The 124,079-nt window shown below is 39.1% G+C and overlaps 2 protein-coding genes across 9 annotated transcripts; both read left to right on the forward strand.

The window, feature by feature from the left end:
• The first annotated feature begins 528 nt into the window (after positions 1-528).
• On the forward strand, positions 529-69,524 carry SOGA3 (SOGA family member 3). 8 transcript variants are annotated; one of them, XM_045066385.1, is made up of 9 exons: positions 529-1,303; positions 3,318-4,423; positions 4,891-5,115; positions 6,907-7,065; positions 38,518-38,589; positions 44,805-45,977; positions 47,553-47,690; positions 64,928-65,166; positions 69,388-69,524. In XM_045066385.1, exons 2-8 carry the CDS (start codon positions 3,335-3,337, stop codon positions 65,159-65,161), a joined length of 3,090 nt encoding a protein of 1,029 aa, XP_044922320.1. In that variant the 5' UTR covers positions 529-1,303; positions 3,318-3,334; the 3' UTR covers positions 65,162-65,166; positions 69,388-69,524. The 8 variants fall into 8 exon arrangements, with proteins under 8 accessions (XP_044922320.1, XP_044922321.1, XP_044922323.1 ...); XM_045066384.1 differs by having other exon boundaries at positions 530-1,303; positions 3,241-4,423; positions 44,802-45,977; XM_045066383.1 differs by having other exon boundaries at positions 530-1,303; positions 44,802-45,977.
• KIAA0408 (KIAA0408 ortholog) lies at positions 69,424-73,807 on the forward strand. Its single transcript, XM_004740171.3, has 3 exons — positions 69,424-69,747; positions 69,837-69,916; positions 72,406-73,807. Exons 1-3 carry the CDS (start codon positions 69,424-69,426, stop codon positions 73,805-73,807), a joined length of 1,806 nt encoding a protein of 601 aa, XP_004740228.2.
• Positions 73,808-124,079: the final 50,272 nt, after the last annotated feature.

Consider the following 124,079-nt stretch of genomic DNA (forward strand, 5'->3'; position numbering starts at 1 on the left):
CCAAGGAATTCTTTGAGGTGCAAGGGAGACCTCCATACCAACCCCTCCTCCCCAAAAAACACCGGAAGGAAAAATAATTTTCCAGTCCGATTTTAAAAATACTATTGTGGAACAGAATAGATTAGTGTACATTGTAAAGACATATATTCTGAATTCCTTCCTTTCTTCCCCGAATTCCTTTAATCTCCTATTTTATAAATACACTCGATGATTTCTGTTCACCATATGCACTACTATAAAGATTATGGATTCTAGCAATTGCTTCTTGTATGCACAACAGAAACGAGGATTTAATAAAGGAGAGAAGAGTGTAAACCAAGGGCAACCCCGCTGTAAACGATCTCTGTAAACCGATATTTATTAGGCTTGCACTAAATTGGTGGTGGCAGCTCAAGAGCCTTTTGTCTGTGGGACGGTGGGTCTGGCAACCATTATCTGCTCCGGGAAGCAACGTCTGTGACTCCGCCCGGGCTGGGGGTGGGGAGGGTGCCGCGTGGAGGGCTGTACGAGAATTAAAGTGAGCGAACAAAGAGAACTCCCAGCAGCCGCCTGCCAGCTCCTCGCAGCTGCATCAGGAGACGTCAGTCACGCCCGGGAAGGCTGTTCGAATACGCCTCCCAGAGAAAATAGCTCAAGTGAATAATTGATGGAGATTGATCCGCCCAGGACAAAGCTTGCAGAAAACCAGCGCATCCGATTTCGAGCGGTTTTGGAATCCTCTGCCAAGTACAGGATATGGGAGCGAAGCAAGGACTTGGAGCGCAGCTACAGATCTTCCATCTCGGGTGTGGCTCCGGCCTTTTTGTCTTCTAGCCACCTCCCCTGTCACCCGCTCCTACCCCCACCCCGGCCCGTCCCCGCCTTCTTCTCTTCCCTATGAAAGTAGCCTCTCTTTGGTTACTTCTACCCTATCCTCCCTTGCAGTCCCGCCCTCTCCCCTGCCCAGTCCGGTGAGGTCAGCTCATGAATATCAGTGCACTTCCTGAGGAGCGTCTGGCACCGCTTGGTACCTCGCGTGTTCGCCGGCTTGGAGACGCAGCTCAGCCGAGTCGCGGACCCCGGGAAGTAACCGGCTCTGGGGGCCGCCGAGCCTGCACGTTAACGCCATTGTCTGGAGAAATCGAGTGGGTGTGGAACTAAGGCGAGAGGGCCCAAAGTCGTGCTCAGCCAAAAAGTGGCACATAATTCTACGAAGTTAAACTTTCCTTGTCTTTAAAAGACGTAAAAATAAACCCTGAGGTCGCCGGAGGATCAGAAGGAAAACGCTGTTGATCCAACTTCGAAACATCGCGTCTGCAGAGAAGTGAGCAGTTCTGGATTTCTAAAGGGATGGGGATGAGAGATGGGGTGGGTCAGTGGGCAGATAAAATTTGAGATTAAAATTGTTGGTTTGTGCCCATCCGGGGTTGCTTGGTTGGCGATTTCCACGGGGGAAGCCTTGAAGAGGCACAGCATCTTGTCACTTTGTGAGAATCACGTGACAGCATGGTACCTTTGATGTGGGAGCCGAGTTCCTGAGCTTTCTCCTGGGTTAGAGCTGTCTGGGAGCCGAATTTAAACGTTGTCAGGGGACTCTCAGCTCCTAAGTGATTATGCCTAATTCAAAAACAAAAATAAGGTTGCATTGGCAATATAGCTTGGTTAGGTGGTCCGCATTAGTATGACCCATGCCGTTGAACTAGGCCAGACATTCTAGGAGGATGTGGCTCTGAAGAACGTGTAGAAAATAAGTTGGTGGTAACTTTTTTCCCCTTAGTGACTTCTTTGTTCGTCATTATTTTTTAAACTGTTGGGGGAGATCCCAAAGGAGAAAGTCAGGGGCAGAAGGAAACTTCCAGTAATATTTCTTCATAAAATGAGGAATTGCTGCATGTTCACTAAGTTATGATACTTAAAATGGACAATAACAGGAATCATGCTAGTAAAATAACTGGCAAGCATCTCGTCTCCTAGTAGGAGGATTTTTTTCTTTTTTTCTTTTTTTTTAGCAGAACTTTCTGCCTAGTCATACCCCTTTTGGTGCTTTAAAGAGAGATGGTAGCTCTAAGGAAAAAGCACCAAACTGACAGTCGACCAGGTAGCTGGATCACTAGGCAAAAGAACCCAGGAGGCAATGGCTTGCTATTTTCCAGATTTTAAAAGCTAGTGATGGATTTATCTTGGAAAAAATACACAATAGAGGTTTGTCTTGCCACCATGAGTAAAGATGCACCATGTTTCTTGGCTGGAGGGTCATTCTGTCTCAGAATTTGGCTCTATAGAAGGAATCCGGCACTTTAAAAGTACAACTTTACCTATGATATAAACTTTACCTGTGATATATACCATGTAATAAGATGTTTAAGAATGAAAATATCTTCTATCTGGCAATTACACTTAAAACTAAAATGACTCACAAGAACTATAAAATTCTGATAAATGTAGAAGTCATCACGTGTAACTTAAGACATTGTGCAGGGCTAGTAATAAACTTTTCCAAAAGTATTTTAAAAATTGTTTACCAAAGCTTAAAGAAGAATACTTTTAGGGTTACTAATAACTAAACCATCTAGATGATCCTGAATGCCATTACTTTCTTAAAATGAAGTTGATTTAAAAATCACTCATTACTTTTTGTCTTAGTTCCAGTCTAAAAGAAAATGGGTGAATTTCTCTAACCAAGAACAACAATAAGAGTCAGACCTATCTGCGAAATGTATCCACAGCAAAATTCCTGTAGGAACCTACATCATAACCGCTTTCCTTTCTTTGAGAATAGTAATTAAATAAAATGTTCTCTACTCAACTAGGTTTTAAAATGTGGATTCAATAAGGAGGAAAATCAAAGTTGAAAAAGCAGGGTATTCAACTCTACCATGTGGACTTCTTTTCCTTCTGAAGCTTCTTCCTGACTTTATCCCCTCATCTTTTTCTTTTTTCTTTTTTTTTAAATTCTCCCTTCCCATCAATTCCTTTCTGATCCATATCTCACCATTGCCAGAACCTGCTACCGTGAGAATTTTAGGTTCAGCTGCTTTCCCATCATCATCGTTTTACTGAGATGGAGTGAGTTGGAGATGGTGCCTCCCTCAACAAAATGAAAATAGACTCTTCTGCATCCTCTTCCTAAATTCAAGGCTTCTGTTAAGTGCTTTACAAATTTCATGATTTTCTAGGGCTTCTCTTTTACGGGGAAATCACCCTTTGCTCCGTAACAATGCAGACGTGTTGTGTGCTTCCCTTCTTTTGTTTCTGTCTCAGATTAGAAAGGAAGGTTGGCGGATTTGAGAAGGGAAAAGAATGATCTGGTGATGAACCACTCTAATCTCATCTGGTAGATTCTTTCCAGACCGCTATGAGTCAGCCACCGATGGGGGGCGCTGCCCCCGCCACAGCCACAGCTTCTGCAGCCACTTCTGCCACTGAGGCTCGACTGCACCCAGAGGGCAGCAGCAGAAAACAGCAGCGTGCTCAATCACCTGCCAGACTAAGGGACAATTCGGTCCGACAGACAACCGCGACCACCCGGTCCCCCGTGGGGGCCGGCACTAAACTCAATTCTGTTCGACAGCAGCAGCTGCAGCAGCAGCAGCAGGGCAACAAGACCGGGAGCCGCTCGGTGCCTCCGATCAGCGCCCGAGGAGGCGGAGGCGGGGCGGAGAAGGCTGCGCCCCTGGCGCCCAAAGGGGCCGCGCCGGGAGCTGTCCATCTCGCGGCTGGTGCTGAAGCGGCCCCTGCGGCGACCCTGGCCCCCGTGGGCGGCAGGAGGCCTGGCCCGTCGGAGGAGCCATCCCGGGAGCTAGAGCCGGTGTCCGCTAAACTCGGGGAACCCCCTCCGCTCGGGGAAGGAGGAGGAGGGGGTGGGGAAGGAGGAGGAGCCGGCGGTGGCTCCGGGGAAAGGGAGGGGGGCGCTCCGCAGCCGCCGCCGCCGCCCAGGGGCTGGCGAGGGAAAGGCGTACGCGCTCAGCAGAGGGGCAGCAGCGGCGGGGAGGGGGCCTCCCCTTCACCATCCTCTGCGGGCAAAACCCCAGGCCCCGGCAGCAGAAACTCCGGAAGCGGTGTTGTGGGAAGCGGGAGCGGTGGCGGAGGGAGCTACTGGAAGGAAGGATGTCTGCAGTCTGAGCTCATCCAGTTCCACCTCAAGAAAGAGCGGGCGGCCGCGGCGGCGGCCGCGGCTCAGATGCACACTAAGAACGGCGGCGGCAGCAGCCGCAGCTCCCCGGTCGCTGGCGCCCCTGCCATCTGCGAGCCTCTCGCAATCCCTTCAGTCTCCCCAATGGCGGCGGCAGCGGAGGGCCCCCAGCAGAGCGCTGAGGGCAGCGCGAGTGGAGGGGGCATGCAGGCGGCGCCTCCTTCGCCGCAGCCGCACCCGCAGCAGCTCCAGGAGCAGGAAGAAATGCAGGAGGAAATGGAGAAACTGCGAGAGGAAAACGAGACTCTCAAGGTGAGAAGGGTGGGGGGTAGTCCCGTGGGGGAGGGGAGGTGTGGGTCTCGGAGGATTAGGGCGTGTCCCGCGAGGGTGAGAGTCTGTTAACCTGTTAGGGAGCCTTAAAAAGGGAAGGGAAGAAGAAACAAGAGGGGGGGGGGGGCGGCTCCTTGGCCTTTTCCAGGTTTAAAACGGCCTAAGATTAGTAGCCTCGGGTTTTAATTTAAATCCAAATTTGGGCCTTCGTTCTCTAATTATCATGGTTTGTCCCACTTTTTCATGCAGAGAGGTAGAGTAGGAGAGTGCGAGAAGGCCCAAAGAAGGCCCATTTTTCTAATTTCTTCTTCATTCAGCTCTGTCACTCCTGTCTCATGGAGAGGGGCCAATAAAACTGAGAATTTGGAGTTGGCATGGGGTATGTACGGTGCATGTCCGGGTGGCAGGGGGCAAGGTTAATTTTGACCCACGGCCTGTCACCGCCTCAGAACGAGATTGATGAGCTGAGGACCGAGATGGACGAGATGAGGGACACTTTCTTCGAGGAGGATGCCTGTCAACTGCAGGAAATGCGCCACGAGTTGGAGAGAGCCAACAAAAACTGCCGGATCCTGCAGTACCGCCTCCGCAAAGCCGAGCGCAAAAGGCTCCGCTACGCACAGACTGGGGAAATCGACGGGGAGCTGTTGCGCAGCCTGGAGCAGGATCTCAAGGTCTGCAGCACCCGGGCTTGGGTTGGGGGGCGGGGGGCGGGAGGCACGGGGCAGGGACGGCAGGTGAGACCTCTTTGCGAGGAAAGGCCTTTACTGGTCATTAGCAAAGACACGGAGTTTCGCAGCGCTAACCACGAAATACCAGGCAGGCTTCGGGGCAGGAGAAAGGGAAGAACAGACCAGTGGGTCTGAAGGGTCTAGTGTGCGTGGAAGGCCTTGAGGAAAGCGAGGTTAGTGGGCTTTCCTGGGAGTAATGGTGACTCCTCCAGAGATGGTGGGAGGAGGGCGCCTCACCCGGCAGAAACGCGGGCTTGGCAAAGCGCAGACTCTGGCGTTGGTAGATCTGGCCTCCAGAGGCTGTCTTCCGAGCAAAGGCCAGGTGAAATCAGCCAGTCAAGAGCAGCGCGATGAAGACTCCTGAAGGGAGAGGAATTGAAGACCAGAACAGCGTTGGAAAGATATTAGAGTTAGGGTTTCTTGCTGCGAGTCACCCTAACCTTCTTCCAGGACTCCTTCCTTTCTGTACTTTGCTAACTCCATGAAAGAAGATCTGCTCAAATTGCCGTCCCTTGTGGAGAAGTAAAGAGCGAGTGCAGTAAATGAAAGAACCTCATTCTTAATGTGAAGCTCTTCCTTTAGAATTTCCCCCAGTGTGGGAATTTTAACCTTGAAATACGTTTTTTAAGTAGGTGTGGCCTGTTCGGTTCAGTTTGACTGTAGGCAGATTCACTGACAATGCAAACCAATGTTATCTTCATAACCTTGGACAACCAAACATAATTTTTATTATTTTTAACTTCCTCAAGATATGAAAATCAAGTGTCATTATCCTATATTTGTTTTAAAGAAAGCTGTGAGAAAACACTTAATGGAAGTCATTGTATTATTATTTTTTTCTTTTCCTAACATTTGTTGAGTGCTCACTATGCACCAGGCACTGTGGCAAGCATTCTTATATATTAATAGTGAGTTATCTCTCTAAATGTTAGTAGAAGACAAAAAAAAGGGGGGGAGGGGGCCTATGAGTTTGGAATTATTACTAACATCATCTTGTATGGAAGCTGAACATTTTCATAGTAAAGTGCCCAGTCCCCAGCCCTGGGAATTGGCTAATAGGTGGCCAGGCTGTCTCCCCACCCAGTAGAAAACCGTAATCTATGTCCTGAGCCACTATATAATACCACACCAAAGCAAAGGCAAAAATGTACACTGTAGTTAAAGCAAAACAAAACTTAATCTCAAGGACTGATAGATTTCCTAGGATTTCATATTTCATAGGATCAGAATTCAATCCTCACACTTCACCTGTGAAAACTTCGTTTTCTAGTCTTGAAAATGAGTAATAACAGAAATATATAATGTTGTTGTAGAATCAGAAGAGATACGTGACATTTCTTTAGGCATGATGAATCACAGTTGAACATCTGTTACGTGGTGTAGTGTAGAGGTTTAGGGAACAGAGCGGAGAGCCAGACTACCTGACCACTTGTTAGCTGTGTGACCTTGAGCATATTACTTCACATCTCTGAGACTCCATTTTCTCATTTGTAAAGTAGGAATAGTAATAGTCCCTATATTATGGGTTTGTTGTGATGGTTAAATCATTTATCTATGTGAATGACTTATATATAAAGCATACTGGTATATGGCAGAAACAATTTGTATATCAACTCTTAATAGTTTTATTTATTTATTTATTTATGGCTCTTAGTAGTTTTAATGTGAATGTAACTTTAGTTCACTATTTTATTGTCTTTAATTATATATTACTGTTAAAACACTTTAACTTAGGTTGCAAAGGATGTATCTGTCAGACTTCACCACGAATTGGAAAATGTGGAAGAAAAGCGAACAACAACAGAAGACGAAAATGAAAAACTGAGGCAACAGCTTATAGAAGTCGAGATTGCAAAGCAAGCTTTACAGAATGAACTGGAAAAAATGAAGGAGGTTAGTATTTGATTATCTCAAGTTCTGCTACATATACATTTAGTTCTTTCGAAAAGAATCCCCAGGACAAATATGACTGTTAAAATACTTCCATCTTTTAATTATTATAGATCAGTTTGTTGTTCTCACCCAATATACTAACAGATACATGACTTCATACTAAATTAATAAGTAGTAAAGAAAAATTGACCTCAGCCCTACCTCTAACTTGATATATATGAACTCTGACCGAGGTTCCATTCTGCCCTCTAAGTTCATGTTAAAGAGGGGCATCTGGGTGGTACAGTCGGTTGAGCTCCTGACTCTTGGTTTAGGCTATGGTCATGATCTGAGGGTTGTGGGATTGAGTCTTGTATGAGGCTCTGCACTCAGCCCAGACTCTGCCTGGGTTTCTCCCTCTTCCTCTCTCCCTACCCACCCCCAAATAAATAAATAAATCTTTTTAAAAAATAAATAAATAAATTTATGCTAAAGAAATTACACAACTATACAAACACAAAGGATGTCCAAGATTACGAAGGACTAAGTCTTGTGTTGAGAAGAAGAAATAGTCCTGTGATTACTACTGAGTTCATAGAACTGCAGACTTTTAGAATGAAAATGCCATAAAAATCATTTAATTGAATCAAATTGAATCATTGCTTGAATCCTCCTTATGACAAAACCCCCAAATGATCAGATGTTTAGAACATTACCAGTGACTGACCTTTAAGTTCATTTGCATTAGCCAATTCTGTCACAACCTAGCTCTGTTTAAAGGTTTTCTTTGTTTTGAGTTGAAATCTATTTCATTGTAATTGAAATTGACCAATTCATCTTAGTTCTTGCCCTTTAGGGTAGAAGGAAGAGTCCAGAGTCCTCTTCCACATCAGGTATTTGAAGTTTCTATTTCCCCTAAATTTTCTCAAAAAACAAAATTAATATCAGAAAATAATTGGAGGAGAAAAGAAACAGAAAGTTTATAGATAAGATAAGGGAGAAAAGATAACAGAAAGTTATCAAGAAGTGATTAGCTTTGTTATGGAGAGAGTGGTTGGGTTATGAACATCAGGAAGGTCTGTGCTATTGTGAGTGCTGTGAAGTGTGTAAACCTGATGATTCACAGACCTGTATCCCTGGAGCATGTAATACACTATATGTTAATAAAAATAATTAATAAAAATAAATAAATAATTAGCTTTGTGATAAGTAGCAATTGAATTAAAATAATCATCTTTGAAAACTGCCTGAGAGTATATGTGCAACTTACGAAAATTATTATTGAGAATTAGCAAATGCACATATGGTCCTCTGGACATTGTCCTCTGCTTAAATATGCAGAATTTAAATGAAAATCCTAACCTTTCCATGGACTAACTGAATTATTGCACCTTGCATTGTTTTGCTTATCTCAAAATGGTATAAAAATATATTTACCATGTAACAGTGAAAAAAGTATCAAGTCTGATTAGGAATATGTGTCAGGAATTTGTATGTAATACAAAGTGGGGTAAACTATTTTGTGATCTAAGTTTCTATTTATTATTATATTATCCTGATTTTAAACATTTTCTAACATGAAAAATTAGGGCAAAACCATTTTTTTAAAAGATTTTATTTATTTATTTGACAGAGATCACAAGTAGGGAGAGAGGCAGGCAGAGAGAGAGGAGGAAGCAGGCTCCCTGCTGAGCAGGGAGCCTGATGTGGGGCTCTATCCCAGGACCCTGGGATCATGACCTGAGCCAAAGGCAGAGGCTTTAACCCACTGAGCCACCCAGGCGCCCCATGGCAAAACCATTTTCATGATCTGTATGTAATTCCTAGCTAATACCTAAGGACGGCTGTGCGCTACAGGAGGAAAACATGGAAACTGGGAGCCATGTGACCATCTTTGCCATGTAACTAACTGTGTGACTTAAAAAGCTTCAAACTTGCCTCTGTTTATTCAGTTGTAAAATGTTGTCTTAATGATTATCAGCATCTCCTGCAGCTATCATGACTTTTATCATGAAGTCCAGGACATTATCTTTAAAGAGTAGCATAGATTTTTTTTTCCTAAAGTTAAGAGATTAACTATGAAATTATGTGAAGTATATGCTTCTTAAACAATAATGTACAGTTGAAATTAAAAAATGAAAAAAAATTAATTTCCAGGAAAAACAATGAAATAGGCAGCTTTATTTGTTTGCTAGGGCAGTTGTATCAAAATACTGCCAACTGGGTAGTGTAAAAATAGACATTTATTTTCTCACAGTTCTGGAAGCTGGGAGTCCAAAGTCAAGGTATAGTCAGGGTTTACTCTCTAGGAGGGCAGGATCTGTTCCAGGCCTCTCTCCTTGGCTTATGGACGGTTGTCTTCATGTTTACACTGCATTCTCCCTATAAATACCTATGTCCAAATTTCCCCTTTTATAGACATCAGTTATTGTAGATTAGGACCTACCTAACTGTAGGTCGTACATTGTAGATTGACTGCCTCTGTAAAGACCCTATCTCCAAAAAAGGTCACATTCTGCAGTACTCTGTGTTATGAACTCAGCATGTGAATTGAGGGGACCCAATTCATTCTATAACCATAGCAATTAAACACCTTCTTATAGGCAAGTAAAGGGAAAGTTCATTGTCAGTTATTAGGCTCCATTCCATGTTCATACCTCACTTGCCTTCTCCCATATTCCTTGTTTATACAATTAAGAACACTCAAGTCAAAACAAACTTCATTTGATGACCCGGAATGAAAGAGAAATACTTTGTGATGTGGTATCATGTGAATGTTTTTTAAGTAAATATCTGAAAGTTGGATTTAAAAATGGCATAGGAGCTTCCTGATTTCATTCTGTGTCCAGAAAAGGGGAAAATGCCTGTAGACTGTCCATTAGCCAGATTGATGGGACATCTGTCATTGTAAAATAAAAGCCAGAATAGTCTGGCTACCAGGAAGGAGGGCTAGAACCTGAGAATGCCCTCAGGAGAATCACTGTAGAGATGTGTTTTGTTGATTCTGTTACCTAAACTCTTTCCTTAACTATTTCTTTCTTCAGGGCTCTGACTCTGATTTGGAAAAACATTCTTGTAGTATCAAACAATGTGGGTATATGTTCATGCCAAAAAGGAAATTCACATTCTCCTTGGAGTTCTAAAAGCCAAACTCCAGTCCCTGATTAGAGACTACAACAACAATAACAAAAAGTGGAGGGAATTTAGGAGCATGTATTCAGGATATTAGCTTTTAAAGTAACCTTTGATTAAAAAGATGGGCTCTACAATAGCATTCCCAGTTTGAGAAGGTGGGTGGCAGTGGAGAAAGGAAATAGAAATAGAGAGGAAGAACAAGAGAGTAGAAGATAAAGATCTGGGGGATTCTAAATGCAATAAAGGAAAAATGAAAAATATTCTCACAGGAAAGTTCTGAAATCATTCATTTGAGGTTAACCTTCATAATGCTCAGAAAAGAGTCAGGAATAGAAAAGGTAGTGTAAAACTATATTTGGAAATCAGAAATGTTTCATTAAAATGAGATTCTTGTAATAACTGATCTTCCAAGAAGATCAGTATTAAAACTGAGTTGCAACATAAGTGTCTCACTGTGTGGGGTAGGAGCTGTGAGTTTGAAGCATGAGTTGGCCTCGTGTGACTGTGACAGTTTCAGATAGTCATCTGTTTCCTTGGTTGTAAAATGAAAACCTATTCAAGTCCTTGGTGAGTGTTAATCACACAACTGTCATCCTTTGTGGCATTCTAATCAGTGGAGAAAACAGAAGGAGGCCAAATTTTCCATTATGAAGAAAAGACAGTAGTTATGGAGTAAAATCATAAAATGTTAAGTAGAGTATACTAGAGAGAAGCAACGCTCTAACTCCCAGTTTTTAGTTTCTTATATGGAGTCATATAGATGTTGAACTGCACAACTGGGACCAATAGGCCATCTGCTGGAGTTTGGAAGCCATTAACTAAGAGTTTAATTGGCTTCAAGGGTGTTGACCAATTGCTCTCAAGGCTAGTGGCTACACAAGGTCCTCTGCACCTGCTCACATCCATCTGCTTATCTTCTTCCTCTGAGAGTACAGAGTAGGCGCTGGGGTAAGAAGAGTTGAGTAGAGGCAGGATAGAGGTAATTAGACGAGTCTACTGCAACTCATTGCTTGTACTGAAACTGTTGGTGTTCTGCCAACTGCAAACAAGAGGGACCTCTTAGGATGCAGCCTTAGAATCTTAATGGTATTCTATCTGATTACAAAACGTTGATTGCTACTACCACTATGCTTTCTTGCAGTAGAAAAGTGCCTCTACTTTTATGTCACCCAGAGAAAATGACGGTTTTCAGCATCACAAGCAATCAGAGACAGGTTTTTACAAAAGTTATTTCATGGAAACTACAACTCATGGTTTGAATGCCAAGACAGGTTAATGCACAAATAGCATAAAGATATGGAGGAGGCTCTGTGAGGGCCAAGTGTCTGCTATAGCTAATTGAAGGTCACCGCCCTTCATGAAGTCCTTCTTCTATAGGAAGAAACTTTACTTTGAGAGTTCTGAAACCCTTGTGCTCTTCAGAAGGGAGGGGTCTTCTCATATCACCTTTAAGATCTGACACTTGGAGAAACATTGGTAATAGACATTTGAGGAAAGAAATGGACCTTTGAGGTTGGAAAGGAAGAAAGAATAATGATGATGATAATGATGATGGTGATGATAAATGATTATTTGATCCTTTTTACTTCAGAATCTATCTTCTTTGTGTTGTTTTATCCCTTAACCTCATACAAGAGTCTTAAAATAATTTTCTTAACTTTTCCTGGTCTTTGCCGTAGAGGGTCCTTAATTTGCCTACTGCGATAGCACTATCTATCTTGAGACTTTTGTTTTCTGTCCACTTGCTTAATATATTCTATCTATTACCGTGAACTCTCATTCTAGAACACAAAAATAATTAGTACCATAAATTTCAACAGTAGTGTCTTCTTTTTAAGTATATAAAGAATGTATCTGTTTACTTAGACTTTCTTTACAGACAGATCGCTAATAAATAAATTCTTGTCCTGCATGTTTAGTATTGCCTATTTGTTTTTTGATATAAAATAAATGTTAAGTGTAACTTTAATTGGTTTTGATAGGGTATGTTAATCTAAGTTATAAAGTACAAAAATGAAATGCTGAGTAATAAATCCAGAAGCAGTCCCAGAGATGGTTTTAAGGGGGAATTTCTTTGGCATTCAAATAGTTTCCCCTGGTTCTGGTAGTTGTAATTTGAAAAAGAGAAGAGCAGATATTGACATTTTTAAATGAAATTTCCATAGATATTTTTAAATGCATCAATTAAACACTATTACTTTAGTCACATCTTCTCAGAAGCAGTAGTTTGTTGAATAACTTAGGTAGGAATAATATGGACTATATTAGAATCTTAAAAAAACAATGTGCCTGGTAAGCAGAAGAAACCTTGTTTTCCAGGTTGCTATATATTGGGTATGTGTTTTCAAAGATGTATTTATTTGGAAATTGTGAACTCAATTGGATTTTTTTTCATGAAATTACATATGCAGTTGTATGTACTCTGAAGTTATTCCCTAGACTCAGTCCTATATTAGTGGGTCTTTTCTTTTATCCAGATGCCAAACCCCCAGCAAAAGCAAATCCCTGTTGTGAGACAATTCCCATTGGTGGAGTATTTTGTGAAACATATTGAACTTTTATTGTAAACCTCAAGTTTCTGTTTATTTAAATGAAAAGCACAAGGGTTTCAATGCTTTTGAAAGTAAGGATTCTTCCTACAACCAGTTTGTGTCTTGGCTGGGATTTTGAACTTTATGTTCTTAAAGCACCAAGGCACTGTATAAATATGAATTTTACCTAATTAAGCATCTCCTTTTGATTATATGTTTATTCCCATTTCAAATATCTATTAGTTATGATGTTTACAATGGCATGGCTTCATAGATTCTGTTCAATAAATGTATGTTGAGGGGCTCCTAGGTGGCTCAATTGGTTGAGCATCCGGCTCTTGATCTCAGTTCAGGTCTTCATCTCAGAATCCTGAGTTCAAGCCCCTACTTGTGGTTCACTTGCTGGTGAACCGTATCGATGACAGCTAAGTCTCCAACCATGTACTCTACCAGTTTAACGAGGTCCTGGGGCTCTAGGCTGAACTTTGAGGGATCTGAGTGTGAGAGGTGAGCAGTTTATATATGTTTAAATATCTCCATGGAAGTTCTTTGCCGACACAGGTATTAAAGAGTTGTTTACATCTCCATCTTCTTTCTCTAACCTACCTTAAAAAGGAATTTGAAACAGTTCTCAATAAATCATAACCCTTGAACTAAGGGTTTAAAATTTTGGTCAAGTAAGAATTCTGGGAAGAGGAAAGAAAACTTAACCCAAGGGATGTGTGTGAAACAGCTCTGAGTTCAGTAGCAGTTGAGGCAGGGAGAGAAAAATTCAGAGAAGTTGCTTCCTAACTGTGGCTGCATATGGAGGCAATGTCAAGCTTTAGAGGAGGCCTTCGGAGCAACCATGAAGAAAATTAATCCTAGTACAGGAAAATGTTCACAATTTATAAACAGACAACCGGTAGATGGCTCACATGACAACCGGTGGATGGCTGAACCTTCATAACCACTGTCAGTTCTTATCTACCCAGTCTATAAATTAAGAATGACCCTTTTGGAGAAAAGAACATCTAGACATTTTGTCATTAGCTGTGAATTTGAGTGAGGTTTATTAGAAAGTTCACATGTCATGGCATCTAGAAACTGACATTGAGCAAATAACTTGAAATGTATCATCTTTATTCATAAATGTAGAAGTTAAACTAAATACTCTCCCAAGTTTCCATAAAAATGTCATTTTCTACTTTATTATTCATCTCTATTCTCCATGAAAGTTTTATTTATAGTCAAGCATGCCAGTCTGTTTCACTACTATCATTTTTATTATTGTAATTATATTTTCCCTTATTCAATCAACAGATATTTATTGAATGCTATTTATTGCCTACTGTAATATGGGCATATAGACACCCCACCCTCAGAGCAAACAAAGACACAGATGTCAGGGTCTTGTGTTAAACTCAGAGTTTGTCCTAAATGAGTGAAGTCATCAGCTAAACATCCAAACATTTTAATTTTGTTATTATTGAAATGATATGACTTCTGAGATTTTCTGAAGTTGGTTCAAGTCTTTGTTTCCAAGAGTATAATAAAAATCTCTTTGAGGTCACTAGGCTTTTGTGTGTGTGTGACAGAGAAAAACCTCACATAGAACTGACCCCCGTTAAACAACCAGTCTTTTCCTTAAGGGACTCTGTTGGGTGTAACTGTGACCCAGCTAGTCCCTGTGGTGCCTTTAGGTTTTGGGATGATAATTTGTAACATTATTCTCTCCCACTCCCCTCTACCCTTGACTTCCTGAGAAGGGCCCGCTTTTATTGGTGCAGGAAATAGCATCTCTCTGCCTCAACATCTTCCTCAGAGCTAAAAACCAAAAAGTTTGATCTGATTTAGCAAAGTTTGTTTGATTTAGCAAACATTTTATTGAGTATATATATATATATATATATATATAAAGTATATATTTACTTATATATATATAATATATATATATAAATAACTGAGTCAGCTCAGCAGTTAATTTGCCTGGTCAGACAAGGGAAATTACCCCAGGGCTGCCGCTGCTCAGTGACTACAAATATATATATATATATTTTTTAATATTTATTTATTTATAATATATATAAATATACATATATATTTATATATATTTTATATATAGTGTATATAAGAAGGTAACAGTTAGTGTTACCATGAGGGTAGTCCCTGACTTCAAGTTAATTACTTTCTAATAGAAAAGACAGCCTTGTGGGGCATCTGGGTGGCTCAGTGGGTTAAAGCCTCTGCCTTCGGCTCAGGTCATGATCCCAGGGTCCTGGGATCAAGCCCCACATCGGGCTCTCTGCTCAGTGGGGAGCCTGCTTCCTCCTCTCTCTCTCTGCCTACCTCTCTGACTACTTGTGATCTCTGTCAAATAAATAAATAAATAAAATCTTTAGGAAAAAAAAAGAAAAGACAACCTTGTAGAAGTTGCACTTTGACAATATTTACACATGTGTGTTACTATACTAAATGCTTTGATGTTCATTATCTCAGAATGGAAAATTTACAAGGATGAGGCTGACACCGGTTTTGATCACTGTAGTACACTTAACATCCAGGTCAGTGCCTGGCATTTAATCAATTATACCATATTCTTCTGTAATATAATAGCAACCATTATTCCATACTTGATTTGTATATATCTTTTTTCCACACTAGACCATAAACCCTGGGAGTAAGAACCTAATTGTGTCTTACTCAGCATTATGCCCACAACAATCAGAAATTGTTGACACAAAGCCTACAAAGAATAAATAATTTTGAGTGAGAGAATATGTGGAAAGTAGGAGAGGTATTTCAGGCCCTATTTTGTAGAAAGAACAAGAAATAGGATTCAGAAACAGGACTCTTTCCATGGGGCCTAGTATAATACAAACAAGATAGGAGGAAATCCAGGCTCACCCTGCTTCCAGAATTAGAGATCTCTTGAGACTTTGCTATCTCCTAGAAACTTCTAGTCCTCTACCTTGTTTCTTTCAACCCCGTTATTCCTCAGAAACAAGTCTTTCCTGGAATAAGGTCTCATAGTCTTGGGATGGGAAATAAGAACAAGAGCTCAAAAACAAGAGGAAAACCCTGACACCCTACATGTCAGTTCTGTGTTTGACTTCTATATCCTTTGGTGAGACAATGCGGAATGCAGGTTTAGAGAACGAGAGAAGACTGCAGACTGCAGATTTTGTCACTCCCAAAAACTATCCAGCTATTTACTTTAAATCTCTGATGTTTGAGAGAGTCAGCTCAGCAGTTAATTTGCCTGGTCAGACAAGGGAAATTACCCCAGGGCTGCCGCTGCTCAGTGGCTACAAGCACTGAGTGCTAATTATAGACCAATCTCTGTGCCAGATACTTCATGTATAATGATGTTGTGAATAGTTTCGTTTTAGGGGCACCTGGGTGGCTCAAATCAGTTGAGCATCCAACTCTTGGTTTCAGCTCAGGTCATGATTTCAGGGGTCGTGGGATCAAGCTTTGCCTCTGATTCCGTGCTCAGCGGGGAGTCTGCTGGAGATTTTCTGCCTCCACTCCTTTCCCCATTCTCTCTCTCAGATAAATAAATCTTTTTTTAAAAGTAGTTTCATTTTAGAGGTAAACACTCAAGGCTTAGCAAAGTTAGTATCACTTGTAAGCCGGCAGGGTCCACACTGGTCCCCCTCCCTCCAAGCCCATAGTCTCCACTGGCCAGTGCTACCCAGCCACACTGTTGGGTCACAGAGTGCCCCTTCCACAAGCACCTCTATCTTCTTCCAGACCCACAAGTGACCTGCCATCTTTAGGGACCTTAATTCTCTTAGAATCTCCTAAGTTCGGCACCTCTAGCACACATTTAGAAAATGCACTAAGAAATATTGAGAGAATACTTCCAAGGTGTCCAAAGGAAAATTATGTTTTCTCTCACGGAAGAAAAGAAAAAAAAAAAGAAAGAAAGAAAAGACTCCCTCTTTCTTTGAGGGAGGAAGGGAAAAGGAAGAAAGAAAGGAAAGGAAAGAAAGAAGGAACTCCCTTCTTTTCCAGGGAGTTGCACCTGGAAGATAAATTTCTCAAACTCCACATACATGTTTCAAAACTGCTGGGTCCCAAGTCCATCTATGCACTCCAGGGCTGCCAGTATCATGTGCAGCATACTAAAGCTACACTATCTGAATAGCTTATTAATTCTGCATAAATCAGGTCAATCAATGTGTCAACCTGTAACAGACTGTGCACTTTTAACTGAACACTAACTTTAACTGAACATTAACGCTTTTAACTGAAGAAAGAAAGGAAAGGAAAGAAGGAAGGAAAGGAAAGAAAGAAACTGGGAACAGAGGGCTAAACAACATGTTTTCAAGTCTGTTGATACCATCTCTTCTTTTTACAGATTTCATACCTGTATTATTTCAGATAAATCACTAATAGACTTAATTGCCTCTTAAAGGAAAATAGCTATTTTCCCTCTTCAATCTATTCTCAAGGACAACAGAAGAGAACATATGTGGCATGCCTTATAAGCCCTAAGGTGGTGTAGACATCAGATGCTCTTGTCATTATCACATAGTTTTAGATTCGCTTATTAAGACTTAACTCTTAGAAAAAATGTTTGAGTCCATGAGAGTGAAATTTTAGATGTAGCCGGGACTCCAACTCTTCTACACAGGCTTGTGTAGAAACACTTCTGCTTTCTCTTTCCCTATGAGTGTCTATGACCGTGACGTTCTTCTTTATAGAACCATTTATAAAGCCATTCTAACTTCATCCACATGTCCCGTTCCCTCTTCCATGAGGCATGTTATTAGACCCGACCACTTCACCATCCAGCACTTCACCTTGGCAGAGATTTGAAGGGACATGCAGACACTGCAACTAGATTGTCTGTCCCCGCACTCCCCAACAGGGCTGACCGCTGATTTGTCTGGGTGAATGTCTCTCCTACCTCTGCTGCTCTATAAATATTTTTCTTAAAGAGAAACATCTCAGCAGAGAGAGAAGGGCTATTGTATTCAAATACAAGACAGTTTAGATTGTTTTGTGCCTTTTAATGACTCCAAAGATCTGTGCTTTCCGAATTTAGGAACCATATTTCCATTTAATTCACAGAAAGACTGTTATATATACAAAAACTGTAAATGCTTTTAAATGCTTGGGCAAGAGAAGAGGTGTTTAGAAAGATGTGATTGCTATCAGAGGAGCTCATCTTTAGCTCTTAAATTAGAATTTACTCGATTCCTTTGTTTTCCAATACTTGTGTTACATCTGAGTAAATATAATGAGCAATTTCACTGTATATTAAGAAGACTTTTCTAAATTGAAAATTCAGTTATATCTTGAAGATTTTAGACTTCATTGCATTTTAATGGAAATACAATCACTTATTTGATGTCTCCATTCTAATTCCATTTTTACATTTCAGGGTCAGTTAAACTGATCTTTATCCAGATGGTAAATGACATTTGAAGATGACATTTAAAGATGTCATTTAACTTCTCTCCTGACATTTTCCATTTTATACTTGTATATTTCACTTAATGGAGCCATTTATATTCAGTGTGATTCAACTCAGAGGTGCTTAAAATTAAAAATTCAAAGTATCCTATACTCATCTGCTGGCTAGTTCAGTTATTTCCAATTTGTCTAGCCAATTAATCATGGTGGTAAGTGGTTAATAAAATTAACTACATTATTTTTTCTTTCCTTCACAAAATAAATGTTCTTACCATTATGTTGGCCAGGAACCTTGAATAATAGCAGAAATAATTAGACAGCCCAATTGATTATTGTATTCAAGGGCATAATGAGTGACTTATATGTTGGTATGTAATTGTATCTGCTGCCTCCTTGCATATGGAAGAAAAGATTTTCATAGAACTTGATCAAATGATAACCATCTGTCTGTATTTAGGAGGGTCTGTTTTATGGAAAGTATTGTTTTTTGAGGATAAAATACAGCTATCAGATTCACTTCTTTTAGAGGTATGGCTACATTTAAAATAGAATAAATATGTTCTGCAATTTGGAAGGTAATTACTCTATTTTTAATTCTACTAGTATTGACTTTAAGGGTTTTTTCAGTAATACATTTATGATTCTCAATTTTTCTAATCATCAAATTCAAGAATAAAACAAGGAATTAAGAATTCTTTCTTGGATTACTGTTTGGTCTTTGTTAATTTAACATAGGATTATAAACAAAGATTTTTACTATTACTTACTGTTATAGTATTAGTTTCGATTTAAAGAATATCTTTTGCTTCATATGTAATTCAAACAATATACTTCCAGTTTCAATGCTTACACTATCAGTGATTTTGAACCACAACTACATTTTTGAAACCTCAGTTTTAAATAATCTTTAATTTGATTAGATAATGATCTTGACTTTATTTTTTACAGGAAAAATTTGTAGATGTTCTATTTCTTGACCTTTGTATTTTTGAAAATAGCATGTGGCTGACTTCACATAGAAATGGCAGAATGGCATTAGCAAGTGAAATTTTTTTCTTTTCACATTATATATTCTGTTCCATTATCTTCTGGCATTTGTTTTTCAGTGGAGAAATATGAGATTGGCCTAATTTTGATTCCTTTGTAGGTCAGATTATATTCTCTGGTCCTCTGGTAGCAAAGGAAAGTCACCTAGATAGATCTTATATTTAAGATTACTCACAGTGGTTGGGCAGGATTCAGAAAACATACTCTTAGTTTGGGCTGGTCAGGCATTCAGAGAAGACTGGCAACCCTCCCTACCCCTAGATATAAAGATGCTGCTGAGGAAACGGTGTTCCTGGGACCGTGGAGGACGGTCCACCGAGGGGGAACTGTCATCTTAATGTATCTTAGTTACTGCTCAGATACGGTGTTGAAAAAGTGAGGGAGTACTGAGCGTTGCTGGAGGGGAGAGGGGTGGAGAATGGGGTAACTGGGTGATGGGCATTAAGGAGGGCACGTGATACAATGAGCACTGGGTATTGTATAAGACTGGTGGATCACAGACCTGTACTCTGAAACCAGTAATACATTATATGTTAATTCAAAAAAGAAATTAAAAAAAGAAAAGAACAGTTAAAAGAAAAGAAAAAAGAAGTGAGGGAGTGAGGAGAAGTGCCTTAGACTCTCCTCCCATCCCTCAGTGTTTCTGCCAGTGACTTCCATTGGCCAAACCCAACTAGAAGGCACCTGGCAGGAAAGGTAGCATAGGCAAAAAAGTATGCAGAGGTAAGCCTCCTGAAACACAGAGTACAGAGAAGGGGCAAGAATGAGTCTGCATAACTAAGGAGAATAACCAGTTCAAAAATATCATCAGGACATATCTAGGTGGTGGTCTTTGTTTATACGTACAAAAATGTAGATCTGAAAATGAATATTTATTTGTTAATTATCTCAAAGAAGCTTTCTTGGGTATAGGCTTGACAACCACACACGCTTTATTTTCTTCACTTCGCGCCCCTACTACTTCTCATCCTTTCACCTTTTTTTTTTTTTTTTTTTTTTTTTTTGTGGTCCTTTTCACCTCTGTCCTTGGACAAATTCTCAAGTTTTTTTCTCAGTATCATTGAGTTAATTTTCTGCTGTGTCAGTTGTGGTCTTTGAAGACTCCAGTGCAAAATTTAGTTCTTATATTAAATTCAAGGTTACATGTGCAAATACATACATGTATTCTTTTTAAAAATATTTTATTTATTTATTTGAGATAGAGCATGGGGGCGGGGTGGTTGCAGAGCAGTGTCAGGGAGAGGGAGAGGGAGAAGCAGGCTTTCCACGGAACAGGGAGTCTGGGAGCCAGATATGGGACTTGACCCCAGGATGCTGGGATCATGGCTTAAGCCAAAGGCAGATGCTTAACCAACAAAGCTACCCAGGGACTCCCTTATTCTTGCACTGAAGTTTAGTGTCCTCTGAGTTTTCTTATTTCCAACAGGTTCCTAGTCTTCAGATCTTAATCTTGTCTATGACCTTCTGTTTTTAGTTCATAGAGGCCATGTTCATTATCTCATTAAGAACACTGTATTTTGGGACACCTGGGTGGCTCAGTCATTAAGCGTCTGCCTTCCGCTCAGGTCATGATCCCAGGGTCCTGAGATCAAGTCCTGCATCGAGCCCCTGCTCCCTCTCCCACTCCCTCTGCTTGTGTTCCCTCTCTTGCTGTGTCTCTGTCAAATAAATAAAATCTTTTTAAAAAAAGAAAACAATATTTTTAAAGCTGCCTTCTGTTTTCCAGAGTACTTTTCAAACATAAATTTTTGTTTTTTCCCTTTCCCTTTAGCTGAATACACTTTTCTTAGTTTACCCGATACATTTTATTGTATACAGATTTATTGGGGTATGATTTACATACCATGAATTTAAGTATTCAGTTTAATGACTTTTAGTAAGTGTACAGAGTTGTGCAACCTTCCCCACAATACAATTTTATAAACTTTATTTATCATGCTCCCTTGTAGTCACCTCCTATTCTCACTCTTAACCTTAGTCAAGCACTAATCTGTTTTCTAAATCTATAACTTTATACTTTCTGACTATGTCATACAATTATAATTGTACGATTTTTGGCCTTTTGCATCTGGCTTCTTTCACTGAGACTAATGTTTTATATCAGTACTTCATTCCTTTTTATTTGCAAATAAAATTTGATTATGTTTGTATATATATGTAAAAAAGTATACACACACACACATATATGTAGCTATATTTATATATCACATTTTAATTTATCCATTCTTCAGTTGATGGGTATAACTTTTTCCCATTTTTATGAATAATGCCTCTATGAATGTTCACATATAAGTTTTTGTGTGGACCTATGTTTTGATTTCTCTTGGGTAGGTATCTAGAAGAAATCTATGGGTATATGATGAATTTATATTTAACTTTTTAAAGAAATTGCCAAATTGTTTTCCAATGGTGGTACCATTTTTTTTTTAATTGGTAAGGTACCACTTGATTGTCGCCGTCATCTTCTTTCCTTCTCCTCCTCCTCCTCCTCCTTCTTCTTCAGTAGGCTCCATCCCCAGTGTGATGCCTAACACTGGGCTTAAAATCAGAACCCTGAGATCGAGACCTTATCTTAGATCAAGAGTCAGACACTTAACTGACAGAGGGGCCCTGGGAGCCCCTGCTCCATTTTACATTCTACCAGCAAAGGAGGGTTCAATTTAACAACATCTTTGCCAACCCTTATTGCTTATCTTTTTTGGTATAGTTGTCCTATTGAGCATTAAGCAGTATGTCATTGTGGCTTAAATTTGTGTTTCCCTAATAATGTTGAGCATCTTTTCCTGTGCTTTTTTTCATTCACTTTCTTCTTTTGTGTAAATATCTATTCAATTTGTTTTTCACTTAAATTGGATTATTTGTCTACTTATTTCTGGGTTCTAATTTAAACTCTATTTACTCCGGGGGTTCCTGGGTTGCTTAGTCCGTTAAGCGTCCAACTCTTGATCTCAGGGTGGTGAGTTCAAGCCCTACATTGTGCTTAAACTCTTTAAAAAAAATCTAAACTATATATATTCTGGATATACTTTTTTTATTAGATGTATGATTTGTAATGTTTTCTGTGTTGCTTGCCTTTCACTTTCTTTATGATGTCCTCTGTAATGCAAAAGATGTTTATTTTGATGAAGTCCAATTTATGAATGTTTTTCTTTTATCACATATGCTTTTGGTGTCACTTCTAAGAAATCTCTGCTTAACCTACAGGAAAATCACTCCACTGTTTTTCTAAGAGTTTTACAAGTTTTAGCTATTACATTCAGGCCTATAATCTATTTTGAGTTAACTTTTGTGTATGTTGTAAGTTAGGCATCTAAATTTATCTTTTTGCACATAGATCTCCAATGGTCCCAGCACCATTTCTTGGAAAAGACTATCCTTTCCCCACTGAAATGCCTTTATCCATTGTACTTCTATTTCTTTTTCTACTTTTTTTCTTTAAAAAAAAAAATACCATTGAATGTCAAACTTTCCTTTTAAATTCAGTGTTGTCTCAAGACACACTCACTGTGTAACTAGTTCATAGTCCCTCTAACTGCTTGCTTTCAGATCCAAAGCTATCTCACAACTTGATACACACAGGTCCAATCCAACATTTGATGGCCGGTAGACATTTATCTAGTTCTGGGCTATTCGGAAGGAATATGAGAAAGTCTACTATGGCAGCACTCAGGCATGCTGACTATGGGGAAAAGTTGAATCTTAGAAAAATATTCTTTTCTTTATCAGTAGTGTGTGAAAACCAACAAACCCCAATTTGGGTGTTCCCAAGGCTTTTCTGCCTGTGGTTCTACCCAGGAAGCCCTGGATTGTAAAAGAGCCTATCTCATGATTCATTGCACAATTAATCATCTAGCTCCTTCCCTGCTTGGCTCCTACTTGTATTGGAGAATTGTAGTTCTAATAACCTGAGAGCTGCTGATTGCAAATCAGCCAGGCCCTTTCTCCAGATACATGATAAAACAGTATCTGTGCAATATTTATGCATGTATTAGAGAGAGAAAGTAGGGCTGGGACATAGAAGTGTTGGCTGCCCAAGTGGTTTGCTTTTTGATAACTTTATTGAGGCACATTTTGCATGTCATATACTTAACCCTTTCCACCTATACACTTCAGTGATCTCTGAGCAAATTTTCCATGGCAGGCAATTACTACAATAAATTAATTTTAGAACATTTTCATTACCTTATAAGATCCCTCATGCCTACTTACTGTTAATCCCCATTTCTTCCCTCCTTCTTGCTACTCCAGGCAACCACTAATCTACTTCTTCTACCTATTGGTTTGCCTTTTCTGGACATTTCATGTAAGTGGAATCATACAGTATGTGTCTATTATGTCTAGCTTCTTTCACCTAACATAGTGTTTTTGAGGCTCATCCATGTCATGTCATATATCAGTAGTTCATTTCTTCTTTTTAAAATTGCTCAATAGTATAGTATTGTATGGATACCATATTTTATTTATCCATATTTATCCATTCACCAGTAGATGCACATTTGGGTTGTTCCCAATTTTGAGCTATTAGGAATAATGCTTCTATTATATTCTTCTATATGTATTCTATTTTATATCTAATAATGCTTCTAGAATATTCTTGTGTACAACCTTATGTGAATGTAGGTTTTCATTCCTCTTGGGTATTTACCTAAAAGTGGAATTGCTGAGTCATATGGTAAATTTGTGTTTAACATTTTAAGAATTAGGGGTGTTTGGTTTTGTTTGGTCTGTGTTTCCATTTCTGCTGTTTCAGACAGTAAAGATTATGTATAAGATACGTTATGTTTCTTCATTGAATTCCATTGATACTGCTATTAAGGGAAATTTTTCTTGATTCTGGAAAATGCTTGACTGTTAACTTTGGTTTCCAGTGTTACTGCATCTATATTTGTATCTTTGCCTTCAAGCGTATTTAAATAGGGAGAAAGTGATAGCTCCATATTTTATTAGCCCCATATTCTATTTGACTAACAATGTAAATGGCAATTTTTCTTTAAAATATAATACCTTAGGAAATGAACCTGATTCATCTGTGACTACTTTCCATAACTTCCTTAATATATGGAATATTTTATTTTTATACCACTTGTATCTCAAGCTCTTATATTCATGTGTGTATTTCCATCAGGTACTTATTTATTATTTATAAAGGCATTACTATATGCATAGCTGTTAAGTTGCTCTCGTGTCTAAAAAAGATGCATGTACACATGTGTATATTCTTGAGCATTATATCAAAGGACTAAGCAAATTCATTTACCCTAGAAAATGGTACTTCTTTTTGTTCAAATTAGAATTTCAGAAATTTAGTGATTGTCCATTTATTCCAAAATTACTTAGAAATGGACTGACTCATTTGGTCAAATACAATACACTTCCAAAGGACATTACAATACCTCTTAATATGAAGTAAAATCATTGTAAGGGTTCAATAAACATGTTCTCTAATGATATCTAATGATTTAGGTTATGTGTTTGATCTATAGACAGAAGTTACAGAGATTCTGTTTGGCCTTGTGTTTTAGAATTCACTGAGCACTGTTTACAATATGCTGAAATGCCTTCCAGGACCAAGCACACATACATATATACACATGCATGCTCCAAGACATATATACAAATATTCACATATACACCCAGACATGTGCACAGACTCATACTCATTTGTTCAGTGAATGGGAACGAACATGTACAAATAAAACATACTCCATGGATGTGTTATTTCATTTTAAAAGCTTGGGTTCAGTTCTTTGCCATTTTAAATATACTATGTAATTTTTTTAATTAAACCAATTACTATGGAGGGCACATATTGTGTGGAGCACTGGGTGTGGTGCATAAACGTGAATTTTGGAACACTGAAAAAAATTAAATTAAATAAATTAAATAAAAATTTAAATTTAAATTAATTAATTAATTGAATGATATCAATTTGAAGGGAAAAAAAACAATTACTTCTTCCCCAACTTTCTCTATTTTTAAAAACGGAAAAGAGCCAGTTCCTCAGGAATAGTTATTACTGAAATTAACCATGGAAACAGATTTTTTTCCAATCCATTTAAGATTTGCAGAGAAAATATTCTATAATCATTCTTTATTCACGATTTTTACTTACTTGGTATGTGATAGAGACTGCAAGATTGTGAATGTCCTGGTTTATTCATCAATGTTTTCATAAATTTGTTATAGCAAGTTAACTCAGTCTTCCTTCTTATGTCATTTGTTTCAAGTAATTTCAATTATGTCTCTAGTAAACACCTATTATACACTAAAGAATGTCTAAGCAAAAACAAAAAAACAAAACAAAGCAAAAACTGAGCAGAAACCTCCTTAGTAGCAATCAAGAAAGATACAGGCAAAGACAGAACAAAAAATCAAAATGATGCCAACATAAGAGAGTGCTAAAAACCCCACACTAATAAGATGAAATTTAATATGAATAAATGTGATGTCCTATGATGTGATTTTTTAAAATGTACACAAATACATTTTGTGTTTATACAGAATATATACAGAAATATATTCATAGCTATTTACACAAAAAGAGGCTTAGGGAGTTTAGTTGACCCAAAGCTAGATATGAGACCATGTCATATAATAAATGCTTATAAAACTGGGGAGTGTGGATGTATACATATATCCTGAAGAAGAAGAAATTGCCATATGTGTATATATATGTATATATGGGCTGAAGAAGAAAATACTTGACATGTGATTGCTCTCTTCCAATGTTTGGAGGGATTTAATATAGAAGAAAAGATAGACTTTTTTAAAAAAAGATTTTATTTGTTTGACAGAGAGAGAGGGAACACAAGCTGGGGGAGTAGGAGTGGGAAAAGCAGGCTCCCTGCTCAGTGGGGAGCCTGATATGGGACTCCATCCCAGGATGCTGGGATCATGACCTGAGCTGAAGGCAAAAGCTTAACAACTGAGCCACCCAGGCACCCAGAAGATAAGATAGATTTATTATTTGAATCACTTTAATTTTTTTTTAAAGTAGTCTCCATGCCCAGCATGGGGCCCAACACAGGGCTTAAACTCACGACTCTGAGATCAAGACCCTATCTGAGATCAAGAGTTGGACACCCAACTGTCTGAACCACTCAAGTGCCCCACTGTGAGTCATTTTTAACTTTAAGTGAATTCGGGATCGAAATACAGACATTTTATCCATTAGAGCCATGTGTAAAGGGATTGGCTTGCCTGCCTCATTTGGGAACAAGCTTCTGGAAAAGCACCGGCAGAGACTAGGTGGTATACAAAGGATTCCTGTAGGGTGCTGAATGGAAGATTGGTTTTCTTAGCACCTTCTACATACGTGACCTTAGCAGTCCAGGGCAGAGTTTGAACATTTTACTGTCACTAGGGGCCAACCGATTATATAAATGAAGGAACTTCTTTGTGTAAGACTGATGGGGCAAACTCAATATTGTATGTCTCAATATTTAGTTGCAACCCAAGGATGTCATGCCATAATCAGGACCTAACGTTACCAGGTCTTCCCATTTTTCAAGTGAAGCTGGAAATCTTGATTTTTAGAATGTAAATTGTCCACATTTTAAAAATTGGCAACAATTCCAAAAATGTTAAAACACAACTATGGGCTATAACTTTTTAACCTAGTCTAGGTATTATTCCAAGAACTAACAGCTACTCCTTTTCAGTACATTTCAGAAATGACTGAGTACTCTGACCTTTAAAATTTTATCACAGAATATCTTAAATGTATGTATAATTGTCTAAAGAATCATTTTAAAGTACCTAAATACTCACCCCTCAGGATCCTGGCACGCCAATGGTATTTTAAGCGTATTTCTTCCAAGATTCTGAACTTAGTACAAAAACTTCTGTATTAATAAGGTAGAAGCTTGTTGAGACACAATATAAAAAAGACCGGACAAATCATCATTTCAGTTTATAAATGCTGGCTGCAGTATATTTTTTCCTACTTTGGTTCGGCATAGAAAAAGGCCATAAGGCACTGCTATCGCTGTTCAGCCATAATTTGCTAAATGCATTTTAGTTGCTAAATGCAATGGCACCTAGAATTCAGTTCATTAACTAGAGCAAATTAGAAGGGAATAGAAAGCTCTGTATTTGCTCATGAAATTCATAGCATAGTGAGGATATATTTATTGCGGATAAAGGGTCTAAGGCATAAAATAATTTTTTTTAAAGATTTTATTTATTTATTTATTTGACAGACCGAGATCATAAGTAGGCAGAGAGGCAGGCAGAGAGAGAGAGCAGAAGCAGGCTCCCTGCTCAGCAGAAAGCTGGATGTGGAGCTAGATCCCAGGACCCTGGGATCATGACCTGAGCCGAAGGCAGAGGCTTTAACCCACTGAGCCACCCAGGTGCCCCCATAAAATAATTTTTAACAATTACTTCAAAATTCATTAACCAGGTTTTCAGACTTAAAGAAGTAAGTCTAACTGAGAGAGCTTCCCCTTGTTTGTGTGAAACTTTCTGAGACATTTGCATGTTATTTGCATGACACAAATAACAGAGAAGCACTTACTATGTTGTCTTTGCTTTTTTAAAGCAAGATGGTCTTACTTTGGGATCCATTTATTATCAGTAGTTTGGAAAACCCACTAAAAACCTATACACTACTCCAAAAGAGGATTCTACAATGACATGAGAATTTCTTGTATTAGAAACTCTCTTGCCAGTAACCTTGAGCCCCTTGAGGGTCCTGGAGTAGTTTGGAGAATACCGAGACTAATTCTCCCTGAGGATCTTGTTTTGATCATATGGTATGAATCACACAATAGAAAGCAGGCAGTTACTCATTTCATGCCCAACTTGGGGCCTGAACTCATGACCCTGAGATTAATAGTTGAGTGCTCTCCCAACTAAGCCAGTCAGGTGCTCCATTTGGGTCCTAACTTTTTTTTTTTTTAAAGATTTTATTTATTTATTTGACAGAGAGAGATCACAAATAGGCAGAGAGGCAGGCAGAGAGAGAGGAGGAAGCAGGCTCCCTGCTGAGCAGAGAGCCTGATGCGGGACTCGATCCCAGGACCCTGAGATCATGACCCGAGCCGAAGGCAGCGGCTTAACCCACTGAGCCACACAGGCGCCTCTGGGTCCTAACTTTAAAGAGATATTCTTCACAGATAATTTATAAGACCCAACTATTACAACTTCAACTCCAGCTTCCTCACTATGTCACTTCCTCTGGTCCTATAGTATAACAACAACCCATTAATAAGAAGAGCCTCCATTTTTTTTTTCTTTCTTTTTTCTCTCTCTGATATCCCATGGTCTTTAAGATCTCTTAAATTTTCTGGGGTGAAGTTGAATATTTTGCTGTTCAAGTTTTTGGCTTACCTGAATTTCACTGTACTAATCATGGAAAGTGAGTTCCAGCATAAAAACACTTATGCACTATTAGCAAGCTGTTCTCCGTGCTGTCCTTTTCCAAAGTTGGGTCTTTTTAACTAATGATCAGTAGAAATTTGAAAAATCTAATCCTACGTTACAGTTGAGGATTTTCTGAGTACAGCTTCCTTTAAATTCTTTATGTTTCACTTCTGAAACATAAGTAGAAAGTCATAAAATTAAAGTTATTTTTATTCCTCTGCCTGGGAAATTCACAGAAACAAAAGGACAATTGAAATTTGATAAACTAAAGGTGGAACTGACATATAAATAAGAAACCTATATCTAGGGAAACACTGTAAATGTGTATACATCACTTCTTCCTGAAAAGGAAGAATAAAAGCTAAGTTCAGGTGTGTTAACTTCAAAAATGTGCTGAGCCAGACCCTGTAATAAGCCTGACTGTTAGGATGAACTTTATTAGCTGTTAACTCATATCACACCTTTGGTGCTAACTGAACACCTACTTTTATTAAAAGAAACATCTGCAATCTGGAACTGGAAGGTGAGCCTTTATAATAATTTATTTAAAGCTCAGTTTTATTAAAAAATATTTTATGGAATCAAAATATTGACAAAGGCAGGAGAAAAATAGGAACAAGGAAAATACATTGAACTTTATTTTTTTCTTATTTTTGAGAACCCCCTTTAACTCTTTTTCTTGATCTTTTACATGAGTCTTTCGCTTTTCTGGAATTTTGAATAGGAGATTTTTTTCCCCATAAATATCAACTGGGGCTTTTTCAATTCCAATGATGATAAATATTTGGTAAATGTATCAGCTTTAGCTGTGTAACAAACCATCCCACAATTTAATGGCTTAAAACAATAATTATCTATTTACTTAATTCTTTGGTCCTCTATATGGATTATTTTGGTCTTAATTGGGTCCCTGCATTTATTTTTGGTCAGTAACAGCTGACAATCAAGTCTCTGTATCTGGAAGTTTGCTGGCTATTGTCTAGGACAATGGAAGTAACTAGGCCATGTGACTCTTTCTACCTAGCAGGCTATCCTAGACTTGTCATATGAGGCAGCCTGTGTCCAAGAGAGTGAGCACAAGTGTGCCAGATCCTTGAGGGTAGTGTCAGAACTAGCATGTCACCTCTGCTACCACACTTTACTCCTACCACATTTTATTGTTGAAAGCAAGTCAAAGGGCCAGCCCTTTTTAAAGAGGCACAGAAATAGACTCTGCCTCTTAATGGGGCATATTGCAAATGGCCTACCTATTGGGAGGGGGAAAATACAACCAGTTTTGTGAAGAATCTCACTGTGGAAAGACTTAATCACTAAAAAAAGGAAGGAAGAATGTTGAGGGTAGAGCAAAGGCCCCTATTTGGAGCACACTTGGCATGTTTGAGGAACCACAGGGATGTCTGTGACACGAGCACAAGGAAAACGGGGGTGCATGTGGTGACAGATGAGGCACAAAAGCTTGTTGGAGATGGGGGGTGGCAGACTAGTCAGGCAGGAGAGCAGTGGTTCTCAGAGTACATTGTGCTCACCCTGCAAATTCTGAAACAAATGCCTGGGCCTAACCCCAGAATCCGTTTTAATTGGTCTGGGTTGAAGCCTGATGCAATCTTTAGAAGACATTGCCAGGATAAATGCAGTGTGTGATCAAGGTCTCCTAGGCCTTCGTAAAGTGTGGCTCTGATTCTGAATGAGACAACCAGCTGTGGGACGATTTTGCACAGAACGGCATGACCTGATCATCCTAGCCTGCCTCCTTCACCCTCATTCCCTTTGGCCCCCCAAGATCATGTCTTTATATAAAACTTGGGATCCTGCTTCCCTCTTTTAAGGGAGAGAGTGGAGAATGGTCATGAGGAAGATCTCTGGGTGCCAGCCCCTGATCTGGGACTCTCTCTGGTAGGTGTCAAGGATACCATAGGAGGGAAGGAGGAAGATTCTAGAGCCTCTCCTGTTTCCCTTCAAAATGGGTTGAAGCCTGCCTTAGTCCATTCGAGCCACTATAACAAAACACATACTGGGTAGCTTATAAATTTCTTATAACAGAAATTTATTTCTCACAGTTCCTGGAGCCTAGAAGTCTGAGATCAGACTTGTGCCCTTGTGGTCAGGTGAGGACCCTCTTTCAGGCTGCAGACTTGTATCCTCGCTAGGCAGAAAGGGCTGGGGAGCGCTCTAGGTCTCTTTTGGTAAGGGCACTCATCCCATCCTGAGAGTTCTACCCTTATGACCTAAGCACGTCCCAGAGACCCTACCTCCAAATACCATCATCACATTGACCATGAGGATTTCAACCTATGAATACGGAGGGTGGGGTAGGACAGAAACATTCAGACTGCCCCAGAGCCAGAGCCAGAGTCCCTGCATCTTGGTTTTCCTCCAGTCTTCCACTGGAAATCCCCATGCCTCTTTCCCAACATTGCTGGAAATTTAGAGGATGAGTGTGGGTGTGTATGTCACTGCTGGTGAGCCCTATGTTGAAAATAGAAAAAACATATTGCTTGTGTGTAATGTATGTAAACTAGGGCCCCAAGCCCAGGCAGCAGTGGTGTGACAGCGTAGAGGAGAACATGCTCAGGGATAATCCTGCCCTGTATGTTTCTTCCTTTGGTGTAACACTGTAATGTAATTATTCAGAACAAGAATGCTGAAGCTGGATAAATTAGACCCTGATTCTAACACTTAATAGCTGAATGATTTATCCTTTGAGTGCTTCAGATAATTGGTGTCAACCTCCTAAGTCTGTTGTAAGATCAAATGAGTAGTTACATGTTAAAAGATTAGAAATGTGCATGACGCACAGTGAGTGCTCAGTAAATCCTAGATATGAATACAGCTATAGTTTCCTTCTTGATTTCATCACTGTACAAATGGTTCTCTTCAATTTTAGCAAAAATGTAGGAAGCTTTCATACATATCATGTCTTTCAGTACCATTTTAGACAGGTTTTTCTCTGTTGTTTAATTGCTGAAAACATAAAGATGCTACATATTAAGAAGTAGACCAGATTTCAGTTGAGAGGGAGGAAAAGGCAGTCTCAAAATATTTTTAGAACATGAACAATCCATTTTCTATCATTGCTGTGCAAGCATGTGTTTTTTCGGAAAAACCTTCTAATTCCTGGCCGTCCTATGGATGAAAAAGATTAGCAGCCTCCTTGGGACTAGTTGAGCCTGGGAAAGAAAAGAATTAAGATGTGGACAAGACAATGCTTCCAACACTTTTATCTAGAGAGCCATCTGAAAAGCCTACTTTGAAAACGAAGATGAAAATGTGAGATTTAGTTCTGGTATCCCAAACAGCTTTCCTGAACTCGTGCCTGAATTCTTCCCTGGATTTCATGCGTGGAGGTGGAACAGGATGATAGGGTGGGGAGTTGCTGAAGGGAATTTACACTCACAAGAAAGAGACTGGACTTATGGGGCACCTCAGTTGTTCTGTCATTTAGGCATCTGCCTTGGCCTCAGGTCATGATCCCGGGATCCCAGGATGGAGCCCCACATTGGTCTCTCCGCTCAGCGGGGAGTCTACTTTTCCCTCTCTCTTTCCTTCTCTCAAATAAATAAAATCTTGAAAAAAAAAAAAAAGAGAGAGAGAGAGAGAGAGAGAGTGGACTTATATTAGTTCTCCAACTTTCTCTACCCAAATGAGTCTTGTCTTTGTTTTATTAGAGTCAGAAAGTTAATAAAAGCTTACGGGAATATGAAAAGATGATTAAATATTTACCGAACATTTAAACGTGATACTTGAAGGTACTTGAGTTAGAAGCGCCTTACAGGCAGTTTACCTTTCTTCAAGGAGAAATCTTTTTTCAGAGCTTTGGGTTTGACACCTCACTTGAGTGATATTCAAATAAAAGTAAAATGGAAAATGCCTCTTAGGAAAGGATGGCCTGATTTCAGCCTTTCTCCGATATTAATTTAGAGGGCTCATTTTAACATTGCCCACAGGATAAAGTCTAAATTTCTCAGCTCCACAAGCTGACCTCAGTGCTTTATAAGTGTCTCCTTCTCCCTGAGCTCTGTAGTGTCTCTACCCCCATTACTTTTTTTTTTTAATTTTTTATTTCTTTGCAGTGTAACAGTATTCATTGTTTTTGCACCACACCCAGTGCTCCATGCAATCTGTGCCCTTTCTAATACTCACCACCTGGTTCCCCCAACCTCCCATCCCCTGCCCCTTCAAAACCCTCAGGTTGTTTTTCAGAGTCCGTAGTCTCTCATGGCTCACCTCCCCTTCCAATTTCCCTCAATTCCCTTCTCCTTTCTATCTCCCCTTGTCTTCCATGTTATTTGTTATGCTCCACAAATAAGTGAAACCATATGATAATCGACTCTCTCTGCTTGACTTATTTCACTCAGCATAATCTCTTCCAGTCCTGTCCATGTTGCTACAAAAGTTGGGTATTCATCCTTTCTGATGGAGGCATAATACTCCATAGTGTATATGGACCACATCTTCCTTATCCATTCGTCCGTTGAAGGGCATCTTGGTTCTTTCCACAGTTTGGCGACCATGGCCATTGCTGCTATAAACATTGGAGTACAGATGGCCCTTCTTTTCACTACAACTGTATCTTTGGGGTAAATACCCAGTAGTGCAATTGCAGGGTCATAGGGAAGCTCCATTTTTAATTTCTTGAGGAATCTCCACACTGCTTTCCAAAGTGGCTGCACCAACTTGCATTCCCACCAACAGTGTAAGAGGGTTCCCCTTTCTCCACATCCTCTCCAACATATGTTGTTTCCTGTCTTGCTAATTTTGGCCATTCTAACTGATTTAAGGTGGTATCTCAATGTGGTTTTAATTTGAATCTCCCTGATGGCTAGTGATGATGAACATTTTTTCATGTGTCTGATAGCCATTTGTATATCTTCATTGGAGAAGTGTCTGTTCATATCTTCTGCCCATTTTTTGATATGATTATCTGTTTTATGCGTGTTGAGTTTGAGGAGTTATTTATAGATCCTGGATATCAACCTTTTGTCTGTACTGTCATTTATAAATATCTCCTCCCATTCCGTGGGTTGCCTCTTTGTTTCGTTGACTGGTTCCTTTGCTGTGCAGAAGCTTTTGATCTTGGTGAAGTCCCAAAAGTTCATTTTAGCTTTTGTTTCCTTTGCTTTTGGAGAAATATCTTGAAAGAAGTTGCTGTGGCTGATATCCAAGAGGTTATTGCCTATGTTCTCCTCTAGGATTCTGGTGGATTCCTGTCTCACATTGAAGTCTTTTATCAATTTCGAGTTTATCTTTGTGTACAGTGTAAGAGAGTGGTCGAGTTTCATTCTTCTACATATAGCTGTCCAGTTTTCCCAGCACCATTTATTGAAGAGACTGTCTTTTTTCCACTGTGTATTTTTTCCTGTTTTGTCAAAGATTATTTGACCATAGAGTTGAGGGTCCATATCTGGGCTCTCTACTCTGTTCCACTGGTCTATGTGTCTGTTTTTAAGCCAGTACCATGCTGTCTTGGTGATCACAGCTTTGTAGTAAAGCTTGAAATCAGGTAACGTGATGCCACCAGTTTTATTTTTGTTTTTCAACATTTCCTTAGCGATTTGGGGTCTCTTCTGATTCCATACAAATTTTAGGATTATTTGTTCCAGCTCTTTGAAAACTACGGGTGGAATTTTGATCGGAATGGCATTATAAGTATAGATTGCTCTATACTTTTTAACATAGATTGCTCTAAACATTTTAACAATGTTTATTCTTCCGATCCAAGAGCATGGAATGGTTTTTCCATCTTTTTGTGTCTTTTTCAATTTCTTTCATGAGTGTTCTGTTGTTGACTGATGTTGTTGTCTGTTGCTCTTGCTAGGACTTCTAATACTATGTTGAACAAGAGTGGTGAGAGTGGGCATCCTTTTCGTGTTCCTGATCTCAATGGGAAGGCTGCAAGCTTTTTCCCATTGAGGATGATATTTGCTATGGGTCTTTCATAGATAGATTTTATGAAGTTCAGGAATGTGCCCTTTATCCCTATACTTTGAAGCGTTTTAATCAGGAACGGATGCTGGATTTTGTCAAATGCTTTTTCTGCATCAGTTGAGAGGACCATGTGGCTCTTCTCTCTTCTCTTATTGATTTGTTCTATCACATTGATTGTTTTGCAAATGTTGAACCATCCTCGTAACCCAGGGATGAATCCCACCTGATCATGGTGGATAATCTTTTTAAATGTGTTGTTGGATCCTGTTTGCTAGGATCTTGTTGAGAATCTTAGCATCCATATTCATCAGTGATATTGGTCTGAAATTCTCCTTTTTGGTAGGGTCTTTGCCTGGTTTGGGGGTCAAGGTCATGCTGGCTTCATAAAAAGAGTCTGGAAGTTTTCCTTCTGCTTCAATTCTTTGAAACAGCTTCAGGAGAATAGGTGTTATTTCTTCTTTGAAAGTTTGGTAGAATTCCCCAGGGAATCCATCAGGTCCTGGGCTCTTGTTTTTGGGGAGGTTTTTGATCACTGCTTCAATCTTGTTGCTAGATATAGGTCTATTCGGGTTGTCAATATCTTCCTGGTTCAATTTTGGGAGTTTATGGTTTTCTAGGAATGCAATCATTTCATCTAGGTTGCTTAGCTTATTGGCATATAACTGTTGATAATAACTTCTGATGATTGTTTCTACTTCCTAGTTGTGATCTCTCCGTTTTCATTCATAATTTTATTAATTTGGGCTTTCTCTCTTTTCTTTTGGATTAGTGTGGCCAATGGTTTATCGATCTTATTGACTCCATTACTTCTTGTCTGAAGTCAGTGAGTCTGTAAGGGCCCACCTATTCCCCTCAGTCCTTGCTTTTTCTTTTATTTGTTTTTACTTTTGTCGAGATTTTGTACAGCCTTCAAAGATCAGCCACCTCAGATGATTTCCTCTCATCTCTCAGGATCTGGAATCATAGTTGCCTCTTCATCCTCTGAATCTTTTGTTTGTTCTTCATCCATTGCTCTTCGTTAATTAGTTTTAGCTAATTATCTACATCCTCTTACCCACTGTAAACAGTTAGATCTTTGGTGGGGAGGAGAGTAAGTCACATTTGTATAACCAGATAGTATAGTATCTATGGCAGAACTGAACAAATATTTACGGAATGAATGAAAAACAAAGGCCCACTGAAAAAAGCTCTCAGAATTTTAGAGCCTACTTTCCCTCATTTCCCTTGCATGATGTCCCTTTACCTTGTGGCCATTTGGACTTCTACTTTTGCATCTATGTATTTCTTCTATGACAATCTGATTATGGAAATTTTTTGCTTGCCACAACCTTATCCAGTATCCTTCGAGATCTGATTCATGCCATCAGCATCATTTGTTCTCCTCAAATTTTGTTACAGACCTGCTGAATTGTGTCCCAGAAATGGTTTTTTTTTTACATGGAAGGCTTTGTTTTTCCCTTTCCCCTCTTCTCTATCTTCAACTGGCTGACTCTTCATCCAACAGATTCAAGATAAGATGTTACTTCTCTCTGGAAATTTTCCCTAGCTCCCCATACCATCTCCAGTTCCAGACTGGCTTAAGCCTTTCTCCATTATGACCTAGTATATAAAGATAAAAAATACTTGGGTCAAAACCTAATCCTGCTACTTACTTAACTGTAATTTTAGACCAGCTCTTCTCAAACTTTATCATATATCAGAATCACCTGAAGAGCTTGTTAAATCTAAGTGGTGTTTTAAGGGTGCCTGGGTGTGACTCAGATGACTACATGTCTTCCTTTTGGGCTTCCAGCTCAGCAGGGAGTCTGCTTCTCCCTCTCCCTCTGCCTCTCCTCTCTGCTCATGCTCTCTCTCTCTGTCTCTCTCTCTCAAATGAATAAATAAAATATTTTAAGAATTAATTGAGATAATATATGTAAAGTGTTAGAGATGAATTAGTGTTCAATCATTGCCAGTTACTATTGTTTTTACATTATCATTGCTTTCATCACAGTTTTAAATTGCTGACTGAATAGACCCTTTGCCTAGTAAATTAGGAAACTCATAATGAGCAGTGACTCTGCTGGTTTTATTATTACTGTATCACAGGTGCCATATAAAGTACATTAGTTAGCAGTAAATGAACATATAATAAAATACACTGAAAATAAAAGCAAATATTTAATAAAATGAATTTGGGTGCTTTGTAGGCAGCTTCTAAACAGACTGTTCCGGGATTCCCTAGTTCAGCTTGCTATTTTGGGGGGTTTCCTTGGGGCTGCTTTTGTTGATTGGTTCCCAAACCACTTTTGGTTATGGCAAAGCAGTGCTCACAGCCTTTGTTTCTAAGATTATACAAGCAACATAGAGAACATCTTTACTTCTGTGGAGAAGTAGAAATAAATAAGCCCACAGGCCATTCATTTGGCTCTAGTCTGAGTTTCATACTGAATGATAGCAGTTGCAACAATGTATTTCCCTGCCTTCTGGACCTGACCATATGCCTGCATTTAACATGGGATATGGGTTAGAAATTAACATGGGGAAAATGCAGCGTGGAGTTCTTTGCAGATGTATGAAGCCTCCGTTCCTGCTTTTACATTCAGTCTACACCCCCATCTTCCTCTTTGACCCCAGAACCTCGTATTTTCTGAATATAGTCATATTGAATATGTTTCATTAGTTCAGTAAATATTTTTTTCCAATAGCTGCCCTGTGCCAAGTACTATTCTGATGGTGGTAATACCACAGTAAGACAAAGCACTGCTTCACAGAACCTGAAGCCTGGCATTTCCCAGCTTGTATGATAATTAATTGCTTCTCTGTCTCCCACGGTATATTGTGAGCTTCCTGATGATGTCTGCACAGTTTAATTGATATTTGGATATTACATTCAATATGAGGTATGTGGTAGGTATTCATAAATATGAATTAGTATTCATACAGAGAGATGCTCTGTATTATTTTGCTTACAAAGTATTGTTTGTCAGGGCACCTGGGTGGCTCAGTTGGTTAAGCAGCTGCCTTCGGCTTAGGTCATAATCCTGGAGTCCTGGGATCGAGTCTCACATCAGGCTCCCTGCTCAGTAGGATGTCTGCTTCTCCCTCTGACTTCTCCCTTCTCATGCTCTCTCTCCTCATGCTCTCTCTCTCAAATAAATAAATAAAATAAAAATAAATCTTTTAAAAAAAGGTGTTGTTTGTCTGAATTTCAATTAGGGCCAACCAGTACATAACAATACAGATTTCTAGCTTCTCTATAAAAAGCCCACATTTCTGTATGACACCAATAAGCTGCAGATAATTCCCTCACAGCCCATTCCTTAGACAGAGCCTGTCCTCTCCAGTTCACCGTAACAATTCCCTACTGTATTACATCATATGCATGTGTAGGGGCATTGTATTTGTCTGCAGAGATGTGTGGTGAGGAAAGAGCAAAATTCTTCAAATTCTCCATAAATCCCCTGAAAGTTTGTCTTTACAAGCTTATGAAAACCTGCCTTCAGGGGCACCTGGGTGGCTCAGTGGGTTAAAGCCTCTGCCTTCAGCTCAGGTCATGATCCCAGTGTCCTGGGATCGAGCTCCACATCCAGCTTTCTGCTCAGCAGGGAGCCTGCTTCCTCCTCTCTCTCTGCCTGCCTCTCCACCTACTTGTAATCTCTGTCAAATAAATAAATAAAATATTAAAAAAAAAAAAAACCTGCCTTCAACTGGAAATACCCTATTCCTTTTTGTTCTTTGGTGAGAGGAATGCTAACAAGGGTTTGCGTTTGTTTGGAATAGGTGGTATATTGGGTCATCGGTCTAAATTTTATCCAAGTTGTTTTCTGCAGTTTCACAGTGGGTTTCCTTAAATTATTTAGATGGTTGCCACTTACTCATCTACTGAGAAGTGTATCCCAGTCCTAGGTAAAAATACATGAAATTCCATCTGGTTTGGATTTTTTTTTTCTTCTGGATGATGATTGAACTAACACAATTTATTTGGTTTGGTTTTGTCATATGACAGTAGACACTTTTGAGACCATAAAATGGAGTTAAAATGATAGTTTACCAAACTAAATATGTTTGTGCTTTGTTTCAGCTATCCTTAAAAAGAAGAGGAAGCAAAGATCTGCCAAAATCTGAAAAAAAGACTCAACAGACTCCCACAGAGGTATGTGGAAATAAAATTTCAACTCGTGTATCAAACACTTCTAAATGTATATAAGAATAAGCTACATCTATAAGTGGACATAGTAGCCAGATACACTCATGCAAAAAATAAAATTTTTTTAATTATGCTTCTCCATTCTGTAGCTGTAGATAGAGGCAGTATAAAGCTCTCAGTGTCTTTGCTTATAAAGCTAACACTAACAAACCTATTATTGCTTAAAATGTTATTAGTACCTTAGGTGTTGCTATGTTTGACAACTGTACGCACAGTGCTAATCATCTTCATTCATAATTAATAAGGTCAAGAGAATGGCTGTTCCTATAGCATCAGGAGTAAGTAGAGAAAGGAATGTTGTAGGAAGGGGTGGGAGAAGCTTGTGATGAGAAGGCCGTAGAAGAAGTAATTCTCTATGCCAGTGATTGGGGAAGCAAAAGAAAGGAAATGAATAAAAATAAAACTTAAGGGATGTACTAAGAGAAGCCTGGAGGTGCTGATAGATGTAATGGAGGAGATTTTAAAACTCTAGAGGAAGTATTTGGGGTCAGAAATGACATGGCTCTCCATAAAAATTGGCTACTTATTGACTTTTGCATGCATCAGTTGGAATCGCATATTACAGCATACTTTTTTATATTATTACAATTTGTATTCTCATTAGATAATAATTTTAACTAAAGCGATATTGAAATATCCAAAATTTGGAAAAGTTGATGTCAATTTTTTTAAAAACACAACTTATTAAATTTATTTTAAAAGATTTATTTATTTATTCATTTTAGAGAGAGAGCATACAAGTGGGGAGAGGGGCAGAGGGAGAGAATCTTAACTAGCCTCCCAGCTGAACACGGAGCTGAGTGCAGGGTTCCATCCCACAACCCAGGAGATCATGCCCCGAGCTGAAACCAAGAGTCAGATGACTCAACCGACTGAGCCACCCAGGCATCTCATAAAACACAGCATCTTGAATGTTTATCTTCCCTTTTCTTCTCTCTCTCTGCTCTGTTCTTGGTTAACTTTTTTCCTGGTCCTGGCACAGGATATCAAGAAGGGTCAGCAGTTCCATAGTCCCAAAGAGTCTCAGAGCCAGGGCCTTACTCCATTTTATATCTTTCTCGTTGTGTTACTAAGTTCAAAGATGCTCTGTCACTGTAGCTGTCTCACTCTGCCTTTGCCATGACTGTAGCCACCTTCTCTACATATTGTGCTATGGGTCATCTCCCTTGTTGCCATCAATTCTCTTCTCCACCTCACTGATGGAGAAGGGACTATATTCTCCCTGTTCTAAAATTTAAAGTCATCTTTAATCAGCAGTTTATTTCTTCTAAATCTCACATTTGGCCTATTTTTTTTACTTCCTATATTAAAGTTTACTTATTTCTGCAACAATACTCTTATCCAGGAACATCTAAGAGTTTGTTTGTAGCTCCCTCAATGCGCATGTGGGCACCTTTCTGTAAAAGACATCCACACCTTTCGTGGGTTTCCCAGTGGGACCTGGGACCTTACAACAATCAAGAAACACTGCGGTCTACCCGTTTTTATTTCGTGGCGCAAACATCTGGGAAATTTTAAGTGTGCTGTTGTGGCCATTAAAGTCCCTGCTAGTGTTTCCAGTTCATTTATTTTCAGAGATTATTACCTGTAGTTTTTCAAAAACCACCCCAGTGGATTGAGCAGGACTGTCTTGGATAGGAGATCTCAATTATAAAGTAGTCCGCAGATGATTCTATTACTCAGTCAAGGTTGAGGACCATCGATTCTTAGATTACTGCCAGCCTCCCATTCTACTGTTTACATATTCATCTCCCATACTTGGCCAGGGTGGATTGTCATCATGGGTCATGTTATGCAGCTTTGACTTGTCAGTGTCTAGTGTCTGATACTACAACGTGTTCAGTATGCGCTTTTGAATAGTCTCGTGTCTCCTTTATCTAGATTGAGCCACAAGAAATTGCCAGCATGCTGTGATTTTGACCTATGCAAATGACAATTCCATATGGCTCAACCTACTATTATTTGTACGGCTTCATACTTCATTTTTATTTGCTTCACCTTCTTCGATGTATGATTTACTCGTTCCTTCAGCACCACAGTGACTTTATGTACTGAGAAATGGTATCACACACAGTTAAGGGCAGTGACATGCCAGCTGTATGGCCTTAGATGACTTACTTATTCTTTCTATGCCTTTGTTTCTTCATCTGTAAAAGGGGATCATAATAAAGAGTGGTACGAGTTAAATGAGTTTAAACCATGCAATTCATTAGGAATGTTATTTAGCATCTAGTAGTGGCTCAGTCAAAGCTGGGGTCAACTCAGCCCAGGTGGCCCCTCATCGTCCTAATGCTCCCCTTCTTCACATGTCATTCATATCTTCTTAAGAGTGAGTCTTTACACAAAAATAAGAGACCACTTGCTTCACATGTCAAAGCACTGTAATGTTTCTTGCCTAGCATTAACTGTGGACAATAGGAGCAAGCAGGTACTGCCCAGACACTGTCAACCAGGCACTTCCCATACCATCTCAGATTTAATGTTTTCAGCATTTATACACGGTATTTCCATGCTCAGCTGTAAATGCAGCTACAATACTTAGTTTACAGGCTGTGCATGCAGGGCACACTGGCTTACAGGTTCTTAAGTTCGTGGCATTGTAGAAACTATCACACTTTGTATACTGAAAAGATTTTATTTTATTTTATTTTTAAGATTTTATTTATTTATTTGACAGAAAGAAACACAGTGAGAAAGGGAACACAAGCAGGAGGAGTAGGAGAGGGAGAAGGAGGCTTCCTGCTGATCAGGGAGCCCAACGTGGGGCTTGATCCCAGGACCCTGGGATCATGACCAGGGCTGAAGGCAGACGCATAATGACTGAGCCACCAGGCACCCTGAAAAGATTTCTTTTTAAGCTATGTTGCCCATCATTTTCTCCTTCCCTCTTAGGGACTCTCTTACATGTAGTATATGTCCAAGTCTTAAAATAAGGTTTATGTTTTCATTCCTTTAAGGCAGGGGAGTTTACATATACCCAAATCAGGTAGCCTTCCCTTGCTAAAACATTAAACGTTATGTTTGCTTAATGTAGCCTAGTGAAGTGTGATTCTGCTCCAGTCTGTGACTTAGACCACATCCAGTGCTATTTTGGTTGGATTCAAACTGCAGTATTTTACTAACACTTTTTTTTTTTTTTTTAACTAGCAAATAAAGTCCTAGACTTGCAATCAAGGAGTACTACCATACTCAACCTAACTTCCTAGTCTCCCCTACTCTTACTTTCTAACAAAGCATAGCTTATGTAAAAGCATATTGGACTAGCTTATTGCTGGTCACCTTTCTATTCAAGCATTGTTTCTTTCTTTCTTTTTTTTTTTTTTTTAAAGATTTTATTTATTTATTTGCCAGAGAGAAAAAGAAAGAGAGAGAGAGTGAGCACAGGCAGGCAGAGTGGCAGCAGAGGCAGAGGGAGAGCAGGCTCCCCGCCGAGCAAGGAGCCCGATGTGGGACTCGATCCCAGGACGCTGGGATCATGACCTGAGTTGAAGGCAGCCGCTTAACCGACTGAGCCACCCAGGCATCCCCAAGCATTGTTTCTAATTCCTTCATGATATTTGACTCTCTTGCCCACCCGCCACACCTTGAGCCATGTCTTATGTGTCTCTTTTTCTTTTCTTCTCTTCGGTTCCTTTCAGAACTGCTCTCATAGCTTCAACCATCACCTCTATACATCTCATTCTCCTGTTCCTCCCCTTTGCACCTGAACTCTCTACAGGGCCAGAGGTGTAATCTTTGTAATCTTGGGCCCGAGAGTTCACTTGCCTTTAATAGATGTTTCCGCTAGATACCCCTCCACTGACACACCTCGAAGACAGCATTTTAATACGCTTAGACCCATCTTCTTCACACCTCCTCCTCTTTGTTCATTCTCTTTCCCTGTCATTAGCAGCACCATCCAGTAACCAGGGTTATCTTTGAGTCTTCTGCTGATTCGATAGTAAATATTGTTCTGTGTCCTTGGTTTCATACTCACCCAACCTATAGTCTCTTGTAGAACAGCTTCTCTCTTACCTTGTGAAATAGTTTCACGTCAAATCTTTCTGTGATTTACATTGTCATCCTTCTCAATTACTGTGCTCTGAGGAATTCTCTCATCTCTTCTCCCTGTGCTTCTTTCTGTCCTTTCTTCTATACCCCTTCTAGAGGGAAGTATACAAACCAACACATCCGATTTCTTTTCTTTTACCCCATTGTCCTACTTTCCTTCTCTTGTGCTGCTTTTATAGAGGCAACTCGAACAGTGGAAAGAAGTAAGAGTTTTGGAATCAGTCTGGTTACAGATGTGCTGTCACTTATTAACTTGTGCTCTACAGGTTAACCAACCTTTCTGAACCTCATCTGCCTATAAAGTAGAACTAGATCCTTATAGGGCTAATGTCAGGGCATAATGATATAAAGAATGTGATGGTCAGGCTCTGTGCACTCATCAGCTCTCAACCCTTCCATATTAATTCTCATTAGCACAAAGGAGGACAGGAGACCTGTGCTCTCCTTGTTCTACATCTCTTCCATCTCAAAGGCTCTGGGCCATATTTAATGAGCATCTCTGGCAGAAGCTCATTATTCCGACCTTCACTACCAGTGGTTGCTGCTACTTTACCACAATTCATTTCAAACACAACTGACTCCTTGCTGGGCAAAGAAGGCGTTTTTATTTCCATTTTAAAAATGAGAAGGGGCACCTGGGTGGCTCAGTCCATTAAGCATTTGCCTTCGGCTCATGTCATGATCTCAGGGTGCTGTGATCCTCATAGGACACCCTGCTCAACGGAGAGCCTGCCTCTCCCTCTCTCTCTCTGCCCCTTCCTACCCTCCACTCATGCTCTCTTTCTCTGCCTCTCTCAAATAAATAAATAAAATCTTTTATAAAAAACGTATTTAAAAACGAGGAAAACAAAATCACAGAAGTTACGCAGTTGACCCAAAGTACATACTTAAAAGCAAATGTGGGGAAATTATCCTCAGGAAATGTGTCCTTAGGCATAATAATGTACTTTGATATTAGTTAGCTCTCAGCAAGTTGATTTCCAATTTTAGTTTGTTTGTACTTTTCAATTTAGTCAGTGATTAGTGTTTGCAAGTTGCCTAAGAATTGTGAGAAGAGCTTCCATAAGATCTACTCCATCATCCATTTACCGGGCAGAACCAATTTTATTCGTTTTAGACTGATGAGGAATATATCCTTTTTTTTTTTTAATTTTTAAGATTATTTATTTACTTATTTGATAGAGATTACAAATAGGCAGAGAGGCAGGTGGGTGGGGGGGAAGCAGGCTCCCTGCTGAGCAGAGAGCCCGATTTGGGGCTCAATCCCAGGACCTTGAGATCATGACCTGAGCTGAAGGCAGAGGCTTAACCCACAGAGCCACTCAGATGCCCCCTTATTTTTAAAATGATTATGAAATACTTGCCAGTTTCTCCTCGGAGGAGCCATTCCAGTGTTAAATTTTCCTTACTTTAAATAAGGTCTTTAAGTAATCAATTTTGCCTTGAATGAAGATGGAGGAGAGAAGACTTTCTTTGCTCCTTCAGAGTGACCATGAGCCTTTGAGTCAGAACTGAATTCAAATTTCACCTTTGTTTTTTGCCACATATTAGCTCTGTAACCTTGAAAAAGTTATGGAGTATCTTTAAACCAGGTATTTTAGTATCTATTACTAAGTTCACTCTAAACATTATATTAGGTCAGATGGATAAAGAACTTTCCAGAAATTGGCTGAGAGTCCATGCTCGGTAAGGGGCAGTGAGTACACGGCATGTGTTCCATCCAGGGAATAGGTTTCACATTTATTATAGTCAGGGGAATTCAAATCATGTAAAAAACAAAACATGCAAAAGGAATGTTGTTGAAATGACAGCCCCACAGTTGTGCTCAGTTACAAGACATGATAGTCTCTGAATAGTGATGACCATAGTGTTTCTCTTTTTATATTTCTTTCTCTTTATTGTTTCCAGGATGTGATATTGTCCTCGTCTTTTATCCACCAAATAATTTAAATGATTTGTAGAAAACATACAGCGTCTACTTATCTGGGTCTCATTAAATCTTAATTATAAGGAAAAGGCAACTACTTTTGCAGGTGTGCTTTGTGTGTGTGCTTTCGACTTACATAAAAGTAACCTCCTCTCCTCTGCCCCTCTTTTTCCCAAACGAGGAGGACAGTGAGGATCTGAAATGCCAGCTGCAGTTCGCGAAGGAAGAAGCTGCTCTGATGAGGAAGAAGATGGCCAAGATCGACAAAGAGAAGGACCGATTCGAACACGAGCTTCAGAAGTACAGATTCTTTTATGGGGATCTGGACAGTCCTTTGCCCAAAGGAGAAGCCGGGGGGCCTCCCAGCACCAGGGAGGCTGAGCTCAAGCTGCGGCTGAGGCTCGTGGAGGAAGAAGCCAACATCCTGGGCAGGAAGATCGTGGAACTGGAGGTGGAGAACAGAGGCCTGAAGGCAGAACTCGACGACCTGAGAGGGGACGACTTCAACGGTTCGGCCAACCCGCTCATGAGGGAGCAGAGCGAATCCCTGTCGGAGCTGCGGCAGCACCTGCAGCTGGTGGAGGATGAGACGGAGCTGCTGCGGCGGAACGTGGCGGACCTGGAGGAGCAGAACAAGCGCATCACGGCGGAGCTCAACAAGTACAAGTACAAGTCGGGCGGCCACGAGAGCGCGCGACACCACGACAGCGCCAAGACCGAGGCCCTGCAAGAGGAGCTGAAGGCGGCGCGCCTGCAGATCAACGAGCTCAGCGGCAAGGTCATGCAGCTGCAGTACGAGAACCGCGTGCTTATGTCCAACATGCAGCGCTACGACCTGGCCTCGCACCTGGGCATCCGCGGCAGCCCGCGCGACAGCGACGCCGAGAGCGACGCGGGCAAGAAGGAGAGCGACGACGACTCGCGGCCGCCTCACCGCAAGCGCGAGGGGCCCATCGGCGGCGAGAGCGACTCGGAGGAGGTGCGGAACATCCGCTGCCTGACGCCCACCCGCTCCTTCTACCCCGCGCCCGGGCCCTGGCCCAAGAGCTTCTCCGACCGGCAGCAGATGAAGGACATCCGCTCGGAGGCCGAGCGCCTGGGCAAGACCATCGACCGGCTCATCGCCGACACTAGCACCATCATCACCGAGGCGCGCATCTACGTGGCCAACGGGGACCTGTTCGGACTGATGGATGAGGAGGACGACGGCAGCCGCATCCGGGAGCACGAGCTGCTCTACCGCATCAACGCGCAGATGAAAGCCTTCCGCAAGGAGCTGCAGACCTTCATAGACCGCCTCGAGGTGCCCAAGTCTGCGGACGACCGCGGCGCCGAGGAGCCCATATCCGTGAGTCAGGTACAGTTCTGCCTATTGCGAGCCACGGCGATGGCCAGGCTGGTCCGCGGATTCGTGCTCCCCGCTGGGGCGTCTCCGCGCACCGACCTCCACGCCCCGCTTCAGGGTCCCCGCGCAGAGCCTCACTGGGCTTCGTAGCCCCACAGCACACGTGTTCTCTCACACTGTCCTTCTTCAGGCCTCGGGTTTTCGGAACCCGCTTGGTAACTCCCTCTCCTCTGTTTTGGTTAAAAAGGAAATTTACACACATCCCCACCATCAGTTTTTGTGTAAAGATTAAAGGATCTTAAACATATATTATTATGTGTCGATATGTTCAGTATTACTCGACCGATTCTGATGGATCAGGCTGTAAGAAGATCCCAAATGGGAATCTTTAATTATGTATTTGCAGGTTTTGAACCAAGATTGAAACTGAGTTTAAAAAGGTGGTTTGATTACTAAGTATCCAGGATTATTGTGTAACTACTGGCAAGTGTACAAGCCAACAGTGAAGAGAGGATACAGTGTCTAGATCCCTACCAAAAGGAACAAATAGAAGTCACTCCTTTACAAGTGGAAGTAACAGGATCGTTATTTCTAGGGGGGAAAAAAATCACTGCCATCTCTCTATGTCAAAACTGGGGAAGGAGTGTTATACTTTAACTTTAATCCAACACTGATTCAGAGAAATAGTAATAACTATTCCCGAACAGGGAAAACCAGCATTTTTCCTTCATCCTAATTTGTAGAGGCACAACTGATGAATTGGACTGAGCTGCTCTAGCCAGGTATGGTGGCCAAAGACCCATGCATTTTGTCAGAATTAACCACATAAGAGAGAATTTGTAAAAACACAGCAGGCAGCGCTACCTCTCTGGCAAGCCTCCTGTCCTGTATCCATTGGAGAACACACGGAAGTACAACAGCGTGCATGGCTTTTAAGACACGCAAGAGATTTAAATTTAAAGATCACTGTATACACAGAAGCATGATATTAAATTAACTGCCTGTTAGTCACAACTAGAAAAATCGCAACCCTATTGCTTATTTACCTTGCATGTTGCTCTGCTTTGTTATGAAAAAAAAAAAAGTTTTGCGATAAAACTTGTTGAATTTTGAAATATTAAGGCTTATTGTTTCTCAAATGTCAAATGGTTGGCTTTCGGTTTCCTTGTAGCAGATTTTTGAATACTTGAAGCATGTGGGTTTTCAATTATACCATCAGGGAAAAAAATAGAAATCAGAGTGAGAGAAAGAACTGTGTGTATTAATAGGTTTCAGATTTTGTAAATGCAGGCTTAAGGGAGGGTTCTTCTTCATCTTAAATTGAATGAATGCTTAGATTAGTTAATATGAATTTAAGTTTTAAAAATTATTATTAATTAACTCTTCTCTTTGTCTCTGCATTTACCTTCCCAGATGTTCCAGCCTATCATTTTACTTATTCTCATTCTTGTATTATTTTCATCACTTTCTTACACAACGATATTTAAACTTGTCTTTCTTTTTACGCTGTTTTTTGTACTGTAAATCTTTCATCATTTACCATTCATTGTAGTATTTTCAGTTTATTTATTTTGTCCACCCTTCAAGACAAGAAGTAAAAGAAGTATAATTTCTGTAGTAATCAATGCTATAAAAACACTGAAGACTGCCTATTTCTTTAAAAAGACCCATCTTACCACTACCAAATTCAAAAAGAAAAGAAGCCCAAGCATTAAAATATTTCAGGTAAGGAAGTAATTATGACTTTTTATATAAATCATTTCAGTTTTTGCTTCTTTCTTTTATATCTTAGTCTGTACTCTTCTTGCTAACTAATTATGACTTAAAAAATGCCAAAATCTTTCAACTATTTCTCAGTAGTTGATTATTAGGGTAATTGAAAAGCTGGACATTCACAAGATGGTCACATCTCAAAATATAGAAAGATGGATTTATAAAGTATCTTTGCTTGGTTGCATTAGACCAACAAGATAGTTTTGATATCCAATAAATGTTAGCAAAAATTATGGTGAATGAATGAAATGTGACCATCATGGAAAGTAAGCAATTTGTCGTGATGCTTGCTGATGGTATTATGTTTAGAAAGATGTGTTTGGAAGCATGAGAGTGAATTACGCATTAGTTCATTGAGAAAGTGATTATAGCCCTCCTACTGCATTTGACCAGCTCCAAGCAAAACAGCCATTTCTGCATTTACCTATTACACTTGGGCATTTGTTGCTGATCAGATGTGTTGCCTGGAGTTCTGGCCTCTCTAATAGGTTATCACATAGAACTGCTTCCAGAGCAGATGGTATAGTAAGGAAAAAATAGTCATTCTCTAGAATTTCATCAAGTTGAAATCCAAGGCCAGTAACATCGTTCCAGTGGGAGTTGTTCTCTAGGTATAAACTTGCTTTGGTGAACCCGAACATCTCCCTTTCTCTTCATCCCTAAAGCGGCCTGAATAGGTTCCATGTATCCAAAATGTCCTCTTCTGTCCATCTTGCTGACAGTGTACCTAGTGGAAAACTGGAATGTACCACTGCCATCAAGATTCAGAAATAGCAGCACTCATGGAAGTCAAGCACTCAGAAATGCTTTGCAGCTTGGCTGGTGGATATGAAAATCTGTGGTTAAAGTGAGGCATCTTTAAATAAATAAATAAAGTAAGGTATCTTGCACCTCAGCATCAAGAATAATATGTGGAAAACCTTTGCTCTACTATGAAAGTTGGTTCTGGTAACGATCTCTTGAACCCTCATCCCCTAGTACCTCCATTTCCCTTTGAGTAGTCATTTAAAAAAAAAAAAAGAAAAAAAAAACACTTCACAATAGTTGAGAATTCCATTTTAAAAAAACTGCTCTTAGTCTCCGTGTTGTTCTTTACATTTTTCTTTTTGGCTTTTGTTTTGTTTTGGAGGGAAGAGAGACCAAGAGTGAGGAGGAGGAGTTAGCCAACAGTTGGAATCTGTCACTATCTACTTGGCTTTTCGTCTTAGAGATTCAAAAGGCTAGGTAGAACTATATGGCAAAAAGAAATAAAATAATTTAAGCACCGTATTTCGTAATCAATTATTCCACTGTTTAAAAAGAAAAATAATCTCAGGGAAGGCAACTACTTTCAAAATCAAAGTCTGTCTGTTAGAGCCTTGATTAAGCCTCCAGACAGCCATCTCAGGGGGACCATTTTAGTAACAGAACTGAAAGTCAGTGTTTGATGGCTGAAATTTATCTGAAATGTTTATTGCCTTTGAAGCCACACACACCTAAGTGATGATTCTCAGCTACCCCTGGAACATTTGGTGGTTTATGGAGGTGTTGTAGGTGGTCACAGTAACTGGGAAGCTCTAATGGCAGTAAGAGGAAAGGAATCAAAATCTCAAATAATTGTCCCACCCAAATGGTTAATATTGTCCCTCTGATGAAGCATGGTATGCAGTGAATGTGTTCACTTCAGAAGTATCATGGATAGTCACTACCCTGTGTGACTTTAAGAAACAGGTTTCAGAATTGTAACTTTCTTTTTCATGAAAAGAATCAAGAACTCAATATCTAGATCAGTGGTTTCTAGTCCTAACAGCATATCAGAATTCCTAGGATGTTTCTAGAATTGAGCCCCTCACCTCACGAACTGACACTGAATTTTTGAAGCCAGGCTTTTGTATTTTCTAAAACTCCCTTGAGCCATTTCTTTAGATGTTTGAATTGTCTAAAATATGTATACACAGCCTGACGCAAGGCTGCGGCCAACTGTGTGAGGCCAGCAGTATAGAATCCTGAGCCGTCTAGGTTTCAGCAGACCTTAAAGCTTCCGCCATTCAGTGGATGTCCACATGCTCTCCAAAGCATTTCTATCTTTACTATATGGCCTTTGCCTCTAATGACAGGCAGCTCTAATTCCACAGTAATGCCGTGTTAGAAAACTCTCTTTTATTAGCACAGGTTCTCGAAACCAACAAAAGCAGAGAAGACAATGGGAAGAGGACAGGACAGAAAGCAGGACAGAAAGCAGGACCAAGATGAACAGTGGGCGGGTGCAGGGTCATGTGCACACCCGCAAGTGTAGGCACATACACACCCCCAATTAGAGTGTTGAGATGACCACACACATGTGTACACACACACACACATACGGACAATCCAGCAGTTGGTGGATTTGCACACAGTTATCTACACAAAGCTTCCCATGTGGTGTGCCACAAGTCCTCTGGGAACGATAGGTGCCAGCTGACTGGTGTCCAAACCAAGATGAGAAGGCATATACGAGAGGTGTGAGAATGCAACAGAAATACAGAACATGGTTCCCTCTGTATTTATTTATTTATTTATTTATTTTTAAAGATTTTTTGTATTTCTTCATGAGAGACAGAGAGAGAAAGGGAGGGAGAAGCAGGCTCCCCACTGAGTAAGGAGCCCAATGAGGCCTCAATCCCAGAACTCTGGGATCACAACCCGAGCTGAAGGCAGACACTGAACCGGCTGAGCCACCCAGGCACCGTCATCCCTTGTGTATTTAACAAACCATGTAAGGAGGTGGCTGTTAGGTGCAGACAAAATGAAATTCAGTTTTTACTCTCCTAGCACTTTCAATTGGTTCGTTGACCCGGACAAACATGTGAACAGCAAACTCTAACAGGTGATCTTAGTGAAATGTCAAAACAAATAAACAAAAAGGCTCATAGTTGCAGCTTATTTTTATTGGACACCTGAAAGCATGTTGGATTTCCCTAAGAAAACAGTAAAATCCCAAGACATTTTTGCATGGAATGAAACAATAAATACATATATGCATGCATGCATAGATACATACATGCCTATATGCTTACATACAGGTGTGCTGCATATATCTCCACAGTATCTGGTGGCCTGAATAAGAAAGGAGAGGCTAGCCAAAGGAGGTCTAGGCTGATCAAAACACCAGCCGCATCCTTAGATCTCTTGTTAGGAATTGAAGTCATCCTGGCAACAGGGATATTAATCTCACCTATGAACTTCTAAGGCATTGGTTTTAGAGAAGAATTCAATCCAGGCACTCCATCTATGGAGCCCCAGTAAGAAACTGAGGAGGGGAAACAGGACTGACTTAGTTACTGCTCCCACGTTCTGAGAGAATTGGGGTCACTCTGACAGCTTCTCTGAAGATAAGCAGGCAACTTTACAATATAGTTGAGTTCCAGGGAGACGTTTTCCAACTCTCCACTACCTGATACATACCCCACTTTCCCGTTTGTGCCCACATATAAGCAAGCACACACCTCTCCCACACTGTAGTGTATAGTGAGACATGCATTCAGCATCAGGGAATTCAGACCTGCTTCTATCTCGTGGGACTGCTGGGAGCAAGTATGTAGGAGGTGGTTTTAGCAAACTGCCAGGAAGTGCAAAGCAAACTTATCCCTTGCTGCCTTCTCCCTGGTACTTAAGGCTGTTCTGTGAGTGCCCACAATCTGTGGTATAGCATCCCTACATCACCATCTCTTACTCTCCCTATAGATGTTAACCACATCTATATCCTGTTAACAGAGATGGTACCCGAGACCTCAGAAAGAGCATCCCCTGTAGCTTCTTCTCCTTCCCTTTGATCCTGTTACTTGCATTATCTTTGTTGTACAAAGCTAGTTCTAAAAGAGGAAGGCCCAGGTTTCTTTGTTCATCAAGAGAACAAAGTCCCCCAACTACTGAGACGAGGAATTTTCTCCTATTTGTACCTTTGAAGCTGTGCTATTTAAACATGACACTGACAAGAAATTCAAACAAGCAAACCTTATTGTAGACAATTCCATTGCATGCACATTCTTGAGCTTAGGAAAGAGTGTCTTTGGTAAGTTGGCCTGGATTTAAGAAAAAAAAATTTAGTTGGCTATTTTTAAGCATAACTGACTCAAACTCATAAAACAAGGAAAAATTCAGTGCTGAGCTTGGAATGTGTATTGGCCTGCATTTTGCAACCTTCCTTTCAAGCCGTGTGGCAGAGTTGCGACACGGTTATTTAATCAGCTGCCAGAGAAGTTTGGTATGTCAATTTGGTAGCGAAGTCCTAATTCCAAATATTCACACACTCTTTGTAGCTATATTTGGATAGAACTCCAGCCCACTTTCATCTGGTAGTCACGCTTTGGGTCAGATGCTCTAACTGAAGGTAAGGATTGAAGAGGAAGTGATAGAGCATATTGGAAAGTGAGAAAAGCTGTCCTTCAATGTTGATTTTCTGTGGTCCCAGCTGAGTGTTTGAGCTGAGCTGCTTATGTATCTATGTCAACAAACAAGATGTGATTTTTTTTTTAAGATTTTATTTATTTATTTGACAGAGATCACAAGCAGGCAGAGAGGCAGACAGAGAGAGAGAGAGAGAGAGAGGGAAGCAGGCTCCCTACTGAGCAGAGAGCCGGATGTGGGGCTCCATCGCAGGACCCTGGGATCATGACCTGAGCCGAAGGCAGAGGCTTTAACCCACTGAGCCACCCACATGCCCTTCTGTACGTGATTTTATCAAAGGCTAACAAATAACATTTGTTCCTTTCTGAGGTTGTCCAACATAATGTACCATGAAAGCGAGCAAGTCAGCTCTTCAAATTCATGTTGAAAGTACCTATCTTGACTTATCTATGCGTTTGAAAATTAAGAGGGTGTGAGGGGCAGAGAGAAGTGCATTTGTTTGCCCAGTGGCCTCAAATAGCTTATAAGGGAAGAGAATTTGAGAGCTTTTTTTTTTTTTTTTTTTGAAAGATATAGAGTCTGTTATTTCTTAAAATCAGAAAATTGTGCTTAACATCTAGTTTATAATTTCCTTTCTGTATTTTCACGAATCTGTGCAGCTTTTGCACAAAACATGTCATTTCCTCTGAATCGTGAATTCCTGGACACACAAAACAGAGTTTGACTTTTTAAATAGAACAACCTATGTGGCAGCCTAAATCAGTTCTTTAGAACTTCAGAGGGAGAATGTTACTTAACAAGTCAGCAAAATCAGTTTATTCTGGATTTTAGATGACTCTTAGGAATCTGAGCAACTTTACCTGGGTGGGGGCGGGGGAGCATATCTGCTGAGGCACCAGGGCCACTGCATGGAAGGTCTTAGCCTTATTCTAACTGCTTAGGCTCCATGTAATGAAAATATCCACGTGAAGCCCCCAAAGGAGGTAACTGATGGAAAGTTAGGATCCCCCAGCCTTGGATGTTATAAGCTCTTTGTTTGAAGTCCTGCTATTTATAGAAAGTAGATGGATTCAAAAAAGCAAGGTAAACTCAGAATAGATAAGAAAGAATGAAGTTGTGGGAATCTTCCTGTGCAAAATATTTCAATGGCAACAGCATCAATAAAAGAATATGGTGTTAAGGCCAAGGACAGCCATTGGGGGTACTGTGTTTGCGTCTCTCGTGGATTTCCTGAGAGACCTTGGTGTGGGCCATGGGTCTGGCTGGCTCTGCAGAGTGCTCTGATCACAATGTTCACAGGGCTGCCTGGAACTGTGGCTTTGGGCCTCGCTGTTTGTACCTTCATCTTTAGAGCCTTTACCATAGTCTTCCCCCTTCATGACGACATATTTCTTCTCACTTGGGCACCAGCCCATCCATTTGGCACCATCCAGACAATCTCCCATTCTCATCGCCCCTCCTTCTCCCCATTTCATGTCCCATGGAACTGATTCTTTTCCCAAGCTTCAATCAAAGCTTACCTATATTTACTTATTCTTCCCATTCTTCTTTTATGTGCCAAGGTGGGACCTGCCAGTAACTGCTTCTTCTGTCAATGAAATGTTATTAGACAGTTTCAAACTGGAAATACAATACTACCACCTGTTGGTGATAAAGCTAACATTTCTGGTAGAAGACACAGATGGGCTGGCTCCGCATCTCCCAAGGAAGGCGGGTGGGGAAAGGAAAGGGAGTAGGGACTTCTTGCTCTGTCTTTGGCTAACGGGCATCTCTGCCCTGCTTTAAGGCTGGAACTCCTCCCAGGGAGAAATGACTCAGGGTGGCCCTCTTGTGGTAGACCAGCATTCCTGAGATTCTTTTCTGAAATAAGCGGTAACTCTAGAACAATAGGTCTCGTTATTGGTTATTATTTAGATTTTGTTCTCATCATTATCCAAAGCTCCCAAGTCAAGAATCTGGAAATAATATAATGAGGTGCTAAAAACCAATTTGAGAACAGTAAGCCAGATCTATCTCTAATTTTAAATAGCCCATAATCCTAAAATGTTTTATTGCTTTATTGTTTTATTTCTTCAGAACACAGACCAATACTTAAACAGAACAGTTAGTTTAAGACTGTTTCTTTTGAATATTTTTGTCATCTGGAAATGCCTGTACATAAGCCCCATGACAGATATGCTTGGCTAAAACCTCTGCTGACATGCCACCAACCCTCAGAATAGAAGAGAGAGCCAGCATCCCATGATTCTAGGGGGAAAACATCCAGAACTGGGGAAAGAGCACATTTGCTGAAACACAACAGTCTAAATATGTGACAACCTAATTCTGTGTGTGTGACTCTCATAATCTTATAACCCAAAACAGATTCTCTAAGTATCAAAATTATATTGCATTTGCTAAGACAGAATCCAAACCCTGTCATTCTTGGACTGAAATAACACAGAACCAATTTGAGAGAACTAGCTATGGAACTTTGTAAAAATCCTGGCCTCATCACCTGATTCCAAAGTCTGGGGGAATGTTCCAGCTTTCATGATTTTTTTTTTTTTAATTATTCTCTGAGTGATTGCAGGGTACAGCAAGGCTGAGAATTAACACTAAATTATGGGTCCCCTTGATGGAATGCTGTAGGGACTAGGAGGAGAGTCTCTTCACATTTGTTTATAAGTTTATTTTGGGGTAGTGGACTACTCAGGATGTGAGCAGTCATGCCACAGGTTACCTTTCAGGAATCATCAACATTGACCAAGCTCATTGTGAACAAGGATTTGTCTTATTCTTCTTCTGGGCCTTAGGATCCAACAGTTTACCTCGTACAGAGTTGGTGCTCACAAATATTTGTTAAACGGAACATTAATTTGAGTGCCCAAGACTTCTCCCTAAAGAATGAAAGAGAATTTAAAGGTCAAGAGAGTTCTACTAAACAACCAATATCATGTATCATAAAACATTTTGAAAATTGCAAAAGACATTATTCCAGAAGGAAAGATTATTTTAAGTGTATGCCCTATAATAGTCTCTACATTTTAATATGCATAAGAATGAGTTCAGTTTTTCAGATTCATCCCCTTTCCAATTGTTTCCATTTCCTTGTCAAGGAAAATAGAAATATGATACCCTTTCAACTGGTAAATATGTTTGAAGAGTAAAAGAAAAGGGACTTTAAAAAGTATGCATACCAGAAGTCAGAAGCCACCCAGCCTCATACACAGCCAGAGTTCCGTAGCATAAAGAAATTAAATAAATGACTGCTTTGCAAGGCTTCAAGATCATCATTCGATGAAAAATATAAATTAAATGTGTGCTGGCCTGCTAAAGGCAAAGTTGGAACATTTATTCCCAGATTTTCTTCAACCACCAAATTAAAATCCTTTATCTTTGCATTTGGACCCAAGATGCGGATTATCTCAGGACACAGGCCTCTGTAGGTAGGGAGTCATTAAGATAAATACTCTATTTGACTCCTATGTTATACTCGGAAAATGGAGTAGCCTCTGCCTCATGTGGACTTAGAAGAAGACAGAATTTAGAAGTTGACAAGACCAGAAATCAATGTCTCATGCCCCAAACCCTTTTCCCTTGAACTCCTTGGCATTTTAAACTTCAAGGCACTCCACCAAGAATGAGAAGACCGGGATTCTATTCCCGGCACTGCTAGTAAGTGGCTCTCTGACCTTGACCCGATGACGTACTGTCAGGGCCTTCTTCCTCAGCTGTAAAATGAGAGGGTTGGCTAGATGATTTCAGAGGTCCTTTCTGGCTCTAAAATTCTCTACATCTAGAAACACCTGCCATGACATTTATGCACTCAATGTTCTTGTTTCACCCTTTCCAAAATGTTATCATCTGTGGTCTAAAATTATTATGCATATAGACCTTGTTAAGTCCTTTTGGGGATTTTCCTTTTTGTCTCTCGACACCTAACTGGTGTTGCTGCATTTACTTGACATGAAATGTTATTTTATTCATGTCCTCACATATTAGTTCTACATTGAGATAAGATTAGTATGGGACCAGATTTGCATGATTCTTCCAAATTTTCTCCAAGAGACAGAGCAATGATTTGGGTCAATTTCATATTTGAAGGCATAAATATATAAATTGGTTTAAAAGCAATCTAGATTATACCACAAATTGCACTTTTGCCATAAAGTTTTCAGCCATTCTTGACATCAGCTTGAAAATGTCAGGCACTTCAAGGTACCCAGATATCCCTGAGGGGCTGAGTATACCAGCCTTGGTCTTTTATGTACCTAACAGTAGGAACTTTTCTTAAAGTATTTTTAAAAATGTTTTTCGTGGAAAGATTCAAAAGCACCTGTGCTGAATTTTTCATTGACTTCCTGTCCTTTCATTATATATATATGTGTGTATATGGCATGGAAATTGAAGCTAATACATATAAAAATTATTCAACAAAAAGGGTTGGGAAACACTAGAATAAATGATAGATGTGGAGCGAAATTCTTGTCAAAATTCCTAGTTTGGTTCTGCATAATTTCAGGTGAGCTTTACCATGACAAGAAGCAGATGAAGCACCTATGATAAATAATTACTAGGACTTCCATGAAGAAGGCATTGGAATTGATCCTGTTGAGTGACAGTACAGAGGATAGCCCAACATCATTTCTCCCATAACTTAGCCACATATTATCTGAAGTTCCGATAGGATTTAAAAACCAGTCTTAATTATATTTACAAAGGACACATGGAAATGAAGAGGTTCAGAGTGGAAAAAAGTTGTAGGGGCAGAAATGTTACCAGATAATTCTGTATAGGTGCTTTGGGGCAATCCTTTTCCCCTACTCCAGGATTTTCCTCCTGTCCTGGTAAGGATAGAGGCAGAAATATGCTACCTTTTTTGGGGTGCATGGCACTAAAAGTTTCCCCTCACACTCTGACAACAACCTCAGGAAGTAAATATAAGTATCCCTTTACAGAAGAAACACACTCAGAATTTCACACGGATGAGTGGTGGCAGTAGGATGGAAACCAAGATCTCCATGACAAAATTCCCCGGCCTCCAGTTAAAGAAACAAGTTCCAAACCCTACTCCTCCACATGGGCATCTTTCCATGAATTTTGGGAAATTACTTTATATCTCAGGGTTTTATCAGTAAGACTGGGTGAATAATATCAACAGATACATTTGCTATGACCGTGAACTAGGATAAAGATATATTCCAAGTACTTAGTGCAGAGCTTTGCAGAGAGCTGTCTCTCCCTGAGTAATCGTTACTATTGCTATAACAATTATGTTGTTACTGCTTTTGAAATGATGGCAGGCTTTTGAAACACAGCATGATTTCCTTCAATTGCACTAAAGTGCTACCATGAGCAGGTTATTATTACTGAACTTTTGAGCTCCCACGAAATACTCCCACAAAATTTTCCTAGTAATCTGGAACCAGGCAAAAAAAAAAAAAAAAAGTGTGAAAGTGAATGTGTAATGTTTTAATGACCACGCAGGAAATTCTTCAGACTTGAAAGTAAGACCTTAGTATTTAAACCTTTAACAGGCTTATTTGCCGAAATACACACAAAACCGTTTTAGACACTTTCTTCTAACTCATTTAAACAGAACATGAGCAGAGGCATGCGTGTACAAGTTCGTGCACAACCTGGAAATGTTGCCGAGAAGGCATCTCTCCCAGTATTTCCAGGATAGATTGATTTGGCCATGGTCTAGGAGGCCCCTCCATATACTTGGGCTGCTGTACACCTCAGCTGAAAGCATGCACATGGGTATCTCGTGGTGGTGGTGGTTGTTTTCTTCCCATGATAAATATCATTCTTTCCCATGGTATCTGACTTCTTCTGGCGGGAAGACATCACAGACATTACAGAGAGCAAGCTGTCATAGAAACGTGAAGCATATGATTTTGGTCTTTCCCTATGTCCTGCTTCCCCTTTATTTAAAGTCAGACGTTTGATACGTTTTCACACATCTCTGGAGATGGCTCTCGGTGTTGTTCTGCCACATACAGACACCTACTTGTCAAGGCACTGAAGAGGGCTTTCTGACTCTAGCTGAAAAAGGGAAAGAGAGAGGTATGCAAGGAGATAATTCTTGCCTATAAAAACTGAGTTGACTTTCCCAAATGAAATCTAAAATTGGCCATTGTCATTGTGTGATATTAACACCAGCTCTTTTGGCAAGTTGGAAAATACTGGGCTCCATTATAAAAGCTAAAAATGTCCTGGACCTGGAGTTGTTTACCCAGAGTATGAGCCGCTCTAAAGTTACAGAGCTCTGGTTGGAAGACTGGCTTGAAGGCCGCCTCCAAGTAACTGACGTCACAGTCGTCTCAGCGGCTGCTGTGACACCGAGCTGAGCAGCTTTTTGATTTGTGAAAGGGCTGAAGGTTTCTAAGGGACTTGTCAGTACTGCTCTGTTGAATGGTTGGATAGATTTTGCACTCCCATTTCTTGCAAAGAACCAAGATACACTGAGCTGAGACTTTCGTCTTTAAAACAACAACAACAACAACAACAAAACCTAGCTATCCTTCCACTGCTAGTTGTGGTGGGACATCCATAGGATTTCTCCCCAAAGCAAAAAGGTATGTTTCTTTCTATCAAATGACTCATTGTGGCAAAATATAGAGGGGCTGCTGCTGATATGACTTAAACTCTGAACACTGTTTAAGGGGAGGGTTAGTTCAACATCTGCCTCTTTCAGTGTCTGTGTCTGGGCTTAAAAACAGTGAGCGGGGTGGAGTAGCGGATTTTACTGACTCCCGGGGAAGCAAGGTTCAGCTGCTGTGGGTGGATTTCCCAACTCAGGGCTGACAGCGACATCCACCCTCTGAAACGGTAATTTTCAAGCACTGATTCTCAGTACTTCGAGCAGTACTTCACCTACTGTGGAATTTCATTAAATGTATTTATGAGAATGCTGTTTTTCATCAGGATGAAGACTGTTTACATTTACAGAGTAAAGTTCACACTCCTGGAGATTGTTGGTATTTGAAAATTACAACGAAAAGTAAATGTAGTTCATTCAAGATGATGGTTTGCTCCCTCCATGACTAGTGCTTTTGTAATCTGAGTGGAAGTGCGTGCCATTCATAACCCGTGAATCTGCGGTTAGCTGGGAATCTTACACTACATCTTCTGTTGTTTAAGTTGATGAATTTTGGATACTTACTTATCCATGACAGAAGTTCCTTTCGAAAGTTTTCTAAGTTAAGAAAAGTAAAATCAGCGTGTCTATCTTGGAAGCTTTCTTTCTTTCTTTTTTTTTTTTTTTCCTTTCTTTTTTAATCCTGGATGTTTTCTAGCATGAGTGTATAACTGAAGAAAAACAAGGAAAGAGAAGGTAATCAAATGAGAAGGCAAGAAGGATTTCTTCAGAATGGCATGTAGCATTATTGCTTTGGCCTTTTTGAAACATGAGGAACATGGTGAAATAACAAGAAACAGCAATGAGAAAATACTCCCTTTTGCCCTGCATGAAATCAAATCGTGGTTGTCTTTGAAAGATGCATCTTTCAACAATAGGGGAGGAGTAAGGTCTTAATTTGTTGAAATGATGCAAGTGATTTGTAACAGCCTGGAGAAAGAGCTAGAGAGTCTTAGAGGCTAATGGTGCCTAACGCCAATGGGTATGGGCATAGGAATTATTCATCCCTCAAGCTTAAAGAGAAGCAAAGCATTTCTAGGGCCAATGATTTTTCTAGGAATTGTGAGATTGATTGTACCTACTGTGTGGCATTCCTACATTCCTTTGTAGCCTCCTACAAATGAAAAACCTTTGATTTTTTTTTAAATTTTATTTATTTAACAGACAGAGAGATCATAAGTAGGCAGAGAGGCAGGCAGAGAGAGAGAGGGAAGCAGGCTCCCCACTGAGCAGAGAGCCCGATGTGGGGCTCGATCCCAGGACCCTGAGATCATGACCTGAGCCGAAGGCAGAGGCTTAACCCACTGAGCCACCCAGGTGCCCCAAACCTTTGATTTTATATGAAAAGTAGCATGTTTAGAAAAAAGAAATAGGAGAGCAAGAAACAAATACTCAGAACAAAAATCTCAGAAGAGAGAAGTAGCCATAGACAGGGTCAGCACCCATAACACTGTTTCATTTGTCTGGCTGATGTCCAGTTTCCAGTGGGGGGAGAGGGGAATGGTGGCTAAAATGGTAATGACCAAACTGTAGGAAGATTGGAGCTCTCCTTAGAAAAAGACGTGTTACCATGACCAAATTGAGACTGAGTTGGGAAATTAATTTTTTGTGAGATTCCTAAGTTTCTCTTAAATGCTGCTTGCTTATAGGACAGAAGATAAGCAGAACTATTTTTCACCCATCACCATGCTTGGGCTACCCACTCGCAACCCAACAATTCTGGCTTCCTGCCTTAGCCTCAGGGACTCAGAAGTAGGTTACATAGATTATATAATGCTACCTTAGCCTTGTCGAGGGAAGAACACATGCGTGACTAATGCAGTTCACTCGATCCTTTTATATTTGCTCTAATAAATTTGTATTCTGAATGAAATTCTGCATGAACCGAAATGATACAGAGTTGGAGACACAGAGAGGGATGCAGATGGCTCAAATCCTTCCTCCTCTCCCACGTAGATGCCAATATCCATGGGCGAAAAGTATGACAACTAGGAACAAAGAGAACTTTTATATTGGCCTCACTAGAGAGCACTGAAACGGAGTTTTAAAATCTTTTGAACCACTTTACCCTGTAACTTCTCATGATAGGACATTATGTTCCTACAGAGTTGCCCTATTACTTGGACTTTTTTTAATATTTAAGGAGAATTATAATAAAAGCAGTTTAATATAAGATTTATCTATTCAAATTTTTATCTACAATTAAAAAAATTGCCTAAATGTTCAATTTGCCATGTATTCTTAACATATTTGAAAAATACTGATGGCAAAAGAACGTCATTGAAAATATGAGAGTCTGCAAAATTAGATTTGTTCCTATTAATCTTCTAATTAAATAAAGGTGAAAATTGTAAGTTTTATTCCAGAGAAAGAAAACATAAAGAAGGAAAAATGAAGGCGAGGAAGGAGAGAGGGAGGGAAGAAAAGAAAAAGGGAAGGACGGAAGGAAAAAACCAAGAAACAGGCATTTACTGAACACCCACTCGGATTCAAAACCATGTGAGGCACTTTTATTAAGCCTTCTCCCTCTTTTGTTCATGTAATCCTCACGACTACTCTAAGGACCCCACTGTATTTCTGGAGGGGAAAGCAATAAATTCAATCATATTACGTTTGACATTTATGACATGACATAGATGCTAGGAAGACAACATAAATCCTCCCACAAAATTTGGCACAGATATTGCTCTATAGGAATTTTCTTTCAAAGGCTTGCTTTTGATCCATAACCATTACATTTCCTGGCACTGGATACTGCTCTGGCCATGGAAAGGGGAAGCTCTGTAGATTGGCCCTCATCCAAAGTAAGTGATGAGTTTGGCTGTTTGCAGTTAAGTGCAGGATTCGGTCTGCTTTGGCAACATTACCTGGGTTCATGTATAATGCTGTTACAAAAAGCAAGCCTGAAGTAGTTTTCCTGGATGACCTTCAGGTAGATTCCAAAAAAAAAAAAAAAAGAATAACCTGACACCTTTTAGCCTTGGTCTGGAAGTGATTCAGGAAGAAGAGTTAGCAATAGAAAGAAAAATTGGAGGGGCGCCTGGGTGGTTCAGTTGGTTAAGCATAGGCCTTGGGCTCAAGTCATGATGAGCTCAGGGCCTTGGGTTCTCAGCAGGGAGCCTGCTTCTCCCCTTACCCCCGCTCCTGTTCTCTCTCTTTCTCTCTCTCTCTCACAAAACAATAGAATCTTAAAAAAAAAAAATAGTTTAAAAAAGGGAAAGAAAATTGGGGCCATTTGCTATGTAACTATAGGAGAAACTTTGTGAAGATTTCTGAATATTTCCTGTGCTTAGAAACAGGACGAAACATGGGCTGTCATAACACCTTCTTTCCAGGTAGCTTGAAATTAATCTGCTCCCTTTCTATAATTTTCTTGGATACCTTTGCAGCTACCTCTTGAGGTCTTAAACCATTCCACTCTCCCTAAGAAACCTCAGTGTTAAGTACCTATTGTAAGCAAGAGAGTTTCAGCTCACAATCAATTACATATAGCTTCGAAGCAGTCTGCCAGTCAAAAAAATAGGCACCGTGCATTTCCTGTGAATAGTTAGTAGATGAAATTAAAAGATTACTAGGTAATCAAGATTAATGACCGATCTACCAAAACAAACAGAAAACAAGATTGTGTATATTCTTTACCATCTTCGTTTTGTTAGATCTTCATTGACGTATTTATTTTAGGCAACTTGCTTTGGGTACTGTGGTCACTGGTCACTGGCTCACAGGTGTGGAAGGTAGCAAAAGGACAAAAGGATCGACAGAGGAGATGGAACATGAGACTAGGAAAACAGCATGGCTGAGTGGATAAAATGAGACATGAGAGCATCTCAGATCTGAAATTAGCTTCTTTTCTTGACTAAATTAGTCACAGTATTAAGACTGTCAAAGAAGTAGGTAAAAATGACAAAGGCTCTGTAGCAAATTGTTTATGAGAATGACAATGTAGATCGCAATATTTATGGGCTGTTTTTGAAGGTAGGGCCCTGTCTAGGGCACTCATTTCTTTTTTATCCTTATTAGTCTATTATAATTTATTGATAGATTGCGGCTCAAAAAATATCTTTGGAGCAGTTTACCCCTTGGATATGCATGTTCAGAACAGTCTGATAAAAATGAAATTAGTCTTCAATGTTTATCTTACATTTGGGACGCGAAATACACGGTCATCTTCTGCCACTACAAAATGGGGCTTGCTAAGTAGTTATGTCGGCTTCATGCCACAGCTCCGATACCCAAACAGCTGTTGACTTTGGGGTCACTGTGCTTGTAATTAGCATTAGCAGCCACCTGGTAAATTAACACATTTCGGTCATGACCCAGATAACCAAAGAGCTAGACTTCCAATAGCCATCATTATCTTCAGTGTGATTTAGACATTTTAAATACTCTTTTCCACCCACTAAAAAGTGTCAGTCTGCTTTTTTTTTTTTTTTTTTTAAGTAGACTTTATACCCAACGTGGGGCTTGAACTCACAACACTGAGACCAAGAGTCAAACACTCCACCAAACAAGCCAGCCAGGTTCCCATATGCCCTTCTTAATCGAAATTGCTTTTCACGGAAATCAGACCATGATTTTTTTAAGGAAGAACTAGGGAAAATGTGTAGATTTCTCAAACGATGTTGCCTATCGTGTGTCATATAATCTTTGTAACAACCCTTTAAGTAGCATCCATTTTTAAATAAATCTCAGAGATTTTAGATGACATATAACAGAATTACTGATCTGGTATTTTAAATTGCATCTTCAGGGGTGCCTGAGTGGCTCAGTCAGTTGAGCGCCCAACCTGTGATTTCAGCTCCGGTCAAGATCTCAGGGTCATGAGATGAAGCCCTGTGTTGGGCTCCATGCTGGGCATGGAGCCTGCTTAGATTCTCTCCCCCTACCCCTTTCCAATCACACACACACACACACACACACACACACATACACACGTGCCATCCAAATAAATAAATAAATGTTAATTAAATAAATCGCATCTTCAAAGCCTAAATATACATACTGGAAATGCTAGAAATCTAATTATTTCAGTCACTGCTTAATGTGATCAAGGATATCCTTGCAAACAGAGCAGTGTTTTCTTCAGTGCTCTGTATTCAATAGGCTAAACAGATTGTGGTATATGGTTCGTTAGAAGAAAATCAGAGCATGTGGTTCCCAGGATGGCTTTGCCGCTTTTACATTTTACTTGATGAACTAAAATAATGAACATATTTTTATGATTCAGTTTCATTTTTTGCTGCCATGTCAGTCCCACCCAGATTGACTAACAACTCAGGGGTCTTATCACTACAGTCCTCACATTTGTCGTGGGCTTGCGACTCTGAATACAAACGGAGACTGTGATCCTGTACTACTCAGGACTTCAATTCACAGAAACACACAGTCCGGTTGCATCAAAAACAGGAGTAATTCTGTTGCAGCAGAATCTACCACAGCTGTATGGATAGGACAGACCACCCAGTGGAATTTCATACTTCTACTCTTAGATAGTCACACAAAAATTCCATCTTTAGATTAGGTGGTTGGTTAAAGGAATGCATACATCTTACATATGCATTTAAATATAATTTTGCTGACTTGTTTCAGAAAGGGGGGAAACCCCATTTGAGAAAGGGGGAAAAAACCATTTGGACAATACTTACTTTTTTTTCTTTTTTTTTTTTAAGTGAGTGCTTTTTTTTTTTTTAAAGACTTTATTTATTTATTTGACAGAGAGAAATCACAAGTAGATGGAGAGGCAGGCAAAGAGAGAGAGAGGGAAGCAGGCTCCCTGCTGAGCAGAGAGCCCAATGCAGGACTCGATCCCAAGACCCTGAGATCATGACCTGAGCCGAAGGCAGCGGCTTAACCCACTGAGCCACCCAGGCACCCTGGACAATACTTACTTTTTGACTGTGTTAATTCTTTTTTTCTTTGTTTCTTTCTTTTTTAAATTAATTAAGTAGGCTCCAACATGGAGCCCAGTGCAGACTTGAACTCACAACCCTGAGTCAGTGACTTAGTCGACTGAACCACCCAGGTGTCCCAACTGTGTTAGTTCTTCTTAAGCAGATTGTTAATCATCTTCTGTCTTAAGTACGGTTTTCCTATAGTTTGTTTATGTCGATGGCTCTTAACAAAGTGATAACATGTTTCCAAAAAGCAAATGGATTTGGAACTCTTCCTTCTTATGTTTATATTAGGCTTTATTTTAAAGGCAAGTGAGACTGCTTTGAATAAAACAACTCCAAGCTTCCAAGAAACAGTTGAGAAGGCAGAGACAAGCAGAAATACCCCTTCACTAACACTCACACGGTTGCCATGGACCTGCATAAGCAGTGGGAGAACACAGAGGCTAACTGGCACAAGGAGAAGATGGAATTACTGGACCAGTTTGACAACGAAAGGAAGGAATGGGAGAGTCAATGGAAAATCATGCAGAAGAAGATAGAAGAGGTACAAATTGGTTTGTTTTGAATACGTTGAAACTGAACGCTCAGAATGAAAATTCTGTTTGAGATTCTGTTGTACTGGAGACTATTTCTGTTTTCCTTATTCTACCTAAGAGATGCACATCGAGTCTCAATGACATTTACTAGACCAAAAATAGCAGAACCTTATCCAGTGGTATTGAAGAGACTAGGTGGAGATAGATAGATAGATAAATAGATAGATAGATATACCCCTGCATGAAAATTAAGAACTTAAATGTTACTCTAAAATGTAGCAATTTATTATTTTCTGACTAAAGTGATTTGGTATCAAAAACAAGTTGTTTAAAAAAAATGAGTTTTGTTATTGTTTTTGTTTTTTCATGAATTTTTAAGCACAAAGCCCAGGAGGAAAATGTAAGAAAAATGCAATTGGTGGACCATATATTAGCAAAATTACAATTGGGCTTTAAAATACAGATCTTTCCTGAAATGATTTATGAATCATGTCTACTAAAGGAAATTACGTATTAGATTATTCAGCATAATCAAAAAGAGTGTCGTATATCAAAATGGCGGTGGACATGATATTTATTCTGGCAGAATGTGCCACATTTATTGGCACATTTGTTAAGAAAAGGGTTATGAAAAACAACATGTCATGACTCTGACACAAATAGTCATTTTATCCCCATTAACCATCCCTCCCTGTTGGCCCGGGAATATTTCCTTCAAGTATTTACATTGATGTATTTTTGAGCTGGTTTCAACTGAAAATTATTTCTACTTATCTTGCTTTCTTCTAGTGCCATCCATGTTGTCATGTGGTTTGTGCATGTTGCCAAAGTGATACTTTTAACAGACTCCTTGGCCTTTATTCACAGGCTATCAAAGCTGGTGCTTTATGTGTTTTCAGTATAAATATTTTTCTTATTAACAGCCGTGTAATTGCTTGTGAATAAAATATAAATCGGCACACTACAAGGAAAAATTAAAAAGTAACTATTCAACTCTTCCTGTAACAGAGCTGAGAAGGCAGACATGTAGTCTGTGATTCTATTGAAATGAGAATCCACTGCTCATACCTCTGTAGTTTGGAAAGGATGTTTTGCTTATTCTCTTAACTCCTCTTTATCCAAAGACTAAGGGTGGATGAAAACAAGGAGATGTCTAAGTCAAATCAGAATCCAGAACTTCAAACAGAAACCTGAAGTCATGGGTCATTGCCTCCCAAAGGTTTGGGAGACCAGATAATTCTAGCATCTAAGCAAAAAAATAAAAAAAATTTAAAAATTAAGGAGTCAGGATTAGTCTAGCCAATTGTTTAAGCAATAGAACTAAAATAATCTGCTGTCTGGTGAGACATTGTACTGTTGTATTGTCAAATAATTATTCTCACAACTTTGAAGATTCTGTCTATGGTAAATATTAGCTTTTTTGATGAGCAGGCATTAAACGTGTTTTAAACATAGGATGATAGTTTGTAGAAATACTGTTCTTTCTGCATCAAGGAGATAGAAGGCTGTAATATTTTTTCTTCATCTTGGATAGTAGCCATGGTGCTATTTGTGTCTTGCCAGAAATATACAGCCCCACTACTGGGAGTATGTTTGCATAATGTGTTTCCCCAGAATACCCATAGATAATGTTCTTTCATACCTGAATACTAGCATTGTACTCCCTTTATCATACTAATACATATTTCTTTTCCACTACCAGCTTTGTAGCCCATAAGAATGTACCCTTAATATGTCCGTCTTACAGGCTACAAATGAGGGTAGAAAAATTTGAGGAAAACAGGAAGAAAGTATCCTCGCATGTCAGAGAATCCAGAATTTTTTTAAACTAAAATTAAACATCAACATTTGAAAATAATTATAACGTTCTGTGAGCATAATAGACTGTATTTGTTTAACATATATCACTAAGTTGTGCATATTAAGTCAGACACAAGTTATTAAGCCATGTACTAGAGAATTGTGGGTTCCCAAATGTGCATATGCGATTTGGTTCCAAGAGCTATCTTCCAGTGGGAGGATCCAGTGTTGAATGTTAAGATAGATGCTAATGGCTCTTTGCTCAGCCACTATCCACAATCATTGCACTGCTATTGCAAAACCCAGATGTATTTGGAAACCTGGAGTAATCCAGATAGAAACCCTAAATAGGGGCGCCTGGGTGGCTCAGTGGGTTAAGCCTCTGCCTTCAGCTCAGGTCATGATCCCAGGGTCCTAGGATCGAGCCCCGCATCAGGCTCTCTGCTCCTCGGGGAGTCTGCTTTCTCCTCTCTCCTTCTGCCCGCCTCTCTGCCTACTTGTGATCTCTGTCTGTCAAATAAATAAATAAAATCTTTAAAAAAGAAAAAAAAAAAAGAAAGAAACCCTAAATAGAGGTCTTGGTTTCTAGAATTTTTTCTTTCTTTCTTTCTTTCTTTTAATCACATTGCAGTCTTTTCTGCTTGTCACCTTTGTTCAAATGATCAGAGAACCATAAACAAGTGCTGAGTATGGAGTAAAACAGATTTTCTTGTACAAAATAAATTTGCTTTCTATCAATAATGTATTGTTTGCTTATCCATACCTCACTTAAATCCTAAGAGAATTTAAGATGGTATGTAAAATTTTACAGAACGTAAAGTATTTTAGAACAAAACAGAACAAAAAGATGAGTTGAAGACAGGAGGAAGGATCTTACGTGAATTACATGTAGCAAGTCTATCTCTGTAGTAACATAAAAATTAGAAGCTGCATGTTTCTCAGTATTCAGGAGACAAAGGCAAACCTGTTTCCCAGGAATAGTACTTTTGTCCCTGATTTTGAAAATAAGGCAATTTTGTTTTTACCCATAGCTCCTTAAAAAGCAGACAGTGTCACCATAAGCATCCTTAGATTTAACATAAAGTTTTGAGGGTTGCTTTGTATCCAATCTCTCAAGGTCAGCTCAAATCATAATGCCCACAAGAGCTCAGAGCAAGTAATTTTATGAGGACAAAAATGATTGCTCCATGGCTATAATTTGATGCTATCCTGAGATCATCCAATGATAGATGTGAATCTCTGGAAATATATATACTGTATAGACTTCAGCCACCAACTCAGCATAGTGCTTCTCTCTGAGATGTGAGTAAATATTGAACAGCAGTATTGTCTTCCTTGAATAGATATAGGTTGTGGCCATAAAATGTAGTCATTTGCTTAAATAGTTATCCGAAAAACTCCTTTGAAATTTGCCAAGCTTTCCCACAGCTCAAGCCTAAAGAGGAAGGCTACTTACTTCCTATATTTAGGGGTGAGTTGTGTGAGTGACTACAGGTTAAACTAAACTCTCATCAAGAGATAATTTGGAGTCCACTTTAACATAGACTAATAAATGATGGAAGCCTTAGAGTTCTCGTATCATAAAGGACCGGTCACGTGTGTTTTAATCAGGATCAGAAATCTTTTTATTTTTTTAAGATTTTATTTATTTATTTAACAGAAAGACACAGCAAGAGAGGGGACACAAGCAGGGGGAGTGGGAGAGGGAGAAGCGGGCTTCCCGCAGAGCAGGGAGCCCGATGCGGGGCTTAATCCTAGGACCCTGGGATCATGACCTGAGTTGAAGGCAGACGCTGAATGAGAGCCACCCAGGTACCTGAGAAAGCTTTTTTTGGGGGGGGGGGGGAATCTCTTCTTAAAAAAAAAAAAATCTCAGTGGTACCTAGCAATACCTTAGTAACACCAACATATCTTCTAATGGAAACATCTTTCATCTGCACAAGGTCCACTTGGGGGGTGGAATGAACTGGAACACTACATGATACTGTCAACTGCTTAGACACTTCGCCGTTAGCTGCAAATAGAATCATATATTTTTAAAACATCACTTTAGTATCAGTTAAACCAGATTTTATTTATTTATTTGACAGAGAGAGAGAGAGAGACAGTGAGAGAAGGAACAGAAGCAGGGTGAGTGGGACAGAGAGAAGCAGGCTTCCTGCCAAGCAGGGAGCCCGAAGCAGGACTCAATCCCAAGATCCCCAGATCAAAACATGAGCTGAAGGCAGATGCTTAACGACTAAGCCACCCAAGCACCCCTGACTGATCAGATTTTAGAAGCACTCCTCAGAAGCATGAGTATTAACACCCCAGGGTAGTTAGTATATCATAATATGGCAAAGAGAACTCAAAATAGTGTGCTTGGTATGAAAAATATCGACCAAGTAAATTAGGAGGAGAAAAAAGCTTTATCTTTGTTTTCTTTGCAGCTTTGCCATGAAGTAAAGCTTCGGAGGAAAATCAACATGAATGAACGTGCTAAGATCATCAGTCATGATGGTGAGAAAGCAATTCGAGATCAAGTGCTGGAATCTCCAAATGACCCTAGTTCAGGGCGATGTGAATTTACAGGGATAAATCACAGGGATGGTCTGGAAAAAGAAAATAAAACAGAGCAGAGCTTACTCTGCGAGGGAAATCAAATGTGTAAGGAACAAAAAGCAACAAAAAAATCCAAAGTAGGGTTTATGGATCCTTTGGCCACAGAGAACCAAAAAGATTGTGAGGCCTGCCCTGGTCCGACGACTTGGAGGGAAGAGAGCAGGAGGTGTTCTGGGGCCCTGAACTTGGTAAGTAAGACTGTGATTGGCCTAGAACTGTTCCTAAAGAAATATTTACATTTCAAAGTGCTAACGTGCTGTTGCTTGTATGTATAAAGGCTCTTGAAGAACTTGCCAAAGTTAGTGAAGAGTTATGCAGCTTTCAAGAGGAAATCCGAAAGCGGTCCAACCACAGAAGGTGGGCTGATATATCTATGATTATTTTCTATCAGAAAATCAAGACAAATATTATTTTCAGTGAATGAATCTAAACTGCCTCCTCTTTATACTTGGTTCGTGTGAATTAACCATGAGTTATTAAAGGGTTATCTTAGATAGAAGATAAAAACTTTAATTGAATATTTCTCTGCTTACTAATTCTTAAACCAAATCTTCTCATTGTCTCCATAATTGGATTGTGAGGAATACTGCACTCTTTTGGTGTTTGGTTAAGGGACACTCTCCCGAATACTGTAACAAGTATCTTCTCGTGCAGCTCTTTCTCATTTTGAGTGTTGGCTGGGGGACGAGTACACAGCAGAGCTAATCCAATTTAAAATATCTTAAGAATTAACGAGGTGGAGTTTTAATTATATAATGATGTTCTAGTGGAGTATTTAATACCTAAGTCATTTATTTCTCTACATTTACATGTATATAATGGAAGCATACATAATTCAGAACAACCTATTGTAAGTATGCATACACAGACATACGATGAGAGTAAATGGTGCTATTTCAGTTTAGAAACACCTATATAATTATTAAAGTAAGTTTTCACCAAATTAAAAAAATAAATTGGAATTCTCTACAAGGTAAGTAAAGATGGATTGTTCTAGAATCAACATTCATCTCCTAGTGAAGGAATGTGTTCCTCTTAGAAACAGCAGCAGTGTTTCTCTTAGCTCTTAAGAATACCCTTAGTTCTCTTTAGCTCTTAGGAAGCTCAGAAAGAATTTTTGTATTGACTTACAATAGATTTTTTAATTCAACCATATTTTATACATAATTTTGCTCTCTACCTGGCCATTTTGTTTTTGCCTACCATTCTCCATTACTGAGTATTTATCTGCACTTTACTGTATTCTATCTTGTAACATTTTATAAGCTGAAGATATATAAATATGATTTATATTTATCAGTATGATCAATTTAACTTGTGGATTTATCTTGTTGCTTTATTTAGGTTTTTTGTTTTGATTGAACTTAGAAAAGACTCACTTGCCAATTTTCTTTTACAAACCACAACTGGTATAAAGTTCTCCTTGTGACACCATACACTTCAGAAGGATAGTTCAAATATTGTATTTGAATTAGTATGTAATACTAATTCATTACATTTACATTACAATTTAGTCTAATATTTCTTTCCTCCTTCCCACTCTGCTTTATGATCCTGCTATACCTAAGTACTCTCTTGTCCTTAAAGAACCACCTATATTTTATTGTAGCTCACTTTGCCTATCTGCCCTTTTATTCACCCCCCAAATTGTTTTTTTTTTTAATTTTAAAGCAAAAATGTTTAATGTTTATGGAAGCTACATGTTTGTCTTGAATTAAATTGGGAAAATCTTCTCTGTTCTACTCACTGAGACTCAGGCTCGAAAGCACATCTCAGTCTAACATGGGCTTCCATGATCAAGTCAGCAGAAGAAATGGGGGTGGAGAACTCTGGAAGGTCTTACACCAGCAATTTAATAATCTAGCTTGGAAATGACCCACATCATTCATGCTCCCTGGTCTCGTAGTTCACCCCTATAACTGGGAGCCTGGAAATTTAGTTGCCCATGTTCCCAAATGGAAGAGATAACTGGATTTCAATGGGTAGTGGTAATAAGTAACACATTCTGCTCATATCTTCATCAAATACTTTGTTTACTCTCCTATACACATAAGAACGACATGCACTGAGGATCACACCCCAAAAGTCCCATTTAGACATGACATCGAGAACTATTCCTTCAGTGTACTTTTTGCTGAGGCATTATTTCCCCAACCAACAGAATTGACTGTTCAGAGATTTTTTGTTTGTTGTTGTTGTTGTTGTTGTTTATTTCTTTTCAGTGTAACAGTATTCATTGTTTTTGCACCACACCCAGTGCTCCATGCAATACATGCCCTCCCTAATACTCACAGCCTTGTTCCCTCAACCTCCCACCCCCCACCCCTTCTTACTTTTGTTTCAAGCCCAAATGACACCTTCTACTTGGTATTACTCATGTTTCACTGAGCTTGTATTCAGATTTCTGTCACTCTGCTTAGTTTAGAATGTCATTTCAAATCCAAGAGAAGGAAGTTGAACTCACATGACATAATGACTAGGCATTCAGTAGGCAGAGCAGAGATGAGAAAATGGTAGAAGGGAACCTGTAGAAATGGGAAGACCAGTGGCAGACACCCCAAAGACTCCATAGTCTAGTCTGAGTGTAAGAGACAGTTTGGGAATATAATGGGAAGATAGTTTGGGTCAGAGCATGTAGACCATGAATGCTACATTGGGAGGTGGGCTTTATCTTTCAAGAAAAAGGACTTGGAGGTTCTGACTAGAGAATTTATATGAAAATGCTATTTGAGGATGTTGGGAGTCCTTTTCTTATTGCAGAAATTCATTGCTTAAGCCATGGTTTCTTTTGAGAACTCATCCTAAATAAAATTATCACTAATATATCGTGTTTTATAATTGTTTAGGATGAAATCAGATTCGTTTCTTCAGGAAATGCCAAATGTAATTAATATGCCTCACAGAGACCACATGGTCAATGATGGCCAGGGCATTCTTCCCCTCAATTTAGAAAAAGAAAAGCAGAAAAATAGGAAGAACCTAAGTACCAGTGTGCTCCAAAGCAATTCTCTGAAGACATGTGAACTTGATACAACTGATCTGCAAAGAAATGAAATTCCACCACTTCCTCCTCCAAGAAGCACATCTCGAAATTTTCCCAGCTCCTATTCCGAAAAAGCTCATGAAAGTTTGAAGGAAAGTTTAGATCACTGCAGCCAGGTGGCCCAAGAGGGTCAAGATGAAAGGAACTGCAGTTCTGGTTTCCTTTTGAGGCACAATGAGATGCCTATCCTGTGTCTAAATGAAGGCAAGACTTTGAAAGATGGTATCGTGTCTCCTTCTTTGGCCCCCAAAGCCAAAATATATAACAAGCCTTCATGTAATGAAAATGTTGGACTTAGCATGTGGTCGTATGACCCTGGGATCAGTGCAAAAAATAGTCCCTCTCCATTGTGGTTTCAGAAAACCTGCTTGACTCCCAGTAAGCCAAAGTGTGAAAAGATGGTTCCAGATCACCCTACTAAAGCTCATCCCGATCTGCATATAAGCAGTGACTATAGCTCCTTGGTGACAGAGAGCAGTGGCCCACTTAAAAGTTTCAGCTGTGGCTTTAAGAAGACAACTAGGAATGAAAAACTGGCAGCAAAGACTGATGAATTTAACAGAATCATATTTAGAACAGATAGAAATTGTCGGGCAATACAGCAAAATCAAAGCTACTCAGAATCATCTGAAGATCTTAAGCCCTGTGATACCTTAATTACTCATACAGGTAACATCTCAGAAAATGACAATGTGTCTGATATTCTGAAAACCAGTGTCCACGTGCCTGCGCCCAGAGAAAATGTGCCTGACAATCCCACCACAATATCCACAACAGGCCTCGTTAAACAAATGCAGGAACACATGAGCCCCAGCAGCTACCGCAATATGCTCCAAGAGCATGACTGGAGACCCAGTAATTTGTCTGGTCGGCCAAGATCAGCTGATCCTAGGTCAAATTACGGTGTTGTGGAAAAGCTGCTGAAAACCTATGAGACATCCACAGGATCTGCAGTGCAAAATTCTAAATGCTTCCAGGATAACTGGACCAGATGTAATGCTGATGTCAGCAGTGGGCCCACGTTAAGTCAGCATTTAGAAATAGTTCAGTTAGAACAAGAGCTTCAGCAAAAGCCAACTATGTGTGGAGCACAGCAAGTGAAGCAAGGAGTAGACTGGAGAAAGATAACAGAGGTGAGAAAGCAATTAATGTGCATTGAGAGGACTGTGTCTACATGCAGCAGTGACTCAGAGTTCAGTCAATAGTCCATTTATATAAATAGAATGTAGGCACATGGTTTGACATCTTCTTAATTTCTTGATCCTTTATTTGTGAATAAGTATAAATTTTAGAATTGTTAACACGAACCTCTTAAAATATGATTTTTAAGACTGCGAATAGTACCTTATAACTTCTTTAAAATTTTGAAATGGGACAACATAAATAAAATAAGTAGAGCACTGGGTGTGGTGAAAAAATAATGAATACTGTTATGCTGAAAATAAATAAATTGAAAAAAATAAAAAAAAATAAGTAGAACCAAGAGCCTCAAGAAGATTCAATGTTTGTTGTTTCTTTCTTGAAAAAACATTCCAAATGTGCATTTATTGGTTTATAGAATTTTATTCTTTTAGTGTTTATATTTTTAAAAGAGTATTACAAATGTTTTTAAAATAATTTCTTGCACTTTTCAGTTGTTGGCTATGATTGGTTCAGTCATTCCCAACATTTGATTCATGTTTTTTTTCATGGGATTAGTCACATGGATGTGACTATGGGTCTAACACATTGTAAACTAATGCTTTATAAAGTTCTTTTTTGTGTGGAGCAGAAAGGCAGTACATGGAAATAAAATATTATAGGTTAAAATTTTTAAGGTCATTCTTATTGGTGTAAATTCCTAACATGAAAATTGTCCCCACCCAAAAAAGTATTTAAATAAACTGTTATTCTTTTTTTGTTCCAGTCTGTTTGCAAAAGGATATAGTTTTCCCTAGCTATAGGAGGAAAAGAAGACAGTTGAAGAGATTGATATTTATAACAAAGAGCTATCCAACAATCCCTTTTTATGCATAATTTACAAAAAGTTACATGGTGACAGGTTGTTATAATTAGCTAATATTTCAAAAAATCATACTTTTGCAAAATTCAGTGTGTATGCAATATAGTTTTAAGCTATGCAGGTTGCCTTCTTCTGGTGTAAAAAAAAAATATTTTTATGCGGCTTTCAACCTCATAAAGATATCAGTTTTTATCCATTTTACCAGAAACCTTGCCTGTTTGTACAAGGTACAAGTAATTACCCTGGTTTTGTATTTCTCCATTTTTTACTTGAGTCCATAAATACCTGGGAGGCCTGTAAGCTTCAGATGACAAATGGAAACATGTATAGGATACTGGCTAAATACTCATCAGCTACATTTTTGCATTGGTTGTGGGAGTCCTCTACCATAGATTCTTAAGTGTAGTTTTTCATCCCCTCCCCCACCTGTGGGAGCACATCTAAAAAAAATAAGATTACAAAGACAGAAAAAGAAATTTTAGGTTATTGTCATAGAAATAGAGGCCATCCTCACTACCCATCTCAGATGAAAGAGCACAGGCTTTGTTGGGAAAGTCGATAATAATACTGGTATAAAATGTATAGTGGAAACTTTTTTTTTTAATTACAAAGGTCTAAGAATGTTTTTCTTCCATTAAAGTAGAAAGAAAAGAAAGAAGATATTAAAGAAAAGGAAGGGACAGGAAAGAAAAGGTTTTAAGTCATCCAATAATGCCCAATATAGATAATGATTCTGTATTAACAAGTTATATTTTGAAATATTTTAGTGACAATTTTGAAACTTTTGAGAAGTAGTAATAGTGGTTCTTGGTGGGGGAAAAAAAGCATCAGATAAATCGTTCGGTGATATGTGTGCCTTTTGCTTATGACCTCTGAAAGTGCCAATAACGACATAAATGAGCACGGTTTCTCTTATAAAATATTATCTTTTTGTTTTTTAAGAACACTAAACCATCCTAATGTCCCACTAATAAACACGTACAGTTCCATCTTCAAAGTTATCTAACACAAATTTTTGAATCCTGAACTCATAATTAGTCGTAAAAAGAGATCAATTGTATTAAAATGTGGCAATGTGAAAAGATCTACAGGATTATCAAATACCATATTCCTCATTAAAAGTGAGATGCGTTTGATTCAAGACCACAAATAGTAGACAATCACCTTCTTCAGATATCCGTGCCGTTACTTGCTTCTAAATAGGTTAGTCCATCACCCTTGAAGTTGGGATCCATAATATATATTAAGCAATTAATATATTAATATATTATCAATTGTTGGTGCTTGTATAGTGAGATGGAGGTCTTCCTTTGTCTCTTAGGAATCCATGGCAGTGAAATCTTCGCGTGGAAAAGGATTTTCCCGACCGGCTAGACCAGCAAATCGCCGTCTCCCTTCCAGATGGGCCTCGAGATCTCCATCAGCGCCCCCTGCCTTGCGGAGGACTGCCCCCAGTTATACCATTTCTTTGAGATCCACAGCATCAATGGTCTGAGTCTCTGGCCTGGATTGCTAGATGACAAAAGTCCTAATTGCCAAATAGAGCATTCCGAGTGTTTACAGCCAATCCTGTCTCTTCTCTGTCTTTCAAGATCACTGGGACAAATGATTTCAATCTTAACTTCCCATCAGTCTTCAGTGTTTTTAATCTATGGAATAATTATCTTCCTGTATTTCGATTTCTTAGATCAGAATTTTTTAATGCCATCCTCATTAATTTGCCAATATGATTTTAAGTTGAAACAATGTACTATATTGTATATTCTAACTTTCTTGCAAGTGGCAGAAAGCAAGGTTATGTGCATGGCCATGTGTTTGTAGATGCATGTGTTACAATGAGAAGTATCCTAGTATGTATTTAGATAAGAAAAACATATGTGCTAGTGTTGACTTTGAAATTATAACCTGTATACCTATGTATCTTTCTGTTTATTTAAAATTTTTGAAAATATACAGTACTATTTATATTTTGTATACCTTTTAATAGGTATCCATTTAAGGCATTTGAGGTAATTATATTAACTGACCACTTTCTGGGCCCCAACTACACTGAAAAATAAGAATTATACACATTAATAACATTTGGTAGATTTCTAAATACAGCTCATAAATAGTTTCTTAACTGACATAAGGATGTACTAATACCATTGATTTCCTTGTTACTCTCTTAAATAAATAAAATTGTCACAGGTTTAATAGTTCAGGCTTCTAAAGCAAACATAAAATGTTCGCAAAATCTTTTGTATATCATTCGGTAGTCTATTATGGCTTTAACTGAGTACTTGATCCCCAGAGCCATATTATGAGACAGCCTTATAAATAACAGGACTTAAAACTGATCTTATTTTGTCAACTTCAGTAACACATAATCCTTAAATAGGATATGAAAAGAAATTCAGTTATGTTGAATTCTAATTTTTTGTTAAATTATATAGCTTTTAGTTAAGCTCCTTTATTTGAAGGCATATTTAGAGGTAAGTCATTTCCTTTTTCTTTTTTTTAACTTTTCCACAAAATTAGTAGACAAAAACTAATTCGCTTTTTTAATTAACAAGAAATATTAAGAATGGTATTTGACTGAAAGCTGAATTATAATATATTTCTTACAGTTTCTACATTTTAAAAAAAAGCCTTAAACTAAACCTTGGCATCCATGAGTAGCATAAGAACAGAAATGTGTATTTTGGCCATAATTTGCATCCAGTGAACACATAAGATCTATACTGAGAACTGAAGGAAGTATGAATGTTGAAGTGCTTGGATTTTTATATGTAAGATCTTAGAAGCAACTTTGCTTTCCATTGTCTCTCTATAAAACCAACTTTGGTATTAGATATGAATTCTATATAAGCTTTTCTTTATTACCAGAAAGGTTGAGAAAGCCTAGTGACATGAGTATTCAAAGACCTTCTTCTTATGATATATTTTAACAATTAAGAGAAATTCATTGCATTATACATCATGATCTGAGGTAAAGTAAATGATTTCTAAATCCCAGACTGCCTTAAAAGGCTCAAGACTGTTTGTTGTGTGATGATAGACAGATTCATGTTTTCCAAAAAGGAGAGTTTATAGGAGTTGAGATGAATAAAATGGCTAGAGTATGAAGCTGGAGAAGATGATAAGTAAGAGCTAGAGACCCACTCTTTTCTGGAATAGTTTGAGGAGAATAGGTATAAACTCTTCTTTAAATGTTTGGTAGAATTTGCCTGTGAAACCATCTGGTCCTGGACTTCTGTTTGTTGGGAGTTTTCTGGTCACTGATTTAATATCTTTGCTGGTAATTGGTTTGTTCAAATTTTCTAGTTCTTCCTGTTTCAATTTTGGTAGCTTATATGTTTCTAGGAATTTACCCCTTTCTTCTAGGTTGTCCAGTTTATTGGAATATAGTTTTTCATAATATTCTCTTAAAATTGTTTCTATTTCTGTGGCGTTTAGAGCCATGCTTTTAATTCTTGTTTCTTTCAGGAATATCCTTTTCCATAGGAAACCTATCAGAGAAAAGTAACCTAGACACCAAGTGATGTCACTTACATCATATGCTTTTCATCTAGAAGGGTGGGGTGGAAAGGGAAGTGGTGGTGTGCAAGGATGGACCCATGAGGAAGTTGCTGCTGTGTTACATTGGAGAGACTGCCCAAGAATTGGGCAACATACCTGCTTCCCTCCATCACTGTATCCCAGGTAGTCTGATGTGGATCTATGGTTCCTACCTCTAACTACAAGTCAAAATATTGAGGATCTCTTTCCTAATCTCATCCCATAATTACTAAAGCAGAATTTCCAGGGGTTCAGAGGAGGATCTGGAGTCATTAATAAAACAATAACAACAACAACCACAAAAAGAAAGCAAACATTTGATGATTAAAGAGATTTGGAAGCAGTGACTTTGATGGATGCCCAAACAGATGAGCACCATTGGGTAGTCATGTTACCTCCCTGGGACTTGATTTTATTACCTGTAAAATAAAAGGGTTATATTATCAGGCATACAATTTTAAGTCACCTTTTCTATTACTATTTGAATGAAACATTTTAACATCTTCCTATGTTGACTAAAATCTCATAGAATAATAGAGTTGGAAAAAAAAAAAAAAACTTAGTATCTAGTCCAACTCCTTGATTGCTAAGATGAAGAAACTAAAGCAAAGATTATTGAAATATTCTGTTTTCTCTTTTAAAATATTTTATAATTTTTTATGGAAAAACCTATCAGGTAAATGGAAATTATCCTTCAAAAATATTTTTTTATTATTGTGAATTTTAACTGGTAGTTTTTCTACTTTGGAGGGCATTTTCTTCCCCAAAACACCCTTCATTATGCTGGATTGAAGACATTTGTAAACATTTCAGAAATATTTGATTAGAAACACTTGTATTAATAGAAGCTTTGCTGAGCAGACTTTTTGGTGGGAAACTCTTATGTTATTCCAAGTGAGCAATTTGATCTCAGAAAGGAATAAGAACAAGGCAGATAAAGTTCTTGAGTTTTTGTGCATGTGTGTGTGCGTGCATGTGTGCTTGTGTGTGTGTGTGCACGCACACAACCCTTGCACGAGTTCTCTATGTTGCCTTATCACCAAAGCCAAATATAAAGATGTAAGTTATGTTTGCATAATTCAATTATTGAAAATTAACCTTAACTTTCATTTGTTTTTACATAGACAATGAAGATGATTAGCTATATCATGCATGATTTACCTCTACAGAGAGAAGGTAACCAGACTCCATGTCATCTTGAGAAAATATGTGGACCTAAGAAAGAGAAAATATGTTTCCCTGCAGAGATTTTTAAAATTATTTTTAGGCACATTTCCTGACAAATAGATACTTGATATTAGAATCTCCTCCAGTGATTGGAAGTTACTGAATTAAATAGGTGTGGAGACACATGTTGTGGCATGTCTATACATTGAGAATATTTTTATTTTCTTCCTTTCCTATAGCAGTCTCCAGGAAAGCTAAAATTTTATGAAGTCTAAAATCAAATATGTCCACAGTTCAGCCTAGCTTCTCCTAAGATATCTCTACATAATAAAATCTAAAAGCCTGCATGAATTCCTGCACTTAGCCACACGTAACCCCAAATAGCTTCTCATACCCTGATAGCCACTCTGCCCATTTAAACCGTTTATTGAATCTGATTAATTTTTGTTTGAAAAAAAGCGTACTCCTCTGAAATTTGCCTTTACATTTGAAGTTAGTTTAATTATTTTAGGTAGACTCAGATTTCTATTATAGTGTTATTTTGCTTCAAATTCTGCATGTTTCTTGTTAAGTAGCAAGTATCTTTATTAGAATGTACAACTATGACTTATTGTTTGATAGAGCCCAGAATATGCTCTCTCAAAAAATGGGCTTCATAAAGTTAAAAATTAAAACAAAACAAACAAAAAACAAAGTTGGAGGAGGCAGCTTTCAGGCAAGTGTCTAGTCAACATTTTTTACTGTAGGAATTTTTCTTATCATAGAAAATAATTTTCATTCCAGTGGGAAAAAAGTCAAAAAATCTTACACATATTACAATGATCTATTGAGTCCAACATGTATGATTGGCAAATTCTGGAAAAGAAGTTCTGCTTATATGAAGCTATGATGAAGTCTAGAAATAAAGTCTAGAATGGCAAGGATCATAAAAGTCATATGAAACAATCCTGAAACTCAGAGGTCTGTATGACGGCCAAGGTTATAAGAATGGTCACCACAGTAGGCTCCAACACCAGTGTCTTGCCTCCCTGTATGCCTGCGTGCACCTATGACTTGATGGTTTGCAAAGCACACTTACATACCTTGACTTGTTGACTTCTTCCAACAAACTTCAAGGCAGCCTTTGTGATTTCTAATTTCAGATGGAAAAATTAAATAACCAAGATAATAAATATTTCTCAAGATAATACTGAGAAATAAATAGGTGATTCTATGGACTCCTCATTCCGACTCTTTTCCAAAAAAAGAGGAAGAGGAAGCAAAGAGTGAAGTTCTTTTTCACATACATTTTATGCATGGCAAGTTGTTTATTTTGATTTCGTTGAGAGTTTCTCTTAATTTTGCCTTTCAGTCTTCTTAACCAAAGTTCTTCATTTTTATATGGTTTCAAAAAGATTATTAAAGTCATGAAGAAGGCTCACTTTACCAAAATATGTTTCTTTCTTTTGGTGCCTATGCTCTGAAATTGTGTAAATTTTGTATGTGGGCCAAAATCTTGAAGGTAAACTGATAAGTAGCCAAAGCAATCCTCATCTGTAGTATCAAGTGAATCCTGATCTCCTCACCCTTCAAAACAATCACAGAAAATTTTCATACTATATGGCTTAAATGTACTCAAGAATAAATGAGAACGTTTCCCTTGGAACTTGCAGTTATTTCTAATTTATAATCTTACTCCAAAATAAATTGTATCTGCCAATTTCCTTTTGAGGCTTTATTCTCCAATTAAATTATGTACTTATGTAATTTTATAAAAATCATTAAACAAATTCAATGTAGCTGTTTGGGATCTGCAGAGTTTTCTTTCTATATAACATCATTCAGCCTCAAAATAATGCTAAACTGTCTAACCTCAATGATATATTTTAAGCTTTGCACAAAATTTTGTGTTACAATTAACTCAGTTAACAGATTCTCTAAATTAATGATCTCTAGAGTGAAATAGTTAATGCACAATGAATGCCAGAGAATCATTTACATTATTTTTTAAAAGAAGTTACATGTTGGAGTAAAAGGGAACAATAGTTGCTAAATGCTAAAATTTGGGAGGTAAATTATGGGGAATAAAGGTTCTTCCTGGGAGATCCAGGCAAGGAGAGAGGAGCTAAGACTAAGCATGTCACCTTGTTAAAAAAAAAGAAGCGAGTGGGGGCATAGCCCAGGGAGCCAAAGCTAGATGAATTCATGACTTAGTTCAGCAAAAGCAACCACTAGGTTTTCCCAGGACATCAGACTCCAGGGTGCCTCATGCTTAGGATTCAGGTAAGGGGTCATCTTCAAGGAGATTCTTCATAAGACAGCTAAGACCCTGAAACTGAGGCCAGAGCCAGGGTAGGAATGAAATGATCGGGGAAGGAAATTGTCAAAAGCAAGATACTAGATCAAGAAGCCTTGTTCTGGGGACCAGCATGTAAGGAGGTTAAGAGATGCAGCTCTAGGTGGGCTGGGACATTCCCACTGGGACTAGGAACAGACGGAGAGGTCTTCAGCCGCACACAAAATCTTTGCTGAAGTTGGGAGCTAAGGAGACTTGGACAGCAAGGGAAGGAGGCACCAATTGCTAGCAGGCAGCTAGCAGTGTAACCACCACAAAGCTGAAATACATGGGGAGTCAGTACTGCTTGGGCTCTCATCTAGAATATTTTGAGGAACTAGAATTGATGGGTGGCCATCAGAAGTCCTTGCTTTGAGGAATTCAAAAAGACAGGTAAAGAGGATGACATGTGGACAGATATCCTTTGCTCTCCCCCTTTGTTTTATGTTTTCTTGTGACTGTATCAGCAGAATCTAAAAACCTTATCCAGAGAGCTCATAAAATAAGCCACCCACACCTTCATGTAATAGACCATGAGAGCAAAATGAGGTATCCCAGAAATGGAAAGTGATGTTCTTCTCCAATACTAATATAAAACAGGCACATAATCAAAGAGTCAGCCCATTTTTAGAACTTAGAAAATCACAGAAAATTGTCTGCATGACGTGGGTGAGCATAGGGAATCTCCAAGTTGCATCTGAGAATAGAATTTTGTCTCAAAGAAATGCAGTGTGTTTATAACTAAAGGCAAAATGTAACCAGCTACTCTGAGCTCTGTCTGTATGGAAAGGAGACGAGCTGCATGGAGCCCAAGAAAAGGTAGCCTGAGAGCAGAATATTTGTATTGTTTCACTGCCATCCAGTGGAAGAGGCCAAGGTCTGAAAAAATGAAGTTCCTGCCCATGGCCTATTCTAGTCTATCCTAGGAGAGGTGATTCCCCCAGATGGATCGTACCACACACAGAACCCTCAAGGTCCCCCAATTCCAGCAGCTCACTCTTCCCGCTTGCACTCAAGCAGCCTTCTGAATCTCAAATTAACTACCTAGGTGCTTACAGAAGCAAAAGAGCATCTAGAACAGCGTCCTTTTGACATGTGTCAGAAAATTCTCTAATAGCAGAGAAAAGAAATAGGTATCCCAAGGTCTGGGCTGGTATCTACAATTCTTGAATTTTGGAGGGTTGTAACATGAACATTTTTCAGCTCTTAAGGGTATTTTCTGCTTTATTCGCTGATTGTGCCAAGCACTTAGAAAGATGTCAGCAAATAGTAGGCTCAATAAACATTTGTTGAATAAATTAAGGCAAATCTTAAATGCTTTCATTGTTTGCTACAGGAAAAACAAAAGGTTTTCCTTTCTGCTTCCCAACGAAATCACAGCTGGTAATGTACTTCTCTTATAGAATTGAGGCAATCTGATTTTACATGTAAAGTAATTTCTCTTCTTCTCATAGTGTCATCACATTTTGAGACCATGACTCCATTTAAAAACATGCATACAAATCAAAATAGATTTTCTCATGGTTGGGCAAACCTTATAAGCATAATAAGGTAAGAGATGCTTGCTGGTGAAAAGTTTAAGTATCGTTTTGGTGAAAAGTCAAATGACTCGTGTCATAGAAAATATCGTGAGGATGTCTTTTTTTATTGTCTTAAGGGGAAAATAGTTGAAGGGCTTTTTGGCTTTTTTTTTTTTTTTTGAAAAGGCAGATTGCCACATACAGCCTATCATTTGAATGAGTGTGGACTCTTGGAAGCTTGACTACCCTGCCTTCTCCTACAAGTGGACCTGGAGAGCTTGTTGGGGGGTTCAGAGTGCACCTACTCCTGTACCCTTAACTGAAGACAGGTCCACCGAGCACACAGCTTCAGGAAGGACCTGTGGGGAGAGGTGAGGGAAGAAGGGGACAAGGGTGAGCCCGTCGGATCAGCAGAATCAACCCTGGTGATCAATGTGATGACGGGTATCACAGCCAGATGGCCCTCACATCCTGCAGGGCTTTTTCGAAGGAAAAAAAAAAATTACATTATATGGGCTAAATTTTATCACACATAATTGAATTAAGTTTGCAAAATTTCATTGTCAAGAAAGTCAACTCATGACAACTCTCACACTTTAAATCTGCTATGTCCTGCCACACCCAGTGAAAGCTTTCACAATTTCACTTCTGCAAATAATTCACCCTTCAAGTGTTTTTGCTGAATAAGCCAATGTTGGGAATTACTGTTTGTCATTAGGCAAAACCACAATTCATCATTTTAAGCCGTGTTTTAGCCATTGTGATAATGTTTTTAATTTTCCACTAAAAAGAGAAATTAAATTTAAAATTTTAATTTTCCACTAAATTGAAAATTTGATGAGCATTTTTCTCTGCCTAAATCAGCACATAGCTATGTCAAATAGCAAGTTTTCAAACTCATTTCCCATTTCTTTACAAATTTATCTAAAATGATAAGCATCTAAATAATTATTTCTGCAAATTTACAACAAAAGCTCCCTTTTTTTTTTTTTTTTTTTTTTTTTTTTTTTTTTTTGCCAGGCCATTAATATGCAAGGAAAATCAAGAGGCAAACTCTTTGAGAGGAGATGTTATTGACGGGCTGCTACAGGGCTGCTGATTCATGCAAAATACAAAAGGGTGACTTTTCCCACCAACGTCAGCATCATAGATTTTTCCCTGCATGTCTCCATTAATATCTGTCTTTCCGCTCATTAGAAGGAATTCTCCAGGCACCTAGGTGGCTCAGTCAGTTTAGGTGACCCTCTCTTAATTTCTCTCTTGATTTTGGCTCAGATCATGATCTCAGCGGTCTTGAGATGGAGCCCTCTCACCCCCCACCTCTCACCGTGGGTCTCTCTGCTCAGCCCAGAATCTGCTTGTCCCTCTCTCTCCCCCTCTGTCTCTTCAGGGTGTGCATGCATGAGCATGTGTGCTCTCTTTCTCTCTCTCTCAAATAAATAAATAAAATCTTTTTTAAAAAATTAAAAAAGAGTACTCATATTTTTAAAAATGATTTTTACTAGGTATTTTACTATAAAGCATTCTTTTAAAATTAGTGGGGAAAAGTCAATAACTGATCAAATTGCACACACATACACACAATAGTGTCTATGCTTTCCAATTTAAGATAAAGAGCAAGGTTAGCATTCAACTAGTACATTCTCTCTCAACTAGTACATTCAACTAGTACATTCTAAGATATTCTTCTGAAGTGTTAGAGCTATTGAGTGCCGCTCAGTATGGGTAACTTCTTCATCTCTTTTTAAGATCCCAAAAGATTTGACCATAACCCTAGCATGGAGTTTTCCATGGTTTTTGTTTGTTTGTTTGCTTGTTTGTTTTTCTTTAAATTGACCATCAAGTAATTTTGTCTTTTTTTTTTTTTAAAGATTTTATTTATTTATTTGACAGAGAGAGATCACAAGTAGGCAGAGAGGCAGGCGGAGAGAGAGGGGGAAGCAGGCTCCCTGCTGAGCAGAGAGCCCGATGTGGGCTCGATCCCAAGACACTGGGATCATGACCTGACCCAAAAGCAGAGGCTTTAACCCACTGAGCCACCCAGGTGCCCCTAATTTTGTCTTTTTAATTGTGCTTTTCATACCAGCCGATATTTTTGTTTCCTTTGTTGGAAATTTTCTGGTTATTTAAATAGTTCATTTTTAATGTCACCCGAAAGAACAATGATGGTTTACGCAATTACTCTCAGGGTTTTATCCATTAGAAGATCTAAAGGATTAGACATCTGGCAGTGTTACAATATTATAGCTTATATTTTAAATATGCCTCTAAATGTATCCCACTATTTTTAGATGGCAGCTACCTATTACCATCCTTTTTACCGTCATTTTCACTGGTAAGGCTGACTGCTGACTCTGGTTGTACTAAAAATTTTCAACTATCTTTCCTATTTTACCCAATACCCACTTGTGATCCAAACTCCCTGTATTAAATCATTTAATATATTTCCTTTGGAAATCTAATTTTATTTAAAATTATTATACTTTAAATGTATCTGTGGAAAAAAATGGTAAATCACACACACAAGTACAGACTTAGGGGATACTTACTTGCTATTGGCAGAAAGTAGAACTAGAAGAAATCAAGCACTTGTAAACGAAATATGTAATGAGAATAATTTTTAGAAATCCTTAAGCTCTATTTTGGAATCAATGACTTGCCTGGCTGGGGTGGTGTGGTGGTATAACCTAAATCTTAAAAAGCAAATGCTGATTGGGACGCCTGGGTGGCTCAGTCAGAGGGGCACCTGCCTTTGGCTCAGGTCATGGTCCCAGGGTCCTGACACCAAGTCCCATATCAGGCTCTTCTCAACAGGGAGCCTTCTTCTCCCTCGGTCTGCGGCTCCCTCTGCTTGTGCTCTCTCCCTCTCTGACAAATACATAAAGCTAAAAAGAAACCACACACAGGTTGCTACAATAGCAAAACAATTTCTCCAAAAAATGGCTCTGCAAGTCCCTGAAGACGCATGAGGAGCTCTCAATTTTAAGCTTTTCCACTCCCGCAGTCAGTGCAGTGAACAACCTTAGCACACTTAATTCTTCTAGCAGCATATCCAGATTAATTTCTTGGAACTGCAATATTGACAGTACTTGTTCCCCCAGCATAGAGTTACCAAATTTTTCAATCAACAATTGTGGATGAAAATCTTATGCTTTCTGGGATTACACAAAATCAACAAAATAGTCACACACAAAAAAGCAGATTTTTAAATTTTCATTTTGTGGGCCAGTAGAAAACAGTTTTTTTATGCTTTTTATTTTAAAATATTAATAGTCTCATGGGAGGCTGAGAGAATAGAATGAGTTCCATGCACCTGAAGGACCCCAGGTCAGAATTATACTATAGCCTATAAGTTTTAACATTCTTTTTATAACCAACTTATGCTGACTGAGAAACTGTGGCCAGCTGACCGTAGATAAGGGAGTCAGCAAGCAGCATAACAGGATAACGAATAGCGAAAATCTGTGTTTAACCCGGCTGTTTCTGGCTTCTGTATAATAATGCTCCTAATGCTTTGCTAAGAAATGAAAAATTGCTTAAACCCTTGCTCGCTGTGTAATCAAATAAAGTTATACTTTTCCCTTGTTAAGAATTCCCCCTACTCCTAAGTCCCCCACACTAAGGCCGGAGACAGGCGGTTCAGCGCGTACTTGATAAGGGGATCCTCTCCCGTACCAAGGCCGGAGACAGGCAGTTCAGCACGTATATAGATAAAGGTTAGAAACGTGCAATTCAACACATACCCTCTACTGTACACTATCTGAACGGTGACTGGCCAAAATGTGGGTCTTCCAAAGCCAATCCGCTAACACCAAGTATGCCTTTTTTTAAATGTTCAAATTGTCAGCCTATCAGCTCCATCCCATCCAAAACTTGTTTGTACCTGTCTATAAAAATCCTGCACCACCCCAGCCTGGTGTGCTCAGCTAGCAGGAGCTGCTGACCACCCGCAGGCGTGCGCTGACCACCCGCAGGCGCCTGCGTAACAATAAAGAACCTCTTGCTGTTTGCATCCTGTGGCAGTGTTGAATTCTTGGGTAAGGGGATCCGCAGGTCTTTCACACCTTTTACCTAGTTCCCCCAATGAGGACATCTTATGAAGCTGTAGCATAAAGTCATTGACATTGGTACATGACTGTTTTAAAACCCACATTTGTGTGCGTGTGTATAGTTTTATGCATTTTGCCATGTAAAAATTAATATAATTGCCACTATAATCAAGATACAGATATTTTCTATTATCACCAAAGAACTCCTTTGTGCAAACTCTTTGTATTTGTTTCCATCTCCCATAATCCCCCTGTCCCTGAGCGCTGAAAACCACTCATCTGTCCATCTCTGTAGTTTTATCATTTTGAGGATGTTATGTGAATGGAATCATACAATATGTAGCATTATGAAATTAACTTTCTTTCACTAAACGTAATGTCTTTGAGATCCACCCAGCTATTTGCATATATTATTATTTCATTAGTTTTATTGCAGAGTGGAATTCCAGTGTCTGCATGTCCTAGAGTTTGCTCAACCATACAGCCCCTTAAAGAGAGTTGAGTGGTTTCCAGTATTTTACTATATAAATTCACTCTGAACATTCTTACACAGGTTTTTGTGTGAACATAAACTTTCTCTGGGTAAATGCCTCCAAAGAGTATAATTGCTGAGTCATTGGAGAAGTGCATATTTGGTTTTGCAAAATCTGGAAGACTGTTTTCCAAAGTCATGTGTAAGAAATCCAGTTTCTTCCCATCCTCACCAATGTTTGTAATTAATGCTTTTTGTTTTAGACAGTCTGATAGACATGTAATGATATCTCACTGTGGTTCTAATTTACATTGCCCTGCTGCACCAGAGTGGAGGAAACCAGAGTGCCACCCAGCCCAACACATTCCACCTTGATCCGCCTTGATGCCAGGCAAGGGCAGAGGTCCCCCTTCCACTGGGTCCTGATGACAATGGCGTGGGTGGGAATACAGAGTGAAGACCAGCCCAGCTTGCTCCTCTTCTTTTATTTTATCAATGCCAGGTTGGGAATGGAGACTGGCTCCCCGCCAGACCCCACTAACACTGCCCTGGCTGGAATATCAGTCCACTGGTGCCAGTATTCATCAAGTAGGAGGTAGAATTATCTCCTCCCTCATCTCTGCCAAACCCATGGAATGTGTGCTATGGGTGAGATGGACAGAGTATTGAATATTGTATTGGTATTTTGTTTCAAGTAGTGGTAGGTATTGTCAAAAAGCTTTTCTTTTCTGTTAGGTTGTCTTTTTCTTGGTTCTTTGCTCAGGGTGAATAGACTTGGAGTTCTTTTGGTTTGGACCTATCTGTGGCTCAGGTTGCAGGCTTCCCCAGTGCCCCATCTAGAATTTATGGAAGGCAAAAGGAAAATCCAGGGACCCCAACCCTGTATTGTGCCTCACATCCTAGGGTAACTGGATGAAGTCTCTGTCTTCATCTCAGCTTTCAGAGACTTCTGGCATTTGTTTATAGTGATATGTCCAGAGTTTTTAAAGAAGAAGGACCTGAAAAGGGTTGGGTTATTTCATCTTGGCCAGAACCACCAGTCTTCCCCGGGCAATTTCTTTTGTATTTTATAATAGCTTTATTGAGATGTGATTCATATGCCATATAATTCATCCTTTAAAATGTACAATTTAGCAGTTTTTAGTCTATTAACAGAGTTGTACCATCATGACCGCTATCTAATTTTAGAACATTTTCATCATCCCAAAAAAAAATCCTAGACTGATAGCAGTTAGTCCCCACCTCATCTCCAACACACACAAACACACACAACCTGTCAACTACTAATTTACTTTCTGTCTTTAGAGTCTGGGCTATTCTAGAGATTTCATAGAAATGGAGTCACAGGATATGTGGCTTTTTTAACTGGCTGCTTTTTTTTTTTCTTACTTTGCATAATGCTTTTAAAGTTCATTTACACTTTCTTTTGGGGTGGGAAGGGAGATGTGGTTTAAACAACAAACATTTATTTCTCACAGTTCCAGAGTAGAGACTGGGGAGTCCGAGATAAAGGAACCTGGCAGATTGTGTGTCTGGTGAGAAGCCACTTCCTGGTCCATAGACAGGTATGTTCATTCTCACCGTGTCCTCATACAGTGGAAAAGTCTGATGTTTGCATTTGCATTTTAAAGAGATGGTTCTCAGATCCTGGAGAGAGACTTCCTGACAAAAGTCTTACCCAGACTTCAGAAGGAATTCTATTTCGAAGAGAAGAGAAAGTATTTGCAATGCAAGAATTTTAAAGTAAATGCTTTCAGAAAAAGGAAGGGAGATAAATCACTTCCCTTAATTTCAACAGGAATAATTAAGCCTCTGATTTTTAAATTGTTTTTGTCCTTATATAATACACAGGAAAAGAGAACAGTTAACTTGATATGGTCTATACCTAGATATAACCTCATTAGCATTTTGGTGTATTTTGCTATAATATATTATATAAATGACATAATATACCACTTTGTTTTTTAAAGCTTTAATCATATGATATAAACATAATTTTATCTTTTTTCTCTTAACATTATTGCATGCTATTATAAATATCACACTTAATAGTAGTATTTTAATAGTTATATTACTGTTAATTTATGTTAGGTAATATGTTGGTGAATAAAGCTTTTATTCTTTCATATTTCCTTTTGAAATATTAACAGGAATAGTATTTCTAAGTAAATATGAATGAATATTTTGAAAGTTGTGATGTTGCTGAATTGATAAAAGTTCTTTTTCTGAATAGCACAATGTGTTTTATCCAATAGTTCTATCTTCCCCTTGTTCTTCAAGCAATTGTAGGGTTCTATGACTTTTTTTTTTTTGGTGACTTTTTTTTTTTTAAGATTTTATTTATTTATTTGACAGACAGAGATCACAAGTAGGCAGAGAGGCAGGGAGAGGAGGAAGCAGGCTCCCCATGGAGCAGAGAGCCCAATGTGGGGCTTGATCCCAGGACCCTGGGATCATGACCTGAGCCGAAGGCAGTGGCTTAACCCACTGAGCCACCCAGGTGCCCCTTTATGGTGACTTTAAAATTCCTTCTTCTTGTCCTGATTAAATACTCTAAAACATTCAAAATCATTGGGAGTCCAGGAAAGAATATCTCTGTTATTTTGCCCCCCTCCTTTTCGGGAAAGCCCAACCCTCTTTCTCCCCTTGGAAGTACAGTGAGACACAAAAATAAATTCAACCCTGTAGCAGTTATCAAAGATAAGAGAGGAGGATAGAATACTTGGTAAATTCAAGGTTGCCTTCAACGTTAAAGCCTTAACAAACACCTGTGATAATGTTATATGAACAGATTGTTCAACTTTGTATTAATAACCAAATAGTGGCCTATGTAAGTAATGTATTTGGCTGTGTAATGTTTTTTTCTGGCTCTGCTCCATATTGTCACATTTGCCCTAGAGACCCATGAAACTATACCTTGGCTACTTCATTTGTCTGCATCTCTGAAGCAGCCACAGATATCCTGTCATTACTGGATGAAAAAAAAATAACAAAGTCCCTAAAACAAAGCATCTTTTCTTTTTGTTCTACCCCACCTCAAGCTTTTCCACTTTTATTAGCTATTTGAAGGCTCTTATTAAAGCCACCATGTTTTGATACACAGCCAGTCCCCAAGAGCCTGACTTACAAGTCATTCTACAGAGACTCAAGGCAGCATCTTAGCTTTGAAAGTTAATTTATGTGAATTAAAACAGGGAATACAGGTGGCATTTCACCAAATCCAACATTGGTTTTCTAGTAGAGACAAAAAGGAGGGATACATATTTTTTTTTAAATATATACAATATAACTCTTCTTTGTCACAGTGATTATTTCAAATTATCCCAAACACACTATAGTTAACAACAACAAAAATGAATTAAGCACTATATAATAAATAAGGTATCGAATATGAGATGCTATGGAAACATTTCATCACTGTATCAAATACAGGCAATCAATTGACAAATATTTTTTTTTAAAGATTTTATTTATTTATTTGACAGAGAGAGATCACTAGTAGACGGAGAGGCAGGCAGAGAGAGAGATAGGGAAGCAGGCTCCCTGCTGAGCAGAGAGCCCGATGCGGGACTCGATCCCAGGACCCTGAGATCATGACCTGAGCCGAAGGCAGTGGCTTAACCCACTGAGCCACCCAGGCGCCCATCAATTGACAAATATTTTTGTTCATGTAGAATAAAAAGGATATCTGACGAGGCATATTAAGGAGACAAAGTATAAAAACTATACAGCAGTCTAGAGGATTTAGGATGGGAACGCTGAAATAAGATATTTATACATAAAATGATAACTAAAAATAATACATGATACTGAGCAGAAATTATGATATCCCTAATATTTCCATAACTTTTTAACATTTAAAAAGCTTAAACTTCACAATGACTCTGTGACTATGGTGTTATTACCATTCAAGAGATAAAAGAAATTGGGATTTAGGGAGACATGCTCATGCCCATTATTTCACTTGTTATAAAAGATAAGGTCTAACATCAAATTCATGACTCTGAGTATTCCAGGGAATTAAATGTCTGCAAGATCAAATCTGGAGCATGGCCCAGTCAGGAGAACATCCATGATAGACGTTGGGTTTGACTGGACCAAAGCACATAGGTCATGTTAAGGGCAAAACAAGTTTGTTGCAAAGGTCTGGCAATAGGAATTCTAGAGGCCTCCACTGAAGCTTGGTGAACAGTGAGTAAACAAGCTTGCGTGATGGGGAGGCTTCAGATGAGGCTGGAATGGTAAGTCTAAAGTGTGAATACTTCATTAGGTATATTAATGGGTAACTAATAAAAATGAAAATTTTAGAATAAGGGAGTCACTTTATATCTCTCTGAGGAAAATGACAATAGCCTTCAACAAGTTACAGAAGTCTAAAGTTCTACCAAATGAAAATTATTAGTTAAATTAATTAATTACTAACAAATAATGATTAGTTAATTGATTCCTAACTAACTCTAGGAACTCAGGACTACCACAATATGACAGAATCAATTTTCAGACCACTAATCTTGGCATAAACTCTACAGATAACACTGGGCTGTCAAAATCCACTAACGGATGCTTCCATTCTGTTTGATAGTAGCTAAAGGATATCATTTATGTCAACTGTTTCTTTGTTACAATGTCCAGAAATTCTAAGAATCATTTTTTTTAATAAAAAACTGAGGTCAAATCATCTCTAATAAATAGCCTTTGTTTCAAGGACTTTGAACATTTTCTGAGGCACAGTGTTATTTCTCAAAAGCCTTGAGATGCCCTAGAAACTAAGAGGCATGGCAGAGAGGAAGTGAATGGCTTACCAGTGACACTGGTTTGGAGTCTATGAAGTTTTAAGACCTAAGAATAGATTCAGATCTAGGGCTTGGCAACATTGTTTCTTTGTCTTTTGCTTCCAGATCAGAGCTGAAGAGTGATCTTCCATTTCTCCAGTGGAACTCTGCCCTTCTTACAAAGTTCCTTATTGACGAAGCAGGGACAGAATCTATGGGTTTGAAGGAATCATTAAATTGTTCTTCTGAATACTATACCAATTAATTTTATAACAACATATGGAAGCGAGACATACCAGGATGAATAAAATTAGTGAACATTCTAAAGATGCTCTCAATGTTTAAATAATTGAACAGAAACACTGAAACAATATAATAGAAAGTTATCCTTTCATTTATTCCTTTTCTTCCATTCTCTGATTTCTCATATCATGATATTTTAAGAATATACACGATTTGTTTGTGATACAGATCTTGAAAATCTTGGTATAACTGATATGCATGGATTATGATTACAACTTCTATGGCATTATTTGCCTCTCATAATTAAGATTGTCATTACCATACCAAGTCAACCTATATTTATTGAACTTCTGTGCACACCACCATTTTACACATTATAGAAACCTGGCCCTTCATCCCTAAGTATTAAAACTTGGTTATAAAGAAAAACATACATGATTTGAAACATTTCTAAAGTTAGCAGTCAGTGAGCATAAAACAATATTGTAATAGCACAAATTAAATACATTACATATTAAATAGAATCAGAGAAAAATAACAAACTAGACAGACTGGAGAATAATATTTCTGACCACAGATGGTACCCACGTCCTACTCAGCAGAAGAAGATTTTTTTCCAAGTTTCAGGTTTAACAAGCCCATTCTATGACCTCGAAAACATACGTCATTTTGTTCAGTCAGACTAAAACCCTGCTGACGTTGTCAGTCCTGGTGGCGGTGGTGGAGCGGGGAGAGGATGAAGCCTCTATCACCTTAACCTCAGATACTTAGCAGGAAGAAGGAATTTTATCTAGGTTTATAGAAATTCATCAGAAGAATACAGAGAATAGTTTTTTTTAACAAACTAAAAGATCCAAAGAAATTCTATGCTCAATCACCATAGAATAAAAGAGCTCAGTTTTTCATTCAACAAATATCTGTTGAGGACATGTATGTGTCAGGCACTGTTATAGGTGTTATAGCAAAACTGATCAAATTTCTTCCCTTGGTGCTAACAGTGAAGTGGCTGAAGAGAAACAAGAAACAAAACTATAAATAAAAGACATAGGATGCTAGGTGGTGATAAGAAGTATGTTGAAAAATGAAAGAGAAAGAGAAAAGAGTGCAATAGAAAGCAGACTCTATTTAAATAGGATGACTCGGGAATCCCCATTGGGAAGAGGATATTCAAACGAAGATCATAAGGAGGTGAGGAGTTGAACTTGTAGGCATCTGGAGGAAGAGTTGTTTAGGCAGAGAGAATAGCAAGTGCAAATGTCCTGAGACAGCAGTGTGTTTAGTATGTTGGAGGCACACCAGAAAGGCCAGAGTAGCTGGAGAAGAATAAGGAAGAGAGAGGGAGTGAAAGAAAAAATAGACTAAGAGGGTAATGGGGAACCAGACTGTGTAAAGCCCTCCAAAATGTTTTAAAGAATTATGCTTTCATTCCAAGTAGAACAGAAAGCTATTACAGTGTTTTAAACAAAAGAATAATAGGATCTTTCACGTTTCAAAGGGAGTGCTCTGACTGCTGTGTTGAAAATTAAAAGTCTAAACATATAATCCTCCCTTGCATTGGAAGTAAGGAGTCCATAAAATGATTACATATGAATTGAAAAGGAAAATGTCTTGTCCTTTGTACAAAGATGAGGCTGATTCATATTCACTTAGGTATGTGGCTAAAAAATGGTGGTGAAATCGGAACAGATCCATCCATCCTCTCTAACTTTGGTACCTTCATGACTGGTTGTACACACCGAGGAGCCAGCTGGTCAGGATTATGTGCTTCCCTCCCACACTAGAGATGAAAGGAAGATGTGGGCCTCAGGAACTTGTTATTGGCAGAAGCAAGTTGCACTACTTTTGTCTCCTCCCACTCCTACTTAAGCAAAACTCAGCTTGCTCTCAACAGCAAACAAACAGTATTTTATTAATTAAAAAAAAAAGTAAGACTTCTTTACTTCAATTACTTTCTTTAAAAAATAGAGCACATATTCAGCAACTCTAGATCTCAGAGACATGAGTTCAAGCCCAACATAGAGCTTAGTTGGGCATAGAGCTTACTTTAAAAAATCTGTAGCACACATTCATCAGAGTAAAACTAAATCCCAAACCTGACATCCAAAGCTTCATCTACACAGTGCTCTTCTTTCCCATATTTTCTGTTTTTCCTGAACATGGACAATGAGCTTTAGCCAAACTGGGCAACTGTTGTCTGTTTCTTTGCTTATGCTGTTGGCTCTGCCTAAAATGCTTCCAGAATTCCCCCTTCTCCTGGTTCCCAAAAGATCCAAAATGAAGTAGAAAGATCAAGAACTTAAATGAGAAGCCCTGGGTGAGTGGTTGCTAAACTTTGGAGACATCACTCAAACTTTCTCAACCTGTTTTGCTACCTGCTTTACCTACTAACAGAGTATTTCATACACCAAGCAGACAATGTATGTGAAAGTCCTTGCAGATTGCAAAACACCACACTAACTTAATTAGTCGATAAATACTTGTTCCACTGAAAGGGAAAGGTTGGAAATAATAGAGGAAACATGGGAAGGTATTTAGGAATAAGAAGCGCCGTGGTAAATGCTAGCACAGAGGGAGTCTATGACTGCTGAAGCATCCTCCTTGTTTTTACTGTACCTGGTCATATGGTGGAGAGAAGGTAATCAATCCTACCCCTAATATTTATGGGGCTTGGGCCAAGAGCACAAATGGAGGCCCATAGTCTACGTGTCAGATACCTTCATAACAATAAAGCTGCAAAATATACATATAACTACAATTTTTTTCCTAAGAGAGAGAGACAGCATTAGTGTGTGTACATACTCAGTCTCAGAACCCCAAGATCATGACCTGAGACAAAATCAAGAGTCAGATGCTTAACTGACTGAGCACCCCAGCCACCCCTATAACTATGGTTTTGTAAACAACTGGAAACATGAAAAAAACTGAAGTTGGCAGAATTCAATTACGGTTACATGTGTCTAGTGTTCTGCTTATAGACTGGTGTTGTGATGAATGTTAAAATACAGACAAACATCAATTAATAAATTATCGTAAGTTCCATTACACTTACTTTTCTTGCCTTCATTTTGACAAAACCACTAAGGGTGTGCACAGAAAAGATACACAAAATTTGAAGCTTTGTTACCAAAAAAAGAATATAAAATATCCCATTAATAATTTTGGCATTAATTACTTACTGATATGGTAACATATTAGATTAAATAAAACATTAGTGAAATTTAAAAAATATATACAGCTCGCATTGACTTTCATATATTTTAGATAAAACCAGGTACTAAGCAATCTAAAGCTAATATGAGATAACGCCCCTTTTCATTTTATTTCTGAGACACGGAAGATGATAGAAACTTCCATCATTGCTCCTTCAGTCTTTTTCTTGAACAAACATAAGAAAATGTCAGAAGCAAGTGCTGGAGGTCAAGAACCTGGCTGAGATGTGGGAGGCATAACTCAGCCAAAGTCCACCTTTTTCTGGCTGTGCCCTCATTTTTCCCTTTCAGGGTTACCATGAGCCTGATCCTTAGACTGTGTAAATGAGTGGTGAGGAGGACTCTGAACCAGCGTTGGCCCTGTGGGCAGCAGGAGTCTGTAGCACCTGAACATGGCATGATCTCAGACCCCCCAGAAAACTATACCCAGAAGGACCTCCCTCCTCACAGAACCTTGAAATACTGGGAAAAAAATTGTTTTCTCAAGTTACAGGAGGAAAGGAACAGGATCCAAGCCACCTCCCACAAAACTGTATTTCAGGTTTTATATAAGTCAGTGAGTATCTTCTGAAATCAAGGACTTCAGAGTTCCCAGACATAACCCTGAAATTGAAATGTAACTGTAAGTGACAATAAGCCTGTCAGGTAGGTTCTCTCAATCCGTAAGCATAGCACTGATATGAATTATAATCTTGCTAATTCAAATAAAGATAGCCGATTCAGTAAATCTAACTTCAAAAAAAGTAAATTTCTCTCCTTTTCATCTGGATTATTTAGAGTATGAAAGTAACTTAGGGATTTGGAACATTCAGGACATGTAGGCATAGAATAGAGCTTGGGGTTTGATCACAGGTAAAGTTAATTTCCTTCTTGCCAAAAATGGAGGTTTCTTTTCTTTTTTTTTTTTTTTTTAATTTTTTGGAAATGGAGAGTTTTAGGGAGACGTGCTTAAGCTATCTGTGTGGAGTCTGCTCTTTTCCTAGCAGACTAGGAAGGAGGGAGGAAAAAAGGTCAATGTTCACTTCTCCACGCGGCTCAGAGCAGAGCAAGATGAGAATTGAGTGGGCAGAAGGTAAAATCATAATAAGAGCAATGAAAGCAATGTCTTTCTCAATGTCTTCCTTCCCCCGTCCAACCCATGAACACATATAAATACCACCCTGTGGGAGAGAGTCTAAATGCCAAGATAGTATCCAAGACACAATTTTATTTTCATCTAAAGGGATACAAGTGGGAGGACCTCCCATTGTCCTTAACATCGTGGGTAGTGAGGTACTTAAAGAAAAGCTCATGGTGAGTGCACAGAGGTAACCGGGATGGTGAAAGCAGAATTATGAGATTCAAGACCCAGGAGTAACAGGCAGGGATTTGTAAAAGGTCAAGTCAGGCCAGAAGGTCAATCAGTAGCCTAAGACGTGTCAGACAGAGAAAGAAAAAGCCTGTTGGCACTGAGTGGCTGACCAAGCGTATAAGAGAATGTTGTTTGCACAAATGGGAGACAAAGGAATAATACAATTTGTCTTTTAACGAATGGGGTACAGAACTCCTCTTCCTGAGCTGTTAAATTTAATATGCAGCTCTAGGCAGCTAGAGAGACAACTGAGAGGAAAAAGATCACATTAGGAAGGACTTAAGAACCTTGTCTAAATTTGAGTTAAATGTAACAAAAATGGGGTGCCTGGGTGGCTCAGTTAGTTAGGTGACTGCCTTCAGCTCGGGTCATGATCCTGGGATGGAGCCCCGCATCAAGTTCCTTGGTGGGGAGCCTGCTTCTCCCTCTCCCTCTGCCTGCCGTTCTACCTACCTGTGCTCTCTCTCTCTCTCCCCCTGTCAAATAAATAAATAAATAAACAAACATACAAATAAATAAATAAATAAATATATTTTCTAAGAAAATTTAACAAAAACATCAACAAATGCCCATAGGCCTTTTTCTCACTAGATCACAATGAAAAACTAAAATGGCAAACTTTCTGATTTTTTGACTCATCTTTTTTACCTTATAATGTAAAAATAATTTTTCTAATTAAACATTTCTAAAAGAGATGATATTTGCATGATCACTTAGTAGTTTCGAATATGAGGAATATTTTGCTTTTAAATTCTGGTCTAACAGAGTAATTTGGAAATCTGCTAAAAACATTTACAGGATCATGTTTGGGCAAAAGACATTTGATAACTATTGAAGTGACCATAAGAGAGGTATATAATTGATAATATAGGCCACTTGGCACATCATGGAAAAAAAAAAGATTAGAGTTCAGAGCCCCTTGCCAATCATTTCCAGTACTTTGAACCTCTAACTTGAAATTTCCACACCCCTGATACATAATTTTTATCATTGTAAAAGGTTAATTATTAATTAATTAATTTACTAATTTTAAAAAGTGAAATTGTGCAAGTTGGGGGGGTACAGGAGGAGTAGAAGGATAAGAAGAGGGAGAATCTCAAGCCAACTCCACACCTGGCATACCCAGCCCAGAGCTCAATCTCCCAACACTGAGATCATGACCTGAGCCGAAACCAAGAGTCAGATGCTTAACCCATTGAGCCACCCAGATGCCCCCAAAAAGATTATTTTAAATTTGAAAAAATACCACCTCATTATATAGTCATTTTCATATATAGAAAATAAAAACATGCATTAAAAAGACAATTATAGTGACGTCTCACTGGTGTGTTTGTTTATGCTATGTGGTATGTTCTTTCCTCTTTCTTCTGTTTTCTAAATTTTGGAATTTCTTCTGTGATTTAAATGACAAACATAGGAGCAGAAAGAAGTGGTCATGTTGTTGTGCCTAGCCATGCCATTCACTTGGAAAAATCAAGATTTATAGTCATCCTATAGTTTCTTTCCTTGGGTCTCTTGGGATGGCTGAACGAACGAGAGGAAATCCTATGCCTATACAGGTTTGGATATTGTCACATAGGTTAATCATTAAGTCCACTTGGACCTCAGTGCCTGGCATTGCTCCGATTTTCTTCTTGTCTCCCTTCCATTGCCCTATGAGCATTTCAGTACTCCACTTTTCCCAAGCCTTCTTTCTTCCCAACAATTGCCTCACCTCATTTTTAACAACAACAACAATAACAAAAAAAAGAGATCATTTGGCAAGAACTGGATCATCTTTCCCCCATGTCCATGCCAGCCATCCAACCTTGACTCCTCCTATCTCAAAGACTGGCTCTTTCTCCTATGCCTTGGATGCTCTCCTCCTACTCCCTTAAGAATTTTCCCTTTGCTTGTTGATGTATCTTAAATATTTTTATCTCTATAATCTCTTTCTCACAAGTCTTTAAATATACTCTCTCTAAAACATCCCCAGCTCAAAATGCCCCATGCTTCCAAGCCACATTAACTTCATAAAATTATCTTTTCCCAGGGTCATCAATGATCTCCTGTCGGAAGTAATTTGAAAAGTTCTAAAATTATACTCAACATTTTTGGAGCATTTAAAGCACTGACTTTGCCCTTCATCTTGACACAGAGCTTCCCTATTTTCTTCTAGACCTCTGGCTTCTCCCATTCAGTATGCTTTTTCTCTTCCTCTAATCTTCCCTTAAGTGTAGATGGGGCTTTTAGTTCTCTTCTTTTTATACTTATTTATTTTTCCCAGGGAATCTCACTCACCACCATAGATTTGATTAACTTCTTTAAATCAGTTTCTTTTTTATTTCTCCCTATATATCCACTATTCCACCTTACTCTAAAAATATTTCTGCACACCCTAGAGGCACAGAATGGGATAGCAGATCCTGCAACTCAGCAAGCATTCAGCTGTGAGGTACATGCTGGTCATCCCATGAGAAGGGAACAAGGAAAGGAGAGCTTTCACTGGTACCCTAAGAAAGCATCCTCTCTTGCCCCATGCCTCTAAGGAGATTGAAAAGATTATACCCTCTCCTGGAAAGTCCTTTGTTGGAAAATCCAATCACGAGACTGTCTAGTGTCATTTGTCTATTAACTCCTCAGAAAGAAAAGTATAGAATGTTGAGAGTACATAACAAGGAATCTTGCATAACTGTTGCATCAGTAAAACCTTCATGAAAAAAGTCATTTGTTTAAGAAATGGAGGATGAGTAGGCGTTAGTTAAGCAAAATTGATGAGAAAAGGGCTTTCTAGGCAAAGTGATCATAAAGCTTGGCATGAAGCTTAACCAGCTATACTAATTAAATGTAGGTCTGTGGGTCTAGAGTTTATTGACCAAAAGACCAGAGTCTATTGACCAAGAAGAAGAGAGGGTAACGAAGGAGCAATATAGGTAGGCTTGAACCAGATCTTAAAGAAGCCTGCTAAGGATGTTGGATCTTGGGTGCTTGGTGGCTCAGTTGGTTAAGCCACTGCCTTCAGCTCAGGTCATGATGCCAGAGTCCCTGGAGCCATCCCTGGATCAAGTCCCTGCATTGAGTCCTACATCATGCTCCCAGCTCTGCAAGGAGTCTGCTTCTCCCTCTGACCTTTACCCTCTCATGCTCTCTCTCACTCTCTCTCTCTCAAATAAGTAAATAAAATATTAAGAAGAAGAAGAAGAAAAAAAGAATGTTGGATCTTATCCTGTAAGCAATGGGAAGCCATTTGGAAGACTTAAATCAAGATTGAGGTTATTTGCATTTTTTAAATGCAGATTTCAGATTTTGTTGTTGTTGTTGTTAACAAAACCAACTAGAACACTAGCATTTTAATTCATAAAAATGCAGACCAAATTCCAGGAATACATTTACTGTAGTCTAATGTCTTCTTTCTTTTTATCTAAACCGTACTCAGTTGAAGGCATAGTTATCATTACTTCCTCCATGAAGCCTTCCTTGAACATTTTAGGGCTCAGTGACATACATCTTCTTGAATTCTTAAACCCACTGCAAAGGTATAATCTCCTCCCAGAATGTTAGCTCTAGGAGGGCAAGGATTCCTGTCTGCTATGTCCACTGACATATCTAATCCCATAAAACAGGGCTTGGCCATGGTTGATGTTCAGTAGATATTTGTTGAATGAAAGAATGTACTGCCTTCCATGAGGTTTTGCAATTCAGGGCTTGTAATATCCCTTTTTGAATGAATTATATTAATTTATTATTAATATAGAGTGGCTGAAAAAAAACTAAAATTTTAGCAAACTTAAATAAGTATGTTTATTTCCTTAAGATATAAATGTTGTCTTCATAAATGTTCTACTTTACATATAATTTTATATATTTACATAGAATCGAGCAAATTATACATATATGTTAGATATATGTGTATATTTAAAGCAAAACATTTTTGAAGATATAAATTCACAAATTTGAAGGAAATGCTGAAAAAATTACGTTCCAAGAAATACAGGAAATGGGCTATTTCTGGCAGGTGTCATCCAGAGAAACCCTCAGAGGGTCTTTTTAGGGCTTTCTGTGCTTGTGTGATTTCACTTGTGATTTTGATTTTTAAGAGATGGTAATTGGTACAGTTTGAAAACCATGTATAGCTTGCCCTCTACCCCTTTGAATTTCAGTTGAGGAAGGGACAATTTCCAAAAGGAAGAGCAAGTTGCCGTTAACAGACAGTAGAGGGACACCTGGGTGGCCCAGTGGGTTAAGCATCTGCTTTCAGCTCAGGTCATGATCCCAGGCTTGAGCCCCACATCAGGCTCCCTGATCAGCAGGAAGCCTGCCTCTCCCTCTCCTTCTGCCACTCCCCCTGCATATGCTCGCTCTCTCTCTCCCTGTCTCTCTCTCTCTGTCAAATAAATAAAATCTTTTAAAAAAACAAGTATTTATAACTAACAATTTATTTATAATTTTGTATTATTTATATTAAAATGTAGATCAATGTGATGGATTCTAAAAATGGCCACAAATTTTTTCTCTCCATAAATCCATGTTACTGCAATTTGACTTTACAGATCCTCCCATCAAAGGGTATAATCTATTTTTCACCTTTGATTTTGGCATTAGTAAAGGAGACATGAGCAGCAGAAGTTTGACAAGCACCTGTGTATTATAGCTTGCCCAGAAGAACAAGCACATATAGCTAGTCAGGTCAAAGATGACAGATCACATAGACCGTAGACAAGAGACAAGCCAAGCCATGTCCACTGAGGCTAACCTGGGTTAACTGCAGACACCTGAGTAAGGCCTAGACTCCAAACAGTGAAATCCAAACAAAATTTCATGAGCCAAATAAATGTTTGTTGCTTTGAAACACTAACCTTTGGTGTGATTTGCCATGAAGCAAAATCCAATGGAAAAAATCAGTCAGTAAATTTACATTTTTAAGCTTAAGGGGAAAAATGAACAAAAAGAAGTCGAGCAAATCCAAACTTAACCATGTGTGTTGTCTCTCTTCCTTGTTTGACCGCCCACCTCATTTTTTAGAGAGAGAGAAAGCATGATGGAGGTGGGGGAGGGTGGGGGAGGGCCCGAGGGAGAGGGGGAGAGAATCTTAAGCAGGTTTGGAGTCTGAGGTGGGGGCTTGATTTCACAACCATGAGATCACGACCTGAGCCTAAATCAAGTGTCAGATGCTTAACCGACTAAGCCACCCAGGTGCCCCATGTTTGATTCTTCTAAATTATTTTTAAGTCAACATAGTACATATTAGTAAGCAAATTCTAAATTAACCTATTAATCTCCTTTTGTTATTTATTCTCTTAGTAAAAACCGTAATATCTTAGATTTCAGGTAATCCAATTCTTCTGTTTTCAGAGTAACTTATACCTGTCTGGTTGTAGGTTATGTTGTTGGTTGGTGTGTTTGATTTGTTTTAATTTACAGAATGAATATATTGTATTGTAGTAAGAAGATGAAGCATAGGTTATGCTTCAAAATATTCAAAGCTCTTTAATTATTTTAGCTTTGTTAAACCTCAAAATAATCCTATGAAGTGGTTATTATCCACCCCCACTTAATACACCAAGAGAGTAAAATTTGTGAATTTTAAATGTCCTAAATTAACACACCTTTGGAGTGGTCAAAATTCAAATAGAGCCCCAATTGTCGCCCAATCCTGTGTTCTCTGCCTACGAGCATGCTGGGACATGCTCTATTGCCACAAAACATGTTCTCACATGTTGGGATAATCTGGAAGGTAACCCTGAAAACCACTGTATATACCATCAATGAGGTCTCACTCAATTTATAACTCAACTAGTGATGTAGAAGCCCTGGGTCTTCTAAACTATTCCCAGAGATGTTGATGACATCAAAAGATTGAAAAAGACTTTGAAGGGTATCCAATATTTATGATATCACACCATAACATACCACATCATATTTGTTTCTCTAGAAATACTGGTTAAAATACTACAAAGGAGGGGCACCTGGGTGGCTCAGTGGGTTAAAGCCTCTGCCTTCAGCTCAGGTCATGATCCCAGGGTCCTGGGATTGAGCCCCGTGTAGGGCTTTCCGCTTAGCAGGGAGTCTGCTTCCCCCTCTCTCTCTGCCTGCCTCTCTGCCTACTTGTGATCTCTGTCTGTCAAATAAATAAATAAAATCTTAAAAAAAAATACTACAAAGGAAACAAGATAATTCTTGGCTTTTGCTTTCTCTGAAACAGGTCCAGAAAGACAAAAAGTCTTCTAGAATGAAAAATAGTACTCAGGGTAAAACCCAACATTCATTTCAAAATTGCTCCTTTGTTTATCATAGGATTTTATTCAGATGTGCATCTTAAGCTAAATAATTTACACTACTTAAAGTACTACAATATGACCTCTATAACCTTCAAATGCACTAAGGAAAGAAAACTGGTCACACTGCAATTTCATTTCATTGTGTAATAGCTTGTCTCAGAATCTGGGTACATTAATCCATTCCTAAACTTACTGCATCTTTGTGTTCTAATGTAACTTAACAAGATATCCTTTTTTTTTTTTTTAATATAGCCAGAAATGTTTTCTCTTTTTTTTTAATCAGCATATAACTTATTGTTTGTTTCAGGGATAAAGGTCTGTGATTCAATAGTCTTACGCAATTCACAGCACTCACCATAGCACATACCCTCCCCAATGCCCATCACTCAGTCACCCTATCCCCCACACTCCCCACCATTCCAGCAACTCTCCATTTGTTTCCTGAGATTAAGAGTTTCTTATGGTTTGTCTCCCTCTCTGGTTTCACCTTATTTCATTTTTACCTCCCTTCCTCTATGATTTTCCATCTTGTTTCTCAAATTCCTTGTATCAGCGGGATCATATGATGATTTTCTGTCTCTGATTGACTTATTTCTCTTAGTATAATACCTTCTAGTTCCATCCACATTACTGTAAATGGCAAGATTTGGGGGTTTTGATGGCTGCATAATATTCCAGTATTCCATAGTGTATGTGTGTGTATATATATATATATATATAGAGAGAGAGAGAGAGAGTACACTATATATATATATATGCCACATCTTCTTTATCCATTCACCTGTTGATGGATATCTAGGCTCTTTACATAGTTTGGCTATTGTGGACATTGCTCCTATAAACATTGGAGTGCACATAACCCTTCAGATCACTACATTTGTATCTTTAGGGTAAATACCCAATAATACAATTGCTGGGTCATAGGATAGCTCTATTTTCAACTTTTTGAGGAACCTCCAAGCTGGCTACACCAGCTTGCATTTCCCACCAACAGTGTAGGAGGGTTCCCCTTTCTCTGCATCCTCGCCAACATCTGTCATTTCCTGATTTGTTAATTTTAGCCATTCTTAACCGGCTTGAGGTGGTATCTCATTGTGGTTTTGATTTGTATTTCCCTGATGCCGAGTGATGTGGAGAACTTTTTCATGTGTCTGTTGGCCATTTGGATGTCTTCTTTGCAGAAATGTCTGTTCATTTCTTCTGCTCATTTCTTGATTGGATTATTTGTTCTTTGGGTGTTGAGTTTGGTAAGCTCTTTATAGATTTTGGATACTAGTCCTTTATCTGATAGGTCATTTGTGAATATCTTTTCTCATTCTGTCAGTTGTCTTTTGGTTTTGTTGACTGTTTCCTTTGCTGTGCAGAATCTTTTTATCTTAATGAAGTCCCAATAGTTCATTTTTGCTCTTGATTCCCTTGACTTTGATGATGTTTCTAAGAAGAAGTTGCTGTGGCTGAGATCAAGGAGGATGCTGCCTCTGTTTTCCTCAAGGATTTTGATCAATTACTTTCTCACATTGAGGTCTTTCATCCATTTTGAATCTGTTTTTGTGTGTGGTGCAAGGAAATGGTCCAGTTTCATTCTTCTGCATGTGGCTGTCCAATTTTCCCTTCACCTTTTGTTGACGAGACTCTCTTTTGCCATTGGACATTCTTTCCTGCTTTGTTGAAGATTAGTTGACCATTTCTGGGCGCTCTATTTTGTTCCATTGATCTAAGTGTCTGTTTTTGTGCCCATACCATACTGTCTTGATGATTACAGCTTTGTAATAGAGCTTGAAGTCTGGAATTGTGATGCCACCAACTTTGGTTTTCTTTTTCAACACTCCTCTGGCTATTTGGTGTCTTTTCTGGTTCCATACAAATTTTAGGATTATTTCTTCCATTTATTTGAAAAAAGCTGATGGTATTTTGATAGGGATTGCATTAAATGTATAGATTGCTTTAGGTAGCATAGACATTTTCACAATATTTGTTCTTCCAATCCATGAGCACAGAATGTTTTTCCATTTCTTTGCGTCTTCCTCTATTTCTTTCATGAGTATTCTATAGTTTTCTGAGTACAAATTTTTTGCCTCTTTGGTTAGATTTATTCCTAGGTATCTTATGGTTTTGGGTAGAATTGTAAATGGGATCAACTCCTTAATTTCTCTTTTTTCTGTCTTATTGTTGGTGTGTAGAAATGAAACTGATTTCTGTGCATTGATTTTATATCCTGACACTTTACTGAATTCCCGTATGAATTCTAGCAGTTTTGGAGTGGCGTCTTTTGGGTTTTCCATGTAAAGTATCATGTCATCTGCAAAATGTGAGAGTTTGACTTCTTTGTCAATTCAAATGCCTGTTATTTCTTTTTGTTGTCTGATTGCTGAGGCTAGGACTTCTAGTACTATGTTGAATAGCAGTGGTGATAGTGGACATCCCTGCCATGTTCCTAACCTTAGGGGAATGATATTCCCTTGAATATTTCCAATGAATATCTCCATTGAGAATGATAGTCACTGATAGTCACTGTGTGTTTTTCATAGATGGCTTTTATGATTTGGGGTATGTATTCTCTATCCCTACACTGTGAAGAGTTTTGATCAAGAAAGGATGCTGTACTTTGTCAAGTGCTTTTTCAGCATCTATCAAGAGTATCATACAATTCTTGTTCTTTCTTTTATTAATGTATAAACAAGATATTCTTGATCAGTGAATATATAGTATTTCATTTTTTATGTTTTTTAACTTTTTATTTTTAAAGATTTGTTTATTGATTTATTTATTGGAAAAACAGAGATCACAAGTAGGCAGAGAGGCAGGCAGAGAGAGAGAGAGAGGAAGAAGCAGGCCTCTCGCCGAGCAGAGAGCCCGATGCAGGGCTCGATCCCAGGACCCTGGGATCACAACCCGAGCCAAAAGCAGAGGCTTTAACCCACTGAGCCACCCAGGTGCCCCTATAGTAATTCATTTTGAGAAACAAAAAGTCATTGTTGAATCATATGATAAAAAGGTCATATTAAAAAATAACATGTCGGGGATCCTGTGTGGCTCGGTGGGTTAAAGCCTCTGCCTTCGGCTGGGATCATGATCCCAGGGTCCTGGGATTGAGCCCTGCATAGCATCAGGCTCTCTGCTCATCAGGGAGCCTGCTTCCTCCTCTCTGTGCCTGCTTCTCTGCCTACTTGTGATCTCTTTCTGTCAAATAAATAAATAAAATATTTAAAAAATATATGTGATGAAAGGAAATCTGTACTGTCGACAGGTTGCAGCAGAGTGCCAAGAGCTATAGCCAAAAGTGACAGGTGTCCTGAGTGATAGTAGACACTAATTGGACAAGTACAGATTTTACAGTAATTCCCATCATTTGAGCAATACTTAATTGTTTAATTAGCACCTCTGTCCTTATGAACATGCCCTACAGGCCAAAGAAAATATTCTCACCTGGCATTCTATTATCTGATTACAAGTTCTGTTACAAATTTCCTAGTGTTTTTTTTTTTTAAAGATTTTATTTACTTGAGAGAGAGAGAGAGAGCAAGCACAAGTTGGGGGTGGTTGGGGACTAGTGGCAGGGGGAGAGGGAGAAGCAGGCTTCCCGCTGAGCAGAGAGCCTGATGTGGGGCTCAATCCAAGGACCCTGAGATCATGACCTGAGCTGAAGGCAGACAGTCAACTGACTGAGCCACTGAGGCACCCCGTTGTGTTGATTTTTTTTAAATCCACAGAAGTGTTATTAGATTTTTTAAAATGAGCCACACATTTGTTAAAAAGAGAGTATTTTTATATTTTTATCCATTAGAATAGCAAGCAAAAACAGGGAATATATCCAGAATGCCAGAATAAATCTTTGAGTTTATATTAAATGTTAAAACATAAACTCTTTTAAATGGCTCCATAAAACTAATAAAAGGGAGATAACTGATTCCAGGGTTGGGGCAAGGAATGTACAAGGTGTGCCTGGAAGCCATTGTTATGCCAGAAATTAAACTTCCACCTTGGCAGTCTGAGATGTTTTAATTATCTAAGTAAATAAGGACAGTAATAGCAAATAAAACGGGAATTGATGGTCTGGATGGGGATAGATAGAGGAGATTAAAGGACTATTCCTTAGAGTCAGACAAGAACTAGTAACCTTGAAAAGAATACTGGAGTTGTAAAAATCATCATTTTGCCTCTATTGTAGTATACACCGGTTTGAGTGTATACAATCAATGGATAGATATGAAGGTGGGGGGAGGGGATGATTTGATAAAGATCATCATCATCAGTGTTTGCATGGTTTCACAGTGTCTCTCCACATATTGTTTATGAGTTTCAAGTGGGAAATTAGTAATTGGACAGTGGAGAAACCAGACAACCCACTGACCAGAGGTCAAAAAACATCAGTAAGGAGTAGTAGATAGGCATCATGTGCCTCCAGATACAACACCCTGAAAGAGTCACATCACTTCTGTAGCATTCTAGACAGGAAGGCATTACCTAAATTTGACTATGAGGAAATACCAGACAATTAAAAATTCAGGAATTTTCTGTGAAATAACTTGCCTGTATTCTTCAAAATATCAATGTCATTAGCGGGAGAACTCTTCCCGAGAGAAGACAACTTCCTGAAATGTGTGATCCTACTCTAGTCTTTTACCAAAGGAAAAAAAATACTCTGAACTTTAGGAGAAAATTGTCAAAATTGTAATACAGATTGTGGATTTGATAAAAACTATTGTATCAAAGCAAAATTTACTGAATTTGTTAACTATACTGTGTTGACATACATTATTTAAATTTTTTTCTCTTATAACTTCTGTATGAATTTGAAAACACTTTATTTCATTTTATTATTTTTTAAAGATCCATCCATTTGTTTTAGAGAGAGAGTGTGTGGGGCAAAAGGAGAAGGCGAAAGAGAGAAGCAGACTCTTTGCTGAGCGTGCAGCCTGATGCAGGGCTCAATCCCACCACCTGCGATCACAACCCAGGCTAAAATCAAGAGTCAGATGTACAAATGACTGAGTCATCCAGGCACCCCAAATCTGAAAATATTTTAAGATAAAAAGTTAAAAAAAAAGAAAACATATAAGATATATTATCTTATTCTATTACAATAATTCACAACACTTTTTTTATAGATTATGTAGATAATCTATAGATACAGTCATAGAAGAATAGACATTTGAACCAAATTAGCAGAAGACCACATCACTTACTTTCAGAGTAGAAGAAGAGGAAGAGGAAGAGGAAGAAGGAGAAGGAAGAGAAGGAGAAAGAGAAGAAGAAGACGGAGAAGGCCAAATCACTTGTGATGTAAATCAGTTACCTTTTAAAAAATACATTGGCTGTATTTCTGCCCTTGTGATCTAATTTATTTGTGATATGTATTTTCCTACTTTCTTTTTTTTTTTTAAGATTTTATTTATTTATTTGACAGAGAGAGATCACAAGCAGGCAGAGAGAGAAGAGGAAGCAGGCTCCCCGCTGAGCAGAGAGCCCGATGCAGGACTCGATCCCAGGACCCTGAGATCATGACCTGAGCCGAAGGCAGTAGTTTAACCCACTGAGCCACCCAGGCGCCCTATTTTCCTACTTTCTTCAGGTCTTATACATCTGCTTCCATTCTAATTTCAATTATTTTAAAAACTAGTATTGTAAGTTAGGTGTGTAACTGTTTCAATTAATTAAAAAATGGACAATACTAGAAAGGTAGGCCACACTTCTAACAAAAACTCTAGTGTTAATGAATTAAGTGCAGGGGCACCTGGGTGGCTCAGTTGGTTAAGCGACTGCCTTTGGCTCGGGTCATGATCATGGAGTCCAGGGATCGATTCCCTCATCCGGCTCCCTGCTTGGCAGAGAGTCTGCTTCTCCCACTGACCTCTCTCCTCTCATGCTCTCTCTCTCTCTCTCATGCTTGCTCTCTCTTAAATAAATAAATAAAATCTTTAAAAATAAATGAATAAATAAAGTGCAGTAGAAAGGTGGTCCAGTTTTTCAGGATTATTATCAATAACAGGAAATAAAGTCTTCTCTTTTTAAGTTAGTATCGCCCCTATATTTATGTATTCCTTTATCTCCTGATTACTGAGAACAAAACAAGACCATCTATATTGGTGAAAAACAGTTTTTTAAAACTACTGAGCAGGCAGAATAATAATTGTTTTACAAATGACTTGGCTTTACACATTCTCAAGTGTCTCAAACTGAAATCTGTGCCATATTTTGAACTTGGCAAAGATATTCTACTATATGCGCTATCTATCCTGTTTCCTAAGCTAGAAACCTTGGTGCTTCTTTTTTCCAGCATCCATCCAGTCCAACAACTTCTGGTAATATCACATCACATTTACTCTTTATTCTGCCCACATGAAACTGCTCACCAATTCCCAAACATCATAGGTTCCTTGTATAACTTTGCTTTTGCACATGCTATTACTTTCAAGGATCTTCCTTCTTTCCCTCTGACCAATGACAACTTCTCTCCTATTTCAAGTTCTGTCTCAGATGTTCCCACGAATAGTAGGTAACACCCTATTTTATGCTCCCACAGCAATTCTGCCATTGTTGTGGTATTCTGGTTTCATAATTTATCTTTTTACATGCCTGTGAAATCCTTCAGAACAGAAAACATAACTTAAACATCTTTATATCTCATCCAGAATGTGCAATGTGCACTATATAAGGCACGTATTTAATAAGTGTGGGATGCATGAATGTAAGAAGACACACAAACAAACGAATGACTGAATAACAGTAGAATGAAATTTAAAAGCTAACCACTTTGGGGGAGTGGGGAGGAGGTAAGAATTTGAGGAAATAAGAGCTAGGAATCTTTGCCCATTTCAGATTTACAGAATATCAATGTGTGTGTGTGGAGTGGGGGTAGTTCTTGGTTTTGAATAGAAGTTCCCTGGGGTCTAGAAGAAGAGTTCTTAGATCGGACTTAGGAGTGACTCAAATCAATTGCAGGAAGAAGGCCTGAGAGTGTTGGTTTACCAAGCGAAGCCAGCAGCCAGGTCCTGGCAGGAAAGGCCTTCCTTACAAAGACACCACACCTCTTGCTCAGCAACTCACTGTAAGCTGCTTTTTGACCAATGACAATTCTTCGTTTTCATACATTTTTATAGTGCGGAAAACCTGTCTCCGTCTTTCATCATTCCTTGCCTACCACTCAGAGTCATGTACCAAAGAATTTCATGGCGTTATTCCGTATAAAATCTTACAACTTCACCTTATTCCATGGGAGAACCTTGTATCTCCACCAACATGTAGTCGGGTCTCTTTCTCCTCCTATCTAAAATAGGGAGAGGAACGCCAATGATCCAGAAGTTTCTTTCTAGCTCTAAAACTCTGTAATTCTAATATTAATGACAGTCATATCAGGTTTTGCTGACAACATATGTTAGTTGGTGAGTTGCCGGCTAAAAATTACTAGTCTGTACTATGGGTAAAAGTCTCTGAGATTGATAGCGACATAATGACTCAAGGCGAATTTTGTGTTGGTTGGGCTGAAAGAGGCCACACGCTTAGGGGGCCACCTGACTTAAGTAGACAGCTGTGTCAGAAACAAGCAGTGAGCCCAGCTTGCATGCTGGAGGCTAGGCCTCTCAGATGTCCTCGAGCCAACATGGCCAACAGAACTAAAATATCCTAAATAGCTCCTCTGTCTCCTAGACTTGGTTTTTGTAGATGTAAAAATAGAAGAACATTGTGGATTAGACCTTCCTCCAGAGAAAAAGGGTAGAAGTTTGTCATTTTCCTTGTGTGAGGGAAGCAGCAGGATGACTGATAGTCCCATTATGTATAGCCAGGTGGTGGTAATATCATGCTGGTAATTTGAGCTGTATGAGAAAGGAGCATTTTTCATTTCTGACTAAGTTCTGGATCATATTTAAAGGATATCAAGCATCCAAATGAGAAAAGAAAACTTTATGTGATAAATGAATGGGAAAATGAATGAACACCTATCTGTTTGATGTCACATGGGCAAAATAGCTCTCTGACAGAACGTTGCACATCGACAGGGAATATGATAGGCATTACACACATCCCAGGCTTTGTCAGAGATGGACCCTTTGTAGGTAATGATGAGCTTCGGGAGACAGGGTGATGAACCAGTCATCTGTGAGAGGGGTTGCACTGAAGTTTGCACCTAAAATTTGCTGGCATGCGGTCACTGTGATGCAATACACATTTGTCCTGCCAATTAGTGTATGGATGAGGGGTTCCTGGTGGCGTGATGGCTCCAAGACATCACATTCTTGGTCATGGAAATAGCTACAGAATTGTAAAAATGTGTGATACTTTCCACACCACACTATAGTTAGTGCCTTGTACTCCTTACTCAGTCACAGTATAGTGTCCAGAGATTTCTTGGCCCTGTAAAGTGTAATTTTTCATTCAAAGACAATTTCTGACTTGTGTCTGTCCTCTTTTCATAAAAAGCATTTCAAGCAATTTATCTTACTAGTTCCAGCGAAGAACAGAATATCAAAATCTGTCTGATGTGTTGAATTAAATTCTAAGAGAGGTGTCACTAGGGGGGGCGCCTGGGTGGCTCAGTGCGTTAAAGCCTCTGCCTTCAGCTCAGGTGGTGATCCCAGGGTTCTAGGATCTAGCCCCGCATCAGGCTTTCTGCTCAGCAGGGAGCCTGCTTCCCCTCTCTATCTGCCTGCCTCTCTGCCTACTTGTGATCTCTGTCTGTCAAATAAATAAATAAAATCTTTAAAAATAAAAAAAAAAAGAGAGGTGTCGCTAGGACATTTGTATATAATGGAAATATTAAATAAGTTAGGAATATGTTGTATATTGTATACAACAAGACTATGTTGTTCCTAATAAGTTAGAAATATGTTTTAAATTGTATACTATTGTATATGTCTTTCTCCAACATCTTAAAAACTGGTAAGTTCAAGTTTTCTCTCCATTTTCAAGAATGAATGCCACTGATGTCAGACATTAGAATGCAGCTCTTAGAAATATTGCTTTTTCATTTTCCTCTGCTTCATATGGGAAATTCCTAGTTAGTTGGTAATTTACAAACCCTGAGAATTAATTTTAAGTGAACTTTTAAGTTTATAAAAGAAACCAAAAACAGGGCTCCCAGATGGTTCAGTCAGTAAAGCATGTGACTCTTGATCTTGGGGGTTATGAGTTCAAGCCCCACATTGGGTTTAGAGCTTACTTAAAAATAATAAAATAAAATAAAATAAAATAAAATAAAATAAAAAAGAACGTACAAGGGCGCCTGGGTGGCTCAGTGGGTTAAGCCGCGCTGCCTTCGGCTCAGGTCATGATCTCAGGGTCCTAGGATCGAGTCCCGCATCGGGCTCTCTGCTCAGCAGGGAACCTGCTTCCTTCTCCCTCTCTCTCTGCCTGCCTCTCAGTGTACTTGTAATTTCTCTGTCAAATAAATAAATAAAATCTTAAAAAAAAAAAAAAAGAACCTACAAAACTGAAGAAAACCACATGGTAAAAAGAGCATGATTTTTAAAATCAGGTGTCTCTGGCTTTGAATTCTATGTTTGCTCCTTTCTAGGAATGGGAGGGATTATTTCAGTATTTCCTTCTAGGAAACTGTCTCATCCTCTTTGAAATATGAAAATAATTTTTATGGCCAATATCTTTTTGAAGATTTAATGTAATAAACTGCCAAGCTCCTAGCACAGTGCACCACAGACAAGGCATCAATAAAGATTAGTTCCCCACCTACTCCTCCTTTTTTCTTAGTAGCCTTAGACTTTGTTAAAAGAAATCTCTCTATCCCTTTTAATTTCGACATCCAGTAGAATAATAACTGTTGTTAGGCTTTACCCGTTATTTCACTGAGTTCCAAAGTATTTCACACAAACAGTTTTGGAGCAGGGTGCCAAGAAGTTGACTTAGGGAACATTAGGTCACCATTCTGTTAAGAACTGCCTCTGTACCAGTTCACAAACGGTACTGAACCTCATACTCAGACTTGCACAGTCCTGATGAGTAGCTGTACAATAAGGAGGATGGGAGACAGTTAGAATCCCTCTAACTGGGAAAATTACCAGAGACTTTTCCTGAAAAATTGTTGTTATTCTGGTTTCTGGCCAAGTGCTCGGAAAAAAACAAATTTCTTAAGACTTAATTACCTTATTAAGTGAGAATGTGTTTCACAAGCTATTCATCCAGCATCCCGTACAGTATGTCCTTTGTACAAATTTGTCCTCTATTTACCTTTGACCTGGAGAAGACGGAATATGAAACATACGTTGTTTATCTAAACAGATACACTCAGCTCTCCAGGAAAGAGTAGTCGTGAACATTCCAACAGAATGGAGAGATAGCACTAGGAAGACAGACTATTACTACTCTTCCTGCTGTTACCACTGTTCTTTCTGTTTCCTTTTGTTGGTTAACCACTGTTGTTGCAATTCAGAGAACAAGACAGGCCTGCTGCTCTGCTAATTCATCAATCACCTCAAGGTAGGAAGCAAGACCTCTCAGTGGGACGTCACCATTAATTCCAGAATGCTCTGATAACTTTCTCAACAACAGGGGGAGCTCTAACTCACTCTTCAGTAAACTTTAAACTGTACCATCCATTGAATGGGCATAGAATATAAAAATCTATAAATTCGGGGCGCCTGGTGGCTCAGTGGGTTAAGCCGCTGCCTTCGGCTCAGGTCATGATCTCAGGGTCCTGGGATCGAGTCCCGCATCGGGCTCTCTGCACAGCAGGGAGCCTGCTTCCCTCTCTCTCTCTCTCTCTCTGGCTGCCTCTCCATCTACTTGTGATCTCTCTCTGTCAAATTAATAAATAAAATCTAAAAAAAAAAAAATCTATAAATTCAAAAATATCTACACGTGAGGGGCGCCTGGGTGGCTCAGTTGGTTGAACGACTGCCTTCGGCTCAGGTCACGATCCTGGAGTCCCAGGATCGAGTCCCATATCGGGCTCCCAGTTGCATGGGAAGTCTGCTTCTCCCTCTGATCTTCTCCTCGCTCACGTCTCTCTCACTGTCTCTCTCTCTCAAATAAATAAATAAAAATCTTAAAAAAAAAATATCTACACGTGATATAAAGCATGTATGGAAACATGATCACTTCACAGTTTTCTCCCAATCATAGCCGACTTGTACCCATGGAATAGGGAATACTAACAAGCCAAGATAATTATTTATATTTAATTTAACAAGGGTAAAAAAGTTGAAAATGTTGCTTGCTTTTGAATGTTGTATCTTGAGATGTTGCTTAAAATGTGAGCCTTCCAGGGCGCACCTGAATGGCTTAGTCAGTTAAGCAGCTCACTTCAGCTCAGGTCATGGTCTCAGGGTCCTGGGATGGAGCCCTGCACAGAGCCCCACACTGGGCTGTGCGTTCAACAAGGAGTCTGCTTCTCTCCCTCTCCCTCTGCCCCACCCCTGGCTCATGTTTGCTCTCTCTTTCTCAAATAAGTAAATAAAATCTTTAAAATAAAATAAAATGTATTATATGCAAGCTAATAACTCCTTTCTATTAGGTAACAGAACTGATGCAATGCCACACTATACAGACTAGAAACCCCTAGATTATGATCATGTAATGACACTGTATTAATCTGAAGGGAATGAAGGGAATGGAGAGCCTTTGGAGTCCTAAAAAATGATTCAGTATAGATCTAACACCACAGTCAGATCTGACATCTCTTTCAACAAGGAATAACTGGTGTTGTAGAAGTTTCTAAAGTTTCTGCTACTAATATATATATACATATAAGGCATAAATCTAACTGGTCAATCTTAGTTCTTATGCTCGTATTGTAGTTACAAAGAAATTTGTGGGTGCAAGTTTTCTGGCTTCTACCTTAGGAAGGCAGGACTCATAATGTCTGTATCTGTAGAAATATCGTTGTCACCATAGCCAAATCTATTTGATCCAAGGATGTATTCTAGAGCCAAACTGGGGTAGTGTAAACCTTGACAGTTGGATATTTTTCTTTTCTTCTTGTAATGCAATTGCCTAGTTTAAGCTTTGTTAGCGGAGGCATCCACGTCAAAGATGTATCCACAACAAAAATGGCTATCTCAAATAAACACTTTGTTAACCATACATCTAGACAATGAGTCAGGCCACCTACCCACCCTGAACCTCCTTTATTTTAGAGATCTTTGTTGATTTCAATAACTAACCATTAGGGCCACTTGTTTTTTTTTCCACTTCCCATGCTTTAAATTCCCACTCTTATGTTTTAAATTCACCAAATAAAGAGTGAGCTTGTGAAACTCTAGGCCTTCACCCCAACAACAGTAAAACCAGAATCCCAGGCCCATCCCATACATCCTCTCTCCCTCTCTGTCCCTGTGTAATTTGGGGTGTTTCATGCACTTCGCAGGACTCGCAAGTCCTAAACCCTTTTTCAAAGTTTTCTGGTGGTTATTGCTGAAAGGGTTTTGCAGTTATGATGAGAACAGGGCTGATCCAGCCAGAACAGAGTTCATTATTAGGCTGAGCCTGGAACCAAACAATTGGCACCATCAGGAGGACTGTATTCCTACCATTGCAATTAAAAAGGGGGAATGTCCTTTACCTGCAGCTTGCTTAACTCAATGGTTATTATCGTCTGGGAAAGGATCTCTTCTTGCTGGGAGCTTTTCATGCTGCTATGTACTTTGGCATGGTGCCTCTACTGTGTCTTGTCTGCCAAAGGGTTGATGCCCATAATAACCCAACAATTTCCCCCAGAGTGGTGTGATCAAGGCCTCACAGTCTCATAAGAATGTAGACCACTAATTATAAAAGCTTTAATTGATGACTCATGTCATGAGAGTCTTCCAAGCCTCAAGGCCAAGGACAGTTAAGAAGGGTAGGTTGGACTGCTAGTCTATTGTCACCCCCCAAGGAAAGGCTCTGGGCTAAAGGCACAAGAAAAGGATTCCCCCCTTTAAAGAAGATGGGAGAGGGGCACCTGGGTGGCTCAGTGGGTTAAGCCTCTGCCTTTGGCTCATGTAATGATCTCAGGGTCCTGGGATCGAGCCCCACATTGGGCTCTCTGCTCGGTGGGGAGCCTGCTTCCCCTTTTCCTCTGCCCATCTCTCTGCCTACTTGTGATCGATATCTCTCTCTGTCAAAAAAAAAAATAAATAAATAAATAAATAAAAATCTTTAAAGAGGATGGGAGACCTTTATCTGTGACTACTGAGTCAGTGGGTTGTACTGAGAATATGAGTCCTAACCCAGAAGAGTGAAAATAATCTTGCAACTGGAAACCACTGGCACACCAGAGGAAAAATAAAACAGACATTTATGGTCCCTGGGTCACCACTTCATTCAACACACTCTTTGTCCCCTGATCCAATGGAAAATTGTGGGTCTAATCTCTGGCACAGTGTTGCTAAGAAAAACTTAGTGGACAAATATAAATGTTCTGAACATCTGGTGCTACTGCCTCCTAAAAATGACATGGAGGGGGGCGACTGGGTGGCTCAGTGGGTTAAGCCTCTGCCTTCGGCTCAGGTCATGATCTCAGGGTCTTGGGATGGAGCCCCACATTGGGCACTCTGCCATGCGGGGAGCCTGCTTCTCCCTCTCTCTCTGGCTGCCTCTCTGCTGCTTGTGATCTCTGTCTGTCAAGTGAATAAATAAAATCTTCTTAAAAAAAAAAAAAAAAAGAATGACATAGAGGTATACCACCTCCTTAATAAAGCAAAACACTATAGAAGCTTCCTGGGAGTTCCTGGGTATTGCCATGGCATGACAATGTGTCAGAACTCTAATATTGTACTCTGGAGGCCTCGGGGCTTTCCCCAAAGACCATGTGGATATCCTGCTTGCAGATCAGACCCCAGTTCTAGAGGTTAACTGGGACACCCTGGAAAAGAAAGTGGCTGTCTACAAAGTAGCATCAGTCAAAATTTCCTGATAACCATAAGTAGGAATAAGGCAACAGGGGAAAATCAAGAAGTAGAAAGTAAGATCAGAAACTATTTCTTAACTGAAATTTAAACTTTTCTTAAAGATGTTACGCAGTAGGAAGTAGGTGAGGAGCTTATTGGTCTTTGTGGGGTTTCATATGATTGGTTGGGAATGGGCTCTGAAATGTTGCACATGGCTGCCAAAATGTGTCCACTGGCCAGTATCACTAAAGACCCTAAAATCCATAGCCTTCTTAAAGATCCACCCAGGCTATATGCCCATTTCCTCCAACATACCAGAGCTCTGCAGTCCCCTCCACTTTTCTCTGAAAGGGGTAGATCTCAACAACAGGCCTCAAGAAGTGTCCCAGCCACCAAAGGAAAAGCTGACAGGGTTTTTGATGATCTCCTGGAAATGGAAAGGCAAAGGACCCTAGGGCAATATTTCTGTACCAGGGCCCCCCACCCTTTCCTCTCTTGGATATTTAATGCCTGGCACTGTGCCCATCCCCCCATCATAGTCACTGTTAAGGCTCACAGTGCATGGAAGACATTAAGATGAGACCCACTTCTTGTGGCACAAAACTGGCACAGTCCAATGGCACATTTCCACAACCACAGTGATCCAAGGGACACAGTCTTCATTTCCAACTCCAAAGAGGTTTCATCTGACCCTGAGTCTATAAAATTATTTTCACAAGCTCTTTCTCTTAATTACAAGGCAGCACCATTACATTTTATGAGGACTGACGAAACCAACAAGAGGCCCTACCCCCCTGTTTCTCCCTCTCCCTCTGTCCTCCCCCTCTCTCACTCTCTCTTTCTCAGATAAATAAATAAAATCTTTTTTTTTTCCCTAAGATTAGTTGTCAAGGACAGATACTAGAGTCTTCTCCACAGATATTTCTTAAAAGCTCTAGCCATTGGAGCAGGTAACCTTAATTTGTTCTATCTGCCAAAGACAAAATTTCAATTCAACCGTTATTTATAAACCGGTGAGTTTTATATCGTTATACCTGATTCCTGGCTACAATTTGGAGGGAAAGGTATAGAGTCTCAGTGTCTGTCTGTGTGTTTATGTATGTCTGGAGAGGTGTTATCTATATGTGCCTCCCCCACCCCTTCTCTACCTCTGGATGGTATTGCCAAAACTAATTTATGAAAAAGCTCTATTTAACTGGCTTAAATAAAAATAAGTGCTTATCAAATTAAATATTTCTAAACTCTCATAAATATAATAGAAACTAACCTAAATGTGTTTCATGTTCATGAGATCTGAGATAATCTTTGGTAAATAAAAGCTAGTTTAAGTTTGTTTAATTAAAGTAAGCATGTCTTCAGAGATCATCATTAAATATAATGTAGACAGAACTTTTATTCTATCTGGGTTTTTTAGTCAAATAAACTCATTGATACCTGTTATAAAATTCTGGCTAGCTATGTTAATGCCTCATAAAAATTTTTATAAGTAATCTAGATAGGATCTTAGGAACAAGTAAATAAATGTAAGTGTGATAAATGTTTTCAAGTTGTTGGGTCCCCAGTGTTGGGTCTCCCAATAATGGGTCCGTGATTAAAGGAGCAAGACTGATACAAAGCGAAGGTCAAGTAAAGCTTTATTTTGCACCAAGCATTGAGAATCAAACCAACTGGCTGGGGCCATGCCTCTTACAGAGAGCACGACCCCTCCCTGCCTCACAGACTAACTTTTATAGAGCAAAGGCCATGAGGTTGTGTCACACACAGGTGGTGAATGAGATTGTAACACACAGAGAAAGCTGCACAGTTATGCTAGGTCACACATAAGTGACCAATTGAATTACAATTTACCCTATAGTAGACATTTGATCCAGCCTATCACCTTGGTGAGAATTGGGCACCCAAAAGGCGGGGCCGAAACTCCTTGGTAGCTAGGGAGACAGTATGCGTGCCCTACTGATTAGATGTCTCCACCTGACCTGACTCATCCCTGCATTCAGGCTATTATTTCCACTTGACCTGACCCACGCTTGTATTTGGGCTTTTTTACCTGGGACTGGTTTCCTGGACTTGCTTTTAAATAAGTTCCCCTGAGGGGGGCGGGGGGCAGGGTCAATTTAAGTTTTACTGTGTAAACAACAAAATGGCTGTTCAACTGAGGTGGGGCCACTCTGGCTGAATAGGCCCTTACAAAGTGAAATTTTCAACAATTATGTTTTATGATACATCTACTTACCAAACCTCTTTGGTGATTTACATCCTTTGAGTTGTGCTCAGTTAAGTTTGTGCACCACTGTCTTTATCTGGGTTACTTGCGAAAACTGAGTCTTCTCTATGAAGAGCTAAAAGGTTTTTGTTATTTTAAAAACTATGTAACTTTCTGTGTTTGCCTGCAAAGTCTTAAATTACCACTTTGGTTGAACAGATTACTAAGTATTGTTTTCCAGTGAACTGTGATTCTTTTCAATCAAGTGTTTTAAAATCTTTTGATTTTTTTTTTTTTTACAAACTTATCAATAGTTCAAATTCTAAATAAAATCAATTAAACTACCCTAACTGGAACTACCTTTGGGAATTTGCAGAGAGTTCCTAAAACATCTCAAAAGATTTGTTCTCTCTCCTTATAAAAAGAGAGACATTAGGGGCACCTGGGTGGCTCAGTGGGTTAAGCCTCTGCCTTCGGCTCAGGTCATGGTCACAGGGTCCTGTAATGGAGCCCCACATCTGGGGCCTTTCTACCTACTTGTGATCTCTCTCTCTGTCAAATAAATAAATAAAATCTTTAATTTAAAAAAGAGATATCAAAGCGATTAGGCTTCCTTAATATCTTAAATTACATAGGAAGCATTGTTACATTAAAAATAATGGAGAACTTGATGAAGGGACACCTGGGTGGCTCAGTCAGTTAAGTGTCTGCCTTTGGCTCAGGTCATGATCTCAGGGTCCTGGGATGGAGCCCCATGTAGGCTCCCTGCTCAGCAGGGAGTTTGCTTCTCCCTCTCCTTTTGTCCCTCCCCACCGCTCATGCTCCCTTTTTCCCTCTCAAATAAATAAATAAAATCTATTTTAAAAATAATGGGAAACCTTCTTTATGGATATCCTTGTATGGATATGTTATTAATAAAAGTCTTTTGGAAGTTATATGAAATTTCTAAAAATCTGCTATGTAATGTTATCACTCATAATTCCATTGTTATTTTAAAATGTGCGGGTCAACAAAATACCTGAATTTCCTTGTCAATTGCATTATAATGAATCGCACAAGATCTTTAACCATAGACATGTTTAAGACATTTGCCATTCACAGTTATTGTCTTACTCTGATGCTTTGGGAAAAGTGCTTGTCTTCAGGGAGATTCATGAAAAGAACTCTAATGAGTAGAGGTTTCATATAATTTTCAGATCATACCACTAAACTGGGTATGAATTTGTAGGACACAAATGGAGCAATTGATGACTTCTAAAACTACTGACAAAAGATCAAGATCAACACCAGTTAATTACATGAGAATGAATGAACTAATAAGGGTGATTATAATTTTTATTATTTTTTGTTTGAAACATGTGCATATACTCAGATATGACCAGACAATTTTAAAGATCTAAGATTGACTTCATGGAGCCAGTAAATGCCCTTGGAAAAGCCAGTCTGACACCTTACTTACAGGATTCCTGGCAGCCTTACCAGATGTGCAAGGCAGGTCATTTCCTTATGGCCCAGGAAACTCAGGATATTTTGAAGATCTCAAAAAGAGAGGATTTACCCAAATCTTTAGGTATTGCAGGTGAAGTCTGATGGCCAGTCCTTGGTGTGGTTTCTTTGATAGATAGAAGTAGGGATGACTACAGAGAGAAAAAAATATATATGTGTTTCAATGGAAACTATAGTACACGTTGTGAATATAAGATTCTAATCCTCTTGGGACGCCTGGGTGGCTCAGTCATTAAGCATCTGCCTTCGCATCGAGTCATATCCCAGTCTGCCTTCATCTCAGGTCATGGTCTCAGGGCTCTGGGATCAAGCCCCGCACATCAAGCTCCCTGCTCAGCAGGAGCCTGCTTCTCCCTCTCCCACTTCCTCTGCTTGTGTTCCCTCTCTTGCTGTGTCTCTCTCTGTCAAATAAATAAATAAAATCTTTTTTTTTAATAAAGTCTTTTTTTAAAAAAAGATTCTAATTCTCTTAATTGTCTTTGAGGTTTTACTTTTTACTTATAAACTAAACTGAATGTTGAATTCTTCTCATATCATCCAATATCCGGCTATAACTCTCCAAACTAACATTTCCATTCCTTTCCCCCACCTTCTGACTTAGAATCATTGAGAACCACAACTTTCCTTTTCCTGAAATCATGCAAGCTACAGTGGGACAATTTTATATAAACCTCAGAGAAATCACCAAAACAGCTCATATATGGACAGGCTTCACACCCAGTTGCTGTGTGGGTCACTCAGAAAGATCACCAGAGACATTCAAACTCTAAGCCAAGAAAGTCTATCAGTCCTCACCGCATCTGAAGGTGCTTTGAGCCCAAAATCTAGAAATCTTTTTTTTTTAAGATTTTATTTATTTATTTGATAGAGATCACAAGTAGTCAGAGAGGCAGGCAGGGAGAGAGGAGGAAGCAGGCTCCCCACTGAGCAGAGAACCCGATGCGGGGTTTGATCCCAGGACCCTGAGACCATGATCTGAGCTGAAGGCAGAAGCTTTAATCCACTGAGCCACCCAGGTGCCCCAACATCTAGAAATCTTAACAGGCTGCCTTTACAAAGTAAGAAACTGGGATTATCATGTGCTCCAATTACTAACCTCTGTTTTTTGTTTGTTTGTTTCCATAGAAACTCTTACTAAATACCTGGTGCCTCTTACTAAATGTCTGGTGCAAATCCTTGCACAATATTGGCCTAATAACTTAAGAAAGTCACCTGCATTGTCACCTCCTAAAATGAGACACAACCCTTTAACTGAACTGACCTATTCTCAGGACTAAGAGGTTGGCTCCCTTAGTTGTTCCTTAGATGAATAATCTACCAACTCAGGACCTGTTCAAACTTACTGCACACTACACCTTTGGCTCAAGGTGTTGGAATATTTCACAATATTACACAAATCCTTGAACAGATTCCCAAGACCTCTGAGATCACTGATCCCTTTTTATGTCTGGACCTTTAAATTTGGACAGTGAGTCTACAGCCATACCACCTGAATGTGCCCGATCTCGTCTGATCTTGGAAGCTAAGCAGGGTGGGGCCTGGTTAGTACTTGGATGGGAGACAGTGACTATGCACTCAATTCCAGGCTATTGCCTATAGAATTATTATAGGATTTGCTACTCTGATCCTTTTTAGATGTGCAAAGTCTGGGTTACAACAGAGCCCTGCCCCTGACTTTTAGTATATCAGCCACTCAGGCAGTTAGTGTCCTCATCCTAAACTCTGATATTGTGGTAGCACAGGGTGGCCTCTAGTATAAACCCTGATAGTTGTGGGGTTTCTTTCTTTTTTTTAACACTTTCTTTTTTTTAAGCTTTGATTGCTGAAACATTCCCTTCAAAGAGGCATCCATTTCAAAGATGGCTATCTCAAATACATGTGTCTTCAGCTACACAACTAGAAAATGAATCACACACACCCTGCCCCTCTATGAACTTCCTTCATTTTACAGATCTTGATTGATTTCAATAACTCCATCTGAGGCACCTGGGTGGCTCAGTGGGTTGGGCCCTTTGACTTCGGCTCAGGTCTTGACCACAGGGTCCTGTGATGGAGCCCCACACCGGGCTCTCTACTCAGCAGGGAACCTGCTACCCCGCCCCCGCCTGCCTCTCTGCCTACTTGTGATCTCTGTCTGTCAAATAAATAAATAAAATCTTAAAAAAAAAAATAACTATCCATCTAGGCCACTTGTTTTTTCTCTTTTCTCATGCTTTAAATTCTCCACTCTTAACTTTTATTTTCACCAGTGAAGACTGAGCCAGTGAAACCCTAGTCTCCGACTCTTGCTGGTTGTAAAACCAGAACCCAGTCCATGCATCCCCTCTCCTCCCCGACCCCTCTTTCTCTCTCTCCCAAAAATATCACTATGTGGCCCAGGTATGTCATGTCCTTCCCAGGATTTATCAGTAGTAAAATTTTGTTCTTCCAAATTTTCCTGATAGTCATTGTTGAAGGGGATCTTGCAATGGTAATAAGAAACACAGGGCTGGTCCAGCCACATATTGGTTATTGCTAGGCTGGGACTGGCCCAAAACAACTGATCAATCAGAAAAGGGGAGAGGATCCTGGGAGTTAGTTCAGCTGAATGCTTAAAATGGCAGGGAAGATCTGGACAAAAGTGTTAATGGTCTCCTACTACTGGATCAAGGGGTCTGCCTCCTTCCCTCCTTTCTTGTATTCTGATTTTTACTTTGGTTTTCTGAGATATGTTCATTGTCTTCTGACATATTCCCTGGGTTGCTTATGCTGCTTTCAACTGGTTCCTACTGCTCCGAACTAAAAGAATTCTGTGAATGATGTTACAGTTGAGATAACTTGAAGTGAAAGAAAAGCACATTCCTTGGAGATTGCATGGTAGAATTAGCATTCTCTGTTTTTCAGTGAAAGGCTTCAACCAGTCCTTGTGTACTATTCCATCACAGCACCTACCACAAAAAATATCTTAATTGTTTCACTATCAGGTCCCCCACTAGACTATAAGCTTTATGAAGAAATGGAACATTATTGGTTTGCACACTAATGAATCCCAGGCTTTTAGCACAAGTGGATTGTG

This window comes from Mustela putorius, unplaced genomic scaffold (genome assembly GCF_011764305.1).
Source record: "Mustela putorius furo isolate JIRA1106 unplaced genomic scaffold, ASM1176430v1.1 tig00003863_pilon_pilon_pilon, whole genome shotgun sequence".
Taxonomy (NCBI): Eukaryota; Metazoa; Chordata; class Mammalia; order Carnivora; family Mustelidae; genus Mustela; species Mustela putorius.

Excerpts from the sequence above, each read along its gene's own strand:
- KIAA0408 (XM_004740171.3), top strand. The coding sequence starts at position 69,424 with ATGAATGAACGTGCTAAGATCATCAGTCATGATGGTGAGAAAGCAATT. Across the intron at positions 69,748-69,836 it reads GTTCTGGGGCCCTGAACTTG|GCTCTTGAAGAACTTGCCAA; the intron begins GTAAGTAAGACT and ends GTATGTATAAAG. Across the intron at positions 69,917-72,405 it reads AAGCGGTCCAACCACAGAAG|GATGAAATCAGATTCGTTTC; the intron begins GTGGGCTGATAT and ends ATAATTGTTTAG.
- SOGA3 (XM_045066384.1), top strand. The coding sequence starts at position 3,335 with ATGAGTCAGCCACCGATGGGGGGCGCTGCCCCCGCCACAGCCACAGCT. Across the intron at positions 38,590-44,801 it reads CTCAACAGACTCCCACAGAG|GAGGACAGTGAGGATCTGAA; the intron begins GTATGTGGAAAT and ends TTCCCAAACGAG. Across the intron at positions 47,691-64,927 it reads CAAGCATTAAAATATTTCAG|GCAAGTGAGACTGCTTTGAA; the intron begins GTAAGGAAGTAA and ends TTTATTTTAAAG.